Source organism: Erythranthe guttata, chromosome 11, assembly GCF_056151865.1.
Source record: "Erythranthe guttata isolate IM_541 chromosome 11, IM_541, whole genome shotgun sequence".
Lineage (NCBI taxonomy): Eukaryota > Viridiplantae > Streptophyta > Magnoliopsida > Lamiales > Phrymaceae > Erythranthe > Erythranthe guttata.
Window position 1 is genome coordinate 9,712,934 of NC_142543.1, and position 144,179 is coordinate 9,857,112.

Here is a 144,179-nt window from a genome sequence, read left to right on the forward strand (position 1 = left end):
TCGAAGCTGCCCAAGGTGTTCCTATGATCTGTGCATCACATGTTGTCGAGAGATTCGAGAGGGACATTTGCAGGGTGGGGATGAAGAAGTGGTCATGCATTATGCATTTCGTGATTCAAGTTACTTCCACAATGACAATTGTCACACTGCGCATCATAGTAAGAACGCTTCTCCTATTAATAACAATGAACCTTCTTCTGAAGTTAAAGCTGAGATGAAATCTGCATGGAGATCTGTAGAGGTTGGTATCATTCCATGTCCACCACAATGGTTTGGGGGTTGTGGTGAAGGAATTCTGGAATTGAAGTGTATTTTTCCAGAGAATTGGGTCTTGAAGTTGCTGTCCAGAGCAGGAGAACTGGTGAAGGGACAAGATTTTGAGGACTTGCCTAAAACTTGCGAGGAATGCCCGTGTTTGAACTTCTTTGGTGAGAATGTAATGGCTAGTGATAAATTGTGCAGAGCAGCTTCTAGGCAAGATTCGAGGGACAATTTTTTGTACTGTCCAACAGCTAAAGACCTGCAGCATGATGATATGAAACACTTTCAATTGCACTGGCTCAAAGGTGAGCCTGTGATTGTTAATGGCGTGCTAGAAACTACATTAGGCTTGAGCTGGGCACCCATGGTTATGGCGCGTGCTTTTCGTCAGAATAGAAAGAAAGAAAATGAAGTTCTAGTTGATGTGACTGCAATAAACTGCTTGGACTTGTGTGAGGTCAGGCACTTGATTCTACTTCTTCGTTCTGTTTCATCTAACAGCAAAACTCAGAAGTCTCTTACGTTGATATGATGCATGATAATTCAACTACTACAAATTGACATGCATTTTTGAAATAATATACATCATTGGAATAACTAAATAATATATCAATTGTACGTCATCTTTTTAGTGAAAGTTAAATATATTTGTATGATCTGTTATCTATATTTCCAGTCATGCACTGCCTATTTTAGACCATACTTGTTTGTTTGATTCGTATTTGGACTACATGTTAGGAGTAGTTGTGTCCTCTTACAATAAATTTCAAATGTGTTTGTTGTATCTGGTGGTTTATACGATGATCGTAATTTTTCTGGTGATGCTATTAGATCACTAAACACCAGTTTTTTTTTTTTCAAATTGTTCTTGTATGTGAGTTAGGTAATCAAGAGTTTCATACTAAATCTTGTTCTTGTATGTGAGTGCCGTGCAGATCTAGCCATACTTGCGTGATTTTTATTTCACAAGTTCCAGTTTGTAATATTTATTTTTCTTCTATTTGGAATTTTCCTAGTTTTTGCTCGATGTTTTTCTTTCTTCTTTGGCTTCTCTTCTTCTCAGTCTTTTCTTTGACATCTAACATGCTATTAGGTATATTAGGAGTCCTAATTTTGAAGTGTCCTAGACTCCTGTGTGTTACACTTCTTTGTTGAAGATGTTTAGTGATCTTCTTTATGGTGTTTTATCTTGTATTTCGACATCGGACTCTTTAGATTCTAAAGTACTGGATTTTGATGTGGTTTTGGTTTGATAAGTTACAGTTTTATATAAAACTTCATTTCAGATTAATTATATCCTTCAAAATTATAATAATATTTGATAGTAAAAATGTAATGGTGCAGTCTACATAGGTTGATGTGAAATCTAATTCAAATTGAATACAACATCTATGGAGTCTGATAAATTTATCGCTCGACTGTTGTCATAAAAATCATTTGGCTATGGCGATTGATTTTGGTGTGGTCCATTCTGTTGAGTACAATTATTCCCTAGAATGTGCGCATGAAATATTTGACTTAGTGCTTCTTGTAACTTAGTTTATTCATCTCAAATCTGTATTAGGAAGTGAAAATCGTTTTATTGTGTAACTGTTTATTGGATGTTATCTATCTTGTTTTTCTCGTTCACCATCTTGTAGATTTGCATGCTTTACGGTGATGTTTGAGTTGTCAATGATGGAAAACTCATCAGTTTTCAATCACAACCAGGTTGTCATAAAAATCAACCAGTTTTTCAAAGGGTATTTAGAGGGTCGGTTTGACAGTTATTCTTGGCCTGAGATTCTCAAGTTGAAAGACTGGCCTCCTTCTAACTTGTTCGAGGAGAGCTTACCTCGTCATGGTGTTGAGTTTATCAGATGCTTGCCCTTTAAAGAGTACACACATCCTCACGATGGCTACTTAAATCTTGCTACTAAACTGCCAAAGATTTCTCTGAAGCCAGATATGGGGCCAAAGACATATATTGCTTATGGAGTTGCTCAGGAATTGGGGCGGGGTGATTCTGTAACAAAATTACACTGTGATATGTCTGATGCAGTACGTCCTCTTATGTGAATCTTCGATATTTTGCTACTTTTTAATATTTGTTAGGAGATAGTTGGACTACATGAAGTTCTTTTTGCTTTATAGGCTAGGTTGTTGGTTGTCATTTGCTAGTATATTATGCTGATTTGTTTTGTTATAATGTCCGTCGTTTAGGTGAATGTGTTGACACATGAACATGGGGTGACACTTAGACCTAAGCTGCTTCGTACCATTAAAATCCTGCAAATGAAGCATGCTGAACAGGATGAAACGGAAATGCGTGGCAGTAAACAGATATTGAATATAATGGATGAAAACAGTGAAAAAACAGGAAATCTTGGAGAATCTGTTGGAAAATCATCCGTGAAAACTTCGATGTCGAAAAAAAAGGGCGGTAATAGCAGTGGGAAGAATAAAGCTGATACCTCAGATGAGGCGGCAAGTGTTAGAGACCCTGAAGGTGGTGCTCTATGGGATATTTTTAGGAGGCAAGACGTACCAAAACTGGAGGAATATGTGAGGAAGCACTTGAAAGAATTTAGGCATATCTATTGTAATCAATTGTCGCAGGTACGGATTAATTTCGTCAAAGTAATATGTTTTGAGGTTAAGGTAAAACAATGTATTATGTCTGTTTGGTTTGATGTTTATAAGATTAAATTGTAAGAATAATAACTTCACGAGTCTTAATAACCTAAAAAGTCAGAATCAGCTTAGAGAAAGACGCGTCTTACATACATGATAGTTTATTACCTGTATTAGCAAGAGTCTTCTAGCATACGTTGCCTTTAATTACCAACTTTTTTCCTCAGGTTGTCCACCCTATTCATGATCAAACGGTTTACTTGTCTATGGAGCATAAGAGGAAACTTAAGGAGGAGTATGGTTAGTCTTTCCCTCTTATTTACTTTGTGTAATGGTCGAAAATAATGTTCAGCCTGCTTATCTTTTGTGCTTGAATAGGAATCGAACCATGGACATTTGTCCAGAAATTAGGTGATGCTGTTTTTATACCTGCTGGCTGTCCCCATCAAGTTAGAAATTTAAAGGTACATTGGTTTATGAAATAACACCAAGTCATTTGCATCTTATCTTCTTTCAATTTTGGCCAAAAAGCAATTTGTTTATGTTTATTCCATACCAGCCTTGCATAAAGGTGGCTCTTGACTTCGTCTCACCAGAAAATGTCCAAGAGTGTCTTCGATTGACACAGGAATTCCGTGTTCTTCCACAAAATCATAGGGCTAAGGAAGACAAGTTAGAGGTATAATTTTGACCTTTGAGCTTTTAAATGAGTTTTCATTCTCAGATATCAAGTGTCTTATTTATCTTTCTTTCTTTCTAATTGGAATGCATGCATCCATATCCTACTATGATGAAAATTTTGAAATCTTGAAATTTGTCTAAAGGTGAAGAAAATGGCTCTTCATGCAATTGAAAAAGCTGTGGATCATTTGGAGATATTTTCTGGCCCGAACTAGAACTGGCAAGTTTTTTAACTCTAGCCTTGACTTCTTCTGCCAAAATAGACCTCTTTGATCTTTGCTTTGTTTTAATCCAAGGAAACAAAATCTAGTTTCTTTAATACTATCGATGGTTTGCCGCAGGGATCTGCTGTACAAGACGTGGAAACAAGGCTCCAAGAATGTGTTGCTAATTGACAGATTCATGTTCTTAAGTAGATTCGCCGCTGCTTGTACGTAGAACAAACCCATAATTAACTCGATTCTTAGCAATATCCGTACTAGTTCCATCCATAAGTTCGATTTTCTCACGAGTATTATTGCAGTTTGGAATAGATTATGTACTGAAACAATGGTAGATGGACAGAAAACAAAGTGAGCTAGTATTGGCCGGGATAAATATATTACTTGAGAATCACTTCATCTTCATTCTCAATTTAAGGTTACTTAGAAAAAGTTGTTTAGTGTGTTCTTTTATTTGCTAATTGTGCTTTAAAATGTGCGTATAGGATGTGGATTCTCAATTTGTGGTAAAACAAATAATTTCAATTTAATGATGCAACATTTAATATTATTTTATTCAATTCTGGTAGGAATTTTTTTTTGAAATTCTTGAAATTATTTCAAATACAATTCCGGTTGACCACAGTTCCACTTATTTTTCATAGCATAATCAACATACATTTATGCTCAAGTTAAAAGCAAAATATTTACAACCCTCGTTACGAGAATTGGTACCTAGCCTTACCATTAGGGTAAAGGTCTAGGGTTCGAATCCCCCTTCCCCATGTAATGGATTGGGAATCTAATTACCTCAAGCTTAGTAGTGTCAACCATGAGGGAAAGGCATGGATTTATTTTATAAGTGCTCGCATTATACCGACTACCGCTACGAGCATTGCGCGTTTCGATCGTTGTGCACTCGCCTACCATATTATGACAGGCACGCCTCTTGACATTGGTGGGATTATTGAAGAGCAAATCCTTCATTGCATTAAAGACCAAGGGACCAGCTTATATTTCCCATCACTTATCACCGGGCTTTGCCAGAACGCCGGCGTCGAGGGTAATCCGAAAGACGATATTAAACCGCCGCAACGTGTCATTACGGACGCCACTATCAGTACTTATGCACAAGTTGCGGGTCGAGCTAATCCCGAGCCACTGCCACCACGCGAGGAGCCTATGACAAAAGCCGAGCTTTCACAAACAATCCGACAGATTCAGCAGGAAGTCGGCGGGCTTCGAAAGGATCACGAGGATTTCCGGCAGGAGATGAAGGCTACTATGAGCTGGATTGGCAATATGGTCAAGTCTGTTGGAACAAAGTTGCAGTTCGATTTATCGGATTGTGTGGAGCCGGTGTCCGTGCCACCCCCCGAAGTACCACCACCTGTCTATGGTGATGAGGAGCATGTTCACGAGAGAGATGCACCGGTCGAGAGCGGTCATATATGATTGCGAGTGAATTCCCATCCCTTAAAACTCCATTTTGCGACAATTGAGAAAAAGAGAAGACGTTCGTAGAATTAACAAATCTTCTACAGAGTTTATCATCTCTCTCTTTCTCGGACCTATGTATCTTTTCAATTTGTATTCGTTTTTTATAGAGAACATGAGTAGCTAAGTTTTTATTCTAGGATTTTATTGGAACCTTATGAGGGGATTTTGAACTTGTTATTTCTAATATTATGCAAGTGTTTATTTCCTGATTATTTCTTCTAATTGATTTATTAAGTGCACGAATATGATCATTTTACCTTTTAGTTGTGTAAAATAAGGTTCCCATCATATCATTTAAAACATTATAATATTTTTTTAGAAATTACGAATGTACCTCTATATTTTTAAAATTTAGACGTTCCCCCACGTCCGGCAGATATCCAACCTTTTGTAAAATAAGGTTCCCATGTCCGTTTCCCCGTGTTCTCGTTTCCGTTTCCGTGTTACATAGATGATCATTAATGGGAACAAAAGAAATATCAAATGATGGTGGACTTAAGGAAATTAAAATGTTTAAAACTTAGAACTATACAACAAATATTAGCTCTTATTATATAAAACAATAAATATAATTGCCTTAATATTTAGGATAAATTATGAAAAAACCCCTGAACTTAAGCTAAATAACAAAAAACACCCCCACCTATCTGTAATAACCAAAATCCCTTTATGATTAACTGTTGATCGAGTTTTTTAACAGAAAATGTGTACAATCTATTATACATTCTGTTAAATAGGTGAGAACTAAAAGAAAATATTTGAAATTGTAAAGTATTTTCCCTGGAATAAAAAAACATCCGTGAAAAGTCACACTGTAACGGGGTTGGTGTATGACGAAAACAAACTTCACGAGGATTTTGGTAATTACAAAAAGTGACCTAAATCAAAGGGTCGATCCGACACATAACTAAAGTCATTAAAGATCAAATAAATTTGGCGGATCCTTAAAATGAGTAGGTAGAAATTCATATATAAATTTTGAACTAGTTTGAACACTTGTTGAAAATGTTTCAACTTGATGATGCTAAACTGTAGATCACCTGGGGTAGTGTTAAGTGTATATTTTTACACTTTATCGTATCTTTTTATTTGAGCTTTTGGTGTGTTTTAACGATAATTGGTGCTTAAAAAGTTAATTTATTGTATTTTAGGTACAAATTGAAAAATTGGAAAAGTATGGGGTCAAAACTGCAATTTTGGCGAAAATATGGGTCAAAAGTGAAAATATCAAAATTCTGAAGAAACAAGGCTCGGACCCCCGTCCCAGTTATAGTGCAAATTATGGGACCCCCGTCCCATACCCCGAAGTTGCGCAGTAAAGGGATTTTAATTGCACAAGGAAACTGCCTTCTTCCCCAAGTTCTTCACCCTATATAAGACCAATCCAAGCACACAATTGGGGATCTTTTTTACGCAATTTGGAGAGCAACAAAGCAATAACGAAGACGAAGAATTCGAAGACTTCAAGCATAGATTTATCGTCTATGATTTATTTTATTTGTGTTTTTGCTTTAATCATGAGTAGCTAAATTACTTGTTTCTAGGATTTTATTTGGAACCCTATGTGGGATTTATGAACCCTTTTCTATGATTTTATGCAAGTTTTAATTCCGGATTATTTCTTCTACTTGTTTTATTAAGTGCATGAACTTGATCAACTTATGTGCTTTTATGTTATTGTTAATCGCATGAATCGGAAGATCGGGTTAATAATTAGAACTGTGGTAGAAGAGCCTTTGTGGTATTAACATAGGAATATAGTTAATCTCTTAGGTAGCCATTATTGAGATTTGTGCTTAATGCTGTGTTCTAGAATTAATTGCATAGGAATATAGTAATTGAATCTAGAGTATTAGAATCGTAATACACGCGGAAGCGGGTTATGATTATTTTAGCATCTCAGGTTAATAATCCGGGTTAATTGCTTGCATAATTGAAGGAATTGGGGGAGTAATAATCACATAGGGGGAAGAATAAAATCCTAGGCTTGTTTACTTTGATTAAATCTTCGTTTTAATTGCTTTCTTGTTTTTGTCTTTTTAATTGCTTTAGTTTAATTTAGTTTATTAATCCTTTTTCGACTGTGTAGGGTGGGCTTGATAATAATTGGTAGAATTTAGCGTCTAGGATTAGATAATTAAATATTCCCTGTGGGTTCGATATCCGGACTTTTAGTCCACTATATTACTTGTACGATACGTGCACTTGCGTGTAGGTTTTCGACCAACAAGTTTTTGGCGCCGTTGCCGGGGAATATTTTAATTATTTATTTTATTCTAGCTCTAGATTTGAACAATTTTCACGATTCACCCATTTAATTTTCGTTTTATTTTATTTTTGTTTTAGGTACTTTGTATGCACAGGAGACTCGATCTTGCTAGAGAGCCGTTTGATCCCGAAATCGAACGAACTTTTCGAGCCGCTAGGAGACGACAACGCGCAAATAATATAATGGAGGACGAAGAACGCAGGGCAGCGGGTAATTTACTCAATGCCAACGGAAACCAAGTCCAAGACCCTCCCCTTCAACTTCCAGCATAGCCAGCAGTTCGCCACGGGCACTTCAAGATTACATAATCCCGACTCATGACGGATTCCGCCCTAGCATCCAATATCCACCCATTGAGGCGCACAATTTTGAGATCAAGCAAGGCCTTTTGACGATGCTCCAAAATAACGGGCTATTTAGTGGGTTGGCAGGTGAAGATCCCCATCTTCACATTGTCAATTTTCTAGATACCTGTAACTCCCACCGTCAAAACGGCGTTTCCCAAGAGGCGCTTCAATTAATTCTCTTCAAGCACTCCCTACAAGGAAGAGCTCGCCAGTGGTTGATGTCCCAAGCCCCCCACTCTATCTCGTCGTGGCCTCAACTTCTCAACCTTTTCATGAAAGTCTATAGCTCACCCGAGAAGGACGAGAGAATCCGGCGAGAAATTCACAATTTTGTCCAAGAGCAAGGCGAGCAATTATACGAGGCATGGGAGAGATTTAAAACTCTTTTGCGGCAATGTCCAACACATGGAGTCGAACAATGGCGGCAAATCCATATCTTTTACCAAGGGATTAACGAGAATGCACGAACCGTCTTAGATGCATCAACCGGAGGTAATTTTATGAGTCAATCGATACCGGATGCTTTCATCATGTTGGATCAAATTGCTCAAAATCGGTTTGCCAAGTCAAGCGAGAGGACGGTTAGTGGATCCAAGAAAGTTCCCGGAGTGTTGGAGTTAGATGCAATTACGGCCCTTCAAGCTCAAGTGACCCAAATTGCTCAACAAAATCAACTCCTTCTGCAGCACATCAAAGCAAGTCCACCACAACAAGTCCAAGCAATTGATTCTCCATGTTGTGAAATTTGCGGTGGAAATCACTACACGCTCCAATGCAAACAAGATGTAGAATCGCTCAACTACGTCAATAACGCGCCTCGCCAATTCCAAAATCAAGGGTGGAGATCACAAGGGCAATACGGAGGAAATCAACAAGGCCAAGGATATCAAAGACCTCAAGGTCAATTCCAAAATCAAGCCCCTCCTCAACAAAGCTATCAAGGCAACAATCCACCGGCCCAAAAATCAAGCACGGAGGAGATTTTGGCCCAATTCATGACCGCTACCCAAGCCTCGCTGCGAAATTTGGAGAATCAATTCGCTCAATTCGTTGTGAATCAAGAGAAACGTCCGCCGGGAGCATTGCCATCGAATACGGAAGATCCTCGAAATCAAAAGTTCGAGACGTGCCAAGCTATCGATTTCAAGATCGAGAAAAAGGAAGAAAGTCAAGTCAAGCCGCAAGTCACTGTAGCCGAATGGGTGGAACCAATCCCATATCCACAACGATTGCTAACGAAAAAGATCGAGGTCGAGACGTGCCAAGCAGTCACCTTGAAGAACGGGAAGCAATTGGAGGAAGCCCCACGAAAAGAGAAGAGAAACACGGTAATCGAGAAGCCGAAAGTAAATGAGGAAAAAGAATCAACTCATGAAGAGCCACCACCAACGGTGTCTTCACAAGTCCCTCCAATTCCTTATCCTCAAAAGTTTATAATGAAGAAGCTCGATGCCGAATATCAAAGATTTTTGGACAAGTTGAAGGAAATTCGCATAAATATTCCTTTCATTGAAGCACTTCAAAAGATGCCAAAGTGGGTGAAGTTCCTCAAGGACCTCGTGAAGAAAAGTAAGAAATTGCAAGGGAACGAGATGATCCAACTCACGGAGCAAATTAGTGCAATTCTTACTCGGCCTCTTCCACAAAAACTCGGCGATCCAGGTAAGTTTACTATTCCTTGTACTATAGGAGATAAAAATTTTAGATCGCTCATTGATTTAGGTGCTAGCATTAATCTTATGCCGTATTCTACTTTTAAAAATCTTGGGTTAGGAGAAATTGAACCAACGGCTATAACTCTTCAATTAGCCGATAGATCTTTAGTTTACCCAAAAGGTATTTTAGAGAATGTGCTAGTAAAAGTCAATAAATTTATCTTCCCTGTCGATTTCGTTATACTTGATATAGATGAGGATAGGGAGATACCTCTTATCGTAGGGAGACCGTTTTTAGCCACGTCGAAAACGCTAATTGATTGTGCTAGTGGTAATCTTACAATGACTGTGCATGATCAAACAATCAAATTCAATGTTTTTAGTGCTAATAAAAATCCATGTGATAATAATGATTGTTTTGCTATTGAGCTTATGGATTTTACAACTCATGAAAAATTTGATGTTTTGAACTTGGACAATGGGAAAGTATCTTTGAGTGCAGGGGATGATGGTAGAAACGGGAATCGGACGGAGCAAGTTTACTTCATAGACTCACTTTCAACTCCTCCGAGAGAAAATCATACGAGTTTGAGTCTTAACGGCGATGAGAGTGCAAAGAAGATGTTGCCACCCAAAGATTCGAGCAACTCACGAGAGAAGGATGAGTCAAGCTATTGTGGTCGTAAGGAGAAAATCAAAAAGGAATTGCACAAAGGACAATTGGTGTTATTGTGCAAATCCCGTCTTTGGTTATTTCCAAGGAAGCGCAAATCGAAGTGGTCGCGGCCGTGTATTGTCCAAGAAATTCTTCCTCACGAGGTGGTCAAAATAAAGGAGCGTGATTCAAATCGCACGTTCAACGTGAAGCGGAGCCGGCTCAAACCGTATTGGGAAACGAGTAAAGAATGCCAAGTGACCTCTGTCACTTTTGCTTGAAAATAAAGAAGCAAAGTCCGGCTGAAGACTTTAAACTTAGCGCTTCTCGGGAGGCAACCCGAGCTTTATTGTTTTTCGTAGTTTTCGTTAATTTTTTTCGTTTCGTTTTTTTTTATTTTCATAAGCATGCATTCTAATTCACTATTTGAATTTTACTTTTCAGGGTCGAAAACGTGATCGAGGGTCGAGTCGGCCGTCCGAAAAAAAAAAAAAAAAAAAAAATTTTTTTGCACCACTGCCTGTGGGACGGCCGTCCCACAAATAGGTGTAAATGTGGGACCCCCGTCCCACAACCAGTAAGGAAAAAAAATTTCGGACGGCCGTCCGAAATTTAGCACAAAAACCGGGACGGCCGTCCGAACCTATTTGGGGCGTTTTAAATGTTTAAAAATCAGATTTTCTCCCCCATTATTTCCTAAACCCTCCTCATTCCTTCTCTCAAACTCCCACACACAAATGGAGGCAAGAGAATCGAACCAAAATCTTCAATATCTACTCTTTCAAGACACGCCCACAAGGTGTTCGATAATTTGCTCCAACCAAATTTTGAGTTCGATTGTCAACCAATTCTTAACGAATCTATTCCAAACTCTCTCCCAACTTTCTTGTCCAACAAAAGAAGCCGCACGAGAGAAGCTTCATCTTCTAAATGCAAAGGAAAAGGCAAGAAAAGTGCCACCAAAACGACGATTCCTCTTCCAAAGCCGCTCCTCAAGCCCGAGACGACCCCGAAGCATCAAGCTCCCGTGCCGATCGACTATTCCGAATGAAGATGGAGCGAGAGAGCTTTCCGATGATGAAGAGCATGAGAAATCTAGGGAGGAGCACCGCGATCACATCGACTCCGACTAAATCAGGTGTTTTCTATCCTTAAACTTTGTGCTAATTTCGTTGAGGGCAACGAAAATTTTAAGTTTGGGGGTGAACAACATGTTATTTTTGTGCTTATTTGTTTTAGTTTGCATGCATTAGGTTTTATTCGTGTTTATTGTTTTTCTCGTTTTTCCGGAATTAAAAAAAAAAAAAAAAAAAAAAAAAATTAAAATTTTGCTAGAGTTGAATGCATCGATGATTTATGATAATGAGAGATGATCAATGTTTGATGATGAAATTGCTTGTTTTATGTGATAAGGATTTGATGTTTGTTTAGCTTTCGATTCAACGGGACTTAGAAGCAAATTATTGCTAGGAATCACATTTTGTGCATTGCTTTTGTTGAATGTTTTGTATTTTAAATTTGGAATTAATTTGTGCTAGATCATGTTATGTTCGGTTTTAAGACTCACCTTAGGAAATTTATGATACGAAGTATTGAGTAGTGAGTGATTTGGGATATGATTTGGGCCTTCTTTGAACCGTTTGAGCCTTTCAAGCCGACCATTTTATCGAAATTATCCTTAGAACCTTGTTTTGAGCCTCGGAGAAAAGGTGTTCTTTCTTTTAGCCAATGTGTAAGGTAGAATAGGTGGAGATTCTTGAAAAAATTATCCCTTGGAGTTCGGTCGAAATTTTTTTAAGGTCCTTCTTCTTCTTCGAAAAAAAAAACCAAAAAAAAAAAAGAAAAAAAAGAGAAAAAAAAGAGAAAAAAGAAAGAAGACAAATATCTATGCTTCTATATATAAAAAAAAAAAAAAAAAAAAAAAAAAAAAAAAAAAAAAGAAGAAGAAGAAGAGACTAGAAGGGAGAAATAAGGACTAGTTGTTGAATTATTTTTGAAAACTCGATCCATTGCCTCAAAAGCAAAAGTGGAGACTTTTGAACTTTTGAAAATTGAGTTTATTAAAGTCCGTAGAGGTGAATTTATTGTTTCAAACGCCTATCTTTCAAATTTTGGCGTAATCACCTAAATTCAAGAACAATAGCTACACATAACGAAGACGAAGAATTCGAAGACTTCAAGCATAGATTTATCGTCTATGATTTATTTTATTTGTGTTTTTGCTTTAATCATGAGTAGCTAAATTACTTGTTTCTAGGATTTTATTTGGAACCCTATGTGGGATTTATGAACCCTTTTCTATGATTTTATGCAAGTTTTAATTCCGGATTATTTCTTCTACTTGTTTTATTAAGTGCATGAACTTGATCAACTTATGTGCTTTTATGTTATTGTTAATCGCATGAATCGGAAGATCGGGTTAATAATTAGAACTGTGGTAGAAGAGCCTTTGTGGTATTAACATAGGAATATAGTTAATCTCTTAGGTAGCCATTATTGAGATTTGTGCTTAATGCTGTGTTCTAGAATTAATTGCATAGGAATATAGTAATTGAATCTAGAGTATTAGAATCGTAATACACGCGGAAGCGGGTTATGATTATTTTAGCATCTCAGGTTAATAATCCGGGTTAATTGCTTGCATAATTGAAGGAATTGGGGGAGTAATAATCACATAGGGGGAAGAATAAAATCCTAGGCTTGTTTACTTTGATTAAATCTTCGTTTTAATTGCTTTCTTGTTTTTGTCTTTTTAATTGCTTTAGTTTAATTTAGTTTATTAATCCTTTTTCGACTGTGTAGGGTGGGCTTGATAATAATTGGTAGAATTTAGCGTCTAGGATTAGATAATTAAATATTCCCTGTGGGTTCGATATCCGGACTTTTAGTCCACTATATTACTTGTACGATACGTGCACTTGCGTGTAGGTTTTCGACCAACAGGTAGTGTAGAAAATGTATTGGGAGAGCAAAGCGGATCAGTAGCTTGACAACTTGATGATCCTGAGGTACCTGCGAGATGAACACACGTGAACTACGCCGGGGGTTGATCCGGCGGAAACCCCTCCGACGCTCAAGTCAGACGTGCTGATCATAGAATTAGTCCAGAGAATACGTATTGTAGTATTGCTCAGTTAATAGGACGTACCGTAATAAAATGAGTAAAACCTCTATTTATATGTCGTTTATTGGGTTGGGTTTGCTTTGTTGGGCCCAAGCCTTACTTGAAGGTGTTTGGGTCTCGGTGATATTGGTCTTCGATATTGGGCTCGTAGCCCAGTCGGTAAAGAAATTGTAGGCCCATTGGGTTGGCCCAATTAGGCATATCATTAAGCCCCCCACTCTCGAGTCGATGTGGGGGCCATGTTGTGATGGGTCTCAAATCGTGTCGAGAGTAAAAATTGTAGAAGTCGATCGTTGGCGTATGGACTAATGGTATGTGAGAACGCGTTGGAGCGTGTGTCGGAGGGGTGTGAATGCGCGTTGGCGCATAGCGCGACAAAGTTGCCGCGATATAAGTTAATTGAGTCGTCGGTTTTGTCCCGCGACGATGTAGTAGCGAACTATCTCCTCGTGGGAGTTGTCTTGTCGCGGGGTAATAGTGTTGATCGAGTTATCTCCTCGTGGGAGTTGTCTCACGATAATGTAGTAGCACGGATCAATTAATCTCCTCGTGGGAGTTGTCTCTGGGGTAATAGAATTGATCGAGTTATCTCCTCGTGGGAGTTGTCTCGCGATAATGAAGTAGCACGGAGCTAGTATTCTCCTCGTGGGAGTTGTTTTTTATCGACATTGTCAATGTTTTGACGCGTTGCTTGTATGTGTTTACATATAGCCTTCTGCGTGATGTACTTGAGGAGGGGATCAGGCTCTCAAGATTTTTTTTTTATATGGGGGTCGTGCCCCTTGTTAGACCTCGTGGGTCTTAAGTATGTTTGGACCGTGGCCACGTTTTAATGAATGACCCATCGAAAACAAGTAGATAAATTTGAGTAATCAAGCTGGCCAGGCTATATAGATTCTCATAATATCTCTAAGTGCTTCTAGGGTTGTAATCGTGCTAACTTGAGCTTGCGATTATATGGTGAATTTCGTGCGAGTTGTCTCCTCATGGGAGTTGTCTCGCAACGAGTGTGTAGGGCCGAGCGAGTTTGCTCCTCGTGGGAGTTAACTCGCTATGGCGTTGAGACCCGAGGGAGTTGGCTCCTCGTGGGAGTTGCCTCGCAACGGGTTATGAGACAGAGCGAATGGTCTCCTCGTGGGAGTTATCTCGCTATGGTTTCGTAGACCCGAGGGAGTTGGCTCCTCGTGGGAGTTGTCTCGCTGCGGGTTGTAGGACGGAGCGAGTGGTCTCCTCGTGGGAGTTATCTCGCTATGGTTTCGTAGACCCGAGGGAGTTGGCTCCTCGTGGGAGTTATCTCACAACGGGTTATAAGACGGAGCGAGTGGTCTCCTCGTGGGAGTTATCTCGCTATGGTTTCGTAGACCCGAGGAAGTTGGCTCCACATGGGAGTTGTCTCGCAAGCCCCCCACTCTCGATTCGATGTGGGAGCCTAGTCGAAAAAGGTACCGGATCGTGTCGAGAGTAGATTGGTGATATAGTGTACCGTTATTCGCTGGCGTGGTGTGGAGAAATAATAATTTTTATTTGTCCGTAAGAGAGCGTGCGCGATTTAGTGAGGCGCGCTGGAGGGCTCGTCCAATTTGGTGGAGCGCGTTGAAAGTCTCGTGCGATTTGGTGAAGCGAGGTGAAATTGGTACGCGATTTAGTGGTTCACAATACGCATTACGAAAGATTAAGTGACTTGGGTGAGGCGCGCGCGACTCAATGTAGTATTGGGAGTCGCGCGCGTGATTGAGGGAGGGGAGGGGTGGTGGGATGCTTGGAAGAGATAGGTGATGGGACTTGCATTGATGGAGGAGAGAGGTAGGTTGTGTGCTGATGAGCACACGTGCTGTGCTGCTCCACTTTGTTTTTTTTTTCTTTTTTTTTTTTTTTTTTTTTTCCTTTTTCTTCTGCCAGCGCGCGTGTACGATGTGGAGCGCGGCAACCGAGGCGCGCCGTCCTCCACGCGCTGGCAGCCTTCTGCCATCCAAATTTTTTTTTTTTTTTTCTTTTTTTTGTTTTTTTTTGTTTTTTTGACGCGCGCGCGCCCCGAGGAAAAGGTTGTGGGAGGCGCGCGCGGCTTGGGCTTGGCTTGGCTTATTTATTCTTCCTCTTTTTTTTTTTGTTTTCTTTTTCTTTCTTCTTCTCGTTTTTCATCTTCTTTTTTCTACTCTTTTCTTTTTTCTTCGTCTTCTTTTTTCTTCTTCTTTCTTCTTCTCTTTTTTCATTCTCTTCTTTTTTCTTCTATTTTTTTTTTTGTTTGGTTGATATTCACCCCATTGGGGATGTTTTATTTTTTGAATAGGGATATTACCCTCGTTCCTTGAGATGGAATGTGCACCCCCTTGGGGATGTTCTATTTTTTGAGTAGGGAGATTATCCTCGTTCCTTGAGATTGGATGTGCGCCCCCTTGGGGGTGTTCTATATTTTGAGTAGGGAGATTATCCTCGTTCCTTGAGATGGGATGTGCAACCCCTTGGGGATGTTCTATTTTTTTGAGTAGGGAGATTATCCTCGTTCCTTGAGATCGGATGTGCACCCCCTTGGGGATGTTCTATTTTTTTAGTAGTGAGTTTATACTCGTCTCTTGAGATGTGATGTGAACCCACTTAGGGTTGAAAGGTAAGGGTGATGCCCAACCTTAGGATGGGGATAACTGCCCACTGTAGGATGAGGCGTTCGAGACCTATGGTCTGAGGTGGATGCGCATGGTTGTGCCATTGGTTCGCGCGTGCGCGTCATACCATTTTTTCTGTTTTTGAAGTAGGGACGTGAAACACTTGATGGGATGTGAAACCCCTTGGGGTTGAAAGGTAAGTGGATGTACCACCCTTGAGATGTGATGCCCAACTTTAGGATGGGATAGCCCCTCATTTAGGATGAGGCGATCACGAACCACTGGGGTGAGATGCCCCACATTGGCGATATATGGTGCCACTGATTCAGTGGCAGCACGAGTTGAATCTTCCGTGATCATACGCTGAAGGTCTTCTTCGGTTATCTGAACCGTTCGAGAAGTAAGTAGAAATTGATCATGTTGAGGACCCAGTGGGGCCTCACGAGGAGGAGCGTTGTGTCACGGACTTGTTCCCTTAACAAAGAACCGTGCGGCCTTAGCTCCTTCTCGCCCCTCGCGATAGCTAAGTCAGCCTCTCCCGAATTGTGTTGCGAATACTTAAGTGATGGGAAAACGAAGAAGGAAATGAAGAAGACAAGAGAGTTGGTAGAAGAGTACTTTATTACTTGTATAATTGTTGGATTGTTGGATATGTTGGATATGTTGGATGATTACAAATGAGGACCCTACCTCTATTTATACAAGACCACCTCCTCAATGGACGGTGGAGATCGATATGATCTAACGGATGGGAGTGGAACAATCCCTTGATTGTCTCTACCTACCACCACCTACCTCTACCTACCAAAAATGGCTCTACCTACCAAAGATTCCCTAAAATATCTCTACCTACCACTATACAATTGGGCCTAGCCCTATTTGGGCTATATCTTGGACTCTTTAACCTCCCCAACCCAAGGGCAATCGGCAAGGGGTTGGGTCAAAACTCGCGGGCCGTGACATCCTCCCCCGCCTAATCCGGCGACGTCCTCGTTGCCTCGAACAAGTGGAGACGATCTCCAAATTTCCACAAGTCTTCCTTCGTCTCCCACGTTGCCTCGTACTTGGGTAATCCATTTGATGAGGCTCCAGCCCTGCCGGTTGTTTATTCTCCACCTTGTCTTGTTGGCAAACAAGACAAGTCTTCACACATGCATCGACATCGTCCCGCATGTGAGGCCAAAAGTAGGCCGTCTCGAGCAACGCCATTGTCCTCCTTTGGCCCGGGTGCCCCGCCCACTTGGTGTCGTGGCATTCCTTTATGAGGTCCATCCTCAAGCTGCCCCACTTCGGAACAAAGAGTCGCTGCCCCTTCGTGTAGAGTAGGCCGTCCTCTACCCAAAATTTTCTCGTCTTGCCCTGCTTGACGAGTTGAATTAACTCCTTGGTCATTGGATCATGTTCGAACCCTTCTCGGATCATGTCGGCCAAGTTTCCCCTTGTCGAGCTAATGGCTGCGAGTTCGGCCTTTCTACTCAAAGCATCGGCCACAACGTTTGCCTTCGATGGTCGGATCTCCCCCGTCTCGACCAACTCGATGGCGTGGTCCACCTCCCTCCTAGGTGGAAGCTTGTTGGGCAAATTCGGTGGCATCACGTCTTGGCTGGCCTCCAAGACGGTTTGGATGATCGGTGGCACGTCCTCCTCTTTGTTGACGGGCGGGCTTTCCTCCTTTAAAGCGGCTAAGCATGCCGTCGAACTCCCTTGGCAACTTGCATGGCCGACAATTGCCTTGGTTGTGTGCTTTCTTCCTTAGTGGTGCCGTTGATGGCCGGCACCATGCAAGGTGTCCCCTTCTCTAGGATACAAATAGAATTAAAACAAGGCATCGGGATAGCCATTACCTTGCGGAAGAATTCCATGCCTAGCACCACCTTGAAGTCATCCATTGGTGCTACCGAGAAATCCACTTGGCCCTTCCAAGTGGCTAAGTGCAGCTCCGCGTCTCGTGCTACACCGTTGAGCGGTTGTGCCTTAGCGTTAGCGGCCTTGAGCCAACCGTCTCGTCTGGTCCACCGTAGGCCAACCCTCTTGGCCTCTTCCTCGGTGATGAAGTTGTGGGTCGCTCCCGTATCCACCATCACCGTTGCTGGGGTACCGTTGATGCGGGCCTCCACGTACATCAGCCCCTTGCTTGATGTTGCCGGCATCGGATTAGCCTTCAAGGCGTTCAGAAGTTGGAGCGATCCCATGTGGCCTAGCTCCTCGTTTGTGTCTTGCTCGGCTTCTTGTTGTAAGAGTGCCGACAAGGACCCCATCTTGGGACATTGACTCATCGCGTGCGGCCCCTTGCACACGAAACATCCTCCCTTAGGCACAAACGACTTCTTCTTCTCTTCAAGTTGATGGCGTGAGGATGGCTTGTCTCCTCCCCTCGAGGTTGACGCTCGCCTTGGGTCTCGGTTGTCTCGATGGTCCCGACCATGATTGTCCCGTCTCTCTCCCCCGCCACTAGTCGGGCTCCACTTCTCTTTTCGCAACGGCTCTCTTGGTTGATACTCGGTTAAAGACTCGGCGGCGGCAATAGCTTCATCGACGGATTTGATGTCTCGTCGGTGGAGTTCTTGCTTGGCCCAGCCTTGTAACCCATCGGTGAAGTGGAAAAGGAGATCCTCCTCGGAAAGGTTGGGAATTTGAAGGGTGAGGGTGGTGAACTCCTTCACGTACTCGGAGATTGAACTTCGTTGCTTGAGTTCCCTCAACTTCCTTCGAGCCTCATAGACGACGTTCTCCGGGTAGAAGTGTCGCTTGAGTTCCCTCTTGAACTCTTCCCAAGTATCGATTCGGCAAATGCCTTTCTCGATATCGGCGTGCTTTCTACGCCACCACAACATTGCCGTATCGGAAAGGTAAAAGGAAGAAGTTCTTACCTTAGTCGTCTCGTCGACTAGACCGATACCCTCGAAGTATTGCTCCATCCTCCATAGGAAGTTCTCGACTTCCTTGGCGTCCCTTACGCCATTGAATCCCGTTGGCTTCGGGCAGTCCACCCTTGGACTCGAAGTAGCGCCAACGTTACCGTTAGCGGTGGCCTTTTTGCACAAGGCCAAGTCGTCGCGCATCCCCTCGATGCTCTCTTGGAGGGATTGGATGATGGCCTCAAATCGATCCAACCGTTCCTCCCGCAACGTCTCGTTGTCCCTAAACAAGTCGAGTTGCTCGGCGACGTGATTCTCCAACACATCCGCATCGTGCTCGAGCTTCTCGAATCTTTCGCTTAGCTCCGCTAGCACGGCCTCATTAACGGTACTCTCCCCACGAGCCTTGCTGTGGTCCCTCTTCTTCTTGTTGTTTACGTGGGCCTCCCTGCCACGTCCCTCGGTTACGTACGAAATGTCTTCAACGTTCGCCATCGTTGAGTATTCGATCAACACAAAGCCCTTAGCCGGGCTCTGATACCACTTGTCACGGACTTGTTCCCTTAACAAAGAACCGTGCGGCCTTAGCTCCTTCTCGCCCCTCGCGATAGCTAAGTCAGCCTCTCCCGAATTGTGTTGCGAATACTTAAGTGATGGGAAAACGAAGAAGGAAATGAAGAAGACAAGAGAGTTGGTAGAAGAGTACTTTATTACTTGTATAATTGTTGGATTGTTGGATATGTTGGATATGTTGGATGATTACAAATGAGGACCCTACCTCTATTTATACAAGACCACCTCCTCAATGGACGGTGGAGATCGATATGATCTAACGGATGGGAGTGGAACAATCCCTTGATTGTCTCTACCTACCACCACCTACCTCTACCTACCAAAAATGGCTCTACCTACCAAAGATTCCCTAAAATATCTCTACCTACCACTATACAATTGGGCCTAGCCCTATTTGGGCTATATCTTGGACTCTTTAACCTCCCCAACCCAAGGGCAATCGGCAAGGGGTTGGGTCAAAACTCGCGGGCCGTGACAGTTGGCTCCTGATATGACGAATGAAATGTTTTGGGGGCGATGTGACCCCCAGGGAGTCGATAACCCTTGGCGAACGAAATATTTTGGGAGCAGATGTAAGCCCCCAGGGAGTCGATAACCCTTGGCGAACGAAATATTTTGGGGGCAGATGTAAGCCCCCAGGGAGTCGATAACCCTTGGCGAACGAAATATTTTGGGGGCGATGTAAGCTCACAGGGAGTCGATAACCCTTGGCGAGCGAAATATTTTGGGGGCATATGTAAGCCCCCAGGGAGTCGATAACCCTTGGCGAGCGAAATATTTTGGGGGCATATGTAAGCCCCCAGGGAGTCGATGGCGGTGGTGCCATAGGTGGCTCCACATGTGGAGCAGGTGCTGGTATCGCGTTGGGAGCATTTGCTCCCATCGTGGCGATAAATTGGGTCACGGCCTCTATGGCAGCGCGAGTTGAAGCTTTTGCTATCATGCGTTGAAGCGCATCCTCGGTTATTTGAACCATTCGAGGAGCAGGGAGTGGTGGATCGGCGAGTGGTTGGTCCCGAGGGGGATCACCTGAACCTCGCGAGGCGGATCCATGGGACGTGGAGGAGGTGGCAAGCCAGAGCCTCCACGAGGTGGGAGGTCGTTAGCTGTGTCATTTTCTCTCCGAGCAGACGCCTCAGGAGGATCTTGTTGGCTACGTGATCTGGTTTGCATCGTTCCCACAGACGGCGCCAAAATGATGATTCTAAAATATAGCTCACCTAGGGTAGTGTAGAAAATGAGCTGGGAGAGCAAAGCAGATCAGTAGCTTGACAACTTGATGATCCTGAGGTACCTGCGATCAGAGAACACATGAACTAAGCCGGGGGTTGATCCGGCGGAAACCCCTCCGACGCTCAAGTCAGACGTGCTGATCATAGAATTAGTCCAGAGAATACGTATTGTAGTATTGCTCAGTTAATAGGACGTACCGTAATAAAATGAGTAAAACCTCTATTTATATGTCGTTTATTGGGTTGGGTTTGCTTTGTTTGGCCCAAGCCTTACTTGAAGGTGTTTGGGTCTCGGTGATATTGGTTTTCGATATTGGGCTCGTAGCCCAGTCGGTAAAGAAATTGTAGGCCCATTGGGTTGGCCCAATTAGGCATATCACAACTTTTTCCCGACATTATAATTTATTTCATATAATTTATTTAAAATGAATGATTATTGTTCACTTATTTTAAATTATTTTACACCACATATGTTACAAAGATTATATACAACCATTTGATAAACGTAGTTAATTATAAAAATAAATAAAATAGTCATGTAGTAATATAGTAATTGTCACATGCAGACATGCTCACACGAATCACGATAGATGAAATAGAGAGCATATTTTGACAAAATAAATATTTTTTTATATGATAATTGTAATAGAATTAGCTAAGTTATTGTCGATGGGTAATATTTATAGGGCAAATTACGGCAACCAGGAATGATTCCCATCATCAATTTATAATTTATTCCATATATACCCCTGTATATATGTATTTAGCCCATTCAATTTTTATTAATTAGCCTTAAAAATACAAATTAATGCTAAAAAGACCTCAATTTTTATTAATTAGCCCACCCAAAAAATTCTCTTAATTTTTTAACTTTTCCTATTTTCCAATTTTGTCACAAAAAAGTCTTGATTCTTTTGTTCGTGGGTGCTGCCTCGAACTCCCGAAAATTGAAACCATCATGTAACAAATTCATGGACTCGCCACTGACAGACACCCCTAAGATAAGAACAAATTACGAAAAACGCCTTTTGTTTAGGTAATTTTCAACTATGTATTTGTCTTGCACATTCACTTTTACGTTGTCAAATTTATTTACTGAATAAGAAGTTTTTTCATAAAAAAAATATATAGTTTCTTTGTAATTACTCATCTATAAGGATTTTTTTTAGTTTCACATTACCTTAGATGTAATTGTATTTTGCGTCTATTTATATGCAAAACCAGTTTCTCTCACTAGCAATGAACCAAAAGTGAACTTTTTTTTGTCAGTCTTTTAATTATTTTCATATGAATTCTCGTACTCAAATAATTAACTTAAAGTCCAATGAATAATTTTTTTTGAACACATAAAAGAAGTCCAATGAATAATTGTACACGGGATAAATATATTTATTTGCAATTTTAATTTTACTAGTAATTCACCCGTGCGATGCACGGGATCAATTTAAAAAAAAAATTGGATGAAAGAAAACGAACGAAAACATTGAACAATTGACATACATGTAAATAATACCAAAAAAATGCTTTATTGAATCAAAATATATTGTTTGTGATTTACCTTCATATTCGCTGAAAATCTTTTGTGCACACAACATTGCTCTAATTTTAGTTATATCGCTCGATTTTGAGTTAATAAATATCTTTATCTCAAATCTATTTTTAACTCTGGACATTGCGGCGTACGATTGCCTATGTCACCCTAATATTAATACTAATATTACACTAACAACAACAACTACTACTAATATTAAAACTCACATTGATAATACTAAGAGTAAACTGCAAAAACTACCCCTGTGTAATCTCGAAATAGCAAACCCCCCCCCCGTGATAAATAAACTAGCAAAAACCTCCCCTTGAAATTATTTAAATAGCAAAAACCCCCCTATGGAACTATTTGAGGGTTGACTTGATATAAAAAGACACAAATACCCCTGGAGTCTTGCAATTAATAAATTCTTATATTTTATAAATATTTTAATTATTTTATTTAAAAAATAATCAATTTAGTTGTTTTATATTTTTTTTTTATTTCTAAACAAACAAATTAAAAAGAATAAATATACATATAATATGTATATATATATAAATACATTTTGAGGGACAATTTTGTCATTTCAAGTCTAAAAAATCAGCTAGGGGGGATTCTACCTTTGACTAAATTTCACAGGGGGTTTTTTGCTAGTTTATTTATCACAGGGGGGTTTTCGCTATTTCGAGATAACACAGGGATAGTATTTGCAGTTTACTCATAATACTAATACCAATACTAATATTAATACTAAAATCAACACTAATAATGCTACTATTAATACTAATTCTAATATTAATACGATGATTAATACTAATAGTCTAATATTTCTTTTGGCGAGCTCGAGCTCGCGCTCGGGCTCATTTAATTAATTAATTTTATTTTTATTTTTTTTATTATTTAATTTTTTTATTAAAATCATTTAATTTTTTATTAAAATTTATTTATAGGAAAATAAAAGAAATTATAAAATAAATAATGAACTCTAGTTATATATATATATATATATATATATATATATATATATATATATATATATATATATATATATATATATATATATATATATATATATATATATATATATATATATATATATTTTAATTATTATAATATTTTATATTATTATGAATTATTTAAGTAATATAGATTTATTTCTATTTAAATACTACAATATTTATTTTTATAGACTATTTACTATTTAGTTAATAATAATAAGAATAATATATATATATATATATATATATATATATATATATATATATATATATATATATATATATATATATATATATATATATATATATATATATATATATATATATATATATATATATATATATATATATATATATATATATATATATATATATATATATATATATATATATATATATATATAAAATCACACCATAGGGGGGTCGTGTAAGACAGAAACAAACAACAGGAGGATTTTGGTAATCACCGATAAGTGGGGGTGTTTTCTGTAATTTAGCCTAAATTCAGGAGAATTTTCATAATTTATCTTATTAAAAATGATTATTGTTCTTTTACGTCTTAACGTTTTCTTATACCCTTATAATATTTTAAATAATTTTAATGTCAGTTTGATAATATATTTAAATATTAATTTCTAATATATTTAATATGTGTTTTTTTATGGTTCAGCTACCACACATAAGAAATTTGATATAAACGTTCGAGATTGAATATAATTTGTTTTTTATACTAAATAATAGATCATTGCAAAAAAAAAACGTTGCAAAATCAGAATTTGTGATTAATATTAGTAATTAGAATTAGAATTATAATTTAGATTCTTTGAATTAGTATTAGTATTAATACTAGAAATAGGATTCATATTGTAATTAGAATTAATATAATATTAGGATTATGATTAATATTAGTATTAGAATTATAATTAAGATTATGATTATGCTTAGTATGATAATTAGTGACATGCATTAGTATTAGAATTATGATTAACATTAGGATTGGGATTAGAATTATAATTAACATTAGCATTAATATTAGCATTATTAGTATTAAATTTTTTAGGCGTATGATTATTGTTAGGAATAGGATTATATTAGGATTATGATTAGAACTATGATTAGTGTTATGAATAGAATTAGGAATACGATAAGGATTTTGATAATATTAGAATTACAATCATAATTAGCATTAGCATAATAATTAGCATATTTATATTAGCATTAGCATCAAAATTAGTATTACCATGAACATTAAGGCCTCGTTTGCTTTCTACTATTAAGTTAGATTGACTAAATAATAACGGTTAATAGGGCGTTTGGTTGGGAAGATTCAAATTTCTTGTAGCCCGCTATTAAAACGAAAGCCCGCTACTAGATCCTACTATCTCCAAAAATTAATCGTACCTCCACCCCTATGATTAATTTAGTAGATGATGACTGGGAAGGAAAAAGACAATATCACCCTCAAAAAAATTATTATCTAAACTACATATCTCCTCTCGATTAAAATAGATAAACCCCAAAATCTTTTTATGAACATTAATTTGAAAAACCTTCGCAATAATTGTTGCTGAATATTTGTGGTATTTTTTCTTGCGAACTATCTTTTTAACTTGAATGAAATTTTTTATGGGTTTTGTTTTTTTCGATTCAAAGACAGTTAAAAGATAAATTGGATTTATATACAAAAATATAAAATCAATTGAAATTATTTTGTGGATGTGCTTGTGCTTGTGCTCTGTGCACGAAACTGAACCAATTTTATAAGGTTTTCTTTTCTGTTTTTTTTTAAATATCTGGAACGAATTATTTTATAGAAAGAAGAAAAAAGAAAAAGAAAATTATTTTACAGAAATAAGAAGAAACAATTTTTTTTTAATATTTTTTGTCTATTCATTAGATCAAGCACGAGACTGAGTTAGTGCTAACTCAGGGGTATTGTAGATAAATCAAATTTTGAACAAATTTACTCTGAATTTTTAATATTATAAACCAAACATCTTACTAACTAAATAATTAGTTAGTTAATAGAGATTGGAATAATTTAATCCAATCTAGGTTAATCCAATCTTTACAAGCAAACGAGGCCTAACAATATTAACATATTAGTATTAGTAATAATACTAATAATAATATTAGTATTAATATTAGTATTAGTATTAGTATTAGTATTAGTATTGGTATTAGTATTAGTATTAGTATTACTATTAGTATTAGTATTCGTATTAGTATTAGTATTAGTATTAGTATTAGTATTAGTATCAGTACCAATATCAGTACCACAGTATGTATCAGTACCAATATCAGTACCACAGTATGTATCAGTACCAGTATCAGTATCATTATTAGTTTCGGTATCAGTATCAGTACCAGTATCAGTATCATTATTAGTTTCGGTATCAGTATCAGTATCAGTATCAGTATCAATATCAGTATCAGTATCAATATCGGTATCGGTATCAGTATCAGTATATGAATATGTATTATGTATCATTAGCATTAGATCATTAGCATTAAACTTAGTTTTAGCATTTATATTAGTATTAGTAATAGTATTAGTATCAATATTAGTATTAATATTACTATTAGTAATAGTATTAGTATTAATATCAGTATAAGTATCCGTATCAGTATTAGTATCGATATCAGTACCAGTATCAGTATAAGTATCAGTATCGGTATCAGTTTCAGTATCAATATCAGTATAAGTATCAATATTAATATCAATTTCAGTATCAGTATCAATATCAGTATCAATATTAATATTATTATCAGTATTATTAGTATAATATTAGTATTACTATTAGTATTTTTATCAACATCAATATCAGTATCAATATGAGTAACAATATTAGTATCAATATTAGTATGATACAAGTATTAGTATGAGTATTAGTATTAGTAATCGTATTAGTATTAATATTAATATTACTATGAGTATCAATATGACTATCAATATCAATACCAGTATTAAGATCAGTATCAGTATCAGTATCAGTATCAGTGTCAGTATCAGTATCAGTATTTGTATCAATATCAGTAAGTATTAGTATTAATATTAGTATTAGTATTAGTATTAGTATTAGTATTAATATTAGTATTAGTATTAGTATTAGTATTAGTATTAGTATTAGTATTAGTATTAGTATTAGTATTAGTATTAGTATTAGTATTAGTATTAGTATTAAGATTAGTATTAGGATTATAATTAGTATCAGTATGAGTACCCATATTAGTACGAGTATCAGTATTAGTATATCAATATTAATATCAGTATTACTATTATTATTACTATCAATATTAGTATTATTATTATTATTATTAGTATTAGTATTAGTATTAGTATTGATATTAGTATTAGTATTAGTATTAGTATTAGTATTAGTATCAATACTGATATCAATATTGATATTATTATTGTTATTGGCGTATACATCTTATCGCTTTTGCAATATTTATAAGTTGTGTTGTTGTTTGATTAATGTGCATCACTAATTGAATGTTGTTAGTGATAAACTTGTAGGCTATTTGAATATCTATTGCGTTACCTCTATGCTCCTGTGTTTGTTGTTAAGTTAGTTATTTTGCAGAGGATTCACATAGTGTAGTAGATTGCATTTCATGAAATAGAATTATACCATATGTTTTAAATTATTTCACTTAATCTTCATATCGTGCTTTGCGCCATTCGCGTATTTTTCTTTGTAATATTTAATTGAATTTCATATGTTACAACTCTGAATTAAGAGATAATTTTTTTTTATTTCCTTCCATTTTGTTTTACTTGAATTGATGTTGTTATAAAAAGATAATCGTTTAAATGTTATTATTTTTCTAATTTTGAAACTGATATCCGTGCAACGCACGGGTGAAGAACTAGTTAAGAATATAATGTCATTCAACATCATTATTTAAAAAAAAATCTAACTAAGTATCGAGTAGATTGATTTAAGTTTTAGGTATATCATGCGATATCGTTAATATATGAAAGGCAAAGAGGGATTTGAAAATCAGATCTCCATAAGATACATTCTTAAATTTGAAAATCGTGAACAATTTATTTTTCTCCCTCAAACATTTTAATAATCATTAATTTTTTTCTTTAATTTATCATATACTAGCATTTTTTTCCCATGCGATGCACGGGATATTATTTCAAAAGTAAACAAAAAAACACAATTTAATACATAATAAGAAAGTATAGTACACGAACATAGTAAAATTTAATATTATAGTATTATTCATATTTTATATAACATTAGTTTTTTTAATCTTACTGCATATTAAGATTTATAATCCAAATATATAGATGTAGATTTAACAAATCGAATTTCTATCTTTATCTCTTAAGATTTCAGATATATTAATAAGATATAGGAGATTGATAATTGTTGAAATTAGTAGAGAAAAAATACTAAAAATAAATACTTAAAGAAAACCATTAGGGTTTTTTTAGAGTTGCCCAACGTTTCTTTCTTTTATATATAACATAACGTTTCTTTCTTTTATACTAACATTTTTCCCCGTGCGATGCACGGGATATTATTTAAATAATGAAAAAATAATAATCAATTTAATACATAATAAGAAAATATAGTACACTAATATAGTAAAATTTAATAATATAGTATTATTCATATTTTATATAACATTATTTTTTTGAAATCTTACATATTAAGATTTATAATCCAAATAAATAGACTAACATTTAACAAATCGAATTTCTAACTTTATCTCTTAAGATTAGAGATATATTGATGAAAATTAGGAGATTAATAATTGTTGAAAATTATAGTTAAAAAATTAGTACATAAAAAATATTAAAAATAAATAATTACATAAGTAGCAATAAGGTATGATTCTTCACTGGTTATTTTTAATTTTGATAATTGTTAAAAATTATAGTTAGCAATTAGTTAAAAATTATAGTTAGCAATTAGTAGAGAACAAATATTAAAAATAAATAATTACAGAAATACCATTAGGATTTTTTATGGTTGCCCAACGTTTTCTTTTATATATAAGATATAAGATATATTGGACATAAGGGCAAAAATACCTCAAAAGAATTAGTTATTGTTATGTATAGCGATATGTCTTAAAAATCTAGGCTCAAAATCCAAATGCATTAATGTTAGCGAAGAGTAAGCGAACGATAAAAAAAATGACCTAGTAATGACCCGTTAGTTTGGCTAGTTCGATTAGTGTTGTTTGGCGAGTGCGGGTGTGGGGGCGGTAGCCCCTCGGTACTGTACGATATATAAACAATTTATAAGATTAGGGTTATAGTTTTGGTTTTCGCATGAATTCATATTTGCACCTATTTTCTGATATATAGTGAATTCTCTCATCACCCGTAATTTTGTCCGGCAAGGGTTTCCACGTAAATCTTTTGTGTCGTCTATTTTATGTTTTTAATTTCTGTGTTGGTTCTAACAATAAGTACATACTAAGTAACTACTAATTTAGCTAACAAGATGTTCTTGAGTTACTTTTTTTTGATCTATTAAAATTGTTAAAATATGATACTATATATGATTCTAAATAACAACCCCAATTTATAATATCTATATTCAAATTAAATTTGTCTAATTTTAAATTGAACTAGTCGCATTACCTATGGCGAACTTGAATTAATCGTGTTACTGTTGGGAAAATTGGTTAAAAATTGAGTCATGAACAATTTTTTATCAATGTTATTGTACGGTCTAATTGAGTATATAATGAATTTTGGATTAGAACCAATTTTGTGGTGAATGAAAAAATTATTAGTCCAAAATATAAGGAAAGTGGGATTTTGAGTTATCCCACATTGGAAAAGTAGAGAAGTACTGAGCTGTATATATATCAAATTATTGGGACGGGCCAAAAACATTAGATCATGGGCTTTTAACCCATTTGGCCCTTATTACTCGAAGCCCATCTCGATTGGTCTGACTGGTCTGAATTGGTGCGGCCGAACCAATGCAAACCATTCGGCTCAACTCGAAATGGTGCAACCACTCCCAATTGGCTCAACTCGAAATGGTGCAACCATTCAAACAAAAGGTACCTTTTTGCTCCAAAGGACACTACTTTTCGAACCTTATAAATAGACCATAACTTTCCCAAAATTCCTCACTTCAATCCAAAAACAAGCCTACTACATATTAAGCCTACCCTTCACAGATTCTCTCGAAAAGTTCTACACAAAGTACAGTTCGTCGTACTTGGGATTTGGAGTGCTCCTATTCCAAGTTTAGCCGTTGTATCTTGGGAGACGCTTTCCATTTAATCCGTTAGCACCGTTGCGGGGAAATTTTGTCTTAAGGACAGAGTCAACTCGCCTCGGCTAATCTTTCCGTATTTTCACTAATTAATTTGTTCAACCAATTTACTAAATTCACTACCCGTTTTATGTATCGGGAACAACAGTTACCAACTCCGATTATTTAGTTAATAAAACTCAATAGTAACAGCCAAACGAGCCTTTAATTACTCGATTTGAATTGGGTTTGAATTTGATTAATTAGTAATGAATTTTACTAGACAAAACATATGAAAAAATAAAAAAATATGGCAATAATAAAAAAAAACGTGTTTGAAATAAAAGAAGTTAGGATGCCGATTTGTTGAATGTTGCATGGTTTAAGAGAAAGCTCGTGAAATTGAGATGCAAAGGGGCATGCTTTCTTCTCCTTTCCTAACCTTTATTTACTCAACAAAAAAATATTCTACTTTTTTTTTATTCACACACACAAAGATGAAATATTCAGCTTTCTATCACCACAAACACCTTGTTTAAAGTAACTATCTATAACAAAGCTTGATCTGAAATGGAAAACTCTCTCTCTAGTATTCCTTCCCCTACGAAGAACTCTTCTATTGACGAAGATCCACCAGATCCCCAACCCCCACCTCCAAACCCAAGGCAGTTCCCCCACCCAACCATCAACAGCCATGGCCTTCCTCAGTACGAAACACAAAACCATAGTACAGACTATCCATATCCCCAAACCACGCCATACTCTCCTCAAACCACTATGTTGGGAAAATTAAATTCACCTAAGCATGATGATACAGATCGACATGTTTCTATGTTAGAAGATACAACGGGAGATACCAACTATTCATACAAGGAAAGACTTATGAAAGACTCCAAACATATCTATTTTGACACATGGTTTCATCATATAGAAGACGACTGCAAGTGGGATCTTACGGAACCTACAGAACACTCAGAAGACCCCTCTATCCCTAATATAAATTTTGAGCTAGAGGAACTTCAAGAATTGTATAAACCGTGGAAAAAATCCCTGATAATTCAAACTCTTGGGTTTAAGAAATCAATTCCTGATATTGACTTCAGGCTACAGAAAATATGGAAAACAAAAGACAAGTTACTTATCACAGAGTTCGGTCAAGGCATCTATGTGGTTCAATTCCGGATTCCGGAGGAATACTTTCTCGCCCTGGCGGGAGGAGCATGGTTTATTTTCCAATACTACCTCGCAATACATCAATGGAAACCAAACTTTCGTGTCTCTTCCCCACAAAACTCAAAGATTTTCTTATGGTTTCAATTCACAGAACTCCCAATTGAATTCTACAACACCCAGGCCCTTTTCAAACTCGCCAAAACGATTGGAAGACCAATTAAAATGGATATGCACACAAGCTCAAGAACTAGAGGTCGGTACGCTAGGGTGTGTGTTGAAGTCGACTCGAATCAAAAATTACCACCGTATGTGTTAATTAATGGACATAAACAGTACATCAAGTATGAGTTCAACACTTGTTTCTGCACACATTGTGGTCGAATCGGACATTACAAAAATCAATGTTTTGAGACAAGAGATAAAAACGACACGGTGGTGGAAACTCATCAGAACCAGACCCTACCAATCGATGGTGCTCAGGCATGGCAATTTATTGACCGCCGACTTCTGAACAGAAATAAAAAACCAGGAAGAAAACCAGTTGGGCCAAAGAACAGGGACACCCGTTGGAATAATAATAATAATAATGGAGATGAGACCCAGATTGACAAACCGACTAACCCCTTCGGAACTAAGAGGACGGAACGAAAACAAGATTACAACACCAAGAAGAACGATCTAATACCAACAGTCAGAACAAAATCTCCGTTGAATAATAAATTTGAACTTCTGCAGAATCTTGAAAACCAGAATAACAATGGCGAAAAAGATGAACAAGAAGACGAAGACAAACGAGACACACGTGGCAAAGGCGCGTGTGAAAAAAAATGATTTCCCTCAGATGGGCGGTGCCGGCTACCCAATGGACGAGGAACAACAAACGACAAAAGAAGAATATTCCAAATCTCTTTTGGGAAATACAAAGGAAAACTCAAACACGCAATAATTTATTTATCCCGATGGTGCGACGCTTCAAAACCCTAATATGGATGACGTCACTCCTTACGTCACTACTACAGTAGTACCCACTAACTCCAAATATGACGATTTATATCCCATGCAAGGTGAATTTAATTTTCCACACCCCTCGCTCCCTCCCCCATTACCTCCGAAACCAATTCTGCAAAATGATTCCCAACACCCCTCCCCTATCTCCCTCACACCGAAACCACTCCCCACCAACCACTCTGCAACTCCTTCCCTCAGCCCCAGTCATCGGAAACCCCTCTCCGGTCATGGAGAATGGCTTCCCGACTCCACTAGTGACCCCAAATATCCACCAGCCTTCGAACCTGTTTTTGAGTTCCAGTCGAACCCCGCAAGCTCCACCCACCCATCTCCTAAACACAAGCCCAGAACAGATAAGTCTCCCACTCGGCCACCTCCCAAACCGAAACCAAATGATCATGGTGGGTCCTCACACCTACGTAATTCAGCCTTACCACTAGAATCCTCACTTCTTTGTAAGCCCTCCTTTAACACCAAGGCTATTGGTGGATCTGGCACAAGAAAGAGAGCCATTCGTCAGGGGAAGAGAATATCAGTTTCGGATGATAATCATCCCACTAAACAGCCCAAACGGCCCGGGGCCATTCACGACCTCGTTGTTGAACCAAAACGACAATTCCATTCCGATCCCAGGAATGACAGGGTCCTCGTCCCGAACCTACAACACTCCACTCTCCCAAATGAGAATCCTTTCATGGAATAGTCGAGGAGCACACATGCCAGAATTCTTTAATTCGGCTAGAGCCTTAATTAACCGCTACAATCCCCATGTGTTTATAGTTCTAGACACTCGTATGCATGTTGATCGGGCAACAACTATTATACCACGGCTGCCCTACACTGACTATATAGTTGTTTCTGCACTTGGATATGCATGTGGGATGTGGGTTCTCTGGTCTGGTAATTTGGTGAACGTCCAGCAGGTTCGTGTTTCGAGCCGCACCATCCACACAATTGTGTCACTGAACCAAGGAATGCAACCTTTTGCTCTATCAGCAGTATACAACTACCCGCAACCAAACCGCCAAGCCCAGGTATGGGAAGATCTTTTAAATTTCTCTAAATCAATATCCATGCAATGGGTTGTTCTTGGTGATTTTAATAATATTCTATCCTTAAATGAAAAAAAAGGTGGCAATACCCCGTCCCTGAAAAGAATTACAGAATTTAGTGATTGTATTAATGCATGTGGTCTCCTGGATTTAGGATTCTGTGGTCATCCTTTTACGTGGAATAATCGATGCTTCGGTAAAAACTTTATTTGTGAAATATTAGATCGTGCCCTTGGTAATGAACTTTGGATCAATAAATACCCAAACTCTAAACTTTACCACCTAACTGCTAGCTCTTCAGACCACTCCCCCATCATGCTAGACACCCATGAGAACTTTCCTATATTTAGAAAACCTTTTAGGTACGAAATTGCTTGGTCTATGCATACTGATTTTATTAATGTTGTCACTGATATTTGGAATTGTTCGCCTCATAATAATGAGCACACTTTTATGAAACGATACTTCATTTTCAAAAATAAATCAATTTGGTGGAAAAAAACATATCTACGGTAATCTTGATACCCGAATGAGCGATAAAACGAATGAGCTAGATAATGTCACCGAAGCCCTTTACTCCAATTACGACAGCCAGCTGCAACAAAAAGAATCACAACTCAGAAATGAACTTAACCAACTCCTTCACATGAAAGAGGTTTATTGGAAACAAAGATCTAGGATTAATTGGCTTCAGCATGGAGACAATAACACTAAATTCTTCCATTCATATGCTTCCAATAGAAGACACAAAAATTTAATTCAAAGCATTAGAACTGAGGAGGGTATTTGGATCTATGACACCAACCAAATTATTTCGCAATTTCAACTTACCTTCAAAGACATATACGAATCGCAAGCCCCTATTCCTACAACTTTTTTGCAAACCAACATTCCTCACTTATCCAGTGAAGACAAAACCAGTATTGAGTCGCATATCACGGACCAGGAGATTGTTAATGCTCTTTTTCATATCGGTGCTGATAAGGCACCGGGGCCAGATGGCCTTAATGCCCATTTTTATCAAACATACTGGTCGATTTTGAAAAACTCTGTGATCCCACTTGTCAAAAATTTCTTCTTATGTGGTAAACTTCCCAATTTCATAAACAAAACTAAGATTATTCTCATCCCCAAAGTTCCAAACCCTTACCTAATTAGTCATTTCCGGCCTATTAACCTGTATAATGTCATTTATAAAATCATCTCTAATATTCTAGTTAAAAAGCTTCGACCCTTCTTGGATAAGATCATTGCTCCTTTTCAAAATGCCTTTGTCCCTAAACGATTCATTGGGGATAATATTTTACTTGCTCATGAAATGATGCACACAATGAAAAAAAGAAAATGTAAAGAACCTAGCATGACCCTTAAAATTGACATCGAAAAGGCATATGATAAGCTTGAATGGAACTTCATAAGATTTGCTTTACAGAAATATCAATTTCCTGATTTTTTGATTAACTTGATTATGGAGTGTGTTCAATCAGTATCTTTTTCCTTATCTATTAATGGGAATCAATCCCCCTATTGGAAACCACAAAGAGGGTTACGACAGGGAGATCCTTTGTCCCCTTACCTTTTTATCCTATGCCTCAATGTTTTAGTTTATGAATTTGTCAATGCCAGTGCTCAAGGTAACATTGATGCCTTGAGCCTAAGTAGGGGAGGACCTAAAATTCCGATTCTATGTTTTGTTGATGACTGCTTCATTTTTCTAAAAGCTAACGAGAAATCCATTGCTTTCACTAAAAACCTCCTAGACACTTTTGCATCTGAGGCAGGCCAAAAGATTTGTTGGCAAAAATCCAAAGTATTTTTCACTAAAAACATTACTAGTAATGTGAGGAAATCTATCTGCCAACAGTTGAATATTGGTAAGGGTAAAGTAGGAGAAAAATATCTCGGATTACCTCTTAACATCGACAGAATCACAAAGCATACTTTTTTCGATATTGTTTCTAAAGTTCAAACTCGTATTAATTCGTGGTATAATAAAACTCTCTCGTATGCGGGTAGACTAACTCTTATTAAGCATGTGGTTAATTCTATGCCTTTGTATTCTATGAATGTTTTCAAAATTCCTACTATCACCATTAATAGCATTAATAAAATATGCAAAAAAAATTTGTGGAATGCCAAACCTAATAGTAACAGAAAAAGTCTTGTGAACTGGAAAACTGTCTGCCTTAAACAGAAACATGGGGGTCTTGGTGTTCGCGATCTCAAACTTCTCAACAAAGCTGCTATCCTTAAAATTGGCTGGCGAATTTTACAAGGGTCAGATGAGTTATGGGTAAAATGTCTTAAAACATAAATATTTCTCAAAGAAACATTTTCTCGACATCCTTAAACCTAATAGTAACTGCAGTAATATCTGGCGGAACATCTGTAACTTCATTCCTTTAATCAAAAACTGTTGTTTCTGGTCAGTAGGAATGGGGAAAAATATTAACTTTTGGTACGATAAATGGGTAGATAACTGGACTATTGCTGAATATACTAACCATATCCCTCATTCCTTGTCAAATCTTAACGTGTACCATTTTATTGATTTTGAATCCCTCTCTTGGAAAATCGATAGCATTTCTCATCTTTTGTCTGATTTTGTTATACAGAAAATAAGAGGTACTCACATACCCCAGTATATCGAAAAAGACTCCCTATATTGGGCTTGGGATCCAAACGGTTACTTCTCATTCAAAAGTGCTTTTGATTGGCTCTATTCTAATAATTTTGGTTTTCTTGAACCGGCCCTCCCCTGGATGACAATATGGAAATTAAAAGTTGGTCCTCGAATTAAGTTCTTTATCTGGCAACTTTCTCATAATAGTATCCCTACTAAAGACTTTTTATTCACTCGAAAATGTGTGCCGACTAATAATTGCCCCTTATGTAATTTACACCCTGAAACATGCACACATCTTTTTCGTAATTGTACCGCCATGGAAAGTCTTCTCAAAAGGATTCCTTTACCTCTTTCCAACTTGGATGAAAACTTTTGTAGTTTATTTTACAGGCTCCGTCATGGTCCTTTGATTCAAGCACAAATTGCTAATGTGTATTGGATTATTTGGAAAGCACGTAATAATTTTGTGTTCCAACATAAAGAAATCCAACTCTTACATATGTGGACTCTTGCCAAACAGATGATATCCATGCCACCTCGCAATACCTTGGTTACTATCCAAACCTCCCTTTCTTGGAAACCCCCTCCAAAGGAATGGTTTAAACTTAATATTGACGGGGCATCCAAAAATAATCCCGGGAATGCCGGAATCGGGGGGATTATTAGAGATAGTAATGGCATATTTATTAATGCTTTTGCTAAGAATACAGGCATTGTTTCTAATAATAAAGCTGAATGTTGGGCGCTAGTGGAAGGAATTAACCTCGCCAGAAAGCTGGATATTAAAAAACTCCTTATCCAAACTGATTCCATGTTTTTAATCTCAACTCTTAACAGGAAGGATCAGCTGCACAGGGATCTCCACTCGCTTCTGCAGGAGCTGCGGAGGAGATTGACTGATTTTGACGCTGTTGAAGTGGAGTTCGGGTACAGAGAGACTAATGGTGCAGCAGACTTTTTGGCAAAACTTGGAACTACTATGCACACCGATACTACGCTGACTTTTGACATATGCCCAACCTTTTTGAAAAATATTTTGTATAATGACTGTAATAGCACGTACCAAAGGGCTTGTAAAACTACTCTCTGTACTAAAACTCTAGTTTTGAAATAATAATATAATAGTTGTCTTCTGTTAAAAAAAAACACCTTGTTTAAAGTAGGGGGTTAGCCCCAAAAAATTCTAGTTAAAGACTTAAAGTAGTAAATAAACAAATAATATATATATATATATATATATATATATATATATATATATATATATATATATATATATATATATATATATATATATATATATATATATATATATATATATATATATATATTATAATTTTTTTTAATAAATGCTAATATATAAATGTATAAAAGATTTAAGGGCCCTATATTTTTAAAAAAATCCAAGGGTCTTAGGCGACTGTAATTCGCCTCCCCTCATAACCGACCCTGATCTCAAATGCTCGATACAAAGTTTGAACGGTATTAAACACATGCACACACATTTATATAAACAATCAAATACATATTTATTAGGGGTGAGCATAAAAATCGAGAAATCGAAAAACCGAACCGAAAACCGAAAAAACCGAGCCGATATATACCGCCCCGACATAAAACCGCATACACGGTAAATATTTTTTGAAAAGCCGAAAAAATCAGTATGTGTATGGAGAAAATAAAAATTGTCGAACCGATTTGGGAATACAAAACGACGTCATTTGATAGATAGTAAAAATCGGTAAGTTTTTTTGGTAATCAATCAAATACTTAATCTTTTGATGTAGTTGGACTTCTTTTGTGATAGGGCAACATGTTTATTTTTTTGAAGATGACATTAATGACATCAGGTTTATTAGATGTAATCTCATTATGTTTTTTTTTTTTTTTTTTCGCAGCTGGGTTTTGTTTTTTTGTTTTTTTAATGGCAGTAAATTTGTTTTATTAGTTAATTTTGGATTGTTACTTATTAATTTTCTCAAAGAAATGTGATAAAAGTCCAAATTCACCGTTAATTAAACATTGGTTTTATACCGAACCGATTCGAATCTATAACAAAACTGAAACCGAAAATAAACCGAATTATGTAAATAGCACTTAACCCCCTACGGTTACAAACTTTAACATATCATCCTCTTGTGTTCGTAATATTAGCACATAACCCCCTTGTGGTTTAAGGGGTACCTTCCCTTTCATTTTTGCAGATGGACACCCTTAAAGTTTGACAGAAAAACTAATGGAAGCTACCCCTAACTATAGGGGGTTATGTGTTGATATTAGGAGCACAAAAACATCATATGCAGAAGCTTGCAACCATGGGGTAAAGTGCTATTTATCCCAATATACACACCAAAAAAATCTGCAATTGGGTTAAATTCTATGCATGCATAGGGCATATTTAAGGTGGAACTTTGGCCAGTCTTTTTGAATTAATTTGTTTTTAATCACACACTAGCCGTAAAAGATGTTGTGTTGAGAATCAAGTCAATTTCACTTTTTTTACAGCAACAGATCAAATTTTCTTGAAAAAGGGTTATTTATTAGCAGAGAAAGAAGCAAGCAAGATTCCTTGACCCTGTTTTCTTTTTCTTTATTTTTTTATTTTTTTTTTATTTTTTATTTTTTTGAAGTAAATGAGTGGAGGATGACATAATAGAGAATCAAATAGCAAAAACCTCACAGTTTGTTGTGACCTTGCACTCAAAGTTTGTACATAAACTTGTGATCATAACATTGCAATTTTAGATTTGCAGACAATTTCATGTCACATTATTGTATGAGTCAAAGCATGATTGCTTGGTCGGAAACTGGAAATATTCAACCTCGGACATGTTGGGATATCGCAAAATTCGAATATTGTTGAATGCATTATTGTTACAATTAAAAAGGAAAAATTGTATTGAATTACGATATTTGTGTTTGGCACTTCATAGGTTTTTTTTTTTTTAATTGAATAAGAACACTTAAATCCAAGGCACAACTCGTTTTTGCCCTTTGTGGTAATGTTTGTACGAAGTTTCTAATGGGACGTGATAGATGTGGCTTCATGTTTTCTTTCTTCTTTTTTTTTTCCCAACACAATTTTAATAATACCATTTCAACTTCAAATGGGATTTTCAAAATTTTCGAGTTTGAATTTGACAAAACTCAAAATCCAGAATTAGCTGTTCTTTGTGTTGGCATTTTAATCCAACTTTAATCACTAAGATTGGATGTCGAGTGAGAAAGATATGCATGAATGAATAAATGTTTTGAATTATCTAAAATTCAAAATGCAGCTCATTCACATAACTTTTTCACCGCACATCCAATCTAGCCGATCTAAGTTGGATTAGAAAACTAACTCAGAACTACAGTTTCCGTGTTTTGAGTTTTGCCAAAATCGAACTAGACAATGGTTACAATCAAGTCGGAGGTCAAAAGAGTACAATTAAAATTGAAACCGACATTTAGCATTTATATTAAATGTCAAAAGATCAAGGCACTCTCATACCGGCTCATCATTTTTGCCGTAAAACTACAAGAATTCAAGCAAACAAACTCATAAGTACTTCCAAAAGAAGTAAAAGCAAATAAAAAAGAACCCATCGTCACATCCCAAACGAAAAGTAGATCGAATCGAATTTGTCCACCACAATAAAAGAGAGGGATTAGAAATCGCTATTTCACAGACAGTTAAAACCCAAGACTGAAAAAGCCGATGAAATTTACCCTTTGTCACTACAATTAATCTACAAGCAGCAGCTGAAAAAACTGAAAGGCGAATTCTGAAACAATCCACATTGTGCTTCCAATAGTCTCGATTAAACAAGTGTCGCAATAACACAGGTACAAAATATTAAAACCGTCTCCAGTCCTATATTATATGCAAATTACCAGAACAGATTAATGACATTTCAAGCCCACCTCCTCTAGTAGCAGAGAAAAGCCCGAGGCTCAAGCTTCGTCTATCTGGTCCTGCATTAACATGAACCGCCAATATATATTATAACTAAATTGATTGATTCGAGTTCAGCTTTCGGATTTAATTCTTAAACTTGACTATCAGATTCTTAACAATTAATTACAAAGTGCCAACAAAAACATACAATTGTGCAAATTGGGGACAATTTCAACATTTTTTATTTTTATTTTTTCCCCAAAATTTGCGGATTCTACTTTATTGGGCTTATTTTTCGTCTAGGAGAGGAAGAAGGTCAAATCGACTTCTCCTAGTTCTCCACAATATTCATCCTAATTTAATGAAATCACAAACCCTAACTCTTGTATTTTTAGATCAGTTGTTTTTTCACACCAAGGAGACAAACCCATGAAGGAAGTAAAGATTCACCCGTTGTTATAGAAAATATATGAATAAAATATGAAATAAATCCATATTTGTTATATAAACACTAGAAGGGTAAGAGAATGAGTACGCCTAATTAAAGCAAGAAAATAATATATAAATGCACTCGACCTGATTTTCCCTACTCGGCTACTCGTGAGTCGTGAGCATGCATTTCAGAAAGTTAATGAGGGTTTATAAAGGCCACAAACAATTAAAGAGACAAATTTAACTAAATCTTCTCTGATACCCATATTTTCTATGTGCAAATACTTCTACCTACGAGAAAAACGGGGGTTCACGTTTCTTTGTTCAGTGAAAGAATAGTCTCAATATCTATATATATTATTGCCTACCTGCATATCAGAGGTCCAAAGAGTGAGATTGTCTCTCAGAAGTTGCATGATAAGAGTGCTATCCTTGTACGACTCTTCGCCCAAAGTGTCCAGCTCAGCAATAGCTTCCTCAAAAGCCTGCATAACACGATAAAACAATTCGAATGTCTAATAAGAGGAATTTCCAATAGATTAAACAAACATGCATGACATGCAAAGGCGAAATAATGTTACCCTTTAATAACTTTATCGAGGTTCAAATTTATAAACATGTAGGAATTACATGCGTAGACATCACGGAAAGCAGTAAGAGATGGTGGTTCGTGCGATGGATAAGGTTAACAAAATTGGTATTTGTTTGTATCTGCCACATTAGTAACAGAGTGAAAGCTAAGGTTGATCAATTCTCTTGCACGTTGGTTGAGATTTATCGAGGAAACAGTCTAGTTGATGTATCGGGTCAAGCGTGGTGGTAATTTCATTCTCTTTTTTTTTTGAACATATTGCAAGCCAATAGAATGCGTTTCATGTTTGCAGATAACTTTGCATGAATCATGTAACTTGTAAATTTCAGGAAAACAAGCGAATAGAGATTAACTACTTGCTTTTGTTGCACAAAAAAAAAAAAAAAAAAAAAAAAAAAAAAAAAAAAAAAAAACGACTAAATCTATCTTTATAAATATTAAAGTTATCTGTAAAATGTGGAAAAAAAAGTCAGAAACATAATTTCTCAGTCAAGTTTCCGAATTCCGATGCTCGCTTTTGTAGTATTCTCTTACTTTAAGTTCTATTACTCAAGCAAAAAAAAGTTTAAATTGGACAGAACAAATAGAAGAGAGAAGGCACAGAAGAGTTTGAAGGTGAAACGGAAGAAACAGATTGCATTTGCGCGAAAGTGAAAGCAAAAACTTATTCAAGTCTATTACAGCAAAACTAACTAACCTGTTTGGCCATGCTGCAAGCTTTTTCCGATGCATTTAGAATTTCGTAATAATAAACTGAGAAATTCAGCGCCAAGCCCAATCATATAGGATGTGTCGGAGCAAGCTCAACAAGTGCGATATCCTGTTCAAAATTGATCGCATAAATATACAATCAAGCAGTTTCCAAATTTTATTTCTAAAAAATGAATAGCAGAACACGTCACATACTTTGTTTAGGCGTACGTACGAGTGTGCCTTATTTGACTTAACAAGTGTCTATCCAGAATATAAATGAACATCAGCCGTTTAATTCCTCGTTCTAGAACATCAAATTATAATTTCTGGTTTTAAACATGAGAATAACAGAAACATCGATTATTTGTACTGATTCATTATTGGAAGGGGGATTTAAATGTCAAGTACGGTACCATAATCTTCAATTTCTCAATAGAATCCAATACGCTATTCCGTATTTACAGAAATAACCATTCGTTCAATTGAAATTTAATTTCCGTTACGACTCTTCCGAAATTCACACATTCGGCACTAACCTCACTTTCTTAAATGTTCACAGTGGAATTTCTTCAGAAACAAGTTAGTCAGTGATTACAAGTTATAACAGCAATCGGAACACAAATCGACAATATGTATACGTATTGAATGCAGTCTAAATCAAATTTTCAACTATGCCCCTTACAAAAAAAAATTAAAAAATACAATAAATAAATTGCTGTACCTGAGCGGCTTTGTAAGCGAGCATAGTTTCCTCGGCAGCCTCCTTGCGCTCACCGGTAACCTTAAACTCGGCGAGATACCTGTGATAATCGCCCTTCATCTTCAAATAGAAAACCTTGGACTCGCCGGAGACGGCGGACGGAATCAGATAGTCGCCGATGAGCTTCAAAATTCTGGCGCAGAGCTGCGTGAGTTCGGTCTCGACCTTAGATCTGTAGTCCTTGACGAGCGCCACGTGGTCGTCGTTCTTACGCCCCTCCTCCTTCTGCTCGATGGAGCTGACGATGCGCCAGGCGGCTCGGAGGGAGCCGATGACGTTCTTGTAAGCCACGGAGAGGAGGTTGCGCTCCTCGATCGAGAGCTCGGCGCCGGCCGAGCCGACGACTAGACTGTCCATGCTCGGCTAGCTTCGCCATGTACAGGTACTGTTCTCTGGTCAGAGCCATCGGAAAATTTAGAGAGAGAAAATGGGGGTTTGGGATTTCTCTGAATTTTGGGGGAAAATTGAGTAAATGACGAGTTCAATTCTATGATATTTTCATTATATATAAAAATAATAAAGTCCTTAATTTACAAAACGTTTCATTTTCAATTATCAAAAAAAAAAAAACGTTTCATTTTCACTAAAATGATAAATTTACTTAGGGTAAGTTCTTTTCACTAAAATGATAAATTTACTTAGAATCAAACGTAAGACATTTTATTTGTTAATTAAAATCTGGCACCAACCCTATTTTTTTCTTTCAAACCTTTATTTTGCCAGAATATCGCATTATTAATTGTCAAAGCACGAGTTTATCATAATTTTGTGACTCGGACTAGTGTTTACAGCAAACACTCACTTTTCTGGATTTGTGAATCTTTCTTATATTGAACTGTTCGCTTCTCTGGATTTGTGAATTTTTCTTAAATTGAAACGTTCGCTTCTCAGGATTTGTGAATTTTTCTTAAATTGAATTGTTCGCTTCTCTAGATTTGTGATTTTTTCTTAAATTGAACTGTTCTACCGTTTTTGTGTCTTTAATCCGCAAAAACAATCAAAAAACTATAAACTTGTCGACAAATTTTGACTGTAACAAATATGTCACCAAAATATATACTTTTAGATTATTTATTGAGTTTATATATATATATATATATATATCTTTTTTAATTAATATATATAAAAATCATTTATTTTACAGGACCAAATTCTTAAATAACATTTGACTAAAAAATTCTATTAGGAGTCCTCTGATTTGATTAGGTTGAATGCCTTAAGTTATCCAATATTCTTTGTTTGACTGAGTTGTCATTTTCACTAAAATCTTACCATTTGATTCTACTCATTTTTAAGACTGTAATAATATTATTTTTGGATTTATTTATTAAATCAAACCTCAAACACAACTTAATTTACAATATAGATAATGTTTCAAAAGAACCATTATAGGTTGAGTTCGACTCCATTCGTTTACGCTCGTATAACTCCTTCGATTAATTTTGTAGCGATCCACTAAAAAACAGGAAAGATCGATTTTATCCCAAAATTGAAATGAATTAGGATATTATTATTGTTAATTTAACGATGTTACTGAGAAATCATATTTAATCCCATAACTTTAACAGTTTTAGTAATAGATCTAATATTAATTAGTTAGTCAATGAAAAAAATCGTCACGATACATTCCAAATTAATCCGACCCATGTAATCGAAAACTTAATAATATTTCTTATGCTCCAACTCGTTACGTAATTCAATTAATTAACATTCTAAAACTATAGATCGAATTTTGATAATTTTAGTACATATGTTTGTCGTTTACGAAACTATCGACTATCGTCAAAATATATGTATATAGATATTTATTATTTTTCCGTACACAATTGTACAATCGGGCCCTCTTAGAACTTCTAGTACATTATTCGGCTCGAAAATAAAATTCTGGCTCCTCTATTAGTGGTGTTGAAGTAATTAATTTAAAATAAATTAGTGAATTATGATTTTCTTTTCCTCATTAGTAGTCTAATCATGAGATTAACTATACAAGAAATATATAAAAAATCTAAAAATAATTAATTCAATTTATGAGACACTAAAAGGAAGAAGATATGACCTTTTGTACAAATTAGTGTAAGTATTTAATTAGGGTCTCCTGCCAGCAAATTGTATTTATTGCTAATTACCAATTATATGTATATATGTATGCAAGAAAAATTAGGATTTGAAAATATAATTTAATGAGATATACAAATAAATAGGATGCCCTAATTGAAGGACTAAACGACAGAATTGAACGGTGTAGTGATTTTAAGACAAAATTATATATTATCATAAGACTATTTGGTTTTAGTGTCATATTCTTCTGTCAAAACACACACACACACACACACACACACACAGTAGGTTTGAAGAAAAATGGCGGAGAGAAGCAATGAAACACCACCCCGTGAGATGAATAACAGGCCGCAGGTGGAGGAACCAGTTCTTCCTAAGGTTACACTCTCCATCAAATCCCAGGTTTCTCTCTCTCTCTCTCTCTCTCTCTCTCTCTCTCTCTCTCTCTCTCTCTCTCTCTCTCTCTCTCTCTCTCTCTCTCTCTCTCTCTCTCTCTCTCTCTCTCTCTCTCTCTCTCTCTCTCTCTCTCTCTCTCTCTCTCTCTCTCTCTCTCTCTCTCTCTCTCTCTCTCTCTCTCTCTCTCTCTCTCTCTCTCTCTCTCTCTCTCTCTCTCTCTCTCTCCATATCTGTATCTCTCCCTTCCCTCTCTCTCTCTCTCTCTCTCTCTCTCTCTCTCTCTCTCTCTCTCTCTCTCTCTGTGAAGAACTGATGATTTAATTTCTTTGTTTCTGGGCATGTGTTATGTATATATATAATTGTGTGTATTTTCATTTTATTTGGACTAGAGTCTACCTGTATATATATCTCTCTCTCACATACACACACACACATATATATACTCATGTGAAAATTTTCTCTCTGTTTTTTTTTTTTGAAATTCTAATTCATGAACATAGTAATTATATATGTAGATAAAATATATGCTGACAATTTATATTAATGATTATAGAAAATTATAATGGTAGTGGCTAATAAGTAATAAGTGATATTAATAGATACACTTGGTGTTTATTTTATTTTATTTTTTAAATCCTATTCTATTTACTCAATATTAGTAACTAAACAGTATATAATATCTGGCCTGATTATTTATGTTCACCGGTTGTTTAAATATTAGGATGGCGACCGAATATACTACCGACTCCCGCGGGATCGAAAAATACAATTCTTGTTGTCGGCATATTGCAAGGGGAAGAACTTAAACTTCGCAACCGTAGTGTTTCTGTACAATGGCGAACGAATCAAAACTTCAAAGACCGCTAACGAGGTAATGTTATCCGATTTATTGGCCCCGTCGTTAATTAGTGTAATCGTATTAATTAGCCCGTCGTTAGTGTAATCGTATTAATTAGCTTGCCCGTTGTTAGTGTAATCCGATTAATCGGCCTGTTGTTAGCGTAATCGCAATAATGGTTTCGATTGATCGACAATGTAGATCATATAAAGATTGCTTGAATCTACCGTTGAGTATCGCGGTAGCGGAAATTGTAATTTTGGTCCTCTAAATTGTCCTATTTCAATTTTACGGACAATAACTTTGGAAGTTTAGCATTTTCGGTCCTATTTTAATTTGCTTCAACTTTTAATTCTACTATTTGATAAATTATGCGGCTAACAACCTCATCGTAATTTAGTTATATGAATAATTAATTATAAATAGTTCTATAACTTGGTTTATATACTTATCATCTCGCACGATAAAAAAATCTAGCAAAACCTAAGTTAGACTACGAGATTATAGTTTTCAAAAGAGGACCAAAAATGCTAAATTTGCAAAGTTGTTGCATGTGAAATTGAAATACGATAACTTACAGGACTTAACAGAAATAACAATTTTCCCTACTTCATTATATTTTATTATTATACTAACTATGATTTGTTTATTTAATATAATAGCTTGGGATGGAGGATGGAGATCAAATAGATGCAATGGTGCATCAAAATGGAGGTGGCAGAGCTTCAAATTAAATGTGTGATGCATCCAGTTTATTTATTTATACATTTTATTCATTTATGAAATTAAACTATGGAATTGCAAACGTATTATGTGGCTCGAATTTCATGTACTCACTATATTAATTATCAGATTTTTGAATTTGTAATATGTGGCTCGAATTTCATGTACTCAATATATTTGGTGTTTAATTTTTTTTTAAATCAAAATATTATATAGTTGCAAATGCATCTTCAAATTCTTTTTAATATATGTATTTGTTATTCACTTGTGTTTTTTTTTTTTCATTTTTTTAATTTCTTTTTTGAAAAATTCAAGCTACATTATGAATTGGAGAAGTATTAGAGATGCATGATTCGAACTCCAACTAGATTGTCTCAGTTAACATTTAGAGGGTGTGTTTGGCTAAGCTTATTTTAAACAGATGATAAACTCTTACGTCTAATAAGATGTTTTAAGAGCTGATAAGCTGTTACATCTTGTTTTTAGGATTGATTTTCAGAGAGTTTGGATAATGAACTTATTTCCTATTTTCACTCATTATAAGATCTTAAAAAATGTGGGGTAGAGTTACTTTAATAGAAAAATATTATTTGCTCTCCAACAATTTTGTTTGAAAAAAAATTAAGATTTTTTTTTTTTTAAATTTACCAAACATTTTGGAAGAGCTTATAAGCTCTAAAACATATTAAAATGATCTTTTTAACATCTTATAAGCTTATCCAAACATCCTCTTAGTTTTTTAAAAATACTTCATTTTTTTGTAAATTGTAGGAGAGACTATTTAGGTTGTGGCGAGTCCACTCATATGGCTAGGGTAAACTCAAGCTCCCCCTTATTTGTTGTAAAATTTCTCCGCCTTTCTTCAATCTTCTTCTTCCATGTAAACTTCAGCTTTATGTTTTAGTTTTGTAAAACATACATGTGGTGCAATATACATTGTAGTTTTATACTATTGATTTACACATAATAATACACAATCACTGATGTGTATATGTGTTTAGTTGATAGTTATTTATGTAGATTTACGATTTAACACCATATGGTGTATTTCAACAGGTGTAGCATCTCATTAAGCACACGGTGACTAACATTGGGGAGATGTTTACCCTAATTTGATATTCTATTTTGAGAAACTTAATTTAATTGAAGAAATTAGGTATTCAATTAGTAATTCGATTTGGTTTAGAATGCCATATGAAGTTGAGCTCAGACTTCTTATTAATTGAGAAGAAAAAATGAGCAAAAAAGAACTAATTTCAATAAGAAAAAGAACAAAAAGAAACTTGAAGGTAATGAAGCACATTTAAGCTTTCAACATTAACACAATATATATATAGCCAACAAATGTGTAAGTCACAAAAAAGACAAATGCTATAATAACGGCTGGTAACAAGAAAGTTAACAACAAGCGTCGGCACATTTAAACGTATATAATTTGAGGAAGTATTTGGTACATTTTCATAATTTTGGGGTGTGTTTGAGAAGCAACCTATAATTTTGGGGGGCGAAGTGAGATATATGGAGTTTTGTGCAAAAAGTACCCCTGTGTTATCTTGAAATAGCAAAAACCCCCCTGTGATAAATAAATTAGCAAAAACCCCCCTATGAAATTTTGTCAAAGGCATAAACCCCCCTAGGGTATTTTCGTGTTGCACACTCGCCGGACCTGCGGCTGTTAGTTGTTTTTAAGACATAAAATGACAGAATTGCCCTCACAGATTTATTAAATTGTAAATCTGAAAAAACCCTCTTATTTTTATCATCGTCTTCTTCGTTCATTCTCATTAGTTTCTTGCCAATTCGATACAGAAAAAAGCTACAGACAAAAAAAAAACTATAATTTGCTACCCTACAAAATGTTAGAAATACGGAAAAATCAACCCCACCTAAAATTACACGAAGTCGAAAACCCACTTAAAATCCTAAGAAGTCAAAAAAAGTTACAATTTTTCTTCTCATAAATGCCCAAAAGCAGGACCACAGCCCAAAATTCGCATACTCATTCGCTGTGTATATATATATATATATATATATATATATATATATATATATATATATATATATATATATATATATATATATATATATATATATATATATATACACACATATAGCTGTTAATGGCTTTCAAAAAGGCAAAAATAAAGTGCAACTCACCTAAAGAAAAGAAAAGATGTTAATGGCTTCGTTTTTGTGAGAAATCACATTAACGATTTCACCTTCTTTTTTAATCGAGCGAGAATAAATATTTTGTTAGGGATTTTGGGGGTTTTGGTGAAATTATTTAGGGTTTTCTTTCGGATGGATAGGAATACATACACTTCTTTTTCTTCTTTTTTTTTTCTTTGTGAAACAGATAGAATTAAACATGTTAAAACTCAAATAAATGTCTCTGCTTTTTACTCGAGGGCATTTTAGTCTTTGTAGGTCGGGTCAAAGCATAAATATGTAATGGGTCATGTGTGCTATTTATAAAATTTCACAAGGGTGGTTTTTGCTAGTTTATTTATCACAGGGGGGTTTTTGCTATTTCAAGATAACACAGGGGTACTTTTTGCACAAAACTCGAGATATATGGGATAAATGTGACAATAATCATAGCTATACGGCAAGTCTACTATATATATATATATATATATATATATATATATATATATATATATATATATATATATATATATATATCAGCTACACACGGCTAATTAACACTTTTCTCCTGAGTTAGAACAAAAGTAATCATTATATTACAACACAGTCCTGAAAAATAGCGACTGTAGTAATTAATTATTGTTTTTGTGACAACTGAAATGATGTTACACTGCAAAGATCTCAAGAGAAAAGAAAAATCATTCACAGAAAGATTCTGTAATTTGTAGGACAAACAGAACATAAATTTTCTCTCTCTCTCTCTCTATATATATATATATATATATATATATATATATATATATATATATATATATATATATATATATATATATATATATATATATATATATATATATATATATATATATATATATATATGTATATATCCTGTGGTAAAATAAATAAAGCTCTATCAATGGCAGAAAATGGAAGCAACAAAGAAGAGCCGGTTAAACAGCTGCTTGTTAATTTAATTATCAAGTGCAATAAGGTCTCTCTAGCTCTCTCTCTCTCTCTCTCTCTCTCTCTCTCTCTCTCTCTCTCTCTCTAGCATGCATCAGAAATGTGGATGAATGAAATATAAATTCTTAATTATTTGTTACTTAATTAGTAGTTTCTTTCAAATGAAATTAAAAATAAATAAATAAATGAAAAAAAATAAAATAAAAGAAAGTGCTGCATGCATGAATGCCACACAAGCTTGGTTTAAATATATGGTTGATTTATTTGCTAGTGTTGTTGTATTTGTTATCAAATGACAGTTATATATAGAGACTCAATTAATATACATATATGTATGTATTATTCTTTTTGATATACACAGACTATGAAAATACAAATTAATATAATTTAAAATGGTAAATAATACACTATTCGAAAATTCGTTAGACGGGATAATTATCGACTATATATACTGCAATTAATTAACTTGATTCGATTATCGCATTCGATATATAATCCAGTCAACGAGCTGCCAATACATTACATGCATTCAAATTATGTACTTCGACTTGTTTTGTTTCGTTTTTAGTGTACGTATAGTTATCAAATGTTTTGTATTTCCTCGATCACATATATTATATATTTATGTAACATTTATAATATTCGTGTAGGATGGGAAAGAGATTTACGTGAAGGTAAAACGGAACGTGAGAATAAAGAAGCTCTCGGTGGCTTTTGCCAGCATGCTTCGATCGAATATCGTTCCACTCGTTTCGTGATTGATAATCGAACTTTCTACCATGACAAAACTCCAAACCAGGTATATATATTATTTTCTTCAACCAACGCTCTTGATCCTTTCGTTTAATGCCTTTACGTTGTTTTTTTTTTTTTATTTTTTTGACAATGTGCGATAAAATTTGCAGTTGGGATTGGAAGATGACGATCAAATTGACGCGTTGGTTGATGCGAGTGGAGCTTGATAATTTGAAGATGAAGACCTTTTTTGATTAGCTGCCTGATTAGTAAAATCAGTACTAATTAGTAATTACTATTAACTAGCTCTTAATTAAGACCTCTTTTTGTATTAGTAATTAACTATTGAAACATCTGTTGGAATTAATGCACTTTCTATAAGTGTATCTACATGCATGTACAATGTATGATAGGATACATGAATAGGCAAATACATGAATACTTAGATACATGTATATCTAGGATTCATGATGAATATATTTAATATGATGCATGTACTACTTATGCCTAGATTAGTATAAATAGGTGTAAGATTGTATTTGTAATTCAACATGTATTAGCAAGAGTAAAATATGTAGGAGATACGTACTCCTCGATTATTTCCTTGTTAATCTTGTTCATATATTTCCGCAATATATCCAACATGGTATCAGAGCCCGGTTGATCATACTCAACTGGGGCGTTAAAAAAAAAAAAAAAGGGAACACGAATCCCTGCCTTCAAAAAAAAAAATTCGTTGAATCAGTTGATCACGCATTCAATTGATTGAAGATTGAAGAAAAAAAAAACCCAAAGGGAATACGTATCCCAAATCAAATCAAGGAGATTTCATGGCAAGTTCCAGAATCCCTCAGTGAATCAAAGAAGGAGATTTCAATGGCAAGTTCCATAAATCCCTCAACAACCTCTTCCCATCTTTGGCGGAAAAAAATTCAGCAAAGACTGAGTAGAAAGAGCAAATAAACTTCCATGAGGAGTTGTGAAGTAAAACTAATCCCCCATGTAGTATTTGCAAGTCAAAACACTTGGAGAAGGATGGCAACCACAACGGCAAACCCCAATGCAAAAAAAAAAATGTTTGGACATTTGGAGAAGTATTGTCGATCCAAAAAAAAAATAAAAAAAAAAAAACAAAACACCAAGAAAATTACTCCGAAGAAAACGAAGAGTATTCGTTCTTGCTAGTCATATTCCAGAAGAAGAAGAAGACTGCAAATTCGAAGAATCTTGGAGCTGAAGACGAAAGCACATTAAGAAGGAGTGTTGGAATTAATGCACTTTCTATAAGTGTATCCACATGCATGTACAATGTATGATAGGATACATGAATAGGCAAATACATGAATACTTAGATACATGTATATCTAGGATTCATGATGAATATATTTAATATGATGCATGTACTACTTATGCCTAGATTAGTATAAATAGGTGTAAGATTGTATTTGTAATTCAACATGTATTAGCAAGAGTAAAATACGTAGGAGATACGTACTCCTCGATTATTTCCTTGTTAATCTTGTTCATATATTTCCGCAATATATCCAACAACATCTGCCTTGTTAGACAGTTAATTAGTACTTGTTAATTAATAACTACAATTATGGTTGGTTTAGTTTATATTATAGCATCGATAACCTTGTCGGCAATTGTCATGTATAAACTTGTTCAATCCATATTAAAAAAAAAAAAATATTCAGCCTTGAAAAAAACCCGAAAAATTCAAATAAACTCTTCACTGAAAGTATCTCAGTATATAAAAATCTCAGCACCAGATGCTAAATATAACCATAAGTGTCACTATAAATACAAATTAAATGCTCTTTACAAAGCTCTAAACGGTGCTTAAAAAAATTAAAAAATCGAGCGAGAACTAAAAATCGGAATTGGGAAGTGTCTAAAGAGAGTTGTATGTATTTTGTCAATAATTCGTTGGCCCGTTGGATGTTGTGGAACACAAACTACTCAAGCAGGTAATTCTAGCTTCACATTATTCTTCCAGCTGAAATTTTGCAAGAAGGAAATATACGTTTGTTAAAAGACGAAACAAACCTTCGACAGGTTTCGGTGAGTATCTGAGTTATTATCATCATACCTTTGGAAGTAGTAATAGAAGAAATCGGCATAAAGCAGCGTCTGAACAAGCCCTGAAATCCAAGCTGCATATATAGGCAGAACCACAACGTAAATATATACAAGAGCGGATTATATTAAAAATATAATCTGGAAAGGAACAAGATTGAACCTGTGGAAACAACAGTGGTAATGGATCCGACAAACCCGTAAACCTCTGAAAGTTTGGGTCCTTGATCCGTCGGAGATCGGTGGTCGGCGTCGGGAAATGACACTTTTGCCCTCCGATTCCTTGAGAAGCTCAGAATCCTTCGTGGACTGTTCACGGAACAACGCTCTTCCATCTTGATTCTTTCTCTCTCTCGTCACTGGTGGAATTCAATTTTTGTTATTTCTTTTGGGCATTACGTCGAACATGTTACGGGCAGAGGTGAAGAAACGTTTGTTGACAACTTTAACTCGAGTTGAACGCGACTCTTTCAGTCAGTGGTGTTACAAATACTTTATTCTTTAATCCTAAACACAATCCGTTCCAAAATCGAAAATTTTCGGACCGGAATCGGTGGAGTTCGGAAATTTTCAATTTTTGCTTACCTTAATTATATAATACATAATACTTGGAAAAAAAATCCAAATATTTGGTATTATTTTCGGAACATTAATCGGATAGGAAATCCGAATCTCTGATATATTCCAATTCCGATATAAAATTTTTGGAAGAATCGAAAGTCGGAATTTCGGAAAATCGGATTGAGAATATTGTTCCAAAATCGAAATCATCGGAAATTAATTTAATCCTCTTACACTAATCCCAAAACAAGTGACCCCTTTAAGTAAGCACCGCCACTTAACGGCCGTTACTGAAAATCAAAAGATTCAAACTCCACGTCAGTCTCACGTTAGTCGTTACCACCCCCATTTGTCTCAGTCATTATTTTTTCAAGATTTAACGTACGTCTCCCTTTTTTTCTGTTAAATGCAAGAAAAAAAAGTGTTAATCTTTGATTATTATAATAAATTAAACTTGAAGAAAAAATTGAAACGCGAATGAATATTAAATAATTTATTATTGGAAAATAAAATGCAAAAAGGAATGTTATTAAATTCCATTTACAGACAGAGGAAAGTTGGACCTCGTACGAGATTTTCTCCACATGAATTACAGAAAATTTTTGTACGCTGTTCATCACTAACTTTAACTTTTTACTAAATGGGATCTTGATTTTCTTGGTTTTTTTTTATGTTAATTATTTTATGCTACATTCTCTCAGATTTTGTTCTTGGTCCATTTGTTTTTTCGAGATTGGAAACTGAATTTTGGTGGGATTCGAAGTTGCCTAATGCTGGGGTTTGGTGATTCATTTCGCTTCTGAAAGTATTCATTTCATTTGTCGAGAAGAAGAAGAAGAAGAAGAACTCGGTTTCATAAACCCTACTGCGAAATCAAGTTTTCGTTTCATAATTATATTTTAATAGTTACTTAAAATATAATTATGTTTTTTTTTTAATTAAATATTTATTGATTATCTAAATTATGTGACAACAGTGGACTAGGTCACTGGTGCTCTGTTCTCTCGTACGACGCATGTGTTCGTCTATGTCTGAATTCGTGGGCCCGCGGCAGTATGGAAGCTCCGACTTTTCTCGAAAACAAATGTACATTCCGATTTTTGTAGGTTGAGGCATGTTTTATTACAGTCCGAGGAAGAACTGTTGAAAAAAGAGTCGTCGCTCGTTAGTGAAGGAGCTTCTGTGAAAACTAAGAAAACCATCGGCAAGATTAAAGTCCAAGGTTTCCTATTATCTTTTAAGTTTTCTATACGATTAATTCGAATGTTTTTGTACTATAAAAAATCTTAATTTTTTTAATATTTTTTTTTGGTAGTGCGAAAAGTGAGAATGGGGTTGGACCCACCGACAGGGTGCGCGTTTGCTTCTTTAACATCATCATCTTCCGTAAAGTTGGAATCTTTGCAGCTTCGATTATCGAATGTGAAATCCGTTTTCTCTTCTGAGAGGAAAGCATTAAAAAGAGAACGTGTAAAACCGATTATGACAGTGAATGGATCTTTATTACATCAAAGTATGGCTTACGTTGTTGTTGGTGCCCGTCGGTACTTAAGAGAAGTGCCGGAGCTTATCAAGAGTGGTTTTAATGCTTGGCGGAGCAGTTCGTCTTCTTACGAAGTTGTTCAAGGTATCTACTTTTCGGACAATTATTTTTTTCATAATTCTATGATATACATATATATAAATAAATGTGGAAAGTAGTGCAAATTTATAAATAAATCGAATGTGGAGAAAATGTGGATTTTCTCTTACTTTGGAATCCTTGTGTTTTGCTTCTCTGTCTTCGTACAACTCGGAAAAGATGTAATTTTTCATTTTTTTCGTTTTTGATTTTTTGCTGAATGGGACATTATTTAATTTTTTATTTATTTTTATTTTCGTTACAGAATCGTATTACTGCTTGTTGAGATTGAAAAGTTCTCCCGAAGAGGATGCATTGAGAATGCAGCCAGGATCTGGCGAAAATCGTGTATTGTATGTTTTTTTTTATTTCTACTTTTTAATTTTTGCTTTTTCAATATTAAATATATGGATAAATATTTTTGTTAATATACAGCTTGCCAGATGGATTGGGCGATGATCTAGTGATTGAGATACACGATTCGAAGGGAAAGTATTGTGGCCATGCTGTACTTCAAGTGGCTGATATTGCTGATGAATCGGTATTTTTACTTATCATCTGAAATTGTAATTTTTTTTATTATTATTATTTATTTATTTATTGTGATTTTAATGCAGGGGGAGAAGCTTCGTTCGTGTTTTATATATCACGAACCGGAGCACGAGCAAGTTGGGAAAGTACAGTTACATATTAATTACTCAACTGCACCAGATGACAACAGTCACAAGGTATGCATTAATTTTTAAATAGGAAAAAAAATTGCACAAAAAAAAAAAAAAACCGAAGAAAGAAAAAAACAGTTCTAGTAGAGTACCGAGAAAAATAAAAATAGAGGCTTAATTGTTCGAAGGCTTAATGAAACAAAAGTCTATTCCAAGTAGCAAGACCCACCTCTCATACTTAATCAAGATTTTTATTTTCTTGATGACCTTCTTTATTGCATGTATATTATTATTAGGCCTCGTTTGGTTGGGGAGATTAGCCATGATTAACTAACTAATGGAACTTTGTTTGATGTTTGGTATCCCCAATATTTTTCCAAGCCGATCCGCAAATATTATGTTATCTTGCCTTTTAGGCATGTTTTAGATGTGATCTTAGATTATTTAATTTTATCTTGGCTAATCTTATCTTGGCAACCAAATGAGGCCTTATTCTTCTTCAACGACTCTCACTTCTTAACCGTTAAGCTTAGTCTTTTTTTCGATGGAAGCTCGTTGTCGCCTTTCATGTAATAATACTCTCTAATTGTTACCAAGGTTGTGAAATTTAAACGGAAGACACTTTGGTAACAATTAGGGATTATTTATTACATTAGAGGTGACAACGAGCTTCCATAAAAAAACAAGAATAAGCTTAATCGTCGAGCAGAATATATACCTGCAGTAGAGAAGAGCATCAAGAAAATCGAATCTAGGTGTATGTATGAAAGCTAACCGGAAATAAACTTGTGTTTAAATAAGCCTTCGCCTTTATTGGAACTCGGGCTTTTTTCCTTTTTCCTTTTTTTTTTTTTTTTTAAATTGTTGGAAATATAAATATTAAATGATTCCTCATATAAGCTTTTTTGTAATGAAATTGGGATGCTTTAGCTTTTATACAAAAGGGTATTATGATGTTCGAAAAACAGTATTTTCACTTTCGATTTTGGAATTATCTCTCGGCTAATAACATTTTGTTTTTTACCTGTTAAAATAAAAAAAAGTACGCATCGGTAGCGGAGACTATTGCGTACGACTGCGTCTTGGAGACCGCGATGAAAGTGCAACAGTTTCAACAGAGGAACTTGTTGCTTCATGGTTCTTGGAAGTGGTTGGTGTCGGAATTCGCATCCTATTTCGGAGTTTCGGATGCTTACACGAAGCTTAGGTACGATTGCGTTGTTGGTGTTTTCGTTTACGAGAATTCGTATGTGTGCTAATTTAATAAAATTCAATTCAAGTTTTAATTCTCGTTTCCTCGTCAGATATCTTTCGTATGTTATGGATGTTGCAACTCCGACTGCGGACTGTCTCGATTTGGTGCATGAGTTGCTCCTACCTGTCGTCATCAAGGGAAAAACGAAGCAAACGCTGAGTCATCAGGAGGTACATATTAGATTCCGATTTTATTTTCGTAATGGAATTGGAAAGAATACGTATTAGATTCCGATTTTAATTTTCTAAATTTTCAAATCTATTCCGGAAACTACACTTATAATTAGGAGTGCAAATTGGAACGCAATTTCCAATTTCCGCCGGTTCCGATTTCCGAAATGTTCCCGATTTTTTTGGATTGGAATTGGAACTATATTAAATAAATTTGAAATTTCCAATTTCCGATCCGATTTAATTCTGAAAATTTTCGATTTTTTTTTCCGAAAAATACACCTATGAATAATATATATTATATAATACTTATTTTTCCGAAAAATATACCTATAAGTTTTGTTTTAGGATTTTGACATAATGAATTGTTGTTAGAAGTTTTATTTGATATTATGCTGTGTTTATTTTTATTTATTTTTTTGAACTGAAATTTAGTAGTTACTAGTTTTACTTTTATCTGCGTGGATGTTGTTATTTTTGAACAATATGAACATTTTAGAAAATTTCGGCTAAGTTTTGAAATTTTAAAGCTTATAATGTGATTTCCGATTTTTACCGAAATTCCAAAATTTCCGGGCCTTTTGGAATCGGGACGAATTTTTAGATTCCGAAAATTTTGGAATTGGAATTGGAATTGATTTTGTACTTCCGATTTTTTTTTCGAAATTTTCCGAAAAGGCTAATTCCGATCCGATCCATCCGACTTTCACTCCTACTTATAATATTCATATTTTTATAATGTATTTTATATTATAGGTGACTGAAAAAGCAAAATTTCCAAATTCCGCCGATTTCAAACAAAAATTTTCAATTTCAATTTTCGATTTTTCCGTAATTTTTTCTCGAAATTAGTTTTTTAAATAAAGAGAAATATTATTGTAGATTGTAAACACCTCCTAAATTTTTTTAATCATCAATTATCAGGTCCGATTATTAGGGGAAGTGTCCGAAGAAATCAACCAAATAGCAACCTTAGTTTTCGAAAACTACAAATCCCTCGATGAATTGTCACCCTCGGGTATGGTAAACGTGTTCGGGCCCGCTTCGGGCCTAGCAGCACCTGTTCTTACACCTGCTTTGAAACTCTACAAGCTTCTGCACGACATTCTTTTGCCCGAGGCACAGTCGAAATTATGCAGATACTTTCAGGTAATTTATTTCACTCTCGATTATCTTTTTCTTAATTAATTAATTAATTAATTGGGAAATATTTTTAATTGCAGAATGCTACAAAGAAGAGGTCTAGAAGACACTTGTCGGAAACAGACGAGTTCGTTTCAAACAATACCATAACATATTAATGGATCCAGTCGCACTTTCTACAGCTTATAAGAAAATGAAATCACTTTGTATGAATATTAGAAACGAGATTTCGACCGATATCGAAATCCACAAGCAAGATCTTCTTCCTAGGTAATTTTCTTTCCTCTTATGTTATATTTATTTTATTTTATTATTTAAAAAAAAAATTAATTTTTTTTTTTTCGGTGCAGTTTTATAGACCTACCAAACCTTTCGAGCTCGATATACAGCACGGAGCTCGCTAGCAGATTAAGGGCATTTCTCGGTTCATGCCCTCCACCGGGCCCACACCCCCCGTAGTCGAACTCGTCATCGCTACAGCCGATTTTCAAAAGGATCTTGATTTCTGGAATATTTGGTACTTTTATTTTATTTATTTAATTTTTTTAATTTAAAAAAAAAAATTAAAGTCAATTTTAACTGCATTGCAGTTCGATTAAAGGCGGGGTTGATGCAAAGGAGTTGTTTCATGTGTATATAACCCGTTGGATCCAAGATAAACGTCTTTCTTTACTCGAGTTTTGCAAGCTATGACCAACTATTATTTTTTTCTATTTTTTTTTATTTTTTTATAATTTCATTCGATAATATGATTGCAGGTAAAGACAACCAGCTTTCCAGCTCAGCACTCGACAACTTCTTTCATCGATGAAACCTATCACCGTTTAAAGGATACACTTTCCAAATACGATGTCATAATCAGTCGATGGCCCGAATACACTTTTACATTGGAAATGGTATATATATATTTTTTTTAAAGTTGATCGTTTTAGTGGGGAAGAAAAAGAAAAACAAAATAATTTAAAAAAACATGTCATATAAAAAAGGTGAGAAAATTTAGTGCTGGAAGAGGAAAAAAAAAAGAAAAAGAAAATATTTAAAAATAAATATATTTAAAAAAAAATTAACCTATAAAGATTACTAAAGTTCCAATTTTCTTCAATTTTGGAAAAAAAAAAAATCAAACAATATAATTTCTTGTACCAACTCATCACCCCGAAACCAATTGAACTACACCCATGCTGGAAACAACAATATAATTTCTTGAAGTAATTCGTACAGGTTTTTTTTATCGTGATTGATACCCATTGCCCGTTGGTTTAAACACGGTGGAAGCGAGTACAACAAGTTTTACCGGAAACACTTACATGAGCAACTCGCGAATGTAACACAATAACGAAACATCACCAAGTCAATAATAATTAATTGGATTAACATAAATTGAATAACTCGAAAGATTAACTGAAAGAAGTATTTACAATTGTGGGAGCTTAGTCTTGGTATTAACACATGATAGATAAATTAATATCATTGGACCATCGATTTTAAACGATCGATGACTTTTTTTATCTAATGCTCCAATAAAACACAAACTAATTGTTAGTCGAACTTCTACTTAAGTCAAAACTTGTGCAATAACAAAATAGAAAAGTAATCTCAAAAATGGGATAATAATAATGATAATTATAGTATTTAGAAATGATGAAATAACATGATTGCGTCGTCTAAATCCATCAAGCAAGATTCCAAAATCCTCGTGACATTGGCCCAACGAACATATTTAGTATTCGATTCCCCAACGAGCTTGTCTTTAGGCAACCTGGCGAATAACGAGATGAAAAGGTTTATTTAAAAAAAAATTCCTCATTCCTTGTCAAATCTTAACTTTTGGTACGATAAATGGGTAGATAACTGGACTATTGCTGAATATACTAACCATATCCCTCATTCCTTGTCAAATCTTAACGTGTACCATTTTATTGATTTTGAATCCCTCTCTTGGAAAATCGATAGCATTTCTCATCTTTTGTCTGATTTTGTTATACAGAAAATAAGAGGTACTCACATACCCCAGTATATCGAAAAAGACTCCCTATATTGGGCTTGGGATCCAAACGGTTACTTCTCATTCAAAAGTGCTTTTGATTGGCTCTATTCTAATAATTTTGGTTTTCTTGAACCGGCCCTCCCCTGGATGACAATATGGAAATTAAAAGTTGGTCCTCGAATTAAGTTCTTTATCTGGCAACTTTCTCATAATAGTATCCCTACTAAAGACTTTTTATTCACTCGAAAATGTGTGCCGACTAATAATTGCCCCTTATGTAATTTACACCCTGAAACATGCACACATCTTTTTCGTAATTGTACCGCCATGGAAAGTCTTCTCAAAAGGATTCCTTTACCTCTTTCCAACTTGGATGAAAACTTTTGTAGTTTATTTTACAGGCTCCGTCATGGTCCTTTGATTCAAGCACAAATTGCTAATGTGTATTGGATTATTTGGAAAGCACGTAATAATTTTGTGTTCCAACATAAAGAAATCCAACTCTTACATATGTGGACTCTTGCCAAACAGATGATATCCATGCCACCTCGCAATACCTTGGTTACTATCCAAACCTCCCTTTCTTGGAAACCCCCTCCAAAGGAATGGTTTAAACTTAATATTGACGGGGCATCCAAAAATAATCCCGGGAATGCCGGAATCGGGGGGATTATTAGAGATAGTAATGGCATATTTATTAATGCTTTTGCTAAGAATACAGGCATTGTTTCTAATAATAAAGCTGAATGTTGGGCGCTAGTGGAAGGAATTAACCTCGCCAGAAAGCTGGATATTAAAAAACTCCTTATCCAAACTGATTCCATGTTTTTAATCTCAACTCTTAACAGGAAGGATCAGCTGCACAGGGATCTCCACTCGCTTCTGCAGGAGCTGCGGAGGAGATTGACTGATTTTGACGCTGTTGAAGTGGAGTTCGGGTACAGAGAGACTAATGGTGCAGCAGACTTTTTGGCAAAACTTGGAACTACTATGCACACCGATACTACGCTGACTTTTGACATATGCCCAACCTTTTTGAAAAATATTTTGTATAATGACTGTAATAGCACGTACCAAAGGGCTTGTAAAACTACTCTCTGTACTAAAACTCTAGTTTTGAAATAATAATATAATAGTTGTCTTCTGTTAAAAAAAAACACCTTGTTTAAAGTAGGGGGTTAGCCCCAAAAAATTCTAGTTAAAGACTTAAAGTAGTAAATAAACAAATAATATATATATATATATATATATATATATATATATATATATATATATATATATATATATATATATATATATATATATATATATATATATATATATATATATATATATATATATATTAGGGCTGTGCGTTGGTTGGTTTGGTTAAAAACCAGCCATAAAACCAACCCAACCCATCCAACCAACTTTGGTAAATATTGAAAACCGTTATCGACCCAATTTACTTGGGTTGGGTGATGGTTGAAAACCAATTTAATGGGTTGGTTGGTGGTTTGGTTGATGGGTCATCCATCTAAATATTTTTTTTTTTTTTTTTTAATATTTTATTACTTGTTACAATGCTATATCTTTTATAAATTAAATGTGACTAGTTCAATAATATTCAAATGAAAAAATCAAAACATTACGGGCATATATATTGCAATTAAACATAAATAGTACAAAAGATAATAATCGTCCAAAAATTTAGACTATATGTTTTAAAATTAAAATTGTTCAAATTAGATAATTATTTTAGATTTATTGCTTTTAGGATTTTGGTCAATATTAAACAATTTAATAAATGTGATATAAAATAGAAATTTGAAATTAAAAATATTAAATATTTTAATTAAAATTAATAAATAATAAATTAATGAATAAAGTTGGTTGGCCGATATTAACCGACTAACCAACTTTTTAGCATATTAGAAACCATTATCGACCCAACTATACATGGGTTGGTTGACATTATCGACCCAACTTAAATGGGTCGGTTGATGGTTGATTAACCATCACAAATTGTGGGTCGAAAATGGGTTGGTTGGTGGTTAAAACCGATCCATGCACAGCCCTAATATATATATTATAATTTTTTTTAATAAATGCTAATATATAAATGTATAAAAGATTTAAGGGCCCTATATTTTTAAAAAAATCCAAGGGTCTTAGGCGACTGTAATTCGCCTCCCCTCATAACCGACCCTGATCTCAAATGCTCGATACAAAGTTTGAACGGTATTAAACACATGCACACACATTTATATAAACAATCAAATACATATTTATTAGGGGTGAGCATAAAAATCGAGAAATCGAAAAACCGAACCGAAAACCGAAAAAACCGAGCCGATATATACCGCCCCGACATAAAACCGCATACACGGTAAATATTTTTTGAAAAGCCGAAAAAATCAGTATGTGTATGGAGAAAATAAAAATTGTCGAACCGATTTGGGAATACAAAACGACGTCATTTGATAGATAGTAAAAATCGGTAAGTTTTTTTGGTAATCAATCAAATACTTAATCTTTTGATGTAGTTGGACTTCTTTTGTGATAGGGCAACATGTTTATTTTTTTGAAGATGACATTAATGACATCAGGTTTATTAGATGTAATCTCATTATGTTTTTTTTTTTTTTTTTTCGCAGCTGGGTTTTGTTTTTTTGTTTTTTTAATGGCAGTAAATTTGTTTTATTAGTTAATTTTGGATTGTTACTTATTAATTTTCTCAAAGAAATGTGATAAAAGTCCAAATTCACCGTTAATTAAACATTGGTTTTATACCGAACCGATTCGAATCTATAACAAAACTGAAACCGAAAATAAACCGAATTATGTAAATAGCACTTAACCCCCTACGGTTACAAACTTTAACATATCATCCTCTTGTGTTCGTAATATTAGCACATAACCCCCTTGTGGTTTAAGGGGTACCTTCCCTTTCATTTTTGCAGATGGACACCCTTAAAGTTTGACAGAAAAACTAATGGAAGCTACCCCTAACTATAGGGGGTTATGTGTTGATATTAGGAGCACAAAAACATCATATGCAGAAGCTTGCAACCATGGGGTAAAGTGCTATTTATCCCAATATACACACCAAAAAAATCTGCAATTGGGTTAAATTCTATGCATGCATAGGGCATATTTAAGGTGGAACTTTGGCCAGTCTTTTTGAATTAATTTGTTTTTAATCACACACTAGCCGTAAAAGATGTTGTGTTGAGAATCAAGTCAATTTCACTTTTTTTACAGCAACAGATCAAATTTTCTTGAAAAAGGGTTATTTATTAGCAGAGAAAGAAGCAAGCAAGATTCCTTGACCCTGTTTTCTTTTTCTTTATTTTTTTATTTTTTTTTTATTTTTTATTTTTTTGAAGTAAATGAGTGGAGGATGACATAATAGAGAATCAAATAGCAAAAACCTCACAGTTTGTTGTGACCTTGCACTCAAAGTTTGTACATAAACTTGTGATCATAACATTGCAATTTTAGATTTGCAGACAATTTCATGTCACATTATTGTATGAGTCAAAGCATGATTGCTTGGTCGGAAACTGGAAATATTCAACCTCGGACATGTTGGGATATCGCAAAATTCGAATATTGTTGAATGCATTATTGTTACAATTAAAAAGGAAAAATTGTATTGAATTACGATATTTGTGTTTGGCACTTCATAGGTTTTTTTTTTTTTAATTGAATAAGAACACTTAAATCCAAGGCACAACTCGTTTTTGCCCTTTGTGGTAATGTTTGTACGAAGTTTCTAATGGGACGTGATAGATGTGGCTTCATGTTTTCTTTCTTCTTTTTTTTTTCCCAACACAATTTTAATAATACCATTTCAACTTCAAATGGGATTTTCAAAATTTTCGAGTTTGAATTTGACAAAACTCAAAATCCAGAATTAGCTGTTCTTTGTGTTGGCATTTTAATCCAACTTTAATCACTAAGATTGGATGTCGAGTGAGAAAGATATGCATGAATGAATAAATGTTTTGAATTATCTAAAATTCAAAATGCAGCTCATTCACATAACTTTTTCACCGCACATCCAATCTAGCCGATCTAAGTTGGATTAGAAAACTAACTCAGAACTACAGTTTCCGTGTTTTGAGTTTTGCCAAAATCGAACTAGACAATGGTTACAATCAAGTCGGAGGTCAAAAGAGTACAATTAAAATTGAAACCGACATTTAGCATTTATATTAAATGTCAAAAGATCAAGGCACTCTCATACCGGCTCATCATTTTTGCCGTAAAACTACAAGAATTCAAGCAAACAAACTCATAAGTACTTCCAAAAGAAGTAAAAGCAAATAAAAAAGAACCCATCGTCACATCCCAAACGAAAAGTAGATCGAATCGAATTTGTCCACCACAATAAAAGAGAGGGATTAGAAATCGCTATTTCACAGACAGTTAAAACCCAAGACTGAAAAAGCCGATGAAATTTACCCTTTGTCACTACAATTAATCTACAAGCAGCAGCTGAAAAAACTGAAAGGCGAATTCTGAAACAATCCACATTGTGCTTCCAATAGTCTCGATTAAACAAGTGTCGCAATAACACAGGTACAAAATATTAAAACCGTCTCCAGTCCTATATTATATGCAAATTACCAGAACAGATTAATGACATTTCAAGCCCACCTCCTCTAGTAGCAGAGAAAAGCCCGAGGCTCAAGCTTCGTCTATCTGGTCCTGCATTAACATGAACCGCCAATATATATTATAACTAAATTGATTGATTCGAGTTCAGCTTTCGGATTTAATTCTTAAACTTGACTATCAGATTCTTAACAATTAATTACAAAGTGCCAACAAAAACATACAATTGTGCAAATTGGGGACAATTTCAACATTTTTTATTTTTATTTTTTCCCCAAAATTTGCGGATTCTACTTTATTGGGCTTATTTTTCGTCTAGGAGAGGAAGAAGGTCAAATCGACTTCTCCTAGTTCTCCACAATATTCATCCTAATTTAATGAAATCACAAACCCTAACTCTTGTATTTTTAGATCAGTTGTTTTTTCACACCAAGGAGACAAACCCATGAAGGAAGTAAAGATTCACCCGTTGTTATAGAAAATATATGAATAAAATATGAAATAAATCCATATTTGTTATATAAACACTAGAAGGGTAAGAGAATGAGTACGCCTAATTAAAGCAAGAAAATAATATATAAATGCACTCGACCTGATTTTCCCTACTCGGCTACTCGTGAGTCGTGAGCATGCATTTCAGAAAGTTAATGAGGGTTTATAAAGGCCACAAACAATTAAAGAGACAAATTTAACTAAATCTTCTCTGATACCCATATTTTCTATGTGCAAATACTTCTACCTACGAGAAAAACGGGGGTTCACGTTTCTTTGTTCAGTGAAAGAATAGTCTCAATATCTATATATATTATTGCCTACCTGCATATCAGAGGTCCAAAGAGTGAGATTGTCTCTCAGAAGTTGCATGATAAGAGTGCTATCCTTGTACGACTCTTCGCCCAAAGTGTCCAGCTCAGCAATAGCTTCCTCAAAAGCCTGCATAACACGATAAAACAATTCGAATGTCTAATAAGAGGAATTTCCAATAGATTAAACAAACATGCATGACATGCAAAGGCGAAATAATGTTACCCTTTAATAACTTTATCGAGGTTCAAATTTATAAACATGTAGGAATTACATGCGTAGACATCACGGAAAGCAGTAAGAGATGGTGGTTCGTGCGATGGATAAGGTTAACAAAATTGGTATTTGTTTGTATCTGCCACATTAGTAACAGAGTGAAAGCTAAGGTTGATCAATTCTCTTGCACGTTGGTTGAGATTTATCGAGGAAACAGTCTAGTTGATGTATCGGGTCAAGCGTGGTGGTAATTTCATTCTCTTTTTTTTTTGAACATATTGCAAGCCAATAGAATGCGTTTCATGTTTGCAGATAACTTTGCATGAATCATGTAACTTGTAAATTTCAGGAAAACAAGCGAATAGAGATTAACTACTTGCTTTTGTTGCACAAAAAAAAAAAAAAAAAAAAAAAAAAAAAAAAAAAAAAAAACACGACTAAATCTATCTTTATAAATATTAAAGTTATCTGTAAAATGTGGAAAAAAAAGTCAGAAACATAATTTCTCAGTCAAGTTTCCGAATTCCGATGCTCGCTTTTGTAGTATTCTCTTACTTTAAGTTCTATTACTCAAGCAAAAAAAAGTTTAAATTGGACAGAACAAATAGAAGAGAGAAGGCACAGAAGAGTTTGAAGGTGAAACGGAAGAAACAGATTGCATTTGCGCGAAAGTGAAAGCAAAAACTTATTCAAGTCTATTACAGCAAAACTAACTAACCTGTTTGGCCATGCTGCAAGCTTTTTCCGATGCATTTAGAATTTCGTAATAATAAACTGAGAAATTCAGCGCCAAGCCCAATCATATAGGATGTGTCGGAGCAAGCTCAACAAGTGCGATATCCTGTTCAAAATTGATCGCATAAATATACAATCAAGCAGTTTCCAAATTTTATTTCTAAAAAATGAATAGCAGAACACGTCACATACTTTGTTTAGGCGTACGTACGAGTGTGCCTTATTTGACTTAACAAGTGTCTATCCAGAATATAAATGAACATCAGCCGTTTAATTCCTCGTTCTAGAACATCAAATTATAATTTCTGGTTTTAAACATGAGAATAACAGAAACATCGATTATTTGTACTGATTCATTATTGGAAGGGGGATTTAAATGTCAAGTACGGTACCATAATCTTCAATTTCTCAATAGAATCCAATACGCTATTCCGTATTTACAGAAATAACCATTCGTTCAATTGAAATTTAATTTCCGTTACGACTCTTCCGAAATTCACACATTCGGCACTAACCTCACTTTCTTAAATGTTCACAGTGGAATTTCTTCAGAAACAAGTTAGTCAGTGATTACAAGTTATAACAGCAATCGGAACACAAATCGACAATATGTATACGTATTGAATGCAGTCTAAATCAAATTTTCAACTATGCCCCTTACAAAAAAAAATTAAAAAATACAATAAATAAATTGCTGTACCTGAGCGGCTTTGTAAGCGAGCATAGTTTCCTCGGCAGCCTCCTTGCGCTCACCGGTAACCTTAAACTCGGCGAGATACCTGTGATAATCGCCCTTCATCTTCAAATAGAAAACCTTGGACTCGCCGGAGACGGCGGACGGAATCAGATAGTCGCCGATGAGCTTCAAAATTCTGGCGCAGAGCTGCGTGAGTTCGGTCTCGACCTTAGATCTGTAGTCCTTGACGAGCGCCACGTGGTCGTCGTTCTTACGCCCCTCCTCCTTCTGCTCGATGGAGCTGACGATGCGCCAGGCGGCTCGGAGGGAGCCGATGACGTTCTTGTAAGCCACGGAGAGGAGGTTGCGCTCCTCGATCGAGAGCTCGGCGCCGGCCGAGCCGACGACTAGACTGTCCATGCTCGGCTAGCTTCGCCATGTACAGGTACTGTTCTCTGGTCAGAGCCATCGGAAAATTTAGAGAGAGAAAATGGGGGTTTGGGATTTCTCTGAATTTTGGGGGAAAATTGAGTAAATGACGAGTTCAATTCTATGATATTTTCATTATATATAAAAATAATAAAGTCCTTAATTTACAAAACGTTTCATTTTCAATTATCAAAAAAAAAAAAACGTTTCATTTTCACTAAAATGATAAATTTACTTAGGGTAAGTTCTTTTCACTAAAATGATAAATTTACTTAGAATCAAACGTAAGACATTTTATTTGTTAATTAAAATCTGGCACCAACCCTATTTTTTTCTTTCAAACCTTTATTTTGCCAGAATATCGCATTATTAATTGTCAAAGCACGAGTTTATCATAATTTTGTGACTCGGACTAGTGTTTACAGCAAACACTCACTTTTCTGGATTTGTGAATCTTTCTTATATTGAACTGTTCGCTTCTCTGGATTTGTGAATTTTTCTTAAATTGAAACGTTCGCTTCTCAGGATTTGTGAATTTTTCTTAAATTGAATTGTTCGCTTCTCTAGATTTGTGATTTTTTCTTAAATTGAACTGTTCTACCGTTTTTGTGTCTTTAATCCGCAAAAACAATCAAAAAACTATAAACTTGTCGACAAATTTTGACTGTAACAAATATGTCACCAAAATATATACTTTTAGATTATTTATTGAGTTTATATATATATATATATATATATCTTTTTTAATTAATATATATAAAAATCATTTATTTTACAGGACCAAATTCTTAAATAACATTTGACTAAAAAATTCTATTAGGAGTCCTCTGATTTGATTAGGTTGAATGCCTTAAGTTATCCAATATTCTTTGTTTGACTGAGTTGTCATTTTCACTAAAATCTTACCATTTGATTCTACTCATTTTTAAGACTGTAATAATATTATTTTTGGATTTATTTATTAAATCAAACCTCAAACACAACTTAATTTACAATATAGATAATGTTTCAAAAGAACCATTATAGGTTGAGTTCGACTCCATTCGTTTACGCTCGTATAACTCCTTCGATTAATTTTGTAGCGATCCACTAAAAAACAGGAAAGATCGATTTTATCCCAAAATTGAAATGAATTAGGATATTATTATTGTTAATTTAACGATGTTACTGAGAAATCATATTTAATCCCATAACTTTAACAGTTTTAGTAATAGATCTAATATTAATTAGTTAGTCAATGAAAAAAATCGTCACGATACATTCCAAATTAATCCGACCCATGTAATCGAAAACTTAATAATATTTCTTATGCTCCAACTCGTTACGTAATTCAATTAATTAACATTCTAAAACTATAGATCGAATTTTGATAATTTTAGTACATATGTTTGTCGTTTACGAAACTATCGACTATCGTCAAAATATATGTATATAGATATTTATTATTTTTCCGTACACAATTGTACAATCGGGCCCTCTTAGAACTTCTAGTACATTATTCGGCTCGAAAATAAAATTCTGGCTCCTCTATTAGTGGTGTTGAAGTAATTAATTTAAAATAAATTAGTGAATTATGATTTTCTTTTCCTCATTAGTAGTCTAATCATGAGATTAACTATACAAGAAATATATAAAAAATCTAAAAATAATTAATTCAATTTATGAGACACTAAAAGGAAGAAGATATGACCTTTTGTACAAATTAGTGTAAGTATTTAATTAGGGTCTCCTGCCAGCAAATTGTATTTATTGCTAATTACCAATTATATGTATATATGTATGCAAGAAAAATTAGGATTTGAAAATATAATTTAATGAGATATACAAATAAATAGGATGCCCTAATTGAAGGACTAAACGACAGAATTGAACGGTGTAGTGATTTTAAGACAAAATTATATATTATCATAAGACTATTTGGTTTTAGTGTCATATTCTTCTGTCAAAACACACACACACACACACACACACACACAGTAGGTTTGAAGAAAAATGGCGGAGAGAAGCAATGAAACACCACCCCGTGAGATGAATAACAGGCCGCAGGTGGAGGAACCAGTTCTTCCTAAGGTTACACTCTCCATCAAATCCCAGGTTTCTCTCTCTCTCTCTCTCTCTCTCTCTCTCTCTCTCTCTCTCTCTCTCTCTCTCTCTCTCTCTCTCTCTCTCTCTCTCTCTCTCTCTCTCTCTCTCTCTCTCTCTCTCTCTCTCTCTCTCTCTCTCTCTCTCTCTCTCTCTCTCTCATATCTGTATCTCTCCCTTCCCTCTCTCTCTCTCTCTCTCTCTCTCTCTCTCTCTCTCTCTCTCTCTCTCTGTGAAGAACTGATGATTTAATTTCTTTGTTTCTGGGCATGTGTTATGTATATATATAATTGTGTGTATTTTCATTTTATTTGGACTAGAGTCTACCTGTATATATATCTCTCTCTCACATACACACACACACATATATATACTCATGTGAAAATTTTCTCTCTGTTTTTTTTTTTTGAAATTCTAATTCATGAACATAGTAATTATATATGTAGATAAAATATATGCTGACAATTTATATTAATGATTATAGAAAATTATAATGGTAGTGGCTAATAAGTAATAAGTGATATTAATAGATACACTTGGTGTTTATTTTATTTTATTTTTTAAATCCTATTCTATTTACTCAATATTAGTAACTAAACAGTATATAATATCTGGCCTGATTATTTATGTTCACCGGTTGTTTAAATATTAGGATGGCGACCGAATATACTACCGACTCCCGCGGGATCGAAAAATACAATTCTTGTTGTCGGCATATTGCAAGGGGAAGAACTTAAACTTCGCAACCGTAGTGTTTCTGTACAATGGCGAACGAATCAAAACTTCAAAGACCGCTAACGAGGTAATGTTATCCGATTTATTGGCCCCGTCGTTAATTAGTGTAATCGTATTAATTAGCCCGTCGTTAGTGTAATCGTATTAATTAGCTTGCCCGTTGTTAGTGTAATCCGATTAATCGGCCTGTTGTTAGCGTAATCGCAATAATGGTTTCGATTGATCGACAATGTAGATCATATAAAGATTGCTTGAATCTACCGTTGAGTATCGCGGTAGCGGAAATTGTAATTTTGGTCCTCTAAATTGTCCTATTTCAATTTTACGGACAATAACTTTGGAAGTTTAGCATTTTCGGTCCTATTTTAATTTGCTTCAACTTTTAATTCTACTATTTGATAAATTATGCGGCTAACAACCTCATCGTAATTTAGTTATATGAATAATTAATTATAAATAGTTCTATAACTTGGTTTATATACTTATCATCTCGCACGATAAAAAAATCTAGCAAAACCTAAGTTAGACTACGAGATTATAGTTTTCAAAAGAGGACCAAAAATGCTAAATTTGCAAAGTTGTTGCATGTGAAATTGAAATACGATAACTTACAGGACTTAACAGAAATAACAATTTTCCCTACTTCATTATATTTTATTATTATACTAACTATGATTTGTTTATTTAATATAATAGCTTGGGATGGAGGATGGAGATCAAATAGATGCAATGGTGCATCAAAATGGAGGTGGCAGAGCTTCAAATTAAATGTGTGATGCAGTTTATTTATTTATACATTTTATTCATTTATGAAATTAAACTATGGAATTGCAAACGTATTATGTGGCTCGAATTTCATGTACTCACTATATTAATTATCAGATTTTTGAATTTGTAATATGTGGCTCGAATTTCATGTACTCAATATATTTGGTGTTTAATTTTTTTTTAAATCAAAATATTATATAGTTGCAAATGCATCTTCAAATTCTTTTTAATATATGTATTTGTTATTCACTTGTGTTTTTTTTTTTTCATTTTTTTAATTTCTTTTTTGAAAAATTCAAGCTACATTATGAATTGGAGAAGTATTAGAGATGCATGATTCGAACTCCAACTAGATTGTCTCAGTTAACATTTAGAGGGTGTGTTTGGCTAAGCTTATTTTAAACAGATGATAAACTCTTACGTCTAATAAGATGTTTTAAGAGCTGATAAGCTGTTACATCTTGTTTTTAGGATTGATTTTCAGAGAGTTTGGATAATGAACTTATTTCCTATTTTCACTCATTATAAGATCTTAAAAAATGTGGGGTAGAGTTACTTTAATAGAAAAATATTATTTGCTCTCCAACAATTTTGTTTGAAAAAAAATTAAGATTTTTTTTTTTTTAAATTTACCAAACATTTTGGAAGAGCTTATAAGCTCTAAAACATATTAAAATGATCTTTTTAACATCTTATAAGCTTATCCAAACATCCTCTTAGTTTTTTAAAAATACTTCATTTTTTTGTAAATTGTAGGAGAGACTATTTAGGTTGTGGCGAGTCCACTCATATGGCTAGGGTAAACTCAAGCTCCCCCTTATTTGTTGTAAAATTTCTCCGCCTTTCTTCAATCTTCTTCTTCCATGTAAACTTCAGCTTTATGTTTTAGTTTTGTAAAACATACATGTGGTGCAATATACATTGTAGTTTTATACTATTGATTTACACATAATAATACACAATCACTGATGTGTATATGTGTTTAGTTGATAGTTATTTATGTAGATTTACGATTTAACACCATATGGTGTATTTCAACAGGTGTAGCATCTCATTAAGCACACGGTGACTAACATTGGGGAGATGTTTACCCTAATTTGATATTCTATTTTGAGAAACTTAATTTAATTGAAGAAATTAGGTATTCAATTAGTAATTCGATTTGGTTTAGAATGCCATATGAAGTTGAGCTCAGACTTCTTATTAATTGAGAAGAAAAAATGAGCAAAAAAGAACTAATTTCAATAAGAAAAAGAACAAAAAGAAACTTGAAGGTAATGAAGCACATTTAAGCTTTCAACATTAACACAATATATATATAGCCAACAAATGTGTAAGTCACAAAAAAGACAAATGCTATAATAACGGCTGGTAACAAGAAAGTTAACAACAAACGTCGGCACATTTAAACGTATATAATTTGAGGAAGTATTTGGTACATTTTCATAATTTTGGGGTGTGTTTGAGAAGCAACCTATAATTTTGGGGGGCGAAGTGAGATATATGGAGTTTTGTGCAAAAAGTACCCCTGTGTTATCTTGAAATAGCAAAAACCCCCCTGTGATAAATAAATTAGCAAAAACCCCCCTATGAAATTTTGTCAAAGGCATAAACCCCCCTAGGGTATTTTCGTGTTGCACACTCGCCGGACCTGCGGCTGTTAGTTGTTTTTAAGACATAAAATGACAGAATTGCCCTCACAGATTTATTAAATTGTAAATCTGAAAAAACCCTCTTATTTTTATCATCGTCTTCTTCGTTCATTCTCATTAGTTTCTTGCCAATTCGATACAGAAAAAAGCTACAGACAAAAAAAAAACTATAATTTGCTACCCTACAAAATGTTAGAAATACGGAAAAATCAACCCCACCTAAAATTACACGAAGTCGAAAACCCACTTAAAATCCTAAGAAGTCAAAAAAAGTTACAATTTTTCTTCTCATAAATGCCCAAAAGCAGGACCACAGCCCAAAATTCGCATACTCATTCGCTGTGTATATATATATATATATATATATATATATATATATATATATATATATATATATATATATATATATATATATATATATATATATATATATATATATATATATATATACACACATATAGCTGTTAATGGCTTTCAAAAAGGCAAAAATAAAGTGCAACTCACCTAAAGAAAAGAAAAGATGTTAATGGCTTCGTTTTTGTGAGAAATCACATTAACGATTTCACCTTCTTTTTTAATCGAGCGAGAATAAATATTTTGTTAGGGATTTTGGGGGTTTTGGTGAAATTATTTAGGGTTTTCTTTCGGATGGATAGGAATACATACACTTCTTTTTCTTCTTTTTTTTTTCTTTGTGAAACAGATAGAATTAAACATGTTAAAACTCAAATAAATGTCTCTGCTTTTTACTCGAGGGCATTTTAGTCTTTGTAGGTCGGGTCAAAGCATAAATATGTAATGGGTCATGTGTGCTATTTATAAAATTTCACAAGGGTGGTTTTTGCTAGTTTATTTATCACAGGGGGGTTTTTGCTATTTCAAGATAACACAGGGGTACTTTTTGCACAAAACTCGAGATATATGGGATAAATGTGACAATAATCATAGCTATACGGCAAGTCTACTATATATATATATATATATATATATATATATATATATATATATATATATATATATATATATATATATATATATATATATATCAGCTACACACGGCTAATTAACACTTTTCTCCTGAGTTAGAACAAAAGTAATCATTATATTACAACACAGTCCTGAAAAATAGCGACTGTAATAATTAATTATTGTTTTTGTGACAACTGAAATGATGTTACACTGCAAAGATCTCAAGAGAAAAGAAAAATCATTCACAGAAAGATTCTGTAATTTGTAGGACAAACAGAACATAAATTTTCTCTCTCTCTCTCTCTCTATATATATATATATATATATATATATATATATATATATATATATATATATATATATATATGTATATATCCTGTGGTAAAATAAATAAAGCTCTATCAATGGCAGAAAATGGAAGCAACAAAGAAGAGCCGGTTAAACAGCTGCTTGTTAATTTAATTATCAAGTGCAATAAGGTCTCTCTAGCTCTCTCTCTCTCTCTCTCTCTCTCTCTCTCTCTCTCTCTCTAGCATGCATCAGAAATGTGGATGAATGAAATATAAATTCTTAATTATTTGTTACTTAATTAGTAGTTTCTTTCAAATGAAATTAAAAATAAATAAATAAATGAAAAAAAATAAAATAAAAGAAAGTGCTGCATGCATGAATGCCACACAAGCTTGGTTTAAATATATGGTTGATTTATTTGCTAGTGTTGTTGTATTTGTTATCAAATGACAGTTATATATAGAGACTCAATTAATATACATATATGTATGTATTATTCTTTTTGATATACACAGACTATGAAAATACAAATTAATATAATTTAAAATGGTAAATAATACACTATTCGAAAATTCGTTAGACGGGATAATTATCGACTATATATACTGCAATTAATTAACTTGATTCGATTATCGCATTCGATATATAATCCAGTCAACGAGCTGCCAATACATTACATGCATTCAAATTATGTACTTCGACTTGTTTTGTTTCGTTTTTAGTGTACGTATAGTTATCAAATGTTTTGTATTTCCTCGATCACATATATTATATATTTATGTAACATTTATAATATTCGTGTAGGATGGGAAAGAGATTTACGTGAAGGTAAAACGGAACGTGAGAATAAAGAAGCTCTCGGTGGCTTTTGCCAGCATGCTTCGATCGAATATCGTTCCACTCGTTTCGTGATTGATAATCGAACTTTCTACCATGACAAAACTCCAAACCAGGTATATATATTATTTTCTTCAACCAACGCTCTTGATCCTTTCGTTTAATGCCTTTACGTTGTTTTTTTTTTTTATTTTTTTGACAATGTGCGATAAAATTTGCAGTTGGGATTGGAAGATGACGATCAAATTGACGCGTTGGTTGATGCGAGTGGAGCTTGATAATTTGAAGATGAAGACCTTTTTTGATTAGCTGCCTGATTAGTAAAATCAGTACTAATTAGTAATTACTATTAACTAGCTCTTAATTAAGACCTCTTTTTGTATTAGTAATTAACTATTGAAACATCTGTTGGAATTAATGCACTTTCTATAAGTGTATCTACATGCATGTACAATGTATGATAGGATACATGAATAGGCAAATACATGAATACTTAGATACATGTATATCTAGGATTCATGATGAATATATTTAATATGATGCATGTACTACTTATGCCTAGATTAGTATAAATAGGTGTAAGATTGTATTTGTAATTCAACATGTATTAGCAAGAGTAAAATATGTAGGAGATACGTACTCCTCGATTATTTCCTTGTTAATCTTGTTCATATATTTCCGCAATATATCCAACATGGTATCAGAGCCCGGTTGATCATACTCAACTGGGGCGTTAAAAAAAAAAAGAAAGGGAACACGAATCCCTGCCTTCAAAAAAAAAAATTCGTTGAATCAGTTGATCACGCATTCAATTGATTGAAGATTGAAGAAAAAAAAAACCCAAAGGGAATACGTATCCCAAATCAAATCAAGGAGATTGTTAGAGTAGGTGACCAACAAGCCAACTTGTGGCTGTGGTCTTTCGTATTTATTATTGTAATAAACGAACCTTTATTCGTATTAATGATAAAACACATTGGCATTCTATATCTTTGTCCCTTTGTCACAAGCATAGATATAGTCCTTACAGTTATTACAAGTACTAGTAATTGATCGTTAGGATCGTGAGATATTTACTTAAGTATTATAACTGTTAAACGTGTTCCTAGTCGAAGGGTTACGCCACTAATGAGGATATCAGCCTTTCCCATTAAGACTAGCACTTAGTGTATGTGTACTGCATCTCATCAGTAAACGGTATTGTGATATCGGCATGCACAAGTGGGTGCTCGTAAGTTGACGAGTTCACTGAACTCCCTCACCCTAGAAATCTCTAAGTGGTTCACAATAATCGAGTAGAGATATCTATGGTATAGTTGTACACCATTAGTCCTTATGACCTAGACATCACCGTGACTTCACTAGAGGACCAGCTGTATCGTGACCTGTCCCTGAGTTCCACCGAGGACCATCCCAAGGGCCAGTGTTCGTGCAGTCCGAAATCTAGTGGGAGGTCTGTGCATTGTAGTCGGGGATTCGATCGCTAGAATAGTCTTGGATGTCCTGTGTGTTCTGAAAGTTTGTAATCATTCTAAGTCTCTGGCCAGAGCTGACTAAGTGATGATTAGAGAATTCGATTCTTTAAGTCATGCACGTAAGGATTACAACACTTAGAACGATCGCACCGTTATTGAACATATAAAGAGGTCTCGATGAACCAATGCCTCTAGTTCGATCGGGACATATGAATCGAAGGGACCGTACTGTACGTTAACTATATCTGAAGGTTCTTGCAGGCACTTCATTTGTATCTAGGGAATCATGACGCGTAGTTGCTAGACGCCAATCTTGATTCGTTGGGTGATTAAGGTGAAACGAGCTTCATCTTAATTGTAACTCGAAGGGGACGAGTTTTGACCACAAAGAGTTGTGGGCCCACGGCTAGCTTACACCTGAACCATCGAGGGTCACACTGCTCGTGCACATGAGATCTTTGAATAAACGGTCAGAGATAAAATAGTTTATCTTTGCATAATTGGAAGTCAATATGATTGAGTCCAACATTCGTAATTTGGAATTATGAATGAGAATAAGAAAAGGAAAAGAATAAGCGAACATGTTAGTGAACTTTCTAAATCGGGAAGTTTCCAAATTTAGAAAGTCCACTGAACTAGGGTTTCCACTTTTGGAAAGTTGGAAAATAAGAGATGGCACTCGTAATGACGAGAAAATTATAATGACTCGGAAATTGTAATCGTTACAATTTTTCGATCATTGAATTGAGAGATACGAGCGATTAAAGAAACTAACGAGCTTAAGCTGTTGGGCCCAATCCAACTTAAGCCCGCTAGGGTTTCATGCTAGGGACTATAAATACATGATTTATAACCCTAGCACACACACACAAAAACCCTAACCCTAATCGGCCACCCTCTCTCTCTCGCCCTCTCTTCCGCGCGGCCACCACCGCGCCACCACCGCCGCTCCGTCGCCGGAAACGGCCGTTCCTCGGCCGGTTTTTGTTCGGTATTCTTTCTCCTTTATTTTCTTTCCGTTTTATTCTAACTACTTCGTGTCTAGTGCCACGATTTAGTAGATCGAAGTATACGAGGTGAAATCCGAGAGGAGGAAGACCGTAGATCGAAGAATCGAGGAGCAACGCCGTGAGCTGCCGCACCGCCGCTGCTGCTGTTCCATTGCTGCCCCGATTCTACGGATTGGTTTCCGTAGTAATCACGACGAATCGTTCGCTCCTACCTCACGCGTCAAGAGGTAAATACTCGAAACCCTAGTTTCGTTTTTAGGGTTTAATTTAAACTATGATTTCATGCTTGTGTTTGTATGATTTTATGTGATTATGTGTAATCGATTAAATCGTTGCGAGCATGTTATTTGGTTTAAATTGCGAGCATGTTAATTGATTTAAATTCGGTTAAATTTATTAGCATGTATATTGTTTTTAAATTTCGCTGGAAGCGCAAAGGTACGCAATTAATTGTTTTAATTCATCGGGCATGTACTTGTGTGTTTTAAAGTCGTTTAATTCGCACAAAACTTTTGTTTTCCGCTGCGTATGCGTGCCCGAAACCCAACAGTGGTATCAGAGCTCGTTGCGCAATTAATTGCGTCGTTTAATATGCTATGATTTTATGCATGTTCGATTTATTAAAGTAGTGATTGTTGTATTATGTAATTGGGAGTTTTCGTAAGTTTAAAATATTTTTGAAATATTGTTTAGAATTTTTCCAGCTTTAAAATTGTTTGAAATTGGAAAACCGGATCTGAAATTGTTTTAAAAATGTCGGTTTTTAATTGTTCGGATCGAACCGGCCGGTTCGATGGTTGTGCACGATACAATTGACCGAATCCAAGTGGATTCGGGTCGGTCAGACTGGTTCTCGGTCCGACTGACCCGGCCCACTGATTTGGGTCAATTGGACCGGGCAGAACCGGACCGTTTCGGTCCGAACCGGTCAGACTGGTCGGCCGAACCGGTTCACTGAAAAAAAAAAAAAAAATTCAGATTTCTAAAATTAAACTTAAAACAAATTGATTTTAATTTTTGGAAAATTATTTTCAATTAATCCCAATTAGATAATTGGATCGACAATCATCTATTTTAGTAAATAGGTGTTAGATTAATTAATTAATTTAAATTGTTAAATTGATTTCAATTAATAGAACACATATATAATATTGATTATAAGTTCAACTTAATTAATAGTACCTCAACATTATTTGAATGATTTATGCTAGTTGAGGTTCTATAATTATTTTGAAAACTCGATAATTAATTAATGTAATTAATTATGAAATTAGGTCGTATGTTCCTCTTAGGACAATATGCGTTTTCCATATACCTTTAGAGAACATAGATGTAGGAATCACATAGACCAATCCAAAACCTTCTGATGAGATAAAACACTTAATCAAAACCCCTCATTCTTTTAATTAAGAATCATTTCAAGCTATAAAGAAAAACCCAATCTGTTGAGTTATTTCTTTCCTTCTGCCAACGGTTGGATTATGTGTAGCCCTTTACTATAGTGCAGTAAGCCGTGTTAGCGGGGAGTGCTATGGTAGAGTAAGCTGTAATTCAATTGACATAATGATGAAGGTAGCCATAGAAAAGGGTTATGTTGAATTAACGTGGTCGGCTAGATTAACTAGGGACTGCATTAGTTTGGCATAATCGAGTTCTATGAGCATCTTTGATTGGTAGGTTAGACTTGACACACGACGATTTTGATATTCGCGAGATTAACTTAGGTCATTATCAAGTGTGAGGAAAATTAATTTAGGGTCATATTGTGGATATGATTGATTGTGATCTACCTTTGGGCAAATATAATCGGGCTAGATTAACTACGGGTTATATTTGTCTATTGGACCTAAAGCCCATTAAGAAAAATCAGTTTTCTCGTTTGTCTACTAGAGGGAAGTGGAACTCGATAAAATTAGTGGGAGAACAATTAAATAACATAAGTCCAAACATTTAATTGTAACAATCATTTAACGCGAATCTCTAATAATCCTCTTCTCTATATATCTCAGATAATTATGTCTAAGAATCCCATAATGTCAATCCTCGACAATAAACTCAATGGCCCTAATTACCTAGATTGGTTGCGTAGTCTTAAGCTTGTGCTAACTGTTGAGGGGCGTCTCTACGTTTTGAACGAGAGGCTTCCCGCCACTTTACCTGCCACAGCGACTGATGCTGAAAAGGAAACTTATGAAGTTTGGAAGAAAGATGACACTCATGCTAGGTGCTATATGATAGCCGCCATGGAGCCCGCTCTTGCGAGGAAATATGAGTCTCACTTGCATGCTTTCGATATAAAGGCTCATCTCGATAGCATGTATAGTGAGAATATTAGGGCATCGAGATACGCTGCTACAAAGGAGTTGATCACAGCGAGATTGCGCGAAGGGGTTTCGGTCCACGAGCACTGTCTCAAAATGATCACTCTCCTTGAAAAGCTAGTGAATCTCGATGTCACCCTCCCGGCAGAGCTCTCGTTGGATTTGATCCTGTTGTCTCTTCCTAGTTCCTATGAATCGTTCATAGTGAACTTCAACATGAACAAACTAGATCCTCCCTTGGATGAGTTAATGAACATGTTGGTCAGCTTCGAGTCCACCATTAAGAAAGAGAAGTCTGTTCTCATTGCTGCTCCTTCTGGAAAGAAGAGTTCTTTCCAAAAGAAGAGAAAGGAAAGAGTTTCCTTCCCAAACAGCAAGTTCGAAGTGGGTGAAGGCAGTGGGGGCCCCAAAGCAAAGGTTAGCAAACAAGTTGATGATGCTTGCCATCACTGTGGAAAGAAAGGACATTGGCGCCGCAACTGCAAGGCTTACCTAAAGCAGAAAGGTTCTGAAAAGGGTACGTATTTCATTGACGTAAATTTGTCTGTCAACTCTTCTTCTTGGGTATTGGATACGGGCTGTGGCTCACATTTGTGCAATGATTTGCAGCTAATGACAAGAAGTCGAAGACTTAGAGCGGGTGAGACCTACCTAAGGATGGGGAATGGAGCAAGAGTTGCTGCTGAAGCCATTGGCACTATTTACTTAAATGTTTTGGATTCTAGTTTTCCTATTGTTTTGAACGATTGTTTATTTGTTCCGTCGCTCATTAGAAACTTTATTTCTATTCCTGTATTAGATATTGAAGGTTTTACTTTTGTTTTTGGAAATTCGATTTGCATTATACAAAAGAATGAGAATTTAATTTGCAAAGGACGGCTATTAAACAACTTATATGAACTAAATCCAAGTGAAATACCTATTAACGTTATATCAGCAAAACGTAAGGAGATAGATCAAAACCCCGCACAACTTTGGCACGCTAGATTAGGTCATGTCTCTTTAAGAAGGATGAACGATTTTGTTAGTGAAGGATTGTTCTCTTTGAAGGACGTGAAATCACTACAAACTTGTGAATCTTGTCTTAAAGGGAAAATGACCAAGTCACCCTACAAAGGGGTAATGGAACGAGCCGAAGGTCTTTTGGATTTGATCCATACAGACGTATGTGGTCCACTAAGTGTTAGTGCGAAGGGTGGATATAACTACTTCGCTACCTTTACCGACGATTATTCTAGGTATGGGTATGTGTACTTGATGAAGTACAAGTCTGAAACATTTGAAAGGTTCAAAGATTTTAGACATGAAGTAGAAGAGCAACTCGGACGAAGTATTAAGAAGCTGCGATCCGATCGTGGTGGAGAGTACTTGAGCATCGAGTTCATTGACTATCTAAAAGAAAATGGGATACAATCCCAATGGACTCCACCGGGAACTCCTCAACTTAATGGAGTGTCCGAACGTCGGAATCGAACTTTATTAGATATGGTTCGATCTATGATGGGGTTCACAAACTTACCGGCATACTTGTGGGGTCATGCACTCCGTACTGCCGCGTATTTGCTGAATAGAGTTAACACCAAAGCAGTTAAATCCACACCTTATGAACTTTGGCATTCCCGGAAACCCAATTACAAACATATTAGGATATGGGGTTGTCTCGCTTATGTGAAGCGATTAGTGGGAGATAAGTTGGATAGTAAATCCGACTTGTGCTATTTTGTGGGGTATCCCGAAGACTCGATGGGATACGAGTTCTACTATGTCAAAGAAGCAAAGACGTTTGTTTCAAGAAATGCCACCTTTTTGGAAAGGGAGTTTCTATCCGATAGAAAGGGCAGCATGATAGAACTTGAAGTAGTTCAAGAACCACAAAGTGAAGTTCAAACGCAAGAACAAGTAATCGAACCAATACAACAAACCACTAATATACCTCCTGAACCTACGGTACGTAGATCCGAAAGAGTTCGGAAAATGCCGGATAGGTTATTCCTCCTCGAAAATGATGAAGATCATGTTGATCTTGGACAAGATCCAAGAACATACAATGAGGCCGTATCGGATGCGGACATGGGACATTGGCTAACTGCCATGAAATCCGAAATGGACTCCATGTACTCCAACAAGGTGTGGACCTTGGTAGATCCACCTAAGGGAATTGTTCCTATAGGCTGCAAGTGGATCTATAAGAACAAAATTGGAGTGGATGGAAAGGTATCGACCTATAAAGCTAGATTGGTAGCGAAAGGTTACACTCAAAGGCAAGGCGTTGACTATGAGGAAACTTTTTCGCCAGTCGCGATGCTGAAGTCCATTAGGATTTTGCTGGCCATAGCTGCGTGGTACGACTACGAGATATGGCAAATGGATGTGAAGACTGCCTTCCTTAATGGAGATATTGAGGAAGAAATTTACATGGCGCAGCCGGAAGGCTTCATATCTTCTGGAAGTGAGCAAAAGGTTTGCAAGCTCCAGCGATCCATTTATGGATTGAAACAAGCATCCCGTAGTTGGAACATTAGGTTCGACTCAACTATCAAAGAGTTTGATTTTGAGAAGAATCCGGAGGAACCTTGTGTATACAAGAAGGTTAGTGGGAGGGCAGTAATATTTCTAGTGCTTTACGTTGATGACATTCTACTCATTGGGAATGACGTAGGAATGTTACAGCAAACGAAAGCATGGTTGTCCACACGTTTCTCAATGAAGGATTTGGGAGAAGCATCTTACGTATTGGGAATACGCATCTATAGAGATAGAGCAAGAAAGATGCTTGGCTTGTCCCAAAGCCTGTACATAGACACCGTTATGAAACGGTTTAGCATGGAAGAATCCAAGAAGGGATTCTTGCCAATGTCCCATGGGGTTCGTCTCTCGAAATCTATGTGTCCCCAAACACCTAGTGAAATCGAGGAGATGAAAAGGACGCCCTATGCTTCTGCCATAGGAAGCATAATGTATGGCATGCTATGTACTAGACCCGATATTGCGTATGCTGTGAGTGTCACAAGCAGATATCAGTCTAACCCCGGCCCGGCTCACTGGAAAGCCGTGAAAGATATCCTCAAGTACTTGCGAAGAACTAAGGATATATTTTTGGTCTATGGGGGTGCCGAGTTGAAATTAGAGGGTTTCACTGACTCTAGTTTTCAATCGGATGTGGACGACTCGAAGTCGAATTCTGGATTTATATTCACGCTTAATGGTGGTGCCGTGTGTTGGAAGATTTCCAAGCAAAGCACGACGGCCGATTCCACTACCGAAGCGGAATACATTGCAGCGTCCGAAGCTGCAAAAGAAGGGACTTGGATAAGGAAATTCATCCAAGAGTTGGGTGTAATTCCTGATGCTAGTGATCCAGTACCGTTGTACTGTGATAACACCGGAGCCGTGGCACAAGCTAAGGAGCCGCGATCTCATCAGAAGTCGAAGCATATTCTGAGGAAGTATCACGTGATCCGAGAGATCATTGATAGAGGTGAAGTTAAGGTAGAACGAGTCACCTCGGAAGAGAACGTTGCAGACCCCTTCACGAAGCCTTTACCAAGATCGGTCCATGAGAAACATCGAGAGTCGATGGGATTGCGGTTTATGGGTAGTTGGCTTTAGGTCAAGTGGGAGATTGTTAGAGTAGGTGACCAACAAGCCAACTTGTGGCTGTGGTCTTTCGTATTTATTATTGTAATAAACGAACCTTTATTCGTATTAATGATAAAACACATTGGCATTCTATATCTTTGTCCCTTTGTCACAAGCATAGATATAGTCCTTACAGTTATTACAAGTACTAGTAATTGATCGTTAGGATCGTGAGATATTTACTTAAGTATTATAACTGTTAAACGTGTTCCTAGTCGAAGGGTTACGCCACTAATGAGGATATCGGCCTTTCCCATTAAGACTAGCACTTAGTGTATGTGTACTGCATCTCATCAGTAAACGGTATTGTGATATCGGCATGCACAAGTGGGTGCTCGTAAGTTGACGAGTTCACTGAACTCCCTCACCCTAGAAATCTCTAAGTGGTTCACAATAATCGAGTAGAGATATCTATGGTATAGTTGTACACCATTAGTCCTTATGACCTAGACATCACCGTGACTTCACTAGAGGACCAGCTGTATCGTGACCTGTCCCTGAGTTCCACCGAGGACCATCCCAAGGGCCAGTGTTCGTGCAGTCCGAAATCTAGTGGGAGGTCTGTGCATTGTAGTCGGGGATTCGATCGCTAGAATAGTCTTGGATGTCCTGTGTGTTCTGAAAGTTTGTAATCATTCTAAGTCTCTGGCCAGAGCTGACTAAGTGATGATTAGAGAATTCGATTCTTTAAGTCATGCACGTAAGGATTACAACACTTAGAACGATCGCACCGTTATTGAACATATAAAGAGGTCTCGATGAACCAATGCCTCTAGTTCGATCGGGACATATGAATCGAAGGGACCGTACTGTACGTTAACTATATCTGAAGGTTCTTGCAGGCACTTCATTTGTATCTAGGGAATCATGACGCGTAGTTGCTAGACGCCAATCTTGATTCGTTGGGTGATTAAGGTGAAACGAGCTTCATCTTAATTGTAACTCGAAGGGGACGAGTTTTGACCACAAAGAGTTGTGGGCCCACGGCTAGCTTACACCTGAACCATCGAGGGTCACACTGCTCGTGCACATGAGATCTTTGAATAAACGGTCAGAGATAAAATAGTTTATCTTTGCATAATTGGAAGTCAATATGATTGAGTCCAACATTCGTAATTTGGAATTATGAATGAGAATAAGAAAAGGAAAAGAATAAGCGAACATGTTAGTGAACTTTCTAAATCGGGAAGTTTCCAAATTTAGAAAGTCCACTGAACTAGGGTTTCCACTTTTGGAAAGTTGGAAAATAAGAGATGGCACTCGTAATGACGAGAAAATTATAATGACTCGGAAATTGTAATCGTTACAATTTTTCGATCATTGAATTGAGAGATACGAGCGATTAAAGAAACTAACGAGCTTAAGCTGTTGGGCCCAATCCAACTTAAGCCCGCTAGGGTTTCATGCTAGGGACTATAAATACATGATTTATAACCCTAGCACACACACACAAAAACCCTAACCCTAATCGGCCACCCTCTCTCTCTCGCCCTCTCTTCCGCGCGGCCACCACCGCGCCACCACCGCCGCTCCGTCGCCGGAAACGGCCGTTCCTCGGCCGGTTTTTGTTCGGTATTCTTTCTCCTTTATTTTCTTTCCGTTTTATTCTAACTACTTCGTGTCTAGTGCCACGATTTAGTAGATCGAAGTATACGAGGTGAAATCCGAGAGGAGGAAGACCGTAGATCGAAGAATCGAGGAGCAACGCCGTGAGCTGCCGCACCGCCGCTGCTGCTGTTCCATTGCTGCCCCGATTCTACGGATTGGTTTCCGTAGTAATCACGACGAATCGTTCGCTCCTACCTCACGCGTCAAGAGGTAAATACTCGAAACCCTAGTTTCGTTTTTAGGGTTTAATTTAAACTATGATTTCATGCTTGTGTTTGTATGATTTTATGTGATTATGTGTAATCGATTAAATCGTTGCGAGCATGTTATTTGGTTTAAATTGCGAGCATGTTAATTGATTTAAATTCGGTTAAATTTATTAGCATGTATATTGTTTTTAAATTTCGCTGGAAGCGCAAAGGTACGCAATTAATTGTTTTAATTCATCGGGCATGTACTTGTGTGTTTTAAAGTCGTTTAATTCGCACAAAACTTTTGTTTTCCGCTGCGTATGCGTGCCCGAAACCCAACAGAGATTTCATGGCAAGTTCCAGAATCCCTCAGTGAATCAAAGAAGGAGATTTCAATGGCAAGTTCCATAAATCCCTCAACAACCTCTTCCCATCTTTGGCGGAAAAAAATTCAGCAAAGACTGAGTAGAAAGAGCAAATAAACTTCCATGAGGAGTTGTGAAGTAAAACTAATCCCCCATGTAGTATTTGCAAGTCAAAACACTTGGAGAAGGATGGCAACCACAACGGCAAACCCCAATGCAAAAAAAAAAATGTTTGGACATTTGGAGAAGTATTGTCGATCCAAAAAAAAAATAAAAAAAAAAAAACAAAACACCAAGAAAATTACTCCGAAGAAAACGAAGAGTATTCGTTCTTGCTAGTCATATTCCAGAAGAAGAAGAAGACTGCAAATTCGAAGAATCTTGGAGCTGAAGACGAAAGCACATTAAGAAGGAGTGTAGGAATTAATGCACTTTCTATAAGTGTATCCACATGCATGTACAATGTATGATAGGATACATGAATAGGCAAATACATGAATACTTAGATACATGTATATCTAGGATTCATGATGAATATATTTAATATGATGCATGTACTACTTATGCCTAGATTAGTATAAATAGGTGTAAGATTGTATTTGTAATTCAACATGTATTAGCAAGAGTAAAATACGTAGGAGATACGTACTCCTCGATTATTTCCTTGTTAATCTTGTTCATATATTTCCGCAATATATCCAACAACATCTGCCTTGTTAGACAGTTAATTAGTACTTGTTAATTAATAACTACAATTATGGTTGGTTTAGTTTATATTATAGCATCGATAACCTTGTCGGCAATTGTCATGTATAAACTTGTTCAATCCATATTAAAAAAAAAAAATATTCAGCCTTGAAAAAAACCCGAAAAATTCAAATAAACTCTTCACTGAAAGTATCTCAGTATATAAAAATCTCAGCACCAGATGCTAAATATAACCATAAGTGTCACTATAAATACAAATTAAATGCTCTTTACAAAGCTCTAAACGGTGCTTAAAAAAATTAAAAAATCGAGCGAGAACTAAAAATCGGAATTGGGAAGTGTCTAAAGAGAGTTGTATGTATTTTGTCAATAATTCGTTGGCCCGTTGGATGTTGTGGAACACAAACTACTCAAGCAGGTAATTCTAGCTTCACATTATTCTTCCAGCTGAAATTTTGCAAGAAGGAAATATACGTTTGTTAAAAGACGAAACAAACCTTCGACAGGTTTCGGTGAGTATCTGAGTTATTATCATCATACCTTTGGAAGTAGTAATAGAAGAAATCGGCATAAAGCAGCGTCTGAACAAGCCCTGAAATCCAAGCTGCATATATAGGCAGAACCACAACGTAAATATATACAAGAGCGGATTATATTAAAAATATAATCTGGAAAGGAACAAGATTGAACCTGTGGAAACAACAGTGGTAATGGATCCGACAAACCCGTAAACCTCTGAAAGTTTGGGTCCTTGATCCGTCGGAGATCGGTGGTCGGCGTCGGGAAATGACACTTTTGCCCTCCGATTCCTTGAGAAGCTCAGAATCCTTCGTGGACTGTTCACGGAACAACGCTCTTCCATCTTGATTCTTTCTCTCTCTCGTCACTGGTGGAATTCAATTTTTGTTATTTCTTTTGGGCATTACGTCGAACATGTTACGGGCAGAGGTGAAGAAACGTTTGTTGACAACTTTAACTCGAGTTGAACGCGACTCTTTCAGTCAGTGGTGTTACAAATACTTTATTCTTTAATCCTAAACACAATCCGTTCCAAAATCGAAAATTTTCGGACCGGAATCGGTGGAGTTCGGAAATTTTCAATTTTTGCTTACCTTAATTATATAATACATAATACTTGGAAAAAAAATCCAAATATTTGGTATTATTTTCGGAACATTAATCGGATAGGAAATCCGAATCTCTGATATATTCCAATTCCGATATAAAATTTTTGGAAGAATCGAAAGTCGGAATTTCGGAAAATCGGATTGAGAATATTGTTCCAAAATCGAAATCATCGGAAATTAATTTAATCCTCTTACACTAATCCCAAAACAAGTGACCCCTTTAAGTAAGCACCGCCACTTAACGGCCGTTACTGAAAATCAAAAGATTCAAACTCCACGTCAGTCTCACGTTAGTCGTTACCACCCCCATTTGTCTCAGTCATTATTTTTTCAAGATTTAACGTACGTCTCCCTTTTTTTCTGTTAAATGCAAGAAAAAAAAGTGTTAATCTTTGATTATTATAATAAATTAAACTTGAAGAAAAAATTGAAACGCGAATGAATATTAAATAATTTATTATTGGAAAATAAAATGCAAAAAGGAATGTTATTAAATTCCATTTACAGACAGAGGAAAGTTGGACCTCGTACGAGATTTTCTCCACATGAATTACAGAAAATTTTTGTACGCTGTTCATCACTAACTTTAACTTTTTACTAAATGGGATCTTGATTTTCTTGGTTTTTTTTTATGTTAATTATTTTATGCTACATTCTCTCAGATTTTGTTCTTGGTCCATTTGTTTTTTCGAGATTGGAAACTGAATTTTGGTGGGATTCGAAGTTGCCTAATGCTGGGGTTTGGTGATTCATTTCGCTTCTGAAAGTATTCATTTCATTTGTCGAGAAGAAGAAGAAGAAGAAGAACTCGGTTTCATAAACCCTACTGCGAAATCAAGTTTTCGTTTCATAATTATATTTTAATAGTTACTTAAAATATAATTATGTTTTTTTTTTAATTAAATATTTATTGATTATCTAAATTATGTGACAACAGTGGACTAGGTCACTGGTGCTCTGTTCTCTCGTACGACGCATGTGTTCGTCTATGTCTGAATTCGTGGGCCCGCGGCAGTATGGAAGCTCCGACTTTTCTCGAAAACAAATGTACATTCCGATTTTTGTAGGTTGAGGCATGTTTTATTACAGTCCGAGGAAGAACTGTTGAAAAAAGAGTCGTCGCTCGTTAGTGAAGGAGCTTCTGTGAAAACTAAGAAAACCATCGGCAAGATTAAAGTCCAAGGTTTCCTATTATCTTTTAAGTTTTCTATACGATTAATTCGAATGTTTTTGTACTATAAAAAATCTTAATTTTTTTAATATTTTTTTTTGGTAGTGCGAAAAGTGAGAATGGGGTTGGACCCACCGACAGGGTGCGCGTTTGCTTCTTTAACATCATCATCTTCCGTAAAGTTGGAATCTTTGCAGCTTCGATTATCGAATGTGAAATCCGTTTTCTCTTCTGAGAGGAAAGCATTAAAAAGAGAACGTGTAAAACCGATTATGACAGTGAATGGATCTTTATTACATCAAAGTATGGCTTACGTTGTTGTTGGTGCCCGTCGGTACTTAAGAGAAGTGCCGGAGCTTATCAAGAGTGGTTTTAATGCTTGGCGGAGCAGTTCGTCTTCTTACGAAGTTGTTCAAGGTATCTACTTTTCGGACAATTATTTTTTTCATAATTCTATGATATACATATATATAAATAAATGTGGAAAGTAGTGCAAATTTATAAATAAATCGAATGTGGAGAAAATGTGGATTTTCTCTTACTTTGGAATCCTTGTGTTTTGCTTCTCTGTCTTCGTACAACTCGGAAAAGATGTAATTTTTCATTTTTTTCGTTTTTGATTTTTTGCTGAATGGGACATTATTTAATTTTTTATTTATTTTTATTTTCGTTACAGAATCGTATTACTGCTTGTTGAGATTGAAAAGTTCTCCCGAAGAGGATGCATTGAGAATGCAGCCAGGATCTGGCGAAAATCGTGTATTGTATGTTTTTTTTTATTTCTACTTTTTAATTTTTGCTTTTTCAATATTAAATATATGGATAAATATTTTTGTTAATATACAGCTTGCCAGATGGATTGGGCGATGATCTAGTGATTGAGATACACGATTCGAAGGGAAAGTATTGTGGCCATGCTGTACTTCAAGTGGCTGATATTGCTGATGAATCGGTATTTTTACTTATCATCTGAAATTGTAATTTTTTTTATTATTATTATTTATTTATTTATTGTGATTTTAATGCAGGGGGAGAAGCTTCGTTCGTGTTTTATATATCACGAACCGGAGCACGAGCAAGTTGGGAAAGTACAGTTACATATTAATTACTCAACTGCACCAGATGACAACAGTCACAAGGTATGCATTAATTTTTAAATAGGAAAAAAAATTGCACAAAAAAAAAAAAAAACCGAAGAAAGAAAAAAACAGTTCTAGTAGAGTACCGAGAAAAATAAAAATAGAGGCTTAATTGTTCGAAGGCTTAATGAAACAAAAGTCTATTCCAAGTAGCAAGACCCACCTCTCATACTTAATCAAGATTTTTATTTTCTTGATGACCTTCTTTATTGCATGTATATTATTATTAGGCCTCGTTTGGTTGGGGAGATTAGCCATGATTAACTAACTAATGGAACTTTGTTTGATGTTTGGTATCCCCAATATTTTTCCAAGCCGATCCGCAAATATTATGTTATCTTGCCTTTTAGGCATGTTTTAGATGTGATCTTAGATTATTTAATTTTATCTTGGCTAATCTTATCTTGGCAACCAAATGAGGCCTTATTCTTCTTCAACGACTCTCACTTCTTAACCGTTAAGCTTAGTCTTTTTTTCGATGGAAGCTCGTTGTCGCCTTTCATGTAATAATACTCTCTAATTGTTACCAAGGTTGTGAAATTTAAACGGAAGACACTTTGGTAACAATTAGGGATTATTTATTACATTAGAGGTGACAACGAGCTTCCATAAAAAAACAAGAATAAGCTTAATCGTCGAGCAGAATATATACCTGCAGTAGAGAAGAGCATCAAGAAAATCGAATCTAGGTGTATGTATGAAAGCTAACCGGAAATAAACTTGTGTTTAAATAAGCCTTCGCCTTTATTGGAACTCGGGCTTTTTTCCTTTTTCCTTTTTTTTTTTTTTTTTTAAATTGTTGGAAATATAAATATTAAATGATTCCTCATATAAGCTTTTTTGTAATGAAATTGGGATGCTTTAGCTTTTATACAAAAGGGTATTATGATGTTCGAAAAACAGTATTTTCACTTTCGATTTTGGAATTATCTCTCGGCTAATAACATTTTGTTTTTTACCTGTTAAAATAAAAAAAAGTACGCATCGGTAGCGGAGACTATTGCGTACGACTGCGTCTTGGAGACCGCGATGAAAGTGCAACAGTTTCAACAGAGGAACTTGTTGCTTCATGGTTCTTGGAAGTGGTTGGTGTCGGAATTCGCATCCTATTTCGGAGTTTCGGATGCTTACACGAAGCTTAGGTACGATTGCGTTGTTGGTGTTTTCGTTTACGAGAATTCGTATGTGTGCTAATTTAATAAAATTCAATTCAAGTTTTAATTCTCGTTTCCTCGTCAGATATCTTTCGTATGTTATGGATGTTGCAACTCCGACTGCGGACTGTCTCGATTTGGTGCATGAGTTGCTCCTACCTGTCGTCATCAAGGGAAAAACGAAGCAAACGCTGAGTCATCAGGAGGTACATATTAGATTCCGATTTTATTTTCGTAATGGAATTGGAAAGAATACGTATTAGATTCCGATTTTAATTTTCTAAATTTTCAAATCTATTCCGGAAACTACACTTATAATTAGGGGTGCAAATTGGAACGCAATTTCCAATTTCCGCCGGTTCCGATTTCCGAAATGTTCCCGATTTTTTTGGATTGGAATTGGAACTATATTAAATAAATTTGAAATTTCCAATTTCCGATCCGATTTAATTCTGAAAATTTTCGATTTTTTTTTCCGAAAAATACACCTATGAATAATATATATTATATAATACTTATTTTTCCGAAAAATATACCTATAAGTTTTGTTTTAGGATTTTGACATAATGAATTGTTGTTAGAAGTTTTATTTGATATTATGCTGTGTTTATTTTTATTTATTTTTTTGAACTGAAATTTAGTAGTTACTAGTTTTACTTTTATCTGCGTGGATGTTGTTATTTTTGAACAATATGAACATTTTAGAAAATTTCGGCTAAGTTTTGAAATTTTAAAGCTTATAATGTGATTTCCGATTTTTACCGAAATTCCAAAATTTCCGGGCCTTTTGGAATCGGGACGAATTTTTAGATTCCGAAAATTTTGGAATTGGAATTGGAATTGATTTTGTACTTCCGATTTTTTTTTCGAAATTTTCCGAAAAGGCTAATTCCGATCCGATCCATCCGACTTTCACTCCTACTTATAATATTCATATTTTTATAATGTATTTTATATTATAGGTGACTGAAAAAGCAAAATTTCCAAATTCCGCCGATTTCAAACAAAAATTTTCAATTTCAATTTTCGATTTTTCCGTAATTTTTTCTCGAAATTAGTTTTTTAAATAAAGAGAAATATTATTGTAGATTGTAAACACCTCCTAAATTTTTTTAATCATCAATTATCAGGTCCGATTATTAGGGGAAGTGTCCGAAGAAATCAACCAAATAGCAACCTTAGTTTTCGAAAACTACAAATCCCTCGATGAATTGTCACCCTCGGGTATGGTAAACGTGTTCGGGCCCGCTTCGGGCCTAGCAGCACCTGTTCTTACACCTGCTTTGAAACTCTACAAGCTTCTGCACGACATTCTTTTGCCCGAGGCACAGTCGAAATTATGCAGATACTTTCAGGTAATTTATTTCACTCTCGATTATCTTTTTCTTAATTAATTAATTAATTAATTGGGAAATATTTTTAATTGCAGAATGCTACAAAGAAGAGGTCTAGAAGACACTTGTCGGAAACAGACGAGTTCGTTTCAAACAATACCATAACATATTAATGGATCCAGTCGCACTTTCTACAGCTTATAAGAAAATGAAATCACTTTGTATGAATATTAGAAACGAGATTTCGACCGATATCGAAATCCACAAGCAAGATCTTCTTCCTAGGTAATTTTCTTTCCTCTTATGTTATATTTATTTTATTTTATTATTTAAAAAAAAAATTAATTTTTTTTTTTTCGGTGCAGTTTTATAGACCTACCAAACCTTTCGAGCTCGATATACAGCACGGAGCTCGCTAGCAGATTAAGGGCATTTCTCGGTTCATGCCCTCCACCGGGCCCACACCCCCCGTAGTCGAACTCGTCATCGCTACAGCCGATTTTCAAAAGGATCTTGATTTCTGGAATATTTGGTACTTTTATTTTATTTATTTAATTTTTTTAATTTAAAAAAAAAAATTAAAGTCAATTTTAACTGCATTGCAGTTCGATTAAAGGCGGGGTTGATGCAAAGGAGTTGTTTCATGTGTATATAACCCGTTGGATCCAAGATAAACGTCTTTCTTTACTCGAGTTTTGCAAGCTATGACCAACTATTATTTTTTTCTATTTTTTTTTATTTTTTTATAATTTCATTCGATAATATGATTGCAGGTAAAGACAACCAGCTTTCCAGCTCAGCACTCGACAACTTCTTTCATCGATGAAACCTATCACCGTTTAAAGGATACACTTTCCAAATACGATGTCATAATCAGTCGATGGCCCGAATACACTTTTACATTGGAAATGGTATATATATATTTTTTTTAAAGTTGATCGTTTTAGTGGGGAAGAAAAAGAAAAACAAAATAATTTAAAAAAACATGTCATATAAAAAAGGTGAGAAAATTTAGTGCTGGAAGAGGAAAAAAAAAAGAAAAAGAAAATATTTAAAAATAAATATATTTAAAAAAAAATTAACCTATAAAGATTACTAAAGTTCCAATTTTCTTCAATTTTGGAAAAAAAAAAAATCAAACAATATAATTTCTTGTACCAACTCATCACCCCGAAACCAATTGAACTACACCCATGCTGGAAACAACAATATAATTTCTTGAAGTAATTCGTACAGGTTTTTTTTATCGTGATTGATACCCATTGCCCGTTGGTTTAAACACGGTGGAAGCGAGTACAACAAGTTTTACCGGAAACACTTACATGAGCAACTCGCGAATGTAACACAATAACGAAACATCACCAAGTCAATAATAATTAATTGGATTAACATAAATTGAATAACTCGAAAGATTAACTGAAAGAAGTATTTACAATTGTGGGAGCTTAGTCTTGGTATTAACACATGATAGATAAATTAATATCATTGGACTATCGATTTTAAACGATCGATGACTTTTTTTATCTAATGCTCCAATAAAACACAAACTAATTGTTAGTCGAACTTCTACTTAAGTCAAAACTTGTGCAATAACAAAATAGAAAAGTAATCTCAAAAATGGGATAATAATAATGATAATTATAGTATTTAGAAATGATGAAATAACATGATTGCGTCGTCTAAATCCATCAAGCAAGATTCCAAAATCCTCGTGACATTGGCCCAACGAACATATTTAGTATTCGATTCCCCAACGAGCTTGTCTTTAGGCAACCTGGCGAATAACGAGATGAAAAGGTTTATTTAAAAAAAAATTCCTCATTCCTTGTCAAATCTTAACTTTTGGTACGATAAATGGGTAGATAACTGGACTATTGCTGAATATACTAACCATATCCCTCATTCCTTGTCAAATCTTAACGTGTACCATTTTATTGATTTTGAATCCCTCTCTTGGAAAATCGATAGCATTTCTCATCTTTTGTCTGATTTTGTTATACAGAAAATAAGAGGTACTCACATACCCCAGTATATCGAAAAAGACTCCCTATATTGGGCTTGGGATCCAAACGGTTACTTCTCATTCAAAAGTGCTTTTGATTGGCTCTATTCTAATAATTTTGGTTTTCTTGAACCGGCCCTCCCCTGGATGACAATATGGAAATTAAAAGTTGGTCCTCGAATTAAGTTCTTTATCTGGCAACTTTCTCATAATAGTATCCCTACTAAAGACTTTTTATTCACTCGAAAATGTGTGCCGACTAATAATTGCCCCTTATGTAATTTACACCCTGAAACATGCACACATCTTTTTCGTAATTGTACCGCCATGGAAAGTCTTCTCAAAAGGATTCCTTTACCTCTTTCCAACTTGGATGAAAACTTTTGTAGTTTATTTTACAGGCTCCGTCATGGTCCTTTGATTCAAGCACAAATTGCTAATGTGTATTGGATTATTTGGAAAGCACGTAATAATTTTGTGTTCCAACATAAAGAAATCCAACTCTTACATATGTGGACTCTTGCCAAACAGATGATATCCATGCCACCTCGCAATACCTTGGTTACTATCCAAACCTCCCTTTCTTGGAAACCCCCTCCAAAGGAATGGTTTAAACTTAATATTGACGGGGCATCCAAAAATAATCCCGGGAATGCCGGAATCGGGGGGATTATTAGAGATAGTAATGGCATATTTATTAATGCTTTTGCTAAGAATACAGGCATTGTTTCTAATAATAAAGCTGAATGTTGGGCGCTAGTGGAAGGAATTAACCTCGCCAGAAAGCTGGATATTAAAAAACTCCTTATCCAAACTGATTCCATGTTTTTAATCTCAACTCTTAACAGGAAGGATCAGCTGCACAGGGATCTCCACTCGCTTCTGCAGGAGCTGCGGAGGAGATTGACTGATTTTGACGCTGTTGAAGTGGAGTTCGGGTACAGAGAGACTAATGGTGCAGCAGACTTTTTGGCAAAACTTGGAACTACTATGCACACCGATACTACGCTGACTTTTGACATATGCCCAACCTTTTTGAAAAATATTTTGTATAATGACTGTAATAGCACGTACCAAAGGGCTTGTAAAACTACTCTCTGTACTAAAACTCTAGTTTTGAAATAATAATATAATAGTTGTCTTCTGTTAAAAAAAAACACCTTGTTTAAAGTAGGGGGTTAGCCCCAAAAAATTCTAGTTAAAGACTTAAAGTAGTAAATAAACAAATAATATATATATATATATATATATATATATATATATATATATATATATATATATATATATATATATATATATATATATATATATATATATATATATATATATATATATATATATATTAGGGCTGTGCGTTGGTTGGTTTGGTTAAAAACCAGCCATAAAACCAACCCAACCCATCCAACCAACTTTGGTAAATATTGAAAACCGTTATCGACCCAATTTACTTGGGTTGGGTGATGGTTGAAAACCAATTTAATGGGTTGGTTGGTGGTTTGGTTGATGGGTCATCCATCTAAATATTTTTTTTTTTTTTTTTTAATATTTTATTACTTGTTACAATGCTATATCTTTTATAAATTAAATGTGACTAGTTCAATAATATTCAAATGAAAAAATCAAAACATTACGGGCATATATATTGCAATTAAACATAAATAGTACAAAAGATAATAATCGTCCAAAAATTTAGACTATATGTTTTAAAATTAAAATTGTTCAAATTAGATAATTATTTTAGATTTATTGCTTTTAGGATTTTGGTCAATATTAAACAATTTAATAAATGTGATATAAAATAGAAATTTGAAATTAAAAATATTAAATATTTTAATTAAAATTAATAAATAATAAATTAATGAATAAAGTTGGTTGGCCGATATTAACCGACTAACCAACTTTTTAGCATATTAGAAACCATTATCGACCCAACTATACATGGGTTGGTTGACATTATCGACCCAACTTAAATGGGTCGGTTGATGGTTGATTAACCATCACAAATTGTGGGTCGAAAATGGGTTGGTTGGTGGTTAAAACCGATCCATGCACAGCCCTAATATATATATTATAGTTTTTTTTAATAAATGCTAATATATAAATGTATAAAAGATTTAAGGGCCCTATATTTTTAAAAAAATCCAAGGGTCTTAGGCGACTGTAATTCGCCTCCCCTCATAACCGACCCTGATCTCAAATGCTCGATACAAAGTTTGAACGGTATTAAACACATGCACACACATTTATATAAACAATCAAATACATATTTATTAGGGGTGAGCATAAAAATCGAGAAATCGAAAAACCGAACCGAAAACCGAAAAAACCGAGCCGATATATACCGCCCCGACATAAAACCGCATACACGGTAAATATTTTTTGAAAAGCCGAAAAAATCAGTATGTGTATGGAGAAAATAAAAATTGTCGAACCGATTTGGGAATACAAAACGACGTCATTTGATAGATAGTAAAAATCGGTAAGTTTTTTTGGTAATCAATCAGATACTTAATCTTTTGATGTAGTTGGACTTCTTTTGTGATAGGGCAACATGTTTATTTTTTTGAAGATGACATTAATGACATCAGGTTTATTAGATGTAATCTCATTATGTTTTTTTTTTTTTTTTTTTCGCAGCTGGGTTTTGTTTTTTTGTTTTTTTAATGGCAGTAAATTTGTTTTATTAGTTAATTTTGGATTGTTACTTATTAATTTTCTCAAAGAAATGTGATAAAAGTCCAAATTCACCGTTAATTAAACATTGGTTTTATACCGAACCGATTCGAATCTATAACAAAACTGAAACCGAAAATAAACCGAATTATGTAAATAGCACTTAACCCCCTACGGTTACAAACTTTAACATATCATCCTCTTGTGTTCGTAATATTAGCACATAACCCCCTTGTGGTTTAAGGGGTACCTTCCCTTTCATTTTTGCAGATGGACACCCTTAAAGTTTGACAGAAAAACTAATGGAAGCTACCCCTAACTATAGGGGGTTATGTGTTGATATTAGGAGCACAAAAACATCATATGCAGAAGCTTGCAACCATGGGGTAAAGTGCTATTTATCCCAATATACACACCAAAAAAATCTGCAATTGGGTTAAATTCTATGCATGCATAGGGCATATTTAAGGTGGAACTTTGGCCAGTCTTTTTGAATTAATTTGTTTTTAATCACACACTAGCCGTAAAAGATGTTGTGTTGAGAATCAAGTCAATTTCACTTTTTTTACAGCAACAGATCAAATTTTCTTGAAAAAGGGTTATTTATTAGCAGAGAAAGAAGCAAGCAAGATTCCTTGACCCTGTTTTCTTTTTCTTTATTTTTTTATTTTTTATTTTTTTGAAGTAAATGAGTGGAGGATGACATAATAGAGAATCAAATAGCAAAAACCTCACAGTTTGTTGTGACCTTGCACTCAAAGTTTGTACATAAACTTGTGATCATAACATTGCAATTTTAGATTTGCAGACAATTTCATGTCACATTATTGTATGAGTCAAAGCATGATTGCTTGGTCGGAAACTGGAAATATTCAACCTCGGACATGTTGGGATATCGCAAAATTCGAATATTGTTGAATGCATTATTGTTACAATTAAAAAGGAAAAATTGTATTGAATTACGATATTTGTGTTTGGCACTTCATAGGTTTTTTTTTTTTAATTGAATAAGAACACTTAAATCCAAGGCACAACTCGTTTTTGCCCTTTGTGGTAATGTTTGTACGAAGTTTCTAATGGGACGTGATAGATGTGGCTTCATGTTTTCTTTCTTCTTTTTTTTTTCCCAACACAATTTTAATAATACCATTTCAACTTCAAATGGGATTTTCAAAATTTTCGAGTTTGAATTTGACAAAACTCAAAATCCAGAATTAGCTGTTCTTTGTGTTGGCATTTTAATCCAACTTTAATCACTAAGATTGGATGTCGAGTGAGAAAGATATGCATGAATGAATAAATGTTTTGAATTATCTAAAATTCAAAATGCAGCTCATTCACATAACTTTTTCACCGCACATCCAATCTAGCCGATCTAAGTTGGATTAGAAAACTAACTCAGAACTACAGTTTCCGTGTTTTGAGTTTTGCCAAAATCGAACTAGACAATGGTTACAATCAAGTCGGAGGTCAAAAGAGTACAATTAAAATTGAAACCGACATTTAGCATTTATATTAAATGTCAAAAGATCAAGGCACTCTCATACCGGCTCATCATTTTTGCCGTAAAACTACAAGAATTCAAGCAAACAAACTCATAAGTACTTCCAAAAGAAGTAAAAGCAAATAAAAAAGAACCCATCGTCACATCCCAAACGAAAAGTAGATCGAATCGAATTTGTCCACCACAATAAAAGAGAGGGATTAGAAATCGCTATTTCACAGACAGTTAAAACCCAAGACTGAAAAAGCCGATGAAATTTACCCTTTGTCACTACAATTAATCTACAAGCAGCAGCTGAAAAAACTGAAAGGCGAATTCTGAAACAATCCACATTGTGCTTCCAATAGTCTCGATTAAACAAGTGTCGCAATAACACAGGTACAAAATATTAAAACCGTCTCCAGTCCTATATTATATGCAAATTACCAGAACAGATTAATGACATTTCAAGCCCACCTCCTCTAGTAGCAGAGAAAAGCCCGAGGCTCAAGCTTCGTCTATCTGGTCCTGCATTAACATGAACCGCCAATATATATTATAACTAAATTGATTGATTCGAGTTCAGCTTTCGGATTTAATTCTTAAACTTGACTATCAGATTCTTAACAATTAATTACAAAGTGCCAACAAAAACATACAATTGTGCAAATTGGGGACAATTTCAACATTTTTTATTTTTATTTTTTCCCCAAAATTTGCGGATTCTACTTTATTGGGCTTATTTTTCGTCTAGGAGAGGAAGAAGGTCAAATCGACTTCTCCTAGTTCTCCACAATATTCATCCTAATTTAATGAAATCACAAACCCTAACTCTTGTATTTTTAGATCAGTTGTTTTTTCACACCAAGGAGACAAACCCATGAAGGAAGTAAAGATTCACCCGTTGTTATAGAAAATATATGAATAAAATATGAAATAAATCCATATTTGTTATATAAACACTAGAAGGGTAAGAGAATGAGTACGCCTAATTAAAGCAAGAAAATAATATATAAATGCACTCGACCTGATTTTCCCTACTCGGCTACTCGTGAGTCGTGAGCATGCATTTCAGAAAGTTAATGAGGGTTTATAAAGGCCACAAACAATTAAAGAGACAAATTTAACTAAATCTTCTCTGATACCCATATTTTCTATGTGCAAATACTTCTACCTACGAGAAAAACGGGGGTTCACGTTTCTTTGTTCAGTGAAAGAATAGTCTCAATATCTATATATATTATTGCCTACCTGCATATCAGAGGTCCAAAGAGTGAGATTGTCTCTCAGAAGTTGCATGATAAGAGTGCTATCCTTGTACGACTCTTCGCCCAAAGTGTCCAGCTCAGCAATAGCTTCCTCAAAAGCCTGCATAACACGATAAAACAATTCGAATGTCTAATAAGAGGAATTTCCAATAGATTAAACAAACATGCATGACATGCAAAGGCGAAATAATGTTACCCTTTAATAACTTTATCGAGGTTCAAATTTATAAACATGTAGGAATTACATGCGTAGACATCACGGAAAGCAGTAAGAGATGGTGGTTCGTGCGATGGATAAGGTTAACAAAATTGGTATTTGTTTGTATCTGCCACATTAGTAACAGAGTGAAAGCTAAGGTTGATCAATTCTCTTGCACGTTGGTTGAGATTTATCGAGGAAACAGTCTAGTTGATGTATCGGGTCAAGCGTGGTGGTAATTTCATTCTCTTTTTTTTTTGAACATATTGCAAGCCAATAGAATGCGTTTCATGTTTGCAGATAACTTTGCATGAATCATGTAACTTGTAAATTTCAGGAAAACAAGCGAATAGAGATTAACTACTTGCTTTTGTTGCACAAAAAAAAAAAAAAAAAAAAAAAAAAAAAAAAAAAAAACACGACTAAATCTATCTTTATAAATATTAAAGTTATCTGTAAAATGTGGAAAAAAAAGTCAGAAACATAATTTCTCAGTCAAGTTTCCGAATTCCGATGCTCGCTTTTGTAGTATTCTCTTACTTTAAGTTCTATTACTCAAGCAAAAAAAAGTTTAAATTGGACAGAACAAATAGAAGAGAGAAGGCACAGAAGAGTTTGAAGGTGAAACGGAAGAAACAGATTGCATTTGCGCGAAAGTGAAAGCAAAAACTTATTCAAGTCTATTACAGCAAAACTAACTAACCTGTTTGGCCATGCTGCAAGCTTTTTCCGATGCATTTAGAATTTCGTAATAATAAACTGAGAAATTCAGCGCCAAGCCCAATCATATAGGATGTGTCGGAGCAAGCTCAACAAGTGCGATATCCTGTTCAAAATTGATCGCATAAATATACAATCAAGCAGTTTCCAAATTTTATTTCTAAAAAATGAATAGCAGAACACGTCACATACTTTGTTTAGGCGTACGTACGAGTGTGCCTTATTTGACTTAACAAGTGTCTATCCAGAATATAAATGAACATCAGCCGTTTAATTCCTCGTTCTAGAACATCAAATTATAATTTCTGGTTTTAAACATGAGAATAACAGAAACATCGATTATTTGTACTGATTCATTATTGGAAGGGGGATTTAAATGTCAAGTACGGTACCATAATCTTCAATTTCTCAATAGAATCCAATACGCTATTCCGTATTTACAGAAATAACCATTCGTTCAATTGAAATTTAATTTCCGTTACGACTCTTCCGAAATTCACACATTCGGCACTAACCTCACTTTCTTAAATGTTCACAGTGGAATTTCTTCAGAAACAAGTTAGTCAGTGATTACAAGTTATAACAGCAATCGGAACACAAATCGACAATATGTATACGTATTGAATGCAGTCTAAATCAAATTTTCAACTATGCCCCTTACAAAAAAAAATTAAAAAATACAATAAATAAATTGCTGTACCTGAGCGGCTTTGTAAGCGAGCATAGTTTCCTCGGCAGCCTCCTTGCGCTCACCGGTAACCTTAAACTCGGCGAGATACCTGTGATAATCGCCCTTCATCTTCAAATAGAAAACCTTGGACTCGCCGGAGACGGCGGACGGAATCAGATAGTCGCCGATGAGCTTCAAAATTCTGGCGCAGAGCTGCGTGAGTTCGGTCTCGACCTTAGATCTGTAGTCCTTGACGAGCGCCACGTGGTCGTCGTTCTTACGCCCCTCCTCCTTCTGCTCGATGGAGCTGACGATGCGCCAGGCGGCTCGGAGGGAGCCGATGACGTTCTTGTAAGCCACGGAGAGGAGGTTGCGCTCCTCGATCGAGAGCTCGGCGCCGGCCGAGCCGACGACTAGACTGTCCATGCTCGGCTAGCTTCGCCATGTACAGGTACTGTTCTCTGGTCAGAGCCATCGGAAAATTTAGAGAGAGAAAATGGGGGTTTGGGATTTCTCTGAATTTTGGGGGAAAATTGAGTAAATGACGAGTTCAATTCTATGATATTTTCATTATATATAAAAATAATAAAGTCCTTAATTTACAAAACGTTTCATTTTCAATTATCAAAAAAAAAAAAACGTTTCATTTTCACTAAAATGATAAATTTACTTAGGGTAAGTTCTTTTCACTAAAATGATAAATTTACTTAGAATCAAACGTAAGACATTTTATTTGTTAATTAAAATCTGGCACCAACCCTATTTTTTTCTTTCAAACCTTTATTTTGCCAGAATATCGCATTATTAATTGTCAAAGCACGAGTTTATCATAATTTTGTGACTCGGACTAGTGTTTACAGCAAACACTCACTTTTCTGGATTTGTGAATCTTTCTTATATTGAACTGTTCGCTTCTCTGGATTTGTGAATTTTTCTTAAATTGAAACGTTCGCTTCTCAGGATTTGTGAATTTTTCTTAAATTGAATTGTTCGCTTCTCTAGATTTGTGATTTTTTCTTAAATTGAACTGTTCTACCGTTTTTGTGTCTTTAATCCGCAAAAACAATCAAAAAACTATAAACTTGTCGACAAATTTTGACTGTAACAAATATGTCACCAAAATATATACTTTTAGATTATTTATTGAGTTTATATATATATATATATATATATATCTTTTTTAATTAATATATATAAAAATCATTTATTTTACAGGACCAAATTCTTAAATAACATTTGACTAAAAAATTCTATTAGGAGTCCTCTGATTTGATTAGGTTGAATGCCTTAAGTTATCCAATATTCTTTGTTTGACTGAGTTGTCATTTTCACTAAAATCTTACCATTTGATTCTACTCATTTTTAAGACTGTAATAATATTATTTTTGGATTTATTTATTAAATCAAACCTCAAACACAACTTAATTTACAATATAGATAATGTTTCAAAAGAACCATTATAGGTTGAGTTCGACTCCATTCGTTTACGCTCGTATAACTCCTTCGATTAATTTTGTAGCGATCCACTAAAAAACAGGAAAGATCGATTTTATCCCAAAATTGAAATGAATTAGGATATTATTATTGTTAATTTAACGATGTTACTGAGAAATCATATTTAATCCCATAACTTTAACAGTTTTAGTAATAGATCTAATATTAATTAGTTAGTCAATGAAAAAAATCGTCACGATACATTCCAAATTAATCCGACCCATGTAATCGAAAACTTAATAATATTTCTTATGCTCCAACTCGTTACGTAATTCAATTAATTAACATTCTAAAACTATAGATCGAATTTTGATAATTTTAGTACATATGTTTGTCGTTTACGAAACTATCGACTATCGTCAAAATATATGTATATAGATATTTATTATTTTTCCGTACACAATTGTACAATCGGGCCCTCTTAGAACTTCTAGTACATTATTCGGCTCGAAAATAAAATTCTGGCTCCTCTATTAGTGGTGTTGAAGTAATTAATTTAAAATAAATTAGTGAATTATGATTTTCTTTTCCTCATTAGTAGTCTAATCATGAGATTAACTATACAAGAAATATATAAAAAATCTAAAAATAATTAATTCAATTTATGAGACACTAAAAGGAAGAAGATATGACCTTTTGTACAAATTAGTGTAAGTATTTAATTAGGGTCTCCTGCCAGCAAATTGTATTTATTGCTAATTACCAATTATATGTATATATGTATGCAAGAAAAATTAGGATTTGAAAATATAATTTAATGAGATATACAAATAAATAGGATGCCCTAATTGAAGGACTAAACGACAGAATTGAACGGTGTAGTGATTTTAAGACAAAATTATATATTATCATAAGACTATTTGGTTTTAGTGTCATATTCTTCTGTCAAAACACACACACACACACACACACACACACAGTAGGTTTGAAGAAAAATGGCGGAGAGAAGCAATGAAACACCACCCCGTGAGATGAATAACAGGCCGCAGGTGGAGGAACCAGTTCTTCCTAAGGTTACACTCTCCATCAAATCCCAGGTTTCTCTCTCTCTCTCTCTCTCTCTCTCTCTCTCTCTCTCTCTCTCTCTCTCTCTCTCTCTCTCTCTCTCTCTCTCTCTCTCTCTCTCTCTCTCTCTCTCTCTCTCTCTCTCTCTCTCTCTCTCTCTCTCTCTCTCTCTCTCTCTCTCTCTCTCTCTCTCTCTCTCTCTCTCTCTCTCTCTCTCTCTCTCTCTCTCTCTCTCTCTCTCTCTCTCCATATCTGTATCTCTCCCTTCCCTCTCTCTCTCTCTCTCTCTCTCTCTCTCTCTCTCTCTCTCTCTCTCTCTCTCTCTCTCTCTCTCTGTGAAGAACTGATGATTTAATTTCTTTGTTTCTGGGCATGTGTTATGTATATATATAATTGTGTGTATTTTCATTTTATTTGGACTAGAGTCTACCTGTATATATATCTCTCTCTCACATACACACACACACATATATATACTCATGTGAAAATTTTCTCTCTGTTTTTTTTTTTTGAAATTCTAATTCATGAACATAGTAATTATATATGTAGATAAAATATATGCTGACAATTTATATTAATGATTATAGAAAATTATAATGGTAGTGGCTAATAAGTAATAAGTGATATTAATAGATACACTTGGTGTTTATTTTATTTTATTTTTTAAATCCTATTCTATTTACTCAATATTAGTAACTAAACAGTATATAATATCTGGCCTGATTATTTATGTTCACCGGTTGTTTAAATATTAGGATGGCGACCGAATATACTACCGACTCCCGCGGGATCGAAAAATACAATTCTTGTTGTCGGCATATTGCAAGGGGAAGAACTTAAACTTCGCAACCGTAGTGTTTCTGTACAATGGCGAACGAATCAAAACTTCAAAGACCGCTAACGAGGTAATGTTATCCGATTTATTGGCCCCGTCGTTAATTAGTGTAATCGTATTAATTAGCCCGTCGTTAGTGTAATCGTATTAATTAGCTTGCCCGTTGTTAGTGTAATCCGATTAATCGGCCTGTTGTTAGCGTAATCGCAATAATGGTTTCGATTGATCGACAATGTAGATCATATAAAGATTGCTTGAATCTACCGTTGAGTATCGCGGTAGCGGAAATTGTAATTTTGGTCCTCTAAATTGTCCTATTTCAATTTTACGGACAATAACTTTGGAAGTTTAGCATTTTCGGTCCTATTTTAATTTGCTTCAACTTTTAATTCTACTATTTGATAAATTATGCGGCTAACAACCTCATCGTAATTTAGTTATATGAATAATTAATTATAAATAGTTCTATAACTTGGTTTATATACTTATCATCTCGCACGATAAAAAAATCTAGCAAAACCTAAGTTAGACTACGAGATTATAGTTTTCAAAAGAGGACCAAAAATGCTAAATTTGCAAAGTTGTTGCATGTGAAATTGAAATACGATAACTTACAGGACTTAACAGAAATAACAATTTTCCCTACTTCATTATATTTTATTATTATACTAACTATGATTTGTTTATTTAATATAATAGCTTGGGATGGAGGATGGAGATCAAATAGATGCAATGGTGCATCAAAATGGAGGTGGCAGAGCTTCAAATTAAATGTGTGATGCAGTTTATTTATTTATACATTTTATTCATTTATGAAATTAAACTATGGAATTGCAAACGTATTATGTGGCTCGAATTTCATGTACTCACTATATTAATTATCAGATTTTTGAATTTGTAATATGTGGCTCGAATTTCATGTACTCAATATATTTGGTGTTTAATTTTTTTTTAAATCAAAATATTATATAGTTGCAAATGCATCTTCAAATTCTTTTTAATATATGTATTTGTTATTCACTTGTGTTTTTTTTTTTTTCATTTTTTTAATTTCTTTTTTGAAAAATTCAAGCTACATTATGAATTGGAGAAGTATTAGAGATGCATGATTCGAACTCCAACTAGATTGTCTCAGTTAACATTTAGAGGGTGTGTTTGGCTAAGCTTATTTTAAACAGATGATAAACTCTTACGTCTAATAAGATGTTTTAAGAGCTGATAAGCTGTTACATCTTGTTTTTAGGATTGATTTTCAGAGAGTTTGGATAATGAACTTATTTCCTATTTTCACTCATTATAAGATCTTAAAAAATGTGGGGTAGAGTTACTTTAATAGAAAAATATTATTTGCTCTCCAACAATTTTGTTTGAAAAAAAATTAAGATTTTTTTTTTTTTAAATTTACCAAACATTTTGGAAGAGCTTATAAGCTCTAAAACATATTAAAATGATCTTTTTAACATCTTATAAGCTTATCCAAACATCCTCTTAGTTTTTTAAAAATACTTCATTTTTTTGTAAATTGTAGGAGAGACTATTTAGGTTGTGGCGAGTCCACTCATATGGCTAGGGTAAACTCAAGCTCCCCCTTATTTGTTGTAAAATTTCTCCGCCTTTCTTCAATCTTCTTCTTCCATGTAAACTTCAGCTTTATGTTTTAGTTTTGTAAAACATACATGTGGTGCAATATACATTGTAGTTTTATACTATTGATTTACACATAATAATACACAATCACTGATGTGTATATGTGTTTAGTTGATAGTTATTTATGTAGATTTACGATTTAACACCATATGGTGTATTTCAACAGGTGTAGCATCTCATTAAGCACACGGTGACTAACATTGGGGAGATGTTTACCCTAATTTGATATTCTATTTTGAGAAACTTAATTTAATTGAAGAAATTAGGTATTCAATTAGTAATTCAATTTGGTTTAGAATGCCATATGAAGTTGAGCTCAGACTTCTTATTAATTGAGAAGAAAAAATGAGCAAAAAAGAACTAATTTCAATAAGAAAAAGAACAAAAAGAAACTTGAAGGTAATGAAGCACATTTAAGCTTTCAACATTAACACAATATATATATAGCCAACAAATGTGTAAGTCACAAAAAAGACAAATGCTATAATAACGGCTGGTAACAAGAAAGTTAACAACAAGCGTCGGCACATTTAAACGTATATAATTTGAGGAAGTATTTGGTACATTTTCATAATTTTGGGGTGTGTTTGAGAAGCAACCTATAATTTTGGGGGGCGAAGTGAGATATATGGAGTTTTGTGCAAAAAGTACCCCTGTGTTATCTTGAAATAGCAAAAACCCCCCTGTGATAAATAAATTAGCAAAAACCCCCCTATGAAATTTTGTCAAAGGCATAAACCCCCCTAGGGTATTTTCGTGTTGCACACTCGCCGGACCTGCGGCTGTTAGTTGTTTTTAAGACATAAAATGACAGAATTGCCCTCACAGATTTATTAAATTGTAAATCTGAAAAAACCCTCTTATTTTTATCATCGTCTTCTTCGTTCATTCTCATTAGTTTCTTGCCAATTCGATACAGAAAAAAGCTACAGACAAAAAAAAAACTATAATTTGCTACCCTACAAAATGTTAGAAATACGGAAAAATCAACCCCACCTAAAATTACACGAAGTCGAAAACCCACTTAAAATCCTAAGAAGTCAAAAAAAGTTACAATTTTTCTTCTCATAAATGCCCAAAAGCAGGACCACAGCCCAAAATTCGCATACTCATTCGCTGTGTATATATATATATATATATATATATATATATATATATATATATATATATATATATATATATATATATACACACATATAGCTGTTAATGGCTTTCAAAAAGGCAAAAATAAAGTGCAACTCACCTAAAGAAAAGAAAAGATGTTAATGGCTTCGTTTTTGTGAGAAATCACATTAACGATTTCACCTTCTTTTTTAATCGAGCGAGAATAAATATTTTGTTAGGGATTTTGGGGGTTTTGGTGAAATTATTTAGGGTTTTCTTTCGGATGGATAGGAATACATACACTTCTTTTTCTTCTTTTTTTTTTCTTTGTGAAACAGATAGAATTAAACATGTTAAAACTCAAATAAATGTCTCTGCTTTTTACTCGAGGGCATTTTAGTCTTTGTAGGTCGGGTCAAAGCATAAATATGTAATGGGTCATGTGTGCTATTTATAAAATTTCAAAAGGGTGGTTTTTGCTAGTTTATTTATCACAGGGGGGTTTTTGCTATTTCAAGATAACACAGGGGTACTTTTTGCACAAAACTCGAGATATATGGGATAAATGTGACAATAATCATAGCTATACGGCAAGTCTACTATATATATATATATATATATATATATATATATATATATATATATATATATATATATATATATATATATATATATATATATATATATATATATATATATATATATATATATATATATATATATATCAGCTACACACGGCTAATTAACACTTTTCTCCTGAGTTAGAACAAAAGTAATCATTATATTACAACACAGTCCTGAAAAATAGCGACTGTAGTAATTAATTATTGTTTTTGTGACAACTGAAATGATGTTACACTGCAAAGATCTCAAGAGAAAAGAAAAATCATTCACAGAAAGATTCTGTAATTTGTAGGACAAACAGAACATAAATTTTCTCTCTCTCTCTCTCTCTATATATATATATATATATATATATATATATATATATATATATGTATATATCCTGTGGTAAAATAAATAAAGCTCTATCAATGGCAGAAAATGGAAGCAACAAAGAAGAGCCGGTTAAACAGCTGCTTGTTAATTTAATTATCAAGTGCAATAAGGTCTCTCTAGCTCTCTCTCTCTCTCTTTCTCTCTCTCTCTCTCTCTCTCTAGCATGCATCAGAAATGTGGATGAATGAAATATAAATTCTTAATTATTTGTTACTTAATTAGTAGTTTCTTTCAAATGAAATTAAAAATAAATAAATAAATGAAAAAAAATAAAATAAAAGAAAGTGCTGCATGCATGAATGCCACACAAGCTTGGTTTAAATATATGGTTGATTTATTTGCTAGTGTTGTTGTATTTGTTATCAAATGACAGTTATATATAGAGACTCAATTAATATACATATATGTATGTATTATTCTTTTTGATATACACAGACTATGAAAATACAAATTAATATAATTTAAAATGGTAAATAATACACTATTCGAAAATTCGTTAGACGGGATAATTATCGACTATATATACTGCAATTAATTAACTTGATTCGATTATCGCATTCGATATATAATCCAGTCAACGAGCTGCCAATACATTACATGCATTCAAATTATGTACTTCGACTTGTTTTGTTTCGTTTTTAGTGTACGTATAGTTATCAAATGTTTTGTATTTCCTCGATCACATATATTATATATTTATGTAACATTTATAATATTCGTGTAGGATGGGAAAGAGATTTACGTGAAGGTAAAACGGAACGTGAGAATAAAGAAGCTCTCGGTGGCTTTTGCCAGCATGCTTCGATCGAATATCGTTCCACTCGTTTCGTGATTGATAATCGAACTTTCTACCATGACAAAACTCCAAACCAGGTATATATATTATTTTCTTCAACCAACGCTCTTGATCCTTTCGTTTAATGCCTTTACGTTGTTTTTATTTTTTATTTTTTTGACAATGTGCGATAAAATTTGCAGTTGGGATTGGAAGATGACGATCAAATTGACGCGTTGGTTGATGCGAGTGGAGCTTGATAATTTGAAGATGAAGACCTTTTTTGATTAGCTGCCTGATTAGTAAAATCAGTACTAATTAGTAATTACTATTAACTAGCTCTTAATTAAGACCTCTTTTTGTATTAGTAATTAACTATTGAAACATCTGTTGGAATTAATGCACTTTCTATAAGTGTATCTACATGCATGTACAATGTATGATAGGATACATGAATAGGCAAATACATGAATACTTAGATACATGTATATCTAGGATTCATGATGAATATATTTAATATGATGCATGTACTACTTATGCCTAGATTAGTATAAATAGGTGTAAGATTGTATTTGTAATTCAACATGTATTAGCAAGAGTAAAATATGTAGGAGATACGTACTCCTCGATTATTTCCTTGTTAATCTTGTTCATATATTTCCGCAATATATCCAACATGGTATCAGAGCCCGGTTGATCATACTCAACTGGGGCGTTAAAAAAAAAAAGAAAGGGAACACGAATCCCTGCCTTCAAAAAAAAAAATTCGTTGAATCAGTTGATCACGCATTCAATTGATTGAAGATTGAAGAAAAAAAAAAACCCAAAGGGAATACGTATCCCAAATCAAATCAAGGAGATTTCATGGCAAGTTCCAGAATCCCTCAGTGAATCAAAGAAGGAGATTTCAATGGCAAGTTCCATAAATCCCTCAACAACCTCTTCCCATCTTTGGCGGAAAAAAATTCAGCAAAGACTGAGTAGAAAGAGCAAATAAACTTCCATGAGGAGTTGTGAAGTAAAACTAATCCCCCATGTAGTATTTGCAAGTCAAAACACTTGGAGAAGGATGGCAACCACAACGGCAAACCCCAATGCAAAAAAAAAAATGTTTGGACATTTGGAGAAGTATTGTCGATCCAAAAAAAAAATAAAAAAAAATAAACAAAACACCAAGAAAATTACTCCGAAGAAAACGAAGAGTATTCGTTCTTGCTAGTCATATTCCAGAAGAAGAAGAAGACTGCAAATTCGAAGAATCTTGGAGCTGAAGACGAAAGCACATTAAGAAGGAGTGTTGGAATTAATGCACTTTCTATAAGTGTATCCACATGCATGTACAATGTATGATAGGATACATGAATAGGCAAATACATGAATACTTAGATACATGTATATCTAGGATTCATGATGAATATATTTAATATGATGCATGTACTACTTATGCCTAGATTAGTATAAATAGGTGTAAGATTGTATTTGTAATTCAACATGTATTAGCAAGAGTAAAATACGTAGGAGATACGTACTCCTCGATTATTTCCTTGTTAATCTTGTTCATATATTTCCGCAATATATCCAACAACATCTGCCTTGTTAGACAGTTAATTAGTACTTGTTAATTAATAACTACAATTATGGTTGGTTTAGTTTATATTATAGCATCGATAACCTTGTCGGCAATTGTCATGTATAAACTTGTTCAATCCATATTAAAAAAAAAAAATATTCAGCCTTGAAAAAAACCCGAAAAATTCAAATAAACTCTTCACTGAAAGTATCTCAGTATATAAAAATCTCAGCACCAGATGCTAAATATAACCATAAGTGTCACTATAAATACAAATTAAATGCTCTTTACAAAGCTCTAAACGGTGCTTAAAAAAATTAAAAAATCGAGCGAGAACTAAAAATCGGAATTGGGAAGTGTCTAAAGAGAGTTGTATGTATTTTGTCAATAATTCGTTGGCCCGTTGGATGTTGTGGAACACAAACTACTCAAGCAGGTAATTCTAGCTTCACATTATTCTTCCAGCTGAAATTTTGCAAGAAGGAAATATACGTTTGTTAAAAGACGAAACAAACCTTCGACAGGTTTCGGTGAGTATCTGAGTTATTATCATCATACCTTTGGAAGTAGTAATAGAAGAAATCGGCATAAAGCAGCGTCTGAACAAGCCCTGAAATCCAAGCTGCATATATAGGCAGAACCACAACGTAAATATATACAAGAGCGGATTATATTAAAAATATAATCTGGAAAGGAACAAGATTGAACCTGTGGAAACAACAGTGGTAATGGATCCGACAAACCCGTAAACCTCTGAAAGTTTGGGTCCTTGATCCGTCGGAGATCGGTGGTCGGCGTCGGGAAATGACACTTTTGCCCTCCGATTCCTTGAGAAGCTCAGAATCCTTCGTGGACTGTTCACGGAACAACGCTCTTCCATCTTGATTCTTTCTCTCTCTCGTCACTGGTGGAATTCAATTTTTGTTATTTCTTTTGGGCATTACGTCGAACATGTTACGGGCAGAGGTGAAGAAACGTTTGTTGACAACTTTAACTCGAGTTGAACGCGACTCTTTCAGTCAGTGGTGTTACAAATACTTTATTCTTTAATCCTAAACACAATCCGTTCCAAAATCGAAAATTTTCGGACCGGAATCGGTGGAGTTCGGAAATTTTCAATTTTTGCTTACCTTAATTATATAATACATAATACTTGGAAAAAAAATCCAAATATTTGGTATTATTTTCGGAACATTAATCGGATAGGAAATCCGAATCTCTGATATATTCCAATTCCGATATAAAATTTTTGGAAGAATCGAAAGTCGGAATTTCGGAAAATCGGATTGAGAATATTGTTCCAAAATCGAAATCATCGGAAATTAATTTAATCCTCTTACACTAATCCCAAAACAAGTGACCCCTTTAAGTAAGCACCGCCACTTAACGGCCGTTACTGAAAATCAAAAGATTCAAACTCCACGTCAGTCTCACGTTAGTCGTTACCACCCCCATTTGTCTCAGTCATTATTTTTTCAAGATTTAACGTACGTCTCCCTTTTTTTCTGTTAAATGCAAGAAAAAAAAGTGTTAATCTTTGATTATTATAATAAATTAAACTTGAAGAAAAAATTGAAACGCGAATGAATATTAAATAATTTATTATTGGAAAATAAAATGCAAAAAGGAATGTTATTAAATTCCATTTACAGACAGAGGAAAGTTGGACCTCGTACGAGATTTTCTCCACATGAATTACAGAAAATTTTTGTACGCTGTTCATCACTAACTTTAACTTTTTACTAAATGGGATCTTGATTTTCTTGGTTTTTTTTTATGTTAATTATTTTATGCTACATTCTCTCAGATTTTGTTCTTGGTCCATTTGTTTTTTCGAGATTGGAAACTGAATTTTGGTGGGATTCGAAGTTGCCTAATGCTGGGGTTTGGTGATTCATTTCGCTTCTGAAAGTATTCATTTCATTTGTCGAGAAGAAGAAGAAGAAGAAGAACTCGGTTTCATAAACCCTACTGCGAAATCAAGTTTTCGTTTCATAATTATATTTTAATAGTTACTTAAAATATAATTATGTTTTTTTTTTAATTAAATATTTATTGATTATCTAAATTATGTGACAACAGTGGACTAGGTCACTGGTGCTCTGTTCTCTCGTACGACGCATGTGTTCGTCTATGTCTGAATTCGTGGGCCCGCGGCAGTATGGAAGCTCCGACTTTTCTCGAAAACAAATGTACATTCCGATTTTTGTAGGTTGAGGCATGTTTTATTACAGTCCGAGGAAGAACTGTTGAAAAAAGAGTCGTCGCTCGTTAGTGAAGGAGCTTCTGTGAAAACTAAGAAAACCATCGGCAAGATTAAAGTCCAAGGTTTCCTATTATCTTTTAAGTTTTCTATACGATTAATTCGAATGTTTTTGTACTATAAAAAATCTTAATTTTTTTAATATTTTTTTTTGGTAGTGCGAAAAGTGAGAATGGGGTTGGACCCACCGACAGGGTGCGCGTTTGCTTCTTTAACATCATCATCTTCCGTAAAGTTGGAATCTTTGCAGCTTCGATTATCGAATGTGAAATCCGTTTTCTCTTCTGAGAGGAAAGCATTAAAAAGAGAACGTGTAAAACCGATTATGACAGTGAATGGATCTTTATTACATCAAAGTATGGCTTACGTTGTTGTTGGTGCCCGTCGGTACTTAAGAGAAGTGCCGGAGCTTATCAAGAGTGGTTTTAATGCTTGGCGGAGCAGTTCGTCTTCTTACGAAGTTGTTCAAGGTATCTACTTTTCGGACAATTATTTTTTTCATAATTCTATGATATACATATATATAAATAAATGTGGAAAGTAGTGCAAATTTATAAATAAATCGAATGTGGAGAAAATGTGGATTTTCTCTTACTTTGGAATCCTTGTGTTTTGCTTCTCTGTCTTCGTACAACTCGGAAAAGATGTAATTTTTCATTTTTTTCGTTTTTGATTTTTTGCTGAATGGGACATTATTTAATTTTTTATTTATTTTTATTTTCGTTACAGAATCGTATTACTGCTTGTTGAGATTGAAAAGTTCTCCCGAAGAGGATGCATTGAGAATGCAGCCAGGATCTGGCGAAAATCGTGTATTGTATGTTTTTTTTTATTTCTACTTTTTAATTTTTGCTTTTTCAATATTAAATATATGGATAAATATTTTTGTTAATATACAGCTTGCCAGATGGATTGGGCGATGATCTAGTGATTGAGATACACGATTCGAAGGGAAAGTATTGTGGCCATGCTGTACTTCAAGTGGCTGATATTGCTGATGAATCGGTATTTTTACTTATCATCTGAAATTGTAATTTTTTTTATTATTATTATTTATTTATTTATTGTGATTTTAATGCAGGGGGAGAAGCTTCGTTCGTGTTTTATATATCACGAACCGGAGCACGAGCAAGTTGGGAAAGTACAGTTACATATTAATTACTCAACTGCACCAGATGACAACAGTCACAAGGTATGCATTAATTTTTAAATAGGAAAAAAAATTGCACAAAAAAAAAAAAAAACCGAAGAAAGAAAAAAACAGTTCTAGTAGAGTACCGAGAAAAATAAAAATAGAGGCTTAATTGTTCGAAGGCTTAATGAAACAAAAGTCTATTCCAAGTAGCAAGACCCACCTCTCATACTTAATCAAGATTTTTATTTTCTTGATGACCTTCTTTATTGCATGTATATTATTATTAGGCCTCGTTTGGTTGGGGAGATTAGCCATGATTAACTAACTAATGGAACTTTGTTTGATGTTTGGTATCCCCAATATTTTTCCAAGCCGATCCGCAAATATTATGTTATCTTGCCTTTTAGGCATGTTTTAGATGTGATCTTAGATTATTTAATTTTATCTTGGCTAATCTTATCTTGGCAACCAAATGAGGCCTTATTCTTCTTCAACGACTCTCACTTCTTAACCGTTAAGCTTAGTCTTTTTTTCGATGGAAGCTCGTTGTCGCCTTTCATGTAATAATACTCTCTAATTGTTACCAAGGTTGTGAAATTTAAACGGAAGACACTTTGGTAACAATTAGGGATTATTTATTACATTAGAGGTGACAACGAGCTTCCATAAAAAAACAAGAATAAGCTTAATCGTCGAGCAGAATATATACCTGCAGTAGAGAAGAGCATCAAGAAAATCGAATCTAGGTGTATGTATGAAAGCTAACCGGAAATAAACTTGTGTTTAAATAAGCCTTCGCCTTTATTGGAACTCGGGCTTTTTTCCTTTTTCCTTTTTTTTTTTTTTTTAAATTGTTGGAAATATAAATATTAAATGATTCCTCATATAAGCTTTTTTGTAATGAAATTGGGATGCTTTAGCTTTTATACAAAAGGGTATTATGATGTTCGAAAAACAGTATTTTCACTTTCGATTTTGGAATTATCTCTCGGCTAATAACATTTTGTTTTTTACCTGTTAAAATAAAAAAAAGTACGCATCGGTAGCGGAGACTATTGCGTACGACTGCGTCTTGGAGACCGCGATGAAAGTGCAACAGTTTCAACAGAGGAACTTGTTGCTTCATGGTTCTTGGAAGTGGTTGGTGTCGGAATTCGCATCCTATTTCGGAGTTTCGGATGCTTACACGAAGCTTAGGTACGATTGCGTTGTTGGTGTTTTCGTTTACGAGAATTCGTATGTGTGCTAATTTAATAAAATTCAATTCAAGTTTTAATTCTCGTTTCCTCGTCAGATATCTTTCGTATGTTATGGATGTTGCAACTCCGACTGCGGACTGTCTCGATTTGGTGCATGAGTTGCTCCTACCTGTCGTCATCAAGGGAAAAACGAAGCAAACGCTGAGTCATCAGGAGGTACATATTAGATTCCGATTTTATTTTCGTAATGGAATTGGAAAGAATACGTATTAGATTCCGATTTTAATTTTCTAAATTTTCAAATCTATTCCGGAAACTACACTTATAATTAGGGGTGCAAATTGGAACGCAATTTCCAATTTCCGCCGGTTCCGATTTCCGAAATGTTCCCGATTTTTTTGGATTGGAATTGGAACTATATTAAATAAATTTGAAATTTCCAATTTCCGATCCGATTTAATTCTGAAAATTTTCGATTTTTTTTTCCGAAAAATACACCTATGAATAATATATATTATATAATACTTATTTTTCCGAAAAATATACCTATAAGTTTTGTTTTAGGATTTTGACATAATGAATTGTTGTTAGAAGTTTTATTTGATATTATGCTGTGTTTATTTTTATTTATTTTTTTGAACTGAAATTTAGTAGTTACTAGTTTTACTTTTATCTGCGTGGATGTTGTTATTTTTGAACAATATGAACATTTTAGAAAATTTCGGCTAAGTTTTGAAATTTTAAAGCTTATAATGTGATTTCCGATTTTTACCGAAATTCCAAAATTTCCGGGCCTTTTGGAATCGGGACGAATTTTTAGATTCCGAAAATTTTGGAATTGGAATTGGAATTGATTTTGTACTTCCGATTTTTTTTTCGAAATTTTCCGAAAAGGCTAATTCCGATCCGATCCATCCGACTTTCACTCCTACTTATAATATTCATATTTTTATAATGTATTTTATATTATAGGTGACTGAAAAAGCAAAATTTCCAAATTCCGCCGATTTCAAACAAAAATTTTCAATTTCAATTTTCGATTTTTCCGTAATTTTTTCTCGAAATTAGTTTTTTAAATAAAGAGAAATATTATTGTAGATTGTAAACACCTCCTAAATTTTTTTAATCATCAATTATCAGGTCCGATTATTAGGGGAAGTGTCCGAAGAAATCAACCAAATAGCAACCTTAGTTTTCGAAAACTACAAATCCCTCGATGAATTGTCACCCTCGGGTATGGTAAACGTGTTCGGGCCCGCTTCGGGCCTAGCAGCACCTGTTCTTACACCTGCTTTGAAACTCTACAAGCTTCTGCACGACATTCTTTTGCCCGAGGCACAGTCGAAATTATGCAGATACTTTCAGGTAATTTATTTCACTCTCGATTATCTTTTTCTTAATTAATTAATTAATTAATTGGGAAATATTTTTAATTGCAGAATGCTACAAAGAAGAGGTCTAGAAGACACTTGTCGGAAACAGACGAGTTCGTTTCAAACAATACCATAACATATTAATGGATCCAGTCGCACTTTCTACAGCTTATAAGAAAATGAAATCACTTTGTATGAATATTAGAAACGAGATTTCGACCGATATCGAAATCCACAAGCAAGATCTTCTTCCTAGGTAATTTTCTTTCCTCTTATGTTATATTTATTTTATTTTATTATTTAAAAAAAAAATTAATTTTTTTTTTTTCGGTGCAGTTTTATAGACCTACCAAACCTTTCGAGCTCGATATACAGCACGGAGCTCGCTAGCAGATTAAGGGCATTTCTCGGTTCATGCCCTCCACCGGGCCCACACCCCCCGTAGTCGAACTCGTCATCGCTACAGCCGATTTTCAAAAGGATCTTGATTTCTGGAATATTTGGTACTTTTATTTTATTTATTTAATTTTTTTAATTTAAAAAAAAAAATTAAAGTCAATTTTAACTGCATTGCAGTTCGATTAAAGGCGGGGTTGATGCAAAGGAGTTGTTTCATGTGTATATAACCCGTTGGATCCAAGATAAACGTCTTTCTTTACTCGAGTTTTGCAAGCTATGACCAACTATTATTTTTTTCTATTTTTTTTTATTTTTTTATAATTTCATTCGATAATATGATTGCAGGTAAAGACAACCAGCTTTCCAGCTCAGCACTCGACAACTTCTTTCATCGATGAAACCTATCACCGTTTAAAGGATACACTTTCCAAATACGATGTCATAATCAGTCGATGGCCCGAATACACTTTTACATTGGAAATGGTATATATATATTTTTTTTAAAGTTGATCGTTTTAGTGGGGAAGAAAAAGAAAAACAAAATAATTTAAAAAAACATGTCATATAAAAAAGGTGAGAAAATTTAGTGCTGGAAGAGGAAAAAAAAAAGAAAAAGAAAATATTTAAAAATAAATATATTTAAAAAAAAATTAACCTATAAAGATTACTAAAGTTCCAATTTTCTTCAATTTTGGAAAAAAAAAAAATCAAACAATATAATTTCTTGTACCAACTCATCACCCCGAAACCAATTGAACTACACCCATGCTGGAAACAACAATATAATTTCTTGAAGTAATTCGTACAGGTTTTTTTTATCGTGATTGATACCCATTGCCCGTTGGTTTAAACACGGTGGAAGCGAGTACAACAAGTTTTACCGGAAACACTTACATGAGCAACTCGCGAATGTAACACAATAACGAAACATCACCAAGTCAATAATAATTAATTGGATTAACATAAATTGAATAACTCGAAAGATTAACTGAAAGAAGTATTTACAATTGTGGGAGCTTAGTCTTGGTATTAACACATGATAGATAAATTAATATCATTGGACCATCGATTTTAAACGATCGATGACTTTTTTTATCTAATGCTCCAATAAAACACAAACTAATTGTTAGTCGAACTTCTACTTAAGTCAAAACTTGTGCAATAACAAAATAGAAAAGTAATCTCAAAAATGGGATAATAATAATGATAATTATAGTATTTAGAAATGATGAAATAACATGATTGCGTCGTCTAAATCCATCAAGCAAGATTCCAAAATCCTCGTGACATTGGCCCAACGAACATATTTAGTATTCGATTCCCCAACGAGCTTGTCTTTAGGCAACCTGGCGAATAACGAGATGAAAAGGTTTATTTAAAAAAAAATTCCTCATTCCTTGTCAAATCTTAACTTTTGGTACGATAAATGGGTAGATAACTGGACTATTGCTGAATATACTAACCATATCCCTCATTCCTTGTCAAATCTTAACGTGTACCATTTTATTGATTTTGAATCCCTCTCTTGGAAAATCGATAGCATTTCTCATCTTTTGTCTGATTTTGTTATACAGAAAATAAGAGGTACTCACATACCCCAGTATATCGAAAAAGACTCCCTATATTGGGCTTGGGATCCAAACGGTTACTTCTCATTCAAAAGTGCTTTTGATTGGCTCTATTCTAATAATTTTGGTTTTCTTGAACCGGCCCTCCCCTGGATGACAATATGGAAATTAAAAGTTGGTCCTCGAATTAAGTTCTTTATCTGGCAACTTTCTCATAATAGTATCCCTACTAAAGACTTTTTATTCACTCGAAAATGTGTGCCGACTAATAATTGCCCCTTATGTAATTTACACCCTGAAACATGCACACATCTTTTTCGTAATTGTACCGCCATGGAAAGTCTTCTCAAAAGGATTCCTTTACCTCTTTCCAACTTGGATGAAAACTTTTGTAGTTTATTTTACAGGCTCCGTCATGGTCCTTTGATTCAAGCACAAATTGCTAATGTGTATTGGATTATTTGGAAAGCACGTAATAATTTTGTGTTCCAACATAAAGAAATCCAACTCTTACATATGTGGACTCTTGCCAAACAGATGATATCCATGCCACCTCGCAATACCTTGGTTACTATCCAAACCTCCCTTTCTTGGAAACCCCCTCCAAAGGAATGGTTTAAACTTAATATTGACGGGGCATCCAAAAATAATCCCGGGAATGCCGGAATCGGGGGGATTATTAGAGATAGTAATGGCATATTTATTAATGCTTTTGCTAAGAATACAGGCATTGTTTCTAATAATAAAGCTGAATGTTGGGCGCTAGTGGAAGGAATTAACCTCGCCAGAAAGCTGGATATTAAAAAACTCCTTATCCAAACTGATTCCATGTTTTTAATCTCAACTCTTAACAGGAAGGATCAGCTGCACAGGGATCTCCACTCGCTTCTGCAGGAGCTGCGGAGGAGATTGACTGATTTTGACGCTGTTGAAGTGGAGTTCGGGTACAGAGAGACTAATGGTGCAGCAGACTTTTTGGCAAAACTTGGAACTACTATGCACACCGATACTACGCTGACTTTTGACATATGCCCAACCTTTTTGAAAAATATTTTGTATAATGACTGTAATAGCACGTACCAAAGGGCTTGTAAAACTACTCTCTGTACTAAAACTCTAGTTTTGAAATAATAATATAATAGTTGTCTTCTGTTAAAAAAAAACACCTTGTTTAAAGTAGGGGGTTAGCCCCAAAAAATTCTAGTTAAAGACTTAAAGTAGTAAATAAACAAATAATATATATATATATATATATATATATATATATATATATATATATATATATATATATATATTAGGGCTGTGCGTTGGTTGGTTTGGTTAAAAACCAGCCATAAAACCAACCCAACCCATCCAACCAACTTTGGTAAATATTGAAAACCGTTATCGACCCAATTTACTTGGGTTGGGTGATGGTTGAAAACCAATTTAATGGGTTGGTTGGTGGTTTGGTTGATGGGTCATCCATCTAAATATTTTTTTTTTTTTTTTTTAATATTTTATTACTTGTTACAATGCTATATCTTTTATAAATTAAATGTGACTAGTTCAATAATATTCAAATGAAAAAATCAAAACATTACGGGCATATATATTGCAATTAAACATAAATAGTACAAAAGATAATAATCGTCCAAAAATTTAGACTATATGTTTTAAAATTAAAATTGTTCAAATTAGATAATTATTTTAGATTTATTGCTTTTAGGATTTTGGTCAATATTAAACAATTTAATAAATGTGATATAAAATAGAAATTTGAAATTAAAAATATTAAATATTTTAATTAAAATTAATAAATAATAAATTAATGAATAAAGTTGGTTGGCCGATATTAACCGACTAACCAACTTTTTAGCATATTAGAAACCATTATCGACCCAACTATACATGGGTTGGTTGACATTATCGACCCAACTTAAATGGGTCGGTTGATGGTTGATTAACCATCACAAATTGTGGGTCGAAAATGGGTTGGTTGGTGGTTAAAACCGATCCATGCACAGCCCTAATATATATATTATAGTTTTTTTTAATAAATGCTAATATATAAATGTATAAAAGATTTAAGGGCCCTATATTTTTAAAAAAATCCAAGGGTCTTAGGCGACTGTAATTCGCCTCCCCTCATAACCGACCCTGATCTCAAATGCTCGATACAAAGTTTGAACGGTATTAAACACATGCACACACATTTATATAAACAATCAAATACATATTTATTAGGGGTGAGCATAAAAATCGAGAAATCGAAAAACCGAACCGAAAACCGAAAAAACCGAGCCGATATATACCGCCCCGACATAAAACCGCATACACGGTAAATATTTTTTGAAAAGCCGAAAAAATCAGTATGTGTATGGAGAAAATAAAAATTGTCGAACCGATTTGGGAATACAAAACGACGTCATTTGATAGATAGTAAAAATCGGTAAGTTTTTTTGGTAATCAATCAGATACTTAATCTTTTGATGTAGTTGGACTTCTTTTGTGATAGGGCAACATGTTTATTTTTTTGAAGATGACATTAATGACATCAGGTTTATTAGATGTAATCTCATTATGTTTTTTTTTTTTTTTTTTTCGCAGCTGGGTTTTGTTTTTTTGTTTTTTTAATGGCAGTAAATTTGTTTTATTAGTTAATTTTGGATTGTTACTTATTAATTTTCTCAAAGAAATGTGATAAAAGTCCAAATTCACCGTTAATTAAACATTGGTTTTATACCGAACCGATTCGAATCTATAACAAAACTGAAACCGAAAATAAACCGAATTATGTAAATAGCACTTAACCCCCTACGGTTACAAACTTTAACATATCATCCTCTTGTGTTCGTAATATTAGCACATAACCCCCTTGTGGTTTAAGGGGTACCTTCCCTTTCATTTTTGCAGATGGACACCCTTAAAGTTTGACAGAAAAACTAATGGAAGCTACCCCTAACTATAGGGGGTTATGTGTTGATATTAGGAGCACAAAAACATCATATGCAGAAGCTTGCAACCATGGGGTAAAGTGCTATTTATCCCAATATACACACCAAAAAAATCTGCAATTGGGTTAAATTCTATGCATGCATAGGGCATATTTAAGGTGGAACTTTGGCCAGTCTTTTTGAATTAATTTGTTTTTAATCACACACTAGCCGTAAAAGATGTTGTGTTGAGAATCAAGTCAATTTCACTTTTTTTACAGCAACAGATCAAATTTTCTTGAAAAAGGGTTATTTATTAGCAGAGAAAGAAGCAAGCAAGATTCCTTGACCCTGTTTTCTTTTTCTTTATTTTTTTATTTTTTTTTTATTTTTTATTTTTTTGAAGTAAATGAGTGGAGGATGACATAATAGAGAATCAAATAGCAAAAACCTCACAGTTTGTTGTGACCTTGCACTCAAAGTTTGTACATAAACTTGTGATCATAACATTGCAATTTTAGATTTGCAGACAATTTCATGTCACATTATTGTATGAGTCAAAGCATGATTGCTTGGTCGGAAACTGGAAATATTCAACCTCGGACATGTTGGGATATCGCAAAATTCGAATATTGTTGAATGCATTATTGTTACAATTAAAAAGGAAAAATTGTATTGAATTACGATATTTGTGTTTGGCACTTCATAGGTTTTTTTTTTTTTAATTGAATAAGAACACTTAAATCCAAGGCACAACTCGTTTTTGCCCTTTGTGGTAATGTTTGTACGAAGTTTCTAATGGGACGTGATAGATGTGGCTTCATGTTTTCTTTCTTCTTTTTTTTTTCCCAACACAATTTTAATAATACCATTTCAACTTCAAATGGGATTTTCAAAATTTTCGAGTTTGAATTTGACAAAACTCAAAATCCAGAATTAGCTGTTCTTTGTGTTGGCATTTTAATCCAACTTTAATCACTAAGATTGGATGTCGAGTGAGAAAGATATGCATGAATGAATAAATGTTTTGAATTATCTAAAATTCAAAATGCAGCTCATTCACATAACTTTTTCACCGCACATCCAATCTAGCCGATCTAAGTTGGATTAGAAAACTAACTCAGAACTACAGTTTCCGTGTTTTGAGTTTTGCCAAAATCGAACTAGACAATGGTTACAATCAAGTCGGAGGTCAAAAGAGTACAATTAAAATTGAAACCGACATTTAGCATTTATATTAAATGTCAAAAGATCAAGGCACTCTCATACCGGCTCATCATTTTTGCCGTAAAACTACAAGAATTCAAGCAAACAAACTCATAAGTACTTCCAAAAGAAGTAAAAGCAAATAAAAAAGAACCCATCGTCACATCCCAAACGAAAAGTAGATCGAATCGAATTTGTCCACCACAATAAAAGAGAGGGATTAGAAATCGCTATTTCACAGACAGTTAAAACCCAAGACTGAAAAAGCCGATGAAATTTACCCTTTGTCACTACAATTAATCTACAAGCAGCAGCTGAAAAAACTGAAAGGCGAATTCTGAAACAATCCACATTGTGCTTCCAATAGTCTCGATTAAACAAGTGTCGCAATAACACAGGTACAAAATATTAAAACCGTCTCCAGTCCTATATTATATGCAAATTACCAGAACAGATTAATGACATTTCAAGCCCACCTCCTCTAGTAGCAGAGAAAAGCCCGAGGCTCAAGCTTCGTCTATCTGGTCCTGCATTAACATGAACCGCCAATATATATTATAACTAAATTGATTGATTCGAGTTCAGCTTTCGGATTTAATTCTTAAACTTGACTATCAGATTCTTAACAATTAATTACAAAGTGCCAACAAAAACATACAATTGTGCAAATTGGGGACAATTTCAACATTTTTTATTTTTATTTTTTCCCCAAAATTTGCGGATTCTACTTTATTGGGCTTATTTTTCGTCTAGGAGAGGAAGAAGGTCAAATCGACTTCTCCTAGTTCTCCACAATATTCATCCTAATTTAATGAAATCACAAACCCTAACTCTTGTATTTTTAGATCAGTTGTTTTTTCACACCAAGGAGACAAACCCATGAAGGAAGTAAAGATTCACCCGTTGTTATAGAAAATATATGAATAAAATATGAAATAAATCCATATTTGTTATATAAACACTAGAAGGGTAAGAGAATGAGTACGCCTAATTAAAGCAAGAAAATAATATATAAATGCACTCGACCTGATTTTCCCTACTCGGCTACTCGTGAGTCGTGAGCATGCATTTCAGAAAGTTAATGAGGGTTTATAAAGGCCACAAACAATTAAAGAGACAAATTTAACTAAATCTTCTCTGATACCCATATTTTCTATGTGCAAATACTTCTACCTACGAGAAAAACGGGGGTTCACGTTTCTTTGTTCAGTGAAAGAATAGTCTCAATATCTATATATATTATTGCCTACCTGCATATCAGAGGTCCAAAGAGTGAGATTGTCTCTCAGAAGTTGCATGATAAGAGTGCTATCCTTGTACGACTCTTCGCCCAAAGTGTCCAGCTCAGCAATAGCTTCCTCAAAAGCCTGCATAACACGATAAAACAATTCGAATGTCTAATAAGAGGAATTTCCAATAGATTAAACAAACATGCATGACATGCAAAGGCGAAATAATGTTACCCTTTAATAACTTTATCGAGGTTCAAATTTATAAACATGTAGGAATTACATGCGTAGACATCACGGAAAGCAGTAAGAGATGGTGGTTCGTGCGATGGATAAGGTTAACAAAATTGGTATTTGTTTGTATCTGCCACATTAGTAACAGAGTGAAAGCTAAGGTTGATCAATTCTCTTGCACGTTGGTTGAGATTTATCGAGGAAACAGTCTAGTTGATGTATCGGGTCAAGCGTGGTGGTAATTTCATTCTCTTTTTTTTTTGAACATATTGCAAGCCAATAGAATGCGTTTCATGTTTGCAGATAACTTTGCATGAATCATGTAACTTGTAAATTTCAGGAAAACAAGCGAATAGAGATTAACTACTTGCTTTTGTTGCACAAAAAAAAAAAAAAAAAAAAAAAAACACGACTAAATCTATCTTTATAAATATTAAAGTTATCTGTAAAATGTGGAAAAAAAAGTCAGAAACATAATTTCTCAGTCAAGTTTCCGAATTCCGATGCTCGCTTTTGTAGTATTCTCTTACTTTAAGTTCTATTACTCAAGCAAAAAAAAGTTTAAATTGGACAGAACAAATAGAAGAGAGAAGGCACAGAAGAGTTTGAAGGTGAAACGGAAGAAACAGATTGCATTTGCGCGAAAGTGAAAGCAAAAACTTATTCAAGTCTATTACAGCAAAACTAACTAACCTGTTTGGCCATGCTGCAAGCTTTTTCCGATGCATTTAGAATTTCGTAATAATAAACTGAGAAATTCAGCGCCAAGCCCAATCATATAGGATGTGTCGGAGCAAGCTCAACAAGTGCGATATCCTGTTCAAAATTGATCGCATAAATATACAATCAAGCAGTTTCCAAATTTTATTTCTAAAAAATGAATAGCAGAACACGTCACATACTTTGTTTAGGCGTACGTACGAGTGTGCCTTATTTGACTTAACAAGTGTCTATCCAGAATATAAATGAACATCAGCCGTTTAATTCCTCGTTCTAGAACATCAAATTATAATTTCTGGTTTTAAACATGAGAATAACAGAAACATCGATTATTTGTACTGATTCATTATTGGAAGGGGGATTTAAATGTCAAGTACGGTACCATAATCTTCAATTTCTCAATAGAATCCAATACGCTATTCCGTATTTACAGAAATAACCATTCGTTCAATTGAAATTTAATTTCCGTTACGACTCTTCCGAAATTCACACATTCGGCACTAACCTCACTTTCTTAAATGTTCACAGTGGAATTTCTTCAGAAACAAGTTAGTCAGTGATTACAAGTTATAACAGCAATCGGAACACAAATCGACAATATGTATACGTATTGAATGCAGTCTAAATCAAATTTTCAACTATGCCCCTTACAAAAAAAAATTAAAAAATACAATAAATAAATTGCTGTACCTGAGCGGCTTTGTAAGCGAGCATAGTTTCCTCGGCAGCCTCCTTGCGCTCACCGGTAACCTTAAACTCGGCGAGATACCTGTGATAATCGCCCTTCATCTTCAAATAGAAAACCTTGGACTCGCCGGAGACGGCGGACGGAATCAGATAGTCGCCGATGAGCTTCAAAATTCTGGCGCAGAGCTGCGTGAGTTCGGTCTCGACCTTAGATCTGTAGTCCTTGACGAGCGCCACGTGGTCGTCGTTCTTACGCCCCTCCTCCTTCTGCTCGATGGAGCTGACGATGCGCCAGGCGGCTCGGAGGGAGCCGATGACGTTCTTGTAAGCCACGGAGAGGAGGTTGCGCTCCTCGATCGAGAGCTCGGCGCCGGCCGAGCCGACGACTAGACTGTCCATGCTCGGCTAGCTTCGCCATGTACAGGTACTGTTCTCTGGTCAGAGCCATCGGAAAATTTAGAGAGAGAAAATGGGGGTTTGGGATTTCTCTGAATTTTGGGGGAAAATTGAGTAAATGACGAGTTCAATTCTATGATATTTTCATTATATATAAAAATAATAAAGTCCTTAATTTACAAAACGTTTCATTTTCAATTATCAAAAAAAAAAAAACGTTTCATTTTCACTAAAATGATAAATTTACTTAGGGTAAGTTCTTTTCACTAAAATGATAAATTTACTTAGAATCAAACGTAAGACATTTTATTTGTTAATTAAAATCTGGCACCAACCCTATTTTTTTCTTTCAAACCTTTATTTTGCCAGAATATCGCATTATTAATTGTCAAAGCACGAGTTTATCATAATTTTGTGACTCGGACTAGTGTTTACAGCAAACACTCACTTTTCTGGATTTGTGAATCTTTCTTATATTGAACTGTTCGCTTCTCTGGATTTGTGAATTTTTCTTAAATTGAAACGTTCGCTTCTCAGGATTTGTGAATTTTTCTTAAATTGAATTGTTCGCTTCTCTAGATTTGTGATTTTTTCTTAAATTGAACTGTTCTACCGTTTTTGTGTCTTTAATCCGCAAAAACAATCAAAAAACTATAAACTTGTCGACAAATTTTGACTGTAACAAATATGTCACCAAAATATATACTTTTAGATTATTTATTGAGTTTATATATATATATATATATATCTTTTTTAATTAATATATATAAAAATCATTTATTTTACAGGACCAAATTCTTAAATAACATTTGACTAAAAAATTCTATTAGGAGTCCTCTGATTTGATTAGGTTGAATGCCTTAAGTTATCCAATATTCTTTGTTTGACTGAGTTGTCATTTTCACTAAAATCTTACCATTTGATTCTACTCATTTTTAAGACTGTAATAATATTATTTTTGGATTTATTTATTAAATCAAACCTCAAACACAACTTAATTTACAATATAGATAATGTTTCAAAAGAACCATTATAGGTTGAGTTCGACTCCATTCGTTTACGCTCGTATAACTCCTTCGATTAATTTTGTAGCGATCCACTAAAAAACAGGAAAGATCGATTTTATCCCAAAATTGAAATGAATTAGGATATTATTATTGTTAATTTAACGATGTTACTGAGAAATCATATTTAATCCCATAACTTTAACAGTTTTAGTAATAGATCTAATATTAATTAGTTAGTCAATGAAAAAAATCGTCACGATACATTCCAAATTAATCCGACCCATGTAATCGAAAACTTAATAATATTTCTTATGCTCCAACTCGTTACGTAATTCAATTAATTAACATTCTAAAACTATAGATCGAATTTTGATAATTTTAGTACATATGTTTGTCGTTTACGAAACTATCGACTATCGTCAAAATATATGTATATAGATATTTATTATTTTTCCGTACACAATTGTACAATCGGGCCCTCTTAGAACTTCTAGTACATTATTCGGCTCGAAAATAAAATTCTGGCTCCTCTATTAGTGGTGTTGAAGTAATTAATTTAAAATAAATTAGTGAATTATGATTTTCTTTTCCTCATTAGTAGTCTAATCATGAGATTAACTATACAAGAAATATATAAAAAATCTAAAAATAATTAATTCAATTTATGAGACACTAAAAGGAAGAAGATATGACCTTTTGTACAAATTAGTGTAAGTATTTAATTAGGGTCTCCTGCCAGCAAATTGTATTTATTGCTAATTACCAATTATATGTATATATGTATGCAAGAAAAATTAGGATTTGAAAATATAATTTAATGAGATATACAAATAAATAGGATGCCCTAATTGAAGGACTAAACGACAGAATTGAACGGTGTAGTGATTTTAAGACAAAATTATATATTATCATAAGACTATTTGGTTTTAGTGTCATATTCTTCTGTCAAAACACACACACACACACACACACACACACAGTAGGTTTGAAGAAAAATGGCGGAGAGAAGCAATGAAACACCACCCCGTGAGATGAATAACAGGCCGCAGGTGGAGGAACCAGTTCTTCCTAAGGTTACACTCTCCATCAAATCCCAGGTTTCTCTCTCTCTCTCTCTCTCTCTCTCTCTCTCTCTCTCTCTCTCTCTCTCTCTCTCTCTCTCTCTCTCTCTCTCTCTCTCTCTCTCTCTCTCTCTCTCTCTCTCTCTCTCTCTCTCTCTCTCTCTCTCTCTCTCTCTCTCTCTCTCTCTCTCTCTCTCTCTCTCTCTCTCTCTCTCTCTCTCTCTCTCTCTCTCTCTCTCTCTCTCTCTCCATATCTGTATCTCTCCCTTCCCTCTCTCTCTCTCTCTCTCTCTCTCTCTCTCTCTCTCTCTCTCTCTCTCTCTCTGTGAAGAACTGATGATTTAATTTCTTTGTTTCTGGGCATGTGTTATGTATATATATAATTGTGTGTATTTTCATTTTATTTGGACTAGAGTCTACCTGTATATATATCTCTCTCTCACATACACACACACACATATATATACTCATGTGAAAATTTTCTCTCTGTTTTTTTTTTTTGAAATTCTAATTCATGAACATAGTAATTATATATGTAGATAAAATATATGCTGACAATTTATATTAATGATTATAGAAAATTATAATGGTAGTGGCTAATAAGTAATAAGTGATATTAATAGATACACTTGGTGTTTATTTTATTTTATTTTTTAAATCCTATTCTATTTACTCAATATTAGTAACTAAACAGTATATAATATCTGGCCTGATTATTTATGTTCACCGGTTGTTTAAATATTAGGATGGCGACCGAATATACTACCGACTCCCGCGGGATCGAAAAATACAATTCTTGTTGTCGGCATATTGCAAGGGGAAGAACTTAAACTTCGCAACCGTAGTGTTTCTGTACAATGGCGAACGAATCAAAACTTCAAAGACCGCTAACGAGGTAATGTTATCCGATTTATTGGCCCCGTCGTTAATTAGTGTAATCGTATTAATTAGCCCGTCGTTAGTGTAATCGTATTAATTAGCTTGCCCGTTGTTAGTGTAATCCGATTAATCGGCCTGTTGTTAGCGTAATCGCAATAATGGTTTCGATTGATCGACAATGTAGATCATATAAAGATTGCTTGAATCTACCGTTGAGTATCGCGGTAGCGGAAATTGTAATTTTGGTCCTCTAAATTGTCCTATTTCAATTTTACGGACAATAACTTTGGAAGTTTAGCATTTTCGGTCCTATTTTAATTTGCTTCAACTTTTAATTCTACTATTTGATAAATTATGCGGCTAACAACCTCATCGTAATTTAGTTATATGAATAATTAATTATAAATAGTTCTATAACTTGGTTTATATACTTATCATCTCGCACGATAAAAAAATCTAGCAAAACCTAAGTTAGACTACGAGATTATAGTTTTCAAAAGAGGACCAAAAATGCTAAATTTGCAAAGTTGTTGCATGTGAAATTGAAATACGATAACTTACAGGACTTAACAGAAATAACAATTTTCCCTACTTCATTATATTTTATTATTATACTAACTATGATTTGTTTATTTAATATAATAGCTTGGGATGGAGGATGGAGATCAAATAGATGCAATGGTGCATCAAAATGGAGGTGGCAGAGCTTCAAATTAAATGTGTGATGCATCCAGTTTATTTATTTATACATTTTATTCATTTATGAAATTAAACTATGGAATTGCAAACGTATTATGTGGCTCGAATTTCATGTACTCACTATATTAATTATCAGATTTTTGAATTTGTAATATGTGGCTCGAATTTCATGTACTCAATATATTTGGTGTTTAATTTTTTTTTAAATCAAAATATTATATAGTTGCAAATGCATCTTCAAATTCTTTTTAATATATGTATTTGTTATTCACTTGTGTTTTTTTTTTTTCATTTTTTTAATTTCTTTTTTGAAAAATTCAAGCTACATTATGAATTGGAGAAGTATTAGAGATGCATGATTCGAACTCCAACTAGATTGTCTCAGTTAACATTTAGAGGGTGTGTTTGGCTAAGCTTATTTTAAACAGATGATAAACTCTTACGTCTAATAAGATGTTTTAAGAGCTGATAAGCTGTTACATCTTGTTTTTAGGATTGATTTTCAGAGAGTTTGGATAATGAACTTATTTCCTATTTTCACTCATTATAAGATCTTAAAAAATGTGGGGTAGAGTTACTTTAATAGAAAAATATTATTTGCTCTCCAACAATTTTGTTTGAAAAAAAATTAAGATTTTTTTTTTTTTAAATTTACCAAACATTTTGGAAGAGCTTATAAGCTCTAAAACATATTAAAATGATCTTTTTAACATCTTATAAGCTTATCCAAACATCCTCTTAGTTTTTTAAAAATACTTCATTTTTTTGTAAATTGTAGGAGAGACTATTTAGTGGCGAGTCCACTCATATGGCTAGGGTAAACTCAAGCTCCCCCTTATTTGTTGTAAAATTTCTCCGCCTTTCTTCAATCTTCTTCTTCCATGTAAACTTCAGCTTTATGTTTTAGTTTTGTAAAACATACATGTGGTGCAATATACATTGTAGTTTTATACTATTGATTTACACATAATAATACACAATCACTGATGTGTATATGTGTTTAGTTGATAGTTATTTATGTAGATTTACGATTTAACACCATATGGTGTATTTCAACAGGTGTAGCATCTCATTAAGCACACGGTGACTAACATTGGGGAGATGTTTACCCTAATTTGATATTCTATTTTGAGAAACTTAATTTAATTGAAGAAATTAGGTATTCAATTAGTAATTCGATTTGGTTTAGAATGCCATATGAAGTTGAGCTCAGACTTCTTATTAATTGAGAAGAAAAAATGAGCAAAAAAGAACTAATTTCAATAAGAAAAAGAACAAAAAGAAACTTGAAGGTAATGAAGCACATTTAAGCTTTCAACATTAACACAATATATATATAGCCAACAAATGTGTAAGTCACAAAAAAGACAAATGCTATAATAACGGCTGGTAACAAGAAAGTTAACAACAAGCGTCGGCACATTTAAACGTATATAATTTGAGGAAGTATTTGGTACATTTTCATAATTTTGGGGTGTGTTTGAGAAGCAACCTATAATTTTGGGGGGCGAAGTGAGATATATGGAGTTTTGTGCAAAAAGTACCCCTGTGTTATCTTGAAATAGCAAAAACCCCCCTGTGATAAATAAATTAGCAAAAACCCCCCTATGAAATTTTGTCAAAGGCATAAACCCCCCTAGGGTATTTTCGTGTTGCACACTCGCCGGACCTGCGGCTGTTAGTTGTTTTTAAGACATAAAATGACAGAATTGCCCTCACAGATTTATTAAATTGTAAATCTGAAAAAACCCTCTTATTTTTATCATCGTCTTCTTCGTTCATTCTCATTAGTTTCTTGCCAATTCGATACAGAAAAAAGCTACAGACAAAAAAAAAACTATAATTTGCTACCCTACAAAATGTTAGAAATACGGAAAAATCAACCCCACCTAAAATTACACGAAGTCGAAAACCCACTTAAAATCCTAAGAAGTCAAAAAAAGTTACAATTTTTCTTCTCATAAATGCCCAAAAGCAGGACCACAGCCCAAAATTCGCATACTCATTCGCTGTATATATATATATATATATATATATATATATATATATATATATATATATATATATATATATATATATATATATATATATATATATATACACACATATAGCTGTTAATGGCTTTCAAAAAGGCAAAAATAAAGTGCAACTCACCTAAAGAAAAGAAAAGATGTTAATGGCTTCGTTTTTGTGAGAAATCACATTAACGATTTCACCTTCTTTTTTAATCGAGCGAGAATAAATATTTTGTTAGGGATTTTGGGGGTTTTGGTGAAATTATTTAGGGTTTTCTTTCGGATGGATAGGAATACATACACTTCTTTTTCTTCTTTTTTTTTTCTTTGTGAAACAGATAGAATTAAACATGTTAAAACTCAAATAAATGTCTCTGCTTTTTACTCGAGGGCATTTTAGTCTTTGTAGGTCGGGTCAAAGCATAAATATGTAATGGGTCATGTGTGCTATTTATAAAATTTCACAAGGGTGGTTTTTGCTAGTTTATTTATCACAGGGGGGTTTTTGCTATTTCAAGATAACACAGGGGTACTTTTTGCACAAAACTCGAGATATATGGGATAAATGTGACAATAATCATAACTATACGGCAAGTCTACTATATATATATATATATATATATATATATATATATATATATATATATATATATATATATATATATATATCAGCTACACACGGCTAATTAACACTTTTCTCCTGAGTTAGAACAAAAGTAATCATTATATTACAACACAGTCCTGAAAAATAGCGACTGTAGTAATTAATTATTGTTTTTGTGACAACTGAAATGATGTTACACTGCAAAGATCTCAAGAGAAAAGAAAAATCATTCACAGAAAGATTCTGTAATTTGTAGGACAAACAGAACATAAATTTTCTCTCTCTCTCTCTCTCTCTCTCTCTATATATATATATATATATATATATATATATATATATATATATATATATATATATATATATATATATATATATATATATGTATATATCCTGTGGTAAAATAAATAAAGCTCTATCAATGGCAGAAAATGGAAGCAACAAAGAAGAGCCGGTTAAACAGCTGCTTGTTAATTTAATTATCAAGTGCAATAAGATCTCTCTAGCTCGCTCTCTCTCTCTCTCTCTCTCTCTCTCTCTCTAGCATGCATCAGAAATGTGGATGAATGAAATATAAATTCTTAATTATTTGTTACTTAATTAGTAGTTTCTTTCAAATGAAATTAAAAATAAATAAATAAATGAAAAAAAATAAAATAAAAGAAAGTGCTGCATGCATGAATGCCACACAAGCTTGGTTTAAATATATGGTTGATTTATTTGCTAGTGTTGTTGTATTTGTTATCAAATGACAGTTATATATAGAGACTCAATTAATATACATATATGTATGTATTATTCTTTTTGATATACACAGACTATGAAAATACAAATTAATATAATTTAAAATGGTAAATAATACACTATTCGAAAATTCGTTAGACGGGATAATTATCGACTATATATACTGCAATTAATTAACTTGATTCGATTATCGCATTCGATATATAATCCAGTCAACGAGCTGCCAATACATTACATGCATTCAAATTATGTACTTCGACTTGTTTTGTTTCGTTTTTAGTGTACGTATAGTTATCAAATGTTTTGTATTTCCTCGATCACATATATTATATATTTATGTAACATTTATAATATTCGTGTAGGATGGGAAAGAGATTTACGTGAAGGTAAAACGGAACGTGAGAATAAAGAAGCTCTCGGTGGCTTTTGCCAGCATGCTTCGATCGAATATCGTTCCACTCGTTTCGTGATTGATAATCGAACTTTCTACCATGACAAAACTCCAAACCAGGTATATATATTATTTTCTTCAACCAACGCTCTTGATCCTTTCGTTTAATGCCTTTACGTTGTTTTTTTTTTTTATTTTTTTGACAATGTGCGATAAAATTTGCAGTTGGGATTGGAAGATGACGATCAAATTGACGCGTTGGTTGATGCGAGTGGAGCTTGATAATTTGAAGATGAAGACCTTTTTTGATTAGCTGCCTGATTAGTAAAATCAGTACTAATTAGTAATTACTATTAACTAGCTCTTAATTAAGACCTCTTTTTGTATTAGTAATTAACTATTGAAACATCTGTTGGAATTAATGCACTTTCTATAAGTGTATCTACATGCATGTACAATGTATGATAGGATACATGAATAGGCAAATACATGAATACTTAGATACATGTATATCTAGGATTCATGATGAATATATTTAATATGATGCATGTACTACTTATGCCTAGATTAGTATAAATAGGTGTAAGATTGTATTTGTAATTCAACATGTATTAGCAAGAGTAAAATATGTAGGAGATACGTACTCCTCGATTATTTCCTTGTTAATCTTGTTCATATATTTCCGCAATATATCCAACATGGTATCAGAGCCCGGTTGATCATACTCAACTGGGGCGTTAAAAAAAAAAAAGAAAGGGAACACGAATCCCTGCCTTCAAAAAAAAAAATTCGTTGAATCAGTTGATCACGCATTCAATTGATTGAAGATTGAAGAAAAAAAAAACCCAAAGGGAATACGTATCCCAAATCAAATCAAGGAGATTTCATGGCAAGTTCCAGAATCCCTCAGTGAATCAAAGAAGGAGATTTCAATGGCAAGTTCCATAAATCCCTCAACAACCTCTTCCCATCTTTGGCGGAAAAAAATTCAGCAAAGACTGAGTAGAAAGAGCAAATAAACTTCCATGAGGAGTTGTGAAGTAAAACTAATCCCCCATGTAGTATTTGCAAGTCAAAACACTTGGAGAAGGATGGCAACCACAACGGCAAACCCCAATGCAAAAAAAAAAATGTTTGGACATTTGGAGAAGTATTGTCGATCCAAAAAAAAAATAAAAAAAAAAAAACAAAACACCAAGAAAATTACTCCGAAGAAAACGAAGAGTATTCGTTCTTGCTAGTCATATTCCAGAAGAAGAAGAAGACTGCAAATTCGAAGAATCTTGGAGCTGAAGACGAAAGCACATTAAGAAGGAGTGTTGGAATTAATGCACTTTCTATAAGTGTATCCACATGCATGTACAATGTATGATAGGATACATGAATAGGCAAATACATGAATACTTAGATACATGTATATCTAGGATTCATGATGAATATATTTAATATGATGCATGTACTACTTATGCCTAGATTAGTATAAATAGGTGTAAGATTGTATTTGTAATTCAACATGTATTAGCAAGAGTAAAATACGTAGGAGATACGTACTCCTCGATTATTTCCTTGTTAATCTTGTTCATATATTTCCGCAATATATCCAACAACATCTGCCTTGTTAGACAGTTAATTAGTACTTGTTAATTAATAACTACAATTATGGTTGGTTTAGTTTATATTATAGCATCGATAACCTTGTCGGCAATTGTCATGTATAAACTTGTTCAATCCATATTAAAAAAAAAAAATATTCAGCCTTGAAAAAAACCCGAAAAATTCAAATAAACTCTTCACTGAAAGTATCTCAGTATATAAAAATCTCAGCACCAGATGCTAAATATAACCATAAGTGTCACTATAAATACAAATTAAATGCTCTTTACAAAGCTCTAAACGGTGCTTAAAAAAATTAAAAAATCGAGCGAGAACTAAAAATCGGAATTGGGAAGTGTCTAAAGAGAGTTGTATGTATTTTGTCAATAATTCGTTGGCCCGTTGGATGTTGTGGAACACAAACTACTCAAGCAGGTAATTCTAGCTTCACATTATTCTTCCAGCTGAAATTTTGCAAGAAGGAAATATACGTTTGTTAAAAGACGAAACAAACCTTCGACAGGTTTCGGTGAGTATCTGAGTTATTATCATCATACCTTTGGAAGTAGTAATAGAAGAAATCGGCATAAAGCAGCGTCTGAACAAGCCCTGAAATCCAAGCTGCATATATAGGCAGAACCACAACGTAAATATATACAAGAGCGGATTATATTAAAAATATAATCTGGAAAGGAACAAGATTGAACCTGTGGAAACAACAGTGGTAATGGATCCGACAAACCCGTAAACCTCTGAAAGTTTGGGTCCTTGATCCGTCGGAGATCGGTGGTCGGCGTCGGGAAATGACACTTTTGCCCTCCGATTCCTTGAGAAGCTCAGAATCCTTCGTGGACTGTTCACGGAACAACGCTCTTCCATCTTGATTCTTTCTCTCTCTCGTCACTGGTGGAATTCAATTTTTGTTATTTCTTTTGGGCATTACGTCGAACATGTTACGGGCAGAGGTGAAGAAACGTTTGTTGACAACTTTAACTCGAGTTGAACGCGACTCTTTCAGTCAGTGGTGTTACAAATACTTTATTCTTTAATCCTAAACACAATCCGTTCCAAAATCGAAAATTTTCGGACCGGAATCGGTGGAGTTCGGAAATTTTCAATTTTTGCTTACCTTAATTATATAATACATAATACTTGGAAAAAAAATCCAAATATTTGGTATTATTTTCGGAACATTAATCGGATAGGAAATCCGAATCTCTGATATATTCCAATTCCGATATAAAATTTTTGGAAGAATCGAAAGTCGGAATTTCGGAAAATCGGATTGAGAATATTGTTCCAAAATCGAAATCATCGGAAATTAATTTAATCCTCTTACACTAATCCCAAAACAAGTGACCCCTTTAAGTAAGCACCGCCACTTAACGGCCGTTACTGAAAATCAAAAGATTCAAACTCCACGTCAGTCTCACGTTAGTCGTTACCACCCCCATTTGTCTCAGTCATTATTTTTTCAAGATTTAACGTACGTCTCCCTTTTTTTCTGTTAAATGCAAGAAAAAAAAGTGTTAATCTTTGATTATTATAATAAATTAAACTTGAAGAAAAAATTGAAACGCGAATGAATATTAAATAATTTATTATTGGAAAATAAAATGCAAAAAGGAATGTTATTAAATTCCATTTACAGACAGAGGAAAGTTGGACCTCGTACGAGATTTTCTCCACATGAATTACAGAAAATTTTTGTACGCTGTTCATCACTAACTTTAACTTTTTACTAAATGGGATCTTGATTTTCTTGGTTTTTTTTTATGTTAATTATTTTATGCTACATTCTCTCAGATTTTGTTCTTGGTCCATTTGTTTTTTCGAGATTGGAAACTGAATTTTGGTGGGATTCGAAGTTGCCTAATGCTGGGGTTTGGTGATTCATTTCGCTTCTGAAAGTATTCATTTCATTTGTCGAGAAGAAGAAGAAGAAGAAGAACTCGGTTTCATAAACCCTACTGCGAAATCAAGTTTTCGTTTCATAATTATATTTTAATAGTTACTTAAAATATAATTATGTTTTTTTTTTAATTAAATATTTATTGATTATCTAAATTATGTGACAACAGTGGACTAGGTCACTGGTGCTCTGTTCTCTCGTACGACGCATGTGTTCGTCTATGTCTGAATTCGTGGGCCCGCGGCAGTATGGAAGCTCCGACTTTTCTCGAAAACAAATGTACATTCCGATTTTTGTAGGTTGAGGCATGTTTTATTACAGTCCGAGGAAGAACTGTTGAAAAAAGAGTCGTCGCTCGTTAGTGAAGGAGCTTCTGTGAAAACTAAGAAAACCATCGGCAAGATTAAAGTCCAAGGTTTCCTATTATCTTTTAAGTTTTCTATACGATTAATTCGAATGTTTTTGTACTATAAAAAATCTTAATTTTTTTAATATTTTTTTTTGGTAGTGCGAAAAGTGAGAATGGGGTTGGACCCACCGACAGGGTGCGCGTTTGCTTCTTTAACATCATCATCTTCCGTAAAGTTGGAATCTTTGCAGCTTCGATTATCGAATGTGAAATCCGTTTTCTCTTCTGAGAGGAAAGCATTAAAAAGAGAACGTGTAAAACCGATTATGACAGTGAATGGATCTTTATTACATCAAAGTATGGCTTACGTTGTTGTTGGTGCCCGTCGGTACTTAAGAGAAGTGCCGGAGCTTATCAAGAGTGGTTTTAATGCTTGGCGGAGCAGTTCGTCTTCTTACGAAGTTGTTCAAGGTATCTACTTTTCGGACAATTATTTTTTTCATAATTCTATGATATACATATATATAAATAAATGTGGAAAGTAGTGCAAATTTATAAATAAATCGAATGTGGAGAAAATGTGGATTTTCTCTTACTTTGGAATCCTTGTGTTTTGCTTCTCTGTCTTCGTACAACTCGGAAAAGATGTAATTTTTCATTTTTTTCGTTTTTGATTTTTTGCTGAATGGGACATTATTTAATTTTTTATTTATTTTTATTTTCGTTACAGAATCGTATTACTGCTTGTTGAGATTGAAAAGTTCTCCCGAAGAGGATGCATTGAGAATGCAGCCAGGATCTGGCGAAAATCGTGTATTGTATGTTTTTTTTTATTTCTACTTTTTAATTTTTGCTTTTTCAATATTAAATATATGGATAAATATTTTTGTTAATATACAGCTTGCCAGATGGATTGGGCGATGATCTAGTGATTGAGATACACGATTCGAAGGGAAAGTATTGTGGCCATGCTGTACTTCAAGTGGCTGATATTGCTGATGAATCGGTATTTTTACTTATCATCTGAAATTGTAATTTTTTTTATTATTATTATTTATTTATTTATTGTGATTTTAATGCAGGGGGAGAAGCTTCGTTCGTGTTTTATATATCACGAACCGGAGCACGAGCAAGTTGGGAAAGTACAGTTACATATTAATTACTCAACTGCACCAGATGACAACAGTCACAAGGTATGCATTAATTTTTAAATAGGAAAAAAAATTGCACAAAAAAAAAAAAAAACCGAAGAAAGAAAAAAACAGTTCTAGTAGAGTACCGAGAAAAATAAAAATAGAGGCTTAATTGTTCGAAGGCTTAATGAAACAAAAGTCTATTCCAAGTAGCAAGACCCACCTCTCATACTTAATCAAGATTTTTATTTTCTTGATGACCTTCTTTATTGCATGTATATTATTATTAGGCCTCGTTTGGTTGGGGAGATTAGCCATGATTAACTAACTAATGGAACTTTGTTTGATGTTTGGTATCCCCAATATTTTTCCAAGCCGATCCGCAAATATTATGTTATCTTGCCTTTTAGGCATGTTTTAGATGTGATCTTAGATTATTTAATTTTATCTTGGCTAATCTTATCTTGGCAACCAAATGAGGCCTTATTCTTCTTCAACGACTCTCACTTCTTAACCGTTAAGCTTAGTCTTTTTTTCGATGGAAGCTCGTTGTCGCCTTTCATGTAATAATACTCTCTAATTGTTACCAAGGTTGTGAAATTTAAACGGAAGACACTTTGGTAACAATTAGGGATTATTTATTACATTAGAGGTGACAACGAGCTTCCATAAAAAAACAAGAATAAGCTTAATCGTCGAGCAGAATATATACCTGCAGTAGAGAAGAGCATCAAGAAAATCGAATCTAGGTGTATGTATGAAAGCTAACCGGAAATAAACTTGTGTTTAAATAAGCCTTCGCCTTTATTGGAACTCGGGCTTTTTTCCTTTTTCCTTTTTTTTTTTTTTTTTAAATTGTTGGAAATATAAATATTAAATGATTCCTCATATAAGCTTTTTTGTAATGAAATTGGGATGCTTTAGCTTTTATACAAAAGGGTATTATGATGTTCGAAAAACAGTATTTTCACTTTCGATTTTGGAATTATCTCTCGGCTAATAACATTTTGTTTTTTACCTGTTAAAATAAAAAAAAGTACGCATCGGTAGCGGAGACTATTGCGTACGACTGCGTCTTGGAGACCGCGATGAAAGTGCAACAGTTTCAACAGAGGAACTTGTTGCTTCATGGTTCTTGGAAGTGGTTGGTGTCGGAATTCGCATCCTATTTCGGAGTTTCGGATGCTTACACGAAGCTTAGGTACGATTGCGTTGTTGGTGTTTTCGTTTACGAGAATTCGTATGTGTGCTAATTTAATAAAATTCAATTCAAGTTTTAATTCTCGTTTCCTCGTCAGATATCTTTCGTATGTTATGGATGTTGCAACTCCGACTGCGGACTGTCTCGATTTGGTGCATGAGTTGCTCCTACCTGTCGTCATCAAGGGAAAAACGAAGCAAACGCTGAGTCATCAGGAGGTACATATTAGATTCCGATTTTATTTTCGTAATGGAATTGGAAAGAATACGTATTAGATTCCGATTTTAATTTTCTAAATTTTCAAATCTATTCCGGAAACTACACTTATAATTAGGGGTGCAAATTGGAACGCAATTTCCAATTTCCGCCGGTTCCGATTTCCGAAATGTTCCCGATTTTTTTGGATTGGAATTGGAACTATATTAAATAAATTTGAAATTTCCAATTTCCGATCCGATTTAATTCTGAAAATTTTCGATTTTTTTTTCCGAAAAATACACCTATGAATAATATATATTATATAATACTTATTTTTCCGAAAAATATACCTATAAGTTTTGTTTTAGGATTTTGACATAATGAATTGTTGTTAGAAGTTTTATTTGATATTATGCTGTGTTTATTTTTATTTATTTTTTTGAACTGAAATTTAGTAGTTACTAGTTTTACTTTTATCTGCGTGGATGTTGTTATTTTTGAACAATATGAACATTTTAGAAAATTTCGGCTAAGTTTTGAAATTTTAAAGCTTATAATGTGATTTCCGATTTTTACCGAAATTCCAAAATTTCCGGGCCTTTTGGAATCGGGACGAATTTTTAGATTCCGAAAATTTTGGAATTGGAATTGGAATTGATTTTGTACTTCCGATTTTTTTTTCGAAATTTTCCGAAAAGGCTAATTCCGATCCGATCCATCCGACTTTCACTCCTACTTATAATATTCATATTTTTATAATGTATTTTATATTATAGGTGACTGAAAAAGCAAAATTTCCAAATTCCGCCGATTTCAAACAAAAATTTTCAATTTCAATTTTCGATTTTTCCGTAATTTTTTCTCGAAATTAGTTTTTTAAATAAAGAGAAATATTATTGTAGATTGTAAACACCTCCTAAATTTTTTTAATCATCAATTATCAGGTCCGATTATTAGGGGAAGTGTCCGAAGAAATCAACCAAATAGCAACCTTAGTTTTCGAAAACTACAAATCCCTCGATGAATTGTCACCCTCGGGTATGGTAAACGTGTTCGGGCCCGCTTCGGGCCTAGCAGCACCTGTTCTTACACCTGCTTTGAAACTCTACAAGCTTCTGCACGACATTCTTTTGCCCGAGGCACAGTCGAAATTATGCAGATACTTTCAGGTAATTTATTTCACTCTCGATTATCTTTTTCTTAATTAATTAATTAATTAATTGGGAAATATTTTTAATTGCAGAATGCTACAAAGAAGAGGTCTAGAAGACACTTGTCGGAAACAGACGAGTTCGTTTCAAACAATACCATAACATATTAATGGATCCAGTCGCACTTTCTACAGCTTATAAGAAAATGAAATCACTTTGTATGAATATTAGAAACGAGATTTCGACCGATATCGAAATCCACAAGCAAGATCTTCTTCCTAGGTAATTTTCTTTCCTCTTATGTTATATTTATTTTATTTTATTATTTAAAAAAAAAATTAATTTTTTTTTTTTCGGTGCAGTTTTATAGACCTACCAAACCTTTCGAGCTCGATATACAGCACGGAGCTCGCTAGCAGATTAAGGGCATTTCTCGGTTCATGCCCTCCACCGGGCCCACACCCCCCGTAGTCGAACTCGTCATCGCTACAGCCGATTTTCAAAAGGATCTTGATTTCTGGAATATTTGGTACTTTTATTTTATTTATTTAATTTTTTTAATTTAAAAAAAAAAATTAAAGTCAATTTTAACTGCATTGCAGTTCGATTAAAGGCGGGGTTGATGCAAAGGAGTTGTTTCATGTGTATATAACCCGTTGGATCCAAGATAAACGTCTTTCTTTACTCGAGTTTTGCAAGCTATGACCAACTATTATTTTTTTCTATTTTTTTTTATTTTTTTATAATTTCATTCGATAATATGATTGCAGGTAAAGACAACCAGCTTTCCAGCTCAGCACTCGACAACTTCTTTCATCGATGAAACCTATCACCGTTTAAAGGATACACTTTCCAAATACGATGTCATAATCAGTCGATGGCCCGAATACACTTTTACATTGGAAATGGTATATATATATTTTTTTTAAAGTTGATCGTTTTAGTGGGGAAGAAAAAGAAAAACAAAATAATTTAAAAAAACATGTCATATAAAAAAGGTGAGAAAATTTAGTGCTGGAAGAGGAAAAAAAAAAGAAAAAGAAAATATTTAAAAATAAATATATTTAAAAAAAAATTAACCTATAAAGATTACTAAAGTTCCAATTTTCTTCAATTTTGGAAAAAAAAAAAATCAAACAATATAATTTCTTGTACCAACTCATCACCCCGAAACCAATTGAACTACACCCATGCTGGAAACAACAATATAATTTCTTGAAGTAATTCGTACAGGTTTTTTTTATCGTGATTGATACCCATTGCCCGTTGGTTTAAACACGGTGGAAGCGAGTACAACAAGTTTTACCGGAAACACTTACATGAGCAACTCGCGAATGTAACACAATAACGAAACATCACCAAGTCAATAATAATTAATTGGATTAACATAAATTGAATAACTCGAAAGATTAACTGAAAGAAGTATTTACAATTGTGGGAGCTTAGTCTTGGTATTAACACATGATAGATAAATTAATATCATTGGACCATCGATTTTAAACGATCGATGACTTTTTTTATCTAATGCTCCAATAAAACACAAACTAATTGTTAGTCGAACTTCTACTTAAGTCAAAACTTGTGCAATAACAAAATAGAAAAGTAATCTCAAAAATGGGATAATAATAATGATAATTATAGTATTTAGAAATGATGAAATAACATGATTGCGTCGTCTAAATCCATCAAGCAAGATTCCAAAATCCTCGTGACATTGGCCCAACGAACATATTTAGTATTCGATTCCCCAACGAGCTTGTCTTTAGGCAACCTGGCGAATAACGAGATGAAAAGGCTTATTTAAAAAAAAATTCAAAACCATACTCGAAAATTGTATCACGAAATTTGATTTTCTACACTTTCTTAAAATTACCTCTTTCGCTTGATCTTTCTCATGTGCGATTCTGAGTTTCAAATTTAGAGCAGCGTGGTACATTTCATTTAAAACTTGTTTCTGAAGCTGCTCTTTGTTTATTGTCCATAGCCGAAAGTCCGACTGTTTTGCTGTAGACGTCTTCACATGCTGCAATAAATATATATATATTTTTTAAATCCGAGTTCTTTCGCTTAATGAAAATGAGTTCCTAACCAATACTTCGATATGTGCTTAAAAGCCCAAACGAATATAGATGTTCGGGTTCTATTTACCTCCATTTGCAAGAAGTCATCTTTCCAAAGCTTGTACAGAATCGCGATTGTAGCTTTCTTTTCAACGAATGTACAGTCTGAAATCTGTACGAGAATAAATAAATTGAAGTCTCCGATCCCAAATGTGCACACACACATACTTAAAGATAAAGTTAATCGAAATATACTCATAACATACACAAAGGTGTATCAGGGACTCCGCAAATAACAAAACTTAAATATGCGAACTTCGTTTCTCCCCAAAAAACAAAAAAAAAAAGGCCCTTCCGTAAATATTTCACTTCTAAGCCAAAATTTCTTATTACAAGTTGTTATCGGCACCAGATGATAACTGTTCAAAGTTATATGTTTTGGCTCTATGAAATTAAACGTATTCCGGAATATTCGAACAGAAATAAGTGGCTATTATTTATATTTAAATAATTTAATACAAAATATAACATGTACGGCAACAAATATGCTTCCGCAACATCATTACAGTGTTTCGATTACCTTTTCAGTTTCCATAAGACGACCAGCTTTGGACAGTAACCTGTATATCCTGTAGGCCTCCGGCCCATATCTTCTCATTACCAAAGACTCCACCTAAATTCAAATACCATAAGATGCTGCATGCATAAACTTCTTAACGGGGTGGGGGGGAAAGAATTGAGAATTAAAGAAAATTTACTAACTTCTTCATTTTGAGATAATTCAATGATTTCCTTTATATCTGTAGACGGGGAAAGGTGAAAAAAGGTGCGGATTAGACACTCGATGCATACAACAAATTTTCGGATTTTGGATTAATAAATAACATTTGACCATTGAATTGAAATATTAGGATGAATAGAATTTGTACCGATGCAGTAACTTTCATCCATTCCTGAGGAGAGTGTTTCACAACCAAGCTGGTCGAGCAAAGATCTGACACGTTCGAAGTCCATGCCAAGACCACCCTCTTTTTTTATCACCTCGTCGTATATAGCATTTATGGAGAGATATTCTGAGAAAAAATACTTCGTAAGTCACATGAGTGATGAAAAGTGCCATAAAAAGGATTTTAAATTCGACATTGACAAACGAATCTCCAAAAGTAATATTTTTGCTTATCTTCAGTTATTTGGCTATTGACTATCTTTATTGTACTTAATTTATCATTGACAAGGCATCCTTAACTTTTCTCATAAACTACATAATCAATGTACCGCGCCCTTCAATTCAAAGAACTTATATACAGTGAATGGAGATATATAAAATGTGACCTCAAATTGAATTTAGGTATTAAAAAAAGAGTCAATACCAGATTTTTCAGCTTTCAGTCCACTCTCTGATTGTTTACTTAACTCTAACATTGCGCTCAGCACAATGGCAGCTTCTTCGTTAATCTTTGATTTGACATGTGCGATACAAGCCTATAACAGGTCCCAAGAAAAAGAAACATCAAATAAAGTATGTCAATAAATAATCAAATACGATAAATCAAAAAAATTACAATCACAAACGAGGTTGACCAAAGTAATTACGTAAATACTTATCACAGCAAACCTTATGCCGCAGGCGGCGCAAAAATTCTTCCACATTGACACGCCAAAGAACTTCTTTCTTTTTATCGGCATCCAATTCGCCTTCATCTTGCTTCCGCTATTTAATCCAAAACAATAAAATATCAACAAACTCAAATATAGTATTGAAGGAGACTTCATAAAACAACCATCCCAACCTTCTGCCCGCTTTTCACGCTAGTAGTAGTTTCATTACCCTTCTCTTCAGAGTGATCGTCCATTTCGAGAAAGAATCTCATCGACTCCATTGGAGCAGCTTCTGCCAAAACACGTTGATCTAGTGGTGGTTCTTCTACCTGTTAGTTGGGGGGAATAGAAAGATAATGACACAAACAAGAAGTTCAAAAGAGTGCATTAAAGTTATAGAAAATACAAATATGTGAAGCTACCTCATAAAGGTCCAGTACTGCTCAAAGATCCTATTGGCTATTACCATAAATATAGGAGAAGTCGAAACAGAGCTACCTCTCAAAAGTCCTATATTACTGCTCGACCAACAGATTTATAAGTGAAGGATTTACCCAATACACGAGTTACTTCCCGTAGATATGCCGCCTAATACTATGTTGCATTGCGAAAAAGACTAGCAGGGCACGATCCACATTACTGTTAAATATGTGGTGAATGAAAACAAACTGTATAAAATACATGAAAATGAGGTAAATTCTTTGAGTATTCTGTTCCTTTTTCTTCTCTAAGCTCCCAATAAAAAAGATTTGCAAAACTGATTTTCAGTTCTCAGTACTTCATCTCGAAACAAATAGATTCCAAGTGTTAAAAGCATCAACAATTGGGCAAAAAAAGAAGTGGAAAAAATTTATATACTCGTATAGAAATGTACAATAAGAAGGTA

The 144,179-nt window shown here is 34.3% G+C and overlaps 6 protein-coding genes and 8 pseudogenes across 11 annotated transcripts in view; 9 read left to right on the plus strand and 5 right to left on the minus strand.

Moving 5' to 3' along the window:
- The window catches only part of LOC105973384 (lysine-specific demethylase JMJ25), a 6,224-nt gene extending 2,364 nt beyond the window's left edge, over positions 1-3,860 (plus strand). The window contains exons 6-12 of the mRNA XM_088825886.1: positions 1-718; positions 1,972-2,301; positions 2,464-2,859; positions 3,102-3,174; positions 3,253-3,338; positions 3,434-3,553; positions 3,699-3,860. The exon at positions 1-718 is cut by the window's left edge and continues 33 nt beyond it. Of these exons, the coding sequence (XP_088682012.1) occupies positions 1-718; positions 1,972-2,301; positions 2,464-2,859; positions 3,102-3,174; positions 3,253-3,338; positions 3,434-3,553; positions 3,699-3,770 (1,795 nt within the window). The 3' untranslated portion in view covers positions 3,771-3,860. The remainder of the gene's footprint in view (positions 719-1,971; positions 2,302-2,463; positions 2,860-3,101; positions 3,175-3,252; positions 3,339-3,433; positions 3,554-3,698) is intronic.
- A 34,861-nt stretch (positions 3,861-38,721) lies between these two features.
- On the minus strand, positions 38,722-41,973 carry LOC148766972 (14-3-3 protein 1-like; annotated as a pseudogene). The gene is made up of 4 exons (XR_016034221.1): positions 41,514-41,973; positions 40,797-40,919; positions 39,876-39,992; positions 38,722-39,152 (listed from the first exon to the last, which is right to left on the minus strand). The product of XR_016034221.1 is annotated as a 14-3-3 protein 1-like (transcript).
- A 1,831-nt stretch (positions 41,974-43,804) lies between these two features.
- Positions 43,805-45,794, plus strand: LOC148766973 (small ubiquitin-related modifier 2-like). Its single transcript, XM_088825418.1, has 3 exons — positions 43,805-44,012; positions 44,728-44,877; positions 45,507-45,794. The coding sequence occupies exons 1-3, from the start codon at positions 43,911-43,913 to the stop codon at positions 45,576-45,578; spliced, it is 324 nt and encodes a 107-aa protein (XP_088681544.1). The 5' UTR covers positions 43,805-43,910; the 3' UTR covers positions 45,579-45,794.
- A 7,373-nt stretch (positions 45,795-53,167) lies between these two features.
- LOC148766974 (uncharacterized) lies at positions 53,168-57,600 on the plus strand (annotated as a pseudogene).
- A 5,558-nt stretch (positions 57,601-63,158) lies between these two features.
- Positions 63,159-66,411, minus strand: LOC148766975 (14-3-3 protein 1-like; annotated as a pseudogene). The gene is made up of 4 exons (XR_016034222.1): positions 65,952-66,411; positions 65,235-65,357; positions 64,313-64,429; positions 63,159-63,589 (listed from the first exon to the last, which is right to left on the minus strand). The product of XR_016034222.1 is annotated as a 14-3-3 protein 1-like (transcript).
- A 1,753-nt stretch (positions 66,412-68,164) lies between these two features.
- On the plus strand, positions 68,165-70,149 carry LOC148766976 (small ubiquitin-related modifier 2-like). The gene is made up of 3 exons (XM_088825446.1): positions 68,165-68,450; positions 69,091-69,240; positions 69,870-70,149. Exons 1-3 carry the CDS (start codon positions 68,349-68,351, stop codon positions 69,939-69,941), a joined length of 324 nt encoding a protein of 107 aa, XP_088681572.1. The 5' UTR covers positions 68,165-68,348; the 3' UTR covers positions 69,942-70,149.
- Positions 70,150-87,206: 17,057 nt separating this feature from the next.
- LOC148766977 (uncharacterized) lies at positions 87,207-91,640 on the plus strand (annotated as a pseudogene).
- Positions 91,641-97,187: 5,547 nt separating this feature from the next.
- Positions 97,188-100,437, minus strand: LOC148766978 (14-3-3 protein 1-like; annotated as a pseudogene). The gene is made up of 4 exons (XR_016034224.1): positions 99,978-100,437; positions 99,261-99,383; positions 98,342-98,458; positions 97,188-97,618 (listed from the first exon to the last, which is right to left on the minus strand). The product of XR_016034224.1 is annotated as a 14-3-3 protein 1-like (transcript).
- A 1,755-nt stretch (positions 100,438-102,192) lies between these two features.
- Positions 102,193-104,260, plus strand: LOC105973429 (small ubiquitin-related modifier 2-like). The gene is made up of 3 exons (XM_012998447.2): positions 102,193-102,478; positions 103,202-103,351; positions 103,981-104,260. Exons 1-3 carry the CDS (start codon positions 102,377-102,379, stop codon positions 104,050-104,052), a joined length of 324 nt encoding a protein of 107 aa, XP_012853901.1. The 5' UTR covers positions 102,193-102,376; the 3' UTR covers positions 104,053-104,260.
- A 7,333-nt stretch (positions 104,261-111,593) lies between these two features.
- LOC148766979 (uncharacterized) lies at positions 111,594-116,025 on the plus strand (annotated as a pseudogene).
- A 5,505-nt stretch (positions 116,026-121,530) lies between these two features.
- On the minus strand, positions 121,531-124,767 carry LOC105973514 (14-3-3 protein 1-like; annotated as a pseudogene). Its single transcript, XR_016034225.1, has 4 exons — positions 124,308-124,767; positions 123,591-123,713; positions 122,685-122,801; positions 121,531-121,961 (listed from the first exon to the last, which is right to left on the minus strand). The product of XR_016034225.1 is annotated as a 14-3-3 protein 1-like (transcript).
- Positions 124,768-126,596: 1,829 nt separating this feature from the next.
- LOC148766980 (small ubiquitin-related modifier 2-like) lies at positions 126,597-128,580 on the plus strand. Its single transcript, XM_088825439.1, has 3 exons — positions 126,597-126,804; positions 127,514-127,663; positions 128,293-128,580. Exons 1-3 carry the CDS (start codon positions 126,703-126,705, stop codon positions 128,362-128,364), a joined length of 324 nt encoding a protein of 107 aa, XP_088681565.1. The 5' UTR covers positions 126,597-126,702; the 3' UTR covers positions 128,365-128,580.
- A 7,326-nt stretch (positions 128,581-135,906) lies between these two features.
- On the plus strand, positions 135,907-140,339 carry LOC105973385 (uncharacterized; annotated as a pseudogene).
- Positions 140,340-141,007: 668 nt separating this feature from the next.
- Positions 141,008-144,179, minus strand: part of LOC105973387 (uncharacterized) — a 4,547-nt gene continuing 1,375 nt past the window's right edge. For both annotated transcript variants that reach the window (XM_088825415.1, XM_012998408.2), the window contains exons 5-13: positions 143,485-143,622; positions 143,310-143,405; positions 143,065-143,176; positions 142,624-142,767; positions 142,457-142,494; positions 142,275-142,367; positions 141,783-141,866; positions 141,508-141,657; positions 141,008-141,405 (exon numbers count right to left, since the gene is read on the minus strand). In XM_088825415.1, the coding sequence (XP_088681541.1) occupies positions 141,397-141,405; positions 141,508-141,657; positions 141,783-141,866; positions 142,275-142,367; positions 142,457-142,494; positions 142,624-142,767; positions 143,065-143,176; positions 143,310-143,405; positions 143,485-143,622 (864 nt within the window). In that variant the 3' untranslated portion in view covers positions 141,008-141,396. The remainder of the gene's footprint in view (positions 141,406-141,507; positions 141,658-141,782; positions 141,867-142,274; positions 142,368-142,456; positions 142,495-142,623; positions 142,768-143,064; positions 143,177-143,309; positions 143,406-143,484; positions 143,623-144,179) is intronic.

Coding starts and splice junctions, on each gene's coding strand:
- LOC105973429 (XM_012998447.2), top strand. CDS start 102,377: ATGGCGGAGAGAAGCAATGAAACACCACCCCGTGAGATGAATAACAGG. Junction 102,479..103,201: donor CACTCTCCATCAAATCCCAG/GTTTCTCTCTCT, acceptor TTTAAATATTAG/GATGGCGACCGAATATACTA. Junction 103,352..103,980: donor CTTCAAAGACCGCTAACGAG/GTAATGTTATCC, acceptor TTAATATAATAG/CTTGGGATGGAGGATGGAGA.
- LOC148766980 (XM_088825439.1), top strand. CDS start 126,703: ATGGCGGAGAGAAGCAATGAAACACCACCCCGTGAGATGAATAACAGG. Junction 126,805..127,513: donor CACTCTCCATCAAATCCCAG/GTTTCTCTCTCT, acceptor TTTAAATATTAG/GATGGCGACCGAATATACTA. Junction 127,664..128,292: donor CTTCAAAGACCGCTAACGAG/GTAATGTTATCC, acceptor TTAATATAATAG/CTTGGGATGGAGGATGGAGA.
- LOC148766973 (XM_088825418.1), top strand. CDS start 43,911: ATGGCGGAGAGAAGCAATGAAACACCACCCCGTGAGATGAATAACAGG. Junction 44,013..44,727: donor CACTCTCCATCAAATCCCAG/GTTTCTCTCTCT, acceptor TTTAAATATTAG/GATGGCGACCGAATATACTA. Junction 44,878..45,506: donor CTTCAAAGACCGCTAACGAG/GTAATGTTATCC, acceptor TTAATATAATAG/CTTGGGATGGAGGATGGAGA.
- LOC148766976 (XM_088825446.1), top strand. CDS start 68,349: ATGGCGGAGAGAAGCAATGAAACACCACCCCGTGAGATGAATAACAGG. Junction 68,451..69,090: donor CACTCTCCATCAAATCCCAG/GTTTCTCTCTCT, acceptor TTTAAATATTAG/GATGGCGACCGAATATACTA. Junction 69,241..69,869: donor CTTCAAAGACCGCTAACGAG/GTAATGTTATCC, acceptor TTAATATAATAG/CTTGGGATGGAGGATGGAGA.